Source organism: Ostrinia nubilalis, chromosome 14 (genome assembly GCF_963855985.1).
Source record: "Ostrinia nubilalis chromosome 14, ilOstNubi1.1, whole genome shotgun sequence".
Lineage (NCBI taxonomy): Eukaryota > Metazoa > Arthropoda > Insecta > Lepidoptera > Crambidae > Ostrinia > Ostrinia nubilalis.
The window spans coordinates 10,244,861-10,389,039 of NC_087101.1; the positions used below are offsets into that span (position 1 = coordinate 10,244,861).

General features: G+C 35.8%; 9 protein-coding genes and 1 long non-coding RNA gene across 19 annotated transcripts in view; 3 read left to right on the forward strand and 7 right to left on the reverse strand.

Moving 5' to 3' along the window:
- Window positions 1-758: 758 nt before the first annotated feature.
- Window positions 759-52,346, reverse strand: LOC135078128 (uncharacterized). Of its 4 annotated transcripts, XM_063972713.1 has the most exons (6): window positions 40,458-40,539; window positions 26,141-26,387; window positions 22,490-22,599; window positions 10,602-10,733; window positions 5,342-5,414; window positions 1,749-1,927 (listed from the first exon to the last, which is right to left on the reverse strand). In XM_063972713.1, the coding sequence occupies exons 1-6, from the start codon at window positions 40,504-40,506 to the stop codon at window positions 1,831-1,833; spliced, it is 708 nt and encodes a 235-aa protein (XP_063828783.1). In that variant the 5' UTR covers window positions 40,507-40,539; the 3' UTR covers window positions 1,749-1,830. The 4 variants fall into 4 exon arrangements, with proteins under 4 accessions (XP_063828784.1, XP_063828782.1, XP_063828781.1 ...); XM_063972714.1 differs by lacking the exons at window positions 5,342-5,414; window positions 40,458-40,539 and adding an exon at window positions 52,213-52,346 and having other exon boundaries at window positions 759-1,912; XM_063972712.1 differs by lacking the exon at window positions 5,342-5,414 and having other exon boundaries at window positions 759-1,912; window positions 22,520-22,599.
- A 299-nt stretch (window positions 52,347-52,645) lies between these two features.
- Window positions 52,646-55,240, reverse strand: LOC135077860 (probable methyltransferase-like protein 25). The gene is made up of 3 exons (XM_063972396.1): window positions 55,004-55,240; window positions 54,531-54,640; window positions 52,646-53,064 (listed from the first exon to the last, which is right to left on the reverse strand). The coding sequence occupies exons 1-3, from the start codon at window positions 55,020-55,022 to the stop codon at window positions 52,705-52,707; spliced, it is 489 nt and encodes a 162-aa protein (XP_063828466.1). The 5' UTR covers window positions 55,023-55,240; the 3' UTR covers window positions 52,646-52,704.
- A 414-nt stretch (window positions 55,241-55,654) lies between these two features.
- On the reverse strand, window positions 55,655-61,991 carry LOC135077862 (probable methyltransferase-like protein 25). 4 transcript variants are annotated; one of them, XM_063972400.1, is made up of 6 exons: window positions 61,871-61,991; window positions 61,361-61,582; window positions 60,989-61,161; window positions 60,362-60,550; window positions 58,384-58,567; window positions 55,655-55,910 (listed from the first exon to the last, which is right to left on the reverse strand). In XM_063972400.1, the coding sequence occupies exons 1-6, from the start codon at window positions 61,890-61,892 to the stop codon at window positions 55,816-55,818; spliced, it is 885 nt and encodes a 294-aa protein (XP_063828470.1). In that variant the 5' UTR covers window positions 61,893-61,991; the 3' UTR covers window positions 55,655-55,815. The 4 variants fall into 4 exon arrangements, with proteins under 4 accessions (XP_063828470.1, XP_063828467.1, XP_063828468.1 ...); XM_063972397.1 differs by lacking the exon at window positions 55,655-55,910 and adding an exon at window positions 55,934-56,172; XM_063972398.1 differs by lacking the exon at window positions 55,655-55,910 and adding an exon at window positions 56,230-56,432.
- Window positions 61,992-62,977: 986 nt separating this feature from the next.
- LOC135078130 (cytochrome b5) lies at window positions 62,978-67,506 on the forward strand. The gene is made up of 4 exons (XM_063972715.1): window positions 62,978-63,188; window positions 63,365-63,453; window positions 63,606-63,677; window positions 66,631-67,506. The coding sequence occupies exons 1-4, from the start codon at window positions 63,081-63,083 to the stop codon at window positions 66,707-66,709; spliced, it is 348 nt and encodes a 115-aa protein (XP_063828785.1). The 5' UTR covers window positions 62,978-63,080; the 3' UTR covers window positions 66,710-67,506.
- Window positions 67,360-93,347, reverse strand: LOC135078127 (alkaline phosphatase). 2 transcript variants are annotated; one of them, XM_063972710.1, is made up of 9 exons: window positions 93,242-93,347; window positions 83,991-84,193; window positions 83,370-83,562; window positions 82,329-82,492; window positions 81,858-82,059; window positions 81,634-81,767; window positions 81,357-81,555; window positions 68,727-68,954; window positions 67,360-67,979 (listed from the first exon to the last, which is right to left on the reverse strand). In XM_063972710.1, the coding sequence occupies exons 1-9, from the start codon at window positions 93,306-93,308 to the stop codon at window positions 67,819-67,821; spliced, it is 1,551 nt and encodes a 516-aa protein (XP_063828780.1). In that variant the 5' UTR covers window positions 93,309-93,347; the 3' UTR covers window positions 67,360-67,818. The 2 variants fall into 2 exon arrangements, with proteins under 2 accessions (XP_063828780.1, XP_063828779.1); XM_063972709.1 differs by lacking the exon at window positions 93,242-93,347 and adding an exon at window positions 85,551-85,660.
- A 4,131-nt stretch (window positions 93,348-97,478) lies between these two features.
- LOC135078269 (uncharacterized) lies at window positions 97,479-98,874 on the forward strand. Its single transcript, XM_063972867.1, has 3 exons — window positions 97,479-97,713; window positions 97,810-97,896; window positions 98,647-98,874. Exons 2-3 carry the CDS (start codon window positions 97,816-97,818, stop codon window positions 98,872-98,874), a joined length of 309 nt encoding a protein of 102 aa, XP_063828937.1. The 5' UTR covers window positions 97,479-97,713; window positions 97,810-97,815.
- A 4,311-nt stretch (window positions 98,875-103,185) lies between these two features.
- On the reverse strand, window positions 103,186-112,966 carry LOC135078136 (uncharacterized). 3 transcript variants are annotated; one of them, XM_063972723.1, is made up of 6 exons: window positions 112,668-112,966; window positions 112,327-112,363; window positions 110,148-110,235; window positions 108,650-108,802; window positions 105,977-106,148; window positions 103,186-105,013 (listed from the first exon to the last, which is right to left on the reverse strand). In XM_063972723.1, the coding sequence occupies exons 2-6, from the start codon at window positions 112,338-112,340 to the stop codon at window positions 104,931-104,933; spliced, it is 510 nt and encodes a 169-aa protein (XP_063828793.1). In that variant the 5' UTR covers window positions 112,341-112,363; window positions 112,668-112,966; the 3' UTR covers window positions 103,186-104,930. The 3 variants fall into 3 exon arrangements, with proteins under 3 accessions (XP_063828793.1, XP_063828792.1, XP_063828794.1); XM_063972722.1 differs by having other exon boundaries at window positions 112,552-112,966; XM_063972724.1 differs by lacking the exons at window positions 112,327-112,363; window positions 112,668-112,966 and adding an exon at window positions 110,781-110,897.
- A 6,289-nt stretch (window positions 112,967-119,255) lies between these two features.
- On the reverse strand, window positions 119,256-128,719 carry LOC135078132 (uncharacterized). The gene is made up of 16 exons (XM_063972717.1): window positions 128,675-128,719; window positions 127,454-127,620; window positions 126,614-126,774; window positions 125,761-126,125; window positions 125,404-125,627; window positions 125,061-125,163; window positions 124,757-124,881; window positions 124,279-124,572; window positions 123,842-124,132; window positions 123,270-123,760; window positions 122,865-123,048; window positions 122,414-122,609; window positions 121,583-122,346; window positions 121,301-121,493; window positions 119,795-119,908; window positions 119,256-119,369 (listed from the first exon to the last, which is right to left on the reverse strand). Exons 1-16 carry the CDS (start codon window positions 128,715-128,717, stop codon window positions 119,299-119,301), a joined length of 3,786 nt encoding a protein of 1,261 aa, XP_063828787.1. The 5' UTR covers window positions 128,718-128,719; the 3' UTR covers window positions 119,256-119,298.
- Window positions 128,720-131,537: 2,818 nt separating this feature from the next.
- On the forward strand, window positions 131,538-132,974 carry LOC135078143 (uncharacterized). The gene is made up of 2 exons (XR_010258573.1): window positions 131,538-131,736; window positions 131,909-132,974. It is a non-coding gene; the product is annotated as an uncharacterized LOC135078143 (long non-coding RNA).
- Window positions 132,437-144,179, reverse strand: part of LOC135078135 (uncharacterized) — a 29,843-nt gene continuing 18,100 nt past the window's right edge. Inside the window, exons 2-5 of the mRNA XM_063972721.1 lie at window positions 136,996-137,084; window positions 136,246-136,458; window positions 135,078-135,213; window positions 132,437-133,565 (exon numbers count right to left, since the gene is read on the reverse strand). Coding sequence (XP_063828791.1) covers window positions 133,474-133,565; window positions 135,078-135,213; window positions 136,246-136,458; window positions 136,996-137,076 — 522 coding nt within the window. The 5' untranslated portion in view covers window positions 137,077-137,084 and the 3' untranslated portion in view covers window positions 132,437-133,473. The remainder of the gene's footprint in view (window positions 133,566-135,077; window positions 135,214-136,245; window positions 136,459-136,995; window positions 137,085-144,179) is intronic.

The following is a 144,179-nucleotide window of genomic DNA, read 5'->3' on the forward strand; positions in this document are numbered from 1 at the left end:
GGTTTCAAATGAATTGACGGTCACCTTCTTAAGAATTATTTTGCCTATCCGTCAAGGATCTAAGCTAATTTCAGAAACATTTCAATTAGATATTCAGGTTTGCATTTAATAGTAGGCTCTACTTTTTGTGTAAAGAGACAAAATAGATCTGAGAGGCTTTGAATCTTCCATTCGGCTACCTAACTTAATTGCATTCGTTAAAAAATGCATTGAAAGTGTGTTCCAAAAATCTTTGTCCCCATTTGTTTCATTTAGTCAGTGATTAGGTGTGTGTGAACAGAATAGAGAATTTACTTGTGAGATTATTTTCCTTGTAACTAATACCTAGTCATTTCCTCATCATCGGCTATAGCAACGATACAACTAACATTAATGTGTTTTATGCAAACTTTTCGCATAAAGAGCCTATTGAAACAACTTAGTTTGGTTCGGGTATACGGGGTGGAAACGATAAGTGATCTCACTCGATTATTTCTAAACTATACAATATATCCAAAAATTGGTTACTGATCCTGAAGGTGCTTCACGAGCTTTATCATAGGTTACAAAATAAACTGGATCTATCCGAAAATTTAATGTTTCCAGCTTCGCCCAGCTCAGCTCGTGAAGCACTTTCAGGATCAGTAACCAGTTTTTCGATATCTTGTATAGTTTAGAAATCATCAAGTGAGATCACTTACCGTTTCCACCCTGTATAGTTATAGAGTTGCCTTAAATGAAATAAAATAATAAAATAAATGAAATAAAACTCGTCAGCATTGTAATATGTATCATTACTTCCACAAATATTTGCGATTATTAATTAAAGACACTTAGGCTAGATACATTCAAACGACAATATTACAGAATCATTAATGAATACACTCGCATAACAATTGAAATGACTTACCGATTAAACAGTTTGCGTGTATGTACATGATTATTATAAAGTTAATTCATTATCTATCTATAAAAATCAGACAGGAATGCAAAGTTAATAAGTACGAATTGGTAATATTAATACTTAGGTTTTCATTATACGAAAAAGTACTGATTATTTGTATTATAGAGTAAACCATAGAAGTGTGGTGTAAAAATAATGTTAGTCATTGATCTGAAGTCTGCTTAATATAATTAGTTTTATGTCTTTATTTCCTCCAATATAATTTTAATTAAAGTAATTATTTTTTATTTTATTTTACGATTTCAATCTTATCGAATTTATTTGTTAATTTTTTTTGTATTTAATAATAGCCTTTCTTGCCGTTGATATTAATTTGACTACAACCATAATCATATAGCTTTTATCTATGTAAGTATTTTAAAAACATATACGTTTATTATCTACTAGGTACTTCTCAGGTAAGTACTGACCATGAGTCAATTAAATTGTGATGTTATATAAAGAGCCTTTGTTTTTTACGTAGAGTTTTATTACCTGAAAGGTGGAGATGAAAGGTTATCTTTCACGCATAATTAAACATTCAAACTCAAAGGCTCTACATTGCTTATGATGTTCTACACCGAATTGGTAGCAGGGCAAGTTTCTTTGTTATAATAATGGAAGAAAATAAAATGTTGAGTCAAAAGTTTTATTTAATCAATCTCATCGCCAGTACCGGGAGTTTAAACAATCGGTTGTACCACTAACAAAATTCTTGTAACGCTAACATGAGATGCGGTAGGGATTCGACGTCGTAAATGCTAATATACTTTTTCAGGTCTGCGTTGCGAATGTTGACTTGTGGTGGTCTGACGCCGGCCTCGGGCTCGAAGTGCTGCGTGGGGCGTTTGGCGTAGTGGTGCGACTGGTCGCTTGCGATTAGTCGCGAGGGGGTGCGCCCGGCTCGTCTACCGCCCCAGGCCGGTCCACAGCAGGCCCGGATCGTGGTGGTTCGCCCCGGGATAAGTCCCGTCCGCCTCCACGAACGATCTGCGGTTGTAAGATCTACGTACAACAATATTTTAGACTGAATTTTTTGTACACAATCTCTGGAAGTGTGAGCCCAGCAGATCAATCTGCCAAGAGTTTCCTAAAATATGAATTTGAGCCTTAGGTCTTAACTTACAGTTACAAAAGTCAGAAAAGGTGTCATTTAGTAGCAGGTTGATGTGCTGGTGCTATAATTGGTATGTTATTAAGTTCATAAAAGAGCAAGAAATTGAGAAAATAAAACAGAAAAGTCAGGCACAGAACCAATGAATTTATAATGCCATTGCTGAATTTATAGTGTGAAAAGATTAGTCCAGTGGTGTTCCGTGTTGTGATAGATCAATCGAGCCTAACTTATTTGCAGCCGAGGCTTTTTATACATTGAATGTGATAAATAATATAATAACTTAAGTTAGACATGACAAGACAATGTAATAAAATTATTAGGTACGAGTTATATGCGTCAGTTTTCTTTTGTCTGTAAGTAAATCACGTTTTGATGGTGACACATTTAAAACTGTTTAATAGTTGTTTAGACAGGTCTACACAAAGTCCAGCTTTTTGTTAAAATTACGTCATTGTATGACTAAAACGTAGGTTAATGAGTAGTTTTTGGTGTGCATTAAAAATAATAAAGGAATGAAGGAGAGCGGTATCAGCTTATTATCTTTTTATGACATCAAGTTCTTATGAAACATTTATAAGCTATAAGTATTTAACATATTTTTGGATAAATAATACCGGGTTACACACATACATTCAGCTATGATTCTATATTTTGTTACTAATATTGATATTATTGTTCGGTTTAGTAATCCGTTGGCATTTTCTATCATCGAAAGACTATGAAAAGAGTGTCTAAGTCGTGACTTAGATAAACTAAATACAAAATAAGTACCTACTCTTATTTAAGATCTAAATTTTTGGTTATTGGAAAAAATATTCAAATAAAACTTAGATAAATCACACGATTAGTTTGTCAAAAATCTTGGTAGATAAGTTTGAAAAAAATATAATAGATATTTTTGGAGTTTCGTGTACCTACTTATCGCAAAATTGCCTAGTTTCCACAGTTTCGTAAACAAACTTTGCAGATAAATGTGTGTTGTTGTAGTCAAAGTTTTTAACAATACGTTTACACGTGCGTCAGAGACAATTTTAGATAAGAGACATTTTTTAGAAGTACAAAGACTAAGTACGTTAACTAAGCTTTCATGTAGGTCCTTTATTTGTTTGACTCTTCAAGCGAGTAATTCCGTCCAATACAATTATTATTAAAATATACCTACATCTTTTGTAAGTTTTTATTTCTTTAACAATTAAAAACAATAATGTCTGAAACTACAAAAGAAGACTAAAAATATAGTCACTGAAATTCTAGATTACAAATCTAAGTAGGTACGAATCTTAGTACCTACGAGGGGTTAACACCTTTGCTGCGGCAATAACTTTCTAATACTTTCCATTCCTTCGGTACAAGGTCAGTAAACCTGGTATTAAAACTTACATTGTGGCGGCACAAGGCTTAAAGACCTTGTAATATTTAAGATATATTAATTTCAATTTTGGCTTCATGTTAATAGATATTGTGTTTTTTTTCTTTGAATATTAATAATAATGCATTTATTGACATACACCTGAAGGCGTTCGTGAATAACTTGTTTAGTATAAAAATTATAGCTATATTCAAAATACAAGGCTTATGCACCCTGTGCCGCACTGAAGTAGGGAAGTCTGGTGGGTATTCTAGGGATGTAAAATACAAATATCGATAGTTTAAATTAAGTTTTAATAAAAATTTAAAAAAGTAACAAACAAAGATGTTTTAATAATTTAGTCTAAATATTTTACAAATAAGACATACGTGCATAAATACTTAAATAAGCTATATTTAAAGAAAACATATTATTTAATAATATTTAGTTACAACTTCAAATGTTTGTCACGAAAAACATTAATTAAATTAGCAATAAATCGTGTAGCAAATTAAATTATAATCAATTTGCAGTTTTGATTTTGTTTGTTTCTCTTGACGCCATTTCGACATGTGCGTTTCTTACGAATGCGAGGCAACACTGGCTGCACGAAGCTAGCGTGGGGTGCGGTACCAGGTGCGCAGGGTACAAGGTGCTTCGACCTGGTTTCGCATTGTAAAGACATTTTATTACTTCCGTGCGGTACCAGGTCTAAAAACCTGGTATTAAGGTAGGTACATCATTGGATTCTATTTTAAGAATACATCATAGATATATATTCATCACTTTCCTACACCGGACCCAATTGAAGTTATGCCTTTCGCACGACAAGGAAGACTATAATTTTCTTAGCCGCACGGTAAGCGAGACGTACACAAGGTCTATAGACCTGGTTTCGCACTCAACGTGTTAACGGGACTAAGTAGGTAGGTACTAGTAATTTTTGCAATACAAATTACTAACATTCTTTATAAGAAAAATACAAACAGGGACAAGAAAAACAGTGCACAATGAAAATCGTGATCCTCTTTAAAATTCTACACTATAGCGAATTTTGTCTAGAGACACAGGTCACAGGAAGACAAGTGGACCATGACCTTCAAATATTCCTGAAGACAATACCCTCGCATGATTGGAAAACTCCGTGACAGGGGACGAAGTGAGGACCGAGGTAGAAGAGGAAGCTCCCTTTTTAACACCTACTTAAACGGGTACTGGCATTTAATTTGACAACGATAAGTAAATTGTTTTTGAAATGGATCTGTTGGGAAAATAACGCCAATTTTGTACTTTAGCAGCCACTTACGGAAACAGTTAATTTTAAAAGCAAACAACACAGAAGCAATCTATTAAAATGAGTGCGTATGGATCTAAATTGCTAAATGGTATTGTTAAAAACGATGGAGTGGACTGTATTATAGTGATAGGCCTGCCGGTGGTGATTATAGGTATGCTACTAGAAGCAAGGAAACTCCAAAAAAGGGCCAAAACAGTAGGTATATTGCAGCTCAAAAACATTAACACGAGAGAGTACCAAAAGCAACTTCAAAAATCATAAAACAATATTAAAAAAAGTCAAAACCATAAACAATTATCAAAAAGGATTGCTGGCCAAATTGCCAGCAACAGGTATTGGAGCTGAGATTTTAGGATAAACCAATAATAACTTATAAATATTCGTTTGAAAACAAATGTGTTTTCGTGATTCGAAGGAAAATGTTAAGTTTTCAGACACCAGAGTTTTGACAGTTATTACAAACATACATACATAGTGTGTAAATAGAGAAGTAGATGGGGCAAGATAGCTCAAGAAGCATGAACAAAAGAAAAAAGATTGAAGGAGTTTAGGGGACCTGCTCCGTAAAATAGTTTGGAATTATCAACCTTATAGCAAGTATGAGATTGCATTTTTTTGCAGAGCAGGTCCCCAAATAAAGAGTTAGTATATGCCCACCTAATGTTGCCAGTGGGCCTCAGTGGTCGCAGTGCGTGCAGGCGCCTCATCCCGGTGCCGCCACCGCCGCCACCTGAACAAAACCACCATTGTAAATGAGAGAAACTACCTAACCAAAGAGTGACCAGAGAAAAGTAGGGAAAAATATGGCAGTATTTTTAATTTACAGAAAAAAGCTACGTCGCAAATAAAAAAAAGATAGGGATTAAACCTGGCAGCCTATTTTTAAAGAAAAAGAAAGCTACCTATGCTACAAATAAAAAAAAAAAAAGAAATGAAATATAATTTGATTATGGAGTTTGGACTATTAGTTACCTCTGTTGACTCAGTCTAGTACCTAGTCTAAATATTTGTCTAGTTACCAAGTAGTCACTCTGATAAATCTTTTAGGATTTCGCTTATATAGCATACCAGTATAGTATTTATTTCCTTTACTGCTTAAGTAAAATGTCACAAAGGAAGATACAAATAAATTGATTATGATTACCTAAAGCATATTCGAAAGATTGGTTAGCGAATAAAAATGCAAATGGCATTATGACAATTCTATTAAAAACCGCTTGTGTTCTGCCAGCTGCATGCGTTCGTCATAAGAATACGTTAATGTAACGGACCAGTAGTATTGATTTCCTTAGCTAAGAATAATTTGCAATCGAACATAATTCATTATTTATTCTTAGACAATATCGACCTCTACCTAAGAAAGAATTACATAATTCTTATTTATTTCTAACTTGTTAACTTCTTTCAATAAAAGGTTCGCTGTTTAATAAGTAACTCTACTATTTCATTATGTAGGAAATTGTCTATTTATTGGTAAAATTAAATGGTGTTGTTTTCAATTTATTTTTTTCGTGTTTTGTATTTTTCAAGGCATGAGAAAAAGGGTCGGTTACATATCTTTAAAAGTATCTGACCTACCTTTATGAAACAAAAACACTGGAAAAACTACGCATTTTATTTATTTTACCTTTTTAAAAAAAAAAATTTTTATCCCCAGCGAGGAAGCTCTTGGTTGAATTAATTTAGTCCATTTCAGAGAGCTAGGTCAGTTACTTTTTCGAACCGCCTCCTTTTCTTTGCAGTCCTGTGTAGATGAGTTAGCTAAAATATTTTTTGACTCTCATAATAAAATACTGCAAGCAAAAATGAGGCGGACTACTGCAAAATTTACCGTTTTTAAAACAAAACATTATCATAAACTGATTTTCAAAAAGTTCAATTTATTCAACCTTTGCATATCGTATGACGTGGGGATCATTTCAATATTTGTAAGTGCTGAAAGTTATAGGTCGTGTTGACACAAATGTGTGTTTTACGGTTACGATCCGAGGCGTGTACCTGCATTAATCGGTATTGCCAGGACATAAACGTAAAATTGGTGGAATTTGAACATGAATACTCTATTGTATATCAATCTGTATATCAGACACTAGATAGAGTTAGTAACAAACATCGTAAGTACCTAATAAATGATAAAAAAGAAGATGCTTTAAAAATGGGCTCGGTGTAGCAATATAGGTAATAGTTGCTATTGTCCGCCCGTAGAACTAATTCTAATATTCGCCCATAGCAGGATTCAAACCCGCTATCTTAGCTGGCATGTACTATGTATTTTCAGCTGAAATTGGAAGGCACGCACGTACGCACGGAACCTAACGAGGGTGGATTACATTATTTGCAGTTGTTTTGTGTTTATTTAAGTATATGGCATAGCACGTTTTTACCCACTCAACTAAATATAAGAATGCAACGCGTAACTTTGAAAGACATTTTTAAATATCATTATAAGGGTCACAAGGTGTTAACACCCACGCGCGTTTAAAAAGGATGACTCATGTACGTGGGCGGGATAGAAATTAAAATTGAGATAACGCAAAGCACAGACACAGCGTTTTCTTTAAATTCTGGAAGGACAAAGGCAATTTCTTTAAATATCCTTTATTCATAAAATTGTATAAAGCATATAAAGGCTTAAATAAATCTGGAACATGTCCAATGACAACGAGGACTGCTGAATGCTAATAGGTGCGTGTTACTCCTAAGGCCCAAAATTCGTTCCTTTCAGTGCACATCCTGATGATTAAGGATTTAGAGAAGCCAGCTTTCTGACTCGGAACCTTACGGATTTAATCAGAAGTTCAAAGAAACCACAATCGAATTATTTGCTTTTGCAAAGTGGGAGACAGACACTTCCGTAGATGTTATCAGTCAGTACTCCGACACCAGACCAATTCGCTAAAGGTCAGACTCTAGAGGAAAACTCGACATGGACTGCGTCATCCATATTCACCGTTCTACATGTCATACAAGTATCCTGGAAGTGATTGATGCTGTTAGTATGGACGTGAGTTACCGTCGGATGACCTTAATCGGCCGTAATTGACATTCTCACTTCGTAGAGTTCAATGATAACCGTAAGGTCACTAACACCTCCCGTCACAACTGCGTCTAACACTTGACAGCTCCAACAAAATTGCTCGATAAAATATAATATTAAAGTAAACAACCTCTTAACTCTTTGATATCCTTCCTAAGGCTGATTCTGACATTGTTTTAATTACAAAAAATAATTAAGTTAGCATTTGCCCACGTTACTGCGTTAATTGCGTTTAAATAGCGTTTAACGTTATTTTGTGCGAACCCTTCGTCAATGACCCTTGGCTTCTTGAAAAGAAATCAGCGTAACGTAAAACACGTAAAATTTTTGTCGCCTTCCATTCATCGTCCATGGCAAAAATAAATTAAATCGTGAATAAGGAAGCTTAATTCCTGTAGTATTTTTTTAGGTTCTCAATTTTAAATTAAATGTAATTTGGTCAAAGTAAAGACAAAATGGCTGGTTTTTTCGCGAAACTGATTTGCACTCTGTGAACTACTGGCTCAAGGAAAATTCTTTAACTTCCTTGATACAAAGTCAACAGTCATTTCTGGGTTGTTTAAATACGCAAGTTTTCCGGTGGCGATTTGAGATAAAAATTAACCTTTCCTAGATGTACAAATACGAAATGTTTATGCCGCAAACAGATTGTGTTGAATTTTAATGTAGAGATAGCTCATTATTTAATCTTTGTGTCTCTTTGCCAGGGACAAATGCAGGATTTGGCTTGCACTCCCTATTCAAAAAGGTTATATTTATTTCAGTACTTAGTTATTTGTAACTGCTTAATTTGTAGGTATTGTTCCCTTAGAACTTTAGGTAGGTATTGTTTTGTAAAACTTGCAGCTAAAGTCTTAATAAGTTGTACTAACTATAATTAAAGGAAGCTAGTGTTTTTTAAGTCAACTTTTTAAAATTATTTTTACCATTTATACATTGTTGTTACATATGTTCTAAAATTCAGTTGCAAAAAGTGAGTGAACAAAATTAGGTTAGGTATTTTATTTTATTATACTCTTGACTAACAAACAAAAGATTTACAAACGTATTATGGTTTTCACGACATGGGGCAGCAGAGGTTTGTAAGCAAGTTAAATTAGTATCGTCCACAGGCCAGGGAGTCCCATAGGACATGTGGAGCTGTCCTACATACAAGTTACGGTTGCCTTGGCGTAGTTGTAACATCTCAGTGTGAATTTATTTTACTACTGTAGAGGCTTTTCAATCCGTAACTATTGTATGAAAAGTATAATCATCATAAAATTCATAAATTACGTTTACTTTTCACACATTAGGGAGTAAGTTATTCTTCGTTATCAATAGTTTTCTCATTCAAAAAAATGTTAGATGAAATCTACTGTGAACTAATTATAGGTTCCTATCGCAAACAAATGCTAGGGTAATCACATTTTGACAGCTCAGGTCTTAAGCAAAGGACTAGATTTTAATTACTTATTTTCTTTGATCAAAATCAAATTAGAACGAATTGATGAAAATGTCAATTTAAAAAAAAGGTTATATAAAAAGCATTTAGTCCATTGTAAAATATTCTTAAAGATGCTTAGAGTGAAATGAATAGCATTTAAACAATAAACCATCCTGTGTTTTGCCAAAGTAATTGTATAAAGTTTCAAACTTTTTGTGACCTTTGAAGTGCTTTATGAGAATCCTTATTCTTTTGGATTTTTATTTTTTGAATTGTTAAGTCCCTACATATGAATGAAAGTGATTTTCCTTCTAGTCTCGGTTCTTTTGTTTCAGTTATAGGCTTTCCCTAATGTTCCCACTTCGGGAAATTGTTCTTTACCAAAATATAAATCAATTTTGCTCTTATGACACGTGTTGTCGCTTTTTTTTAAATCTATTTAATTCAACAGGGGAGACCGAGGTGAATAGGGATGTTTCCTGGGTAAAAAAGCAAGAGTTTTAATTAGTCCGTCAGTTAGCTTATCAAAAACTACTCGACACCTATTTTTCACTTTTTAAAACTAATGAGAATGTAAAGAGATAAAGCGTACCAAAGTTCTAAAGGAAAGGCCCGTGACGTCAGTGAGTGCGTAAAAGTGCTGCACTTTCAGTCACAGCTCGCGGAACTTCAACGCACTATAACTTTGTAATTATTTGTTTGATTGACAATTAAAAATATACGCGTGCAATAGTTTTTTAAACTAAAATTGACGTACTAAAAAAAATTTTTTATGAAATTACCCTGTGGTAACAGAGGAGAGTTGTGACAATGTCGATTTTTTTAAACCTCTTAACTACCAAATCTACCAATGAACTTGCAACAGCGTGCATTTGTTAGCTCGAAACTCAAAACTAAAAAAACCGCACTGTTACGAGCTTCATAGTAGCACATAGTAGTCAATTAGTTCCAAAAAATCGACAATGTCACAACTCTCCTCTGTTACAACTCACTTCGTTATTTTGCGGTAAATACTCTCGAAAAAAAAAAGAGTCATTAATCAGCTATTGACATCGGGTGTGCTATATATACTTTTTGGTAAATTCATTTACAGTTACGTGAGTACTTATTACGAGTGTGCAATGTGTAAACGTATGTCTATTCAAAGTCACACGAGTTCTTCACATCTACACAATTTATGTATCGTACGACTCTAATGCCCGTTTTCACCATCAATCCCTAATTTTTAAGTGACCTCTATGGTAACTCTTAATAGGAATTTTGTAGGGGTTACTAAAAAAATAGTGAAAATGTGCATAGGGGTTACTTAAAAATTAGTGAAAATGTGCATAATTGTTTTGGGAGAAAATGCCACACATGGCATTAGGTTCGGCTTTTGTAGAAATATATTTTGAATACTTAAATAATGCCAGAGCGCATACATATTAAAATCATATTATGTACTGTTAACTTACTGGAGGAAGGAGCATGTACAACATTAGGCGGGTCTTGAAACAGGTTGGACCTCTGCTGGGGAGACAGTGAAGCCAGCGCCTCTAAGTTGTCGCGCAGGGAGTCGAAGAAAGAGCCCACGTCGTTGAGAACACCTACACAACACAAGTGTTACTGTTAATAGGTATCTAGAAGAAACGTACCTAGAATAAGATTAGGCTGGGTTGCACCATCTTACTTTAACAAACATCAGGCTCTTAAACTCTATACAAAAAACACCGGTTATGGTTAAAGACACGGTTAAAATAAGGTGGTACAACTCAGACTACTAGTTTTTAAGCACACTGGATGCGTCCTGCGGTCTGCCTGCGGTCACGTGAAATGAACGTAGCCCGCCACTTATCAGTTTGTGCTCGCACTGTCAGGTACCTACGAGTAGCATCAATACAAAATGTAGAGACCGACAAAGTTGTTCTTTGATAATTATGGGCTGCGTTCACTTTAACCTGACCGTAGACCGCAACCAGTTTGGCAAATCCTTTACTGGCAGATGAAATGTAGGACTAGCTATGAAATTGCCAAGAGTGATTTTAACGTTTTTCAAATTTACCTACCTCTGTGTCTCATCTCATCATGGTGTCAAAGATACAGAGCTGAAAATACGATGTGTCACAGAATACCTACTCGTATGTCATTTGATGACTGATAAATATGTGGGAATTTGATGTGAAAAATAAATATTATTCTATGCACGACTAAATATTGATTACAAATTAAATACCTACCTAGTACAAAAGCAATATTATAATACACATGCAAAGCAAATTGATCTAGTTACAAAAGCTATAGATAAACGTGGTATCTAACTCATGAACACCATGTAGAGAATTGAAATCAAAGTTGTCCGACAAAGTACACCACTCTAGCCTAGATTCCGAGACAATGCATTCACAACTACAAGTTAGTTGTGCCTTGAAATAGGCTTCAATGTCCAAGTTTTTAATTTAAACTTCCTTGTACTGGTAAACTTTGGAATATTGTATAACGTGCATGTCACTATTTCGCTGAAATAAGGGTTGTTCCTGAAATACTTTAACTAAAAATATTTCTTTGTTTTAAGAGCCATTTCACAAAAATATTCCGCGCGAATTTAGGTAAAAGCTGTCAACGCAACGTCAAAAGAGTAAAAAGAACGCTGAAATGGACAAAAAAATCTTGAGCCGTGACCGTATTAAGACTTGATTTAAGTTATAAATTTTAAGGTAGAATGAGGTATTCAAACTTGATAAATTAATTTAAATTTTTAATAGAGTTTATTAAGTCTTTTATATTTCGATTCATAATGAAACACGAATAGGTATAATATGTAAAATATATATTAAGTACAAAATAAAGACAGTCACATAGTGAAAAAAAAATCTGCCCCCTTACAGCTCCATCATCGGACCCTGGATACGAATAATGAAACACGAATAGGTATAATATGTAAAATATATATTAAGTACAAAATAAAGACAGTCACATAGTGAAAAAAAAAAATCTGCCCCCTTACAGCTCCATCATCGGACCCTGGATACGAAATATTCGTCAAGGCGAATCACACAAGCCCAAACTCCATAGGGTTCTATTGTTTTGTTACGGAGGTGGCCATTGCATCTCCTCCAGATCCATTATCAGACAGAGCTAAGAAATAAATAAATAAATATTATTATAAGTAAACAAATAACTAAAATAATTTATCTTACTATCTTACTTCTTACTAGTCTTACTAATATTATAAATACGGAAGTTTGTGTGGATGTCTGACTTTACAGTACAGTACAGTACAGCAGTACTAGGCAGTCTGTGTTCAACTATCACTCGGGTCGGACGTTCCTATCGCAAGATCTTTGGTTCACTCAGTTCCGATACGTCTCTAGTGCTGTGTGTAATTATTATTATTAGTGCTGTGTGTAGTGGATTTCATTTTGCCTGAGACCTACGCCATGAACCCTGAACCAGAAGACCCTGTCGCCAGCGACAGCGACGCTCATCCATCCCTGGCGTCGACCAGAATAACAATGTATAGGCTATAATTTAACTAGTTTAACTATTGCTAATATGTTTAACTCTTTTTTCCAGTCTGTCTTCGAGACGGACGTTGACCTAGATCCTGTCAACCAATCGTGTCGTGAGTCGAATAATTGTATTATTGAATCTATCGAAATAACTGCGGCGATAGTTGAAAAATATTTATCTCGTATCGATGTGAGCAAGGGGGCAGGTCCTGATGGGATACATCCTTATTTTCTTAAAATATGTTCTAAGGAGTTATCGAGCCCTATCTCCTTTCTATTCCACCTCTCACTGACTCGCGGTGTCATGCCAAGCGTGTGGAAACAGTCGCTGGTTGTTCCCATCTTTAAAAGTGGTGACAAGCATAATATACGTAATTATAGGGGCATATCCAAGTTGTCTGTGATTCCCAAACTCTTTGAGAAAATAATATTTGATTCTCTGTTTCCAGCTGTCAGACCCTTCTTAATTACCCAACAGCACGGCTTTATCGACAAGCGGTCCACTGAGACTAATCTGTGTGAATTCCTGGACCAAGTACTCCACAGTATGGATAGAGGTTTTCAGGTGGACGCCGTGTATACCGATTATTCAAAATGTTTTGATAAAATCTCGCATACAATTTTGATAAGTAAACTAGAATATTTTGGTATACATGGCGATCTCCTGAGATGGCTGAAATCCTATCTCATGAACAGAACCCAAGCTGTCACACTGAAGGGTTACATGTCTAGTTTTATACCAGCTCCTTCTGGGGTGCCTCAGGGCTCTCACCTCGGACCGTTATTGTTTAACATTTTTATAAATGACGTGGTAGATTGCTTTCGACATTCCAATTGTCTCCTATTCGCAGATGATACAAAAATTTATACAGTAGTAAAATCTTTGGAGGACTGTTTCGCCTTGCAAGAAGATATAAAGCGATTGTGTGACTATTGTGTTAAAAATAGGTTATTTCTCAATATTGATAAATGCTGTGTAATCACTTATAGTAGAAAAAAACGTCCATTACAATTTCATTATACAATTTTTGGCCAAAATCTTAAGCGATCGACCGAGGTGAGAGACCTAGGCATAATACTGGACAGTGAATTGTTGTTTTCTTCGCACATAAACAAAATCACTTCTAAGGCATATCAGTTGTTGGGGTTTATTTTTAGACAAGGTCGGGAATTTACTAATGTCTATACTCTAATACTGCTGTATAATGTCCTGGTCAGATCACAGCTCGAATATGCGTCGACTGTCTGGAATCCCCAGTATCTTATATACAGTGTGAGTCACGTTAAAGTGTACATATGAAAATAGATGAAACTAGACTTATTTTTATCGACAAAAAAGAGGTCAAAAATTTTTTTAGATTTTTTTTTAATTTTTTATAGAATTTTTTTTCATCCAATTACTTATTGTAAAGAAAACGTAATAACTTTTAAACTAAGCGGTATATCCTGATAAAATAAAAACAGTAATAATGCTAAATAACAGGCAATACTAAAAAAAATACATAAAATACACAAAACATGCTAACAAATAATAAAAAATGATACTTTTTGAAAAAAATCTGCTTTTAAATTCGTGTTTTTTTGGTTATTTGATAAATTTCTCCAAAAAATGCCCCTATAACCGGTGATTTTTATTACTTTGTATTATTCTCTATCGTATTACCTTCGTAAAACCAAAAATCGCATGTCTCTATCCCTATCACAACATTTGCTATGATCGTTTGAACAAAGGCCTGCCACAACATTATTCTCCGCTACAGGTAGAGACAATTTTAATTTTAACTAAAATGCTTATTTTACTTCGAAATCTTTTGTTTTTATTTGAAATCTAACTTGTCTTTATCAAAATTACAAATCTAGAGCCATTTTCAGTTTCGTTGTTAACGAAGCGTTGAATGGCGCGCCCGGAGAGGCTTAGTTCAAACGATCATTGCAAACGTTGTGATAGGGATAGAGACATGCGATTTTTGGTTTTGCGAAGGTAATACGATAGAAAATAATACAAAGTAATAAAAACCACCGGTTATAGGGGCATTTTTTGGAGAAATTTATCAAATAACCAAAAAAACACAAATTTAAAAGAAGATTTTTTTCAAAAAGTATCATTTTTTATTATTTGTTGGCATGTTTTGTGTAATTTATGTATTTTTTTAGTATTGCCTGTTATTTAGCATTATTACTGTTTTTATTTTATCAGGATATACCGCTTAGTTTAAAAGTTATTACGTTTTCTTTACAATAAGTAATTGGAAGAAAAACAATTCTATAAAAAATTAAAAAAAAATCTAAAAAAAAATTTGACCTCTTTTTTGTCGATAAAAATAGGTCTAGTTTCATCTATTTTTATATGTACACTTTAACGTGACTCACACTGTATACAGGGTGTTTCTTGTAAGGTGTCAAGCCGAAGGCAGATGATAGGTGAGGACTAGACCTATCGATTTGACCCCCATGTATGTTCTACGATTTTTCGTAGTTTAGAAGTTATCGTTAATTTTGTGATTTTTTTCAAATTTTATGACCTAGTGTCTTAATTTTTTTTTTACCTTTTTTTTGGGTTGACTTTTCTCAGATTTCTTTTTTTTGACAGATTCCCTATTAGTTGCAGATATTTGAAAAAAATAATCACCTTCCTATCTTTGATGCAAGATACAAAATTTTTGCTAGAAACATAAAAATATGCTTTTAGCAGAACATTCTAAAATTTTCAACTGAAATGTATGAGAAAAAAACAGAATTTCCATAGGTCCAAAATAATTTTAAAAACTGCGCAGTTTTCTGAACTTTCATAATAACACAAAAAAACATGTACTTAATAGGCCATTATTTTCTGTAATCGCTCTACTAAAGTAGTAAGTCGGAGATTCCGTTACATGTTTTTGACTTTCTTAGGACTAACTAATGTTTGCAATCCACTAAGTGTACGTTACGTAGAACACGTTTAGAGACAATAACTGAACAGAACATTTTTTATCCACAACGAGGAAGCTCTTGCCCTTCATCTGACCTGATGGAAAGTTGGAAACTGCTGGATGATCAGCGAGCTTCACCCGGAATCCTAAACCACAGAGGAATTGGCTGTCCTAAATAGGTAGTTTTACCACTAGACCACAGTGGTGATTAAATTTGATATACCTACCTATTAGAGTGTGAAAGGAAAGAGAAAGAGTTTTTGTGTGTGTGTGTGTGTGTGTGTGTGTGTGTGTGTGTGTGTGTGTGTGTGTGTGTGTGTGTGTGTGTGTGTGTGTGTGTGTGTGTGTGTGTGTGTGTGTGTGTGTGTGTGTGTGTGTGTGTGCGTGTGTGTGTGCGTCTGTGAGAGAGAGAAAGAGCAAAAAAGGGTGTTATGATTTAATTTAAAGTAAATGTTCAAAATGTCCGTCGCTGACCTGAATGCACATTCGACAACGACGCAAAACAATTATTCGTAAATTTACAAAAGCGTCTTGCATTCTAATATGGTTTATCATCAAAATTTTCATATTCCCTTTTGTATACCACATGAAGAGCAAGAGCTTCCACGTTGTGGATAAAAATAATCTTTTCAGTTATTGTCTCTAAATGTGTTCTACATAACGTAAGCTTAGGGGATTGCAAATATTACTTAGTTCTAAGAAAGTCAAAAACATGTAACGGAACTCCGACTTACTACTTTAGTAGAGCGATTACAGAAAATAATGGCCTATTAAGTACATGTTTTTTTGTGTTATTATTAAAGTTCAGAAAACTGCGCAGTTTTTAAAATTATTTTGGACCTATGGAAATTCTTTTTTTTTCTCATACATTTCAGTTGAAAATTTTAGAATGTTCTGCTAAAAGCATATTTTTATGTTTCTAGCAAAAATTTTGTATCTTGCATCAAAGATAGGAAGGTGATTATTTTTTTCAAATATCTGCAACTAATAGGTAATCTGTCAAAAAAAAGAAATCTGAGAAAAGTCAACCCAAAAAAAAGATTAAAAAAAAATTAAGCCACTAGGTCATGAAATTTGAAAAAATCACAAAATTAACGATAACTTCTAAACTACGAAAAATCGTAGAACATACATGGGGGTGAAATCGATAGGTCTAGTCCTCACCTATCACCTGCCTTCGGCTTGACACCTTACAAGAAACACCCTGTATAAACTCAATTGAAAAGATTCAAAACAAATTTATACGGAGAATGAGATATAAATTTCGAGGAGACTTTGACACTGACAGCGTTGTGTCTCTTGCTTTGCGAAGAGAACACTGCGATCAACTTTTATTGTACAAAGTTGTTAATGGCTATGTTGACTCGCCCTACCTTTTGAGTAAGGTTTTGTTGCGATGTCCGAGAGCGAACATGAGGTCATGTGATTCATTTGCCATTTCTTCTTGCCGTACTAATTATGCGATGAACCGATTTATTCTAAGATCAATGAAATTGTATAACTCCAAATACTGTCACTTAGATATTTTCAGCCTAAAACCAAACAAATTTAGGTCGTTGTTAAAACAGTAATTACCTAACTATTTATTGTTTTAACAACGATGCGATATTTCGAGTTTAAATTAATTGCCAAGTCATAGTATATTTAACATAGAATCAAAAAAATTTATTTTCTTTTTCTGTTTCTGTTTACTCAATTTTTAAAAACGATACCTATGTATAAACTATTTGTGAAAACTATTTTGGCAAATGTGAAGTTTAATTGGTAACTCTATATGTGTTATAGAATGCTGTTTGTTTTCCTAACAATAAAATAAAAATAAAAAAATAAATAATTTATGACGATCTGTGACAAACTACATTTCAAGCGGGTGAAGCCGCGGGCAATACTACATATTTCATACTAGCTTTTTGCCCGCGACTTCTTCTGCGATGAAGTGGAAAATGGTTCTAATAGAATTAAAATATTCTAAGAAAATTCATTTTGTTAAATGATTATATTTTTTGATATAAAATCTACATATTATTATGTTTAAATATTTGAATACTTACAAAATTATGAGATCTTTCTAAAAGAAAATTAAAACACTACACCTGCCGCAGATTTCTTTGTAAACAATGTTTTTTTGTTTTTCCTTCAGGTGCTAAAATCACCAGGCTATTGTGTGCGCATACTCTGGAGTATTCCACATACAACTGGTCGTCGGAGAAGCATATATTTCCTTTAAGTCTACTCCCGCTACCATATGGAACTCCTCTAAAACTCGTGAGGGCGCCAACACTTGCTTTTGTATCGAAAATTTGTATGAGCAGCTGCGCACGCGGTTGCCCGTTGCAAGCTCTATGCAACCACACTGTTTTAAACCGTGGTCCCTAAGCATGAGATGGGAAACTGCACTCTCTTGAATTCTCTTGAATTTGATGGTGTTAGGGTAATCCTAGGAATGAATACAGACTTTCCAATAGAATCTCCCTCATCAATATTGCGAAATTGCGAGTTGCAATGCAATGTTACGTTTTCACTTGTTATTTTATTGTAATCTGACCTTGATTTTTCAAGCACGTGTCAAAATAAAAAAAATAATTTAAATCAAAAGTACTAAGGAATATTTCATTGATTTCAACTCAGAAACAAGCACAGATCACAGAAACTAAAGGGAAATGTGACAAGGGACAAATTGGAACATATTGCTTGTGAAAGCAATGATGACAGTAGCGACGTCATTATGTAAACAGTTTATATTGCTTGCATAGTACTAAAGATTATTCGAACGTTGAATACTGATACCACAGTGGATAATGAGCACATAATTTGATTTCTTTGTGTGTGTGAATTTCTAATACGACACTGAGTTTCGAACTCAGCGCATTACTTAGCATCTCTCTATATTTCTATGGAACCAAGTTATCTCCAAAATAACATTCCACACCTTTTTAACCTAGTCAGGTAATAATTTTAATAAAATACGAAGCACGTCATCTATCATTAGGATATGTATATTTTAGAAGTTAATAAATGATGCATAAAATATAAACACTTTAGAAGTTTAGTTAAATCGTAGAATTTCTGAAAAACAAGTACTAAAATCGTACTGAAAAAAAAAGTATTAATAATATGTTATCTAATTTATTTATTAAACGTCGAATTTTATCAAAGATTTTGGACTAAAGTTTTTGAAAATATTTTATAGCCTACATAGAAAAAAATTAGGATTCTAAATCGTGAAAGAATTTTTTTTCGGAGCCTATTGCCTCCAAACAAACAAACAAACAATTAAATCTATCCTCTTTTATTAGTATAGATTTAACAACAAAGCTTTCTCGAAACAAAACGCTTCTTTTTCTTCTTCACGAAACAAAACTCAAAGCGGATAAATAAATAAACAAATCTTTGGACAATTTCACAGCGCCATCTAGTCCAAAAGTAGGCAACCAATATGCTTGTGTTAAGGGTGCTAGCATAATGGATATACTTTTTTATAATTTATTTATTAAATTAAATACATGGTACCTACATATTATACATAGTTACACCCAGAAACGTCAAAGAAATTAAAATTCATCATTTCAATTTCTGCTCGGCCGGCCGACTCGAAACAGCCTCTCGGCATAGTATCAAATGTATTTGGTCGCCGTACAAATCACCGCTTCACGACACGAACGCACGTAAACGTCACGGCGGGAAAAATGACACAGGTCCTGCCTTGACGGGCGCTCGCGCCATACTAATCGATGTCGGCTTGCGCATTGCAATTTATACTGATATTCACATCAATATTTTGACAAAGTGGTTACTAATATTTAAACAATAACTGTAGAAATCAATTCTACAATGAATATTCTTTATTTTGGGATACTTTTATTGCAGTTATTGCTGTGTTTTTAAACCAAAAACCACGATCAAAATGTGACGTTAATCTTCAAATTTGCCAAATTATTTTTAGATTTTACTCAATAATGGTAATGAAATTCAAGAATCTATTTCATTAATGGACTACAAGAATATATGTCCGATGATTACTATATATTTTTAAGCTTATTATATGAGCATAAATAATAGATACAGGACTTTGAAAATGAGTCTGCGGCAATTTTTCCGTAAAATGGTTGTGGGAGATGGGGCACTGTGAATTAAGCAAAAGAGTTTTAGTAAATCCGTTTCATTAATGGTCAACACCAAGGATTGACCTATCTTTCGCAGTTATTAAATAATATCTGGGTGTTGCTTAAGATAGTAATTCATGCTTCCAAAATCTTAGAAATTCGCACGAAAATGTAAAATGGCTCTTAACTAGCTAAAGACGTCACGGGAACTTCGTAACTTAGTTGGGTGCACTTTACCCAACGGTTAACTATAATCCTTTTAAAACTGAACGTCATTAGCCTGCTACTTACGAGTAGTTATATTTAGGACTAGCGGCCGCCCGCGACTTCGCACGCGTGGATCCCGTTTTACCCCCTTAGGGGTGGAGTTTCGTAAAATCCTTTTGTTAGCGGATGCCTACGTCATAACATCTACCCGCATGCCAAACAGCCCGATCCGTCCAGTGGTTTGGGCTGTGCGTTGATAGATCACTATGTCAGTCATTCAGTCACCTTTGAGTTATACATATTATGTATATTTAGATTTTCTGTCACATAAACGAATGAATTTATAGAGGACGACACACATTAATCTCGAAAAGTGATTGTTTCATATTTTTCTTAAATTCCGTTTATCACAGAACATTAAATATTTGTCGGGTTCGGAATATTGATTGATATGTCGAGCATCGTCAATAGCGTGGACATAAAAATGGCATTCGATAAATTCGTATTAGCCGCTTTGGTAGCCACTTCATCCTTTTATCCGCAATTTGATCATTTTGTGCAAATTTCATGGGCCATTTTAACTCGATGAAGGACCGTTGTAACAATATTATGAATTAACTAACAAAATTATAGTTGTTTAATATAAATGGATTAAAAATATGTCACTTTACATTTATCTAAAATGATGACACTTTGGAAAAGTTTTTGTTGCCATTAATGCAATTTACTAAGTAGAGCAACGTGAGGGACGAACGGTTGCTTGATATGTTATATGCTTTTAAAGATACACAGACCTAAGTAAAAGATAAATAAAAATGGTATCATTTTAAAGATGATATTATAAACTTTAAATTAATACTATAGATACTAAGTCATTCAGTTCTTAAGATCGCTCGGAACAAAAAACAAGGGGATTCCATACTTTGGCTCGTAAGTATAGTAGGTACATCATTATACCACATTGTTTCATAATGTGTCGTCCGTATGTAATACGAGTAAATTACCTAGCCTACTGAAAGTCAAACTTTTTCTGACGAAAATTTTTCAGTGCAAATGTAGGTATGAAGTAAATTTAATTTTAATCTGACACGTTTTTGTACTTACAACATAACAGTAAAATGAATGTTGTGCATGAAGAATTATACATTTTTGTGAATATTTTGTGCTAAAGTGTTAAGTATTATAATGAGACAGCATGCTTTTTGAAATAAAATATATTATTATAATTAACACAAGTATGTACTAAAAATAGCACGTACTTTACAAGTTGATTTTCGTATGACAAATTAAGGCTTTTAATAAATTAAAATTGTTGTTACTTAACTGTCTGAAGATCATTAAGATCTTCACATAAATGTAATGAAAACAAAATTGGCGGCTTGATAAAGGATCAGGGAAAATTATACACACAATGCCTCTACGTACATTACAATTAAAATGTAATGGAACGTATGTAATGGCAGCAAAGTTAATTGATTGAAATTAATTTTACTAGTGCTATAATGACAGTAAAACGTTTTATAATTATAACCTATTTTACCTTAATACCAACATCGATATACTGCATGAAAGAGGTGCGTACAGTCGTGCTTTGAAGGCCTGCTCGACTGGGAAGCTAACTTGAGATTTTTATTAGATTATTCCTAGAGCCCTTTACTTTAAAATAGAAGCAGTTATGTAAACAGTCATGTAAGCGAATATTGCAAACTTTGTTAACAATTGAGCTCGTGTAATCATGTTGTTATTGCGAAATAATGTCGGATAATCTTCAATGTTGAAATGTTGTAATTAATGGAAATCCGCCGACTCTATTATTTGTCATGATAAATACGAAGATTCGAAGGATCACGGCTGTCACAAATTCGCAAGGGAGAGAATTCCCTTAACGAATTTAAGGAAGGAAACCGAGAAAGAGTTCTTGAGTTAAGAGCAAACTTATAAGTGCCTTCATTGGGTGTAGATACCTACTTGGATGCTTTGTCCGGCTTTCTAACTAAGATGAAAGATTTGATCGAAGGAATTCATAAGACGCTAACTTTAGGTAAATAAAATTGGGTTGTTGACATCAATGATCATTAATCCCATTAATGCTATAAAACATTCATTTTGCCCTGAAAATTGATTTAGTTTTTAACTGACTGTAAAATTAGACTTTACACCAGTGGTTCCCAAACTTATTTAGTCTACTGCCCACTTTGATAATACATTATTTTTAGCGCCCCCCATTTTTGTAGTCAAGAGTCGAGCTCAGTCGGTGTCTAAGAGTCCTTCTAGTAGATGACGCCTCCCAAGCCTCAACACAAAGTCCCAATTTTTTCTTCTGGGTCTCTTACCGCCCCCCTTTAAGCCTGCAGCGCCCACAAGGGGGCGTTATCGCCCACTTTGGGAAAGACTGCTTTACACAGTCAGATCAGTGCACGGCCTAATGAAGTGATAAGCCCTTTTGCAGTGCAAAATTTTAGATTTTAGAGAGCGTGTCTTGATAGCTCACTAAAAGTATATTAAGATCGGCGCCACTTGCTGCGCCTGAAGCGCTGCTAAAATACTCAAGTTAGCTTCACCAGCCGGCGGTATCATCACGGGTGCATGTGAACGACAGAGACGAGTGGAATGTGTGTCCGGCGTTGCTTACCGACGCCGACATACGGCGTGACGGCCTTACCGAGCGCCGGCGTCGGCTGCCGTCTCCGCCGGCCCGAGTTCAGAGCTGTCGCCACCGCCGACCGCTTCTCCGAGTTCAACCTGCAACAAACTGGTGCTAAAGACAGCGCTGTAACTAGCTCTTTGTACCTGGTGCAAGTTTCTGTAAATACACCCTTGTATTCAGTCAGTCAAGTCTTTTCTGCGCCATCCTGCGATCTGCCCTGTGCCTACGCCGCTATTCGTACCGCCCTAGTTTTAAGGCACTGGTAAAAGATTCATTATAATTTCGATGGTGGAAGTATCAATTAATGTAAGGGACATTTTGGCCAAAATGAGTTATATATACCAACGCATTCAGAATTTTCGGCTCTATCGATTGGTATTTGGTATACTTGAAATGTTGATATCTTTAAAAAAAATTCCCTTACCTTAAACATTTTTAGTCGTCTGAATATGACTTTTGGGGAAATAAATGATTTAAAGGACGTAAATTCCTTTTAATAATACAATTCAGCCCTTACCTTAAACTGTTGGTTTTAACTTTTGAACTCATTGAACTTTACTTCATTTTAAACTTTTTGATTTATCATAATTAGGCCCTTACGTTAATATGCATATAGGATATCAATTACTTTTTTTGGTGGTGATATGTATTTAATGCCTCCCACTCCTACTACACTTATGAACACTAACGCCCGATTCCCATATTCAATCCTTGTCCAAATCCGGATTACAACTGTCAAATTGAATTCAGTTTTAGATTATATTTATAAAATGTTCGATGCATTTACACTTTAATATTGTTTAAATAGTCTTATAAACAATATAAAAATGTAAAAACATCAAAAACCGCAGTTATTTTGGCCAAAAACATATTAAAATTTGACAGTTGACAATCCAAATCCGTATAATTTGGATTAGGATTGAATATAGAAATCCAGCATAAGTTGTCTTGTCTCTATCTTTTTTCTGTTCATTTTTACGCAGTTGGGTTTTTGACCGAGGGGCTGAAGGCTCTTCAGAAGCTGTTCAATTCCGTCATCCTCGAAGGAAAAACGCCTGCGGTATGGCACAGCAGTGTGGTGATACTCTTCTTCAAAAAAGGCGACAAAACCTTGTTGAAGAATTATAGACCCATCTCACTTCTGAGCCATGTCTACAAGCTGTTTTCGAGAGTCATTACGAATCGTCTTGCTCGTAAGCTCTATAACTTCCAGCCTCTCAAACAAGCCGGTTTCCGAAAAGGCTTTAGTACACCACATACATACGCCACGGCAGATTATACAGAAGACCGAGGAGTATAGTCAATCACTTTGCATGGCGTTTGTGGACTATAAGAAAGCTTCGATCGAGACCTGGGCAGTACCTACTACAGTTTCTCCAACGGTGTCAAATTGACTATATCGATACATCGAAGTGTTGAAAGGCTTGTACGAAAACGCCACAATGTCGTTCCGTCTTCAGGATCAAGACTCGAAACCAGTTGCAGTGGCAGACAGGGGGAACTGAAAACTCCGAAACTGTTCACCACCTGGAGAACTGCTTCTGGACTGGAACGGATTCGGCATAAATATCAACGGTGAGTAAATAAACCACCTTCGATTCGCACTCTAAAGGTTGGATTCTCTACACTCGGCAGTTGTTGACAATTATATATACCTAGTACAAACAGTCCAGTTAGGCTGGTTATAGTGTCACCGCACTGACGGTCCGCGTGACACTAAAACCAGCCTTAGGTAGGTCCAACTTCAAGGAAGAGGTCAATCGTCGAATCCAACTCGGCTGGCAACGTTCAGGAAGCTTCGCGATATTCTCACGTCTGAAATATCGCACTGTCTCAAGACAAAAGTCTTTGATAACTTATGGATCTGTGACGTGGTCGCTTACTGTGGGCCTCATAAGAAGACTCAAGGTCAAAGGCGATGGAGCGTGCTATGCTCGTAGTGATTGAACCAGAAATGACGTGATCCGCAGGAGAACCAAAGTGACTGACATAGTCCGCAGAATCGCTAAAATCAAGTGGCAGTGAATGGAGCTCGTAGCTTGCAAAGCTGATGGCCGCTGGGGCAGAAAAATTCTTGAGTGGCGACCACGAGCTGGAAGACGTAATGTGCTGCAGACCTCCACTAGGTCGACCGACGATCTGGTGAAGGTTGTAGGAGGTGCCTGGATACGGGTGGCGCAGGACCGGTTGTTGTGGAAATCCTCGGCGGAAGACCTTTGTCCAGCAATGGACGTCATTCGGCTAAAACGAACGAACAATGATTGAAAAAAAAACCTAACTGCGTAAAAATGAACAGAAAAAGATAGAAACAAGACAACTTGTTCACAAATGCAGACGTAGGCATCATCAGTGACAAAATGTTTTGTTGGTGATGTGTATTTGATGCCTCCAACTGCATTTGTGAACACTAAGTTGTCTTGTTTCTATCTCTTCTCTTCGTTTTGTTAATGAAAACTCGAATGCAACCTCTACTTACATAAGGTTTCAATGTTAAAATTGTCAAGTTACAATAATATTACTGTATTATTTATTCTTAAATGTACCTTACAACATACATGACATTCCATACTGTGAAATTTCAACATTATAAGGTACAGTCAAGCTCGTTTTTTTAACGTAAGGGACATGCTATCTTTTAAACTACCCATTTTTCGAAAATTTGGCGTTTATATTATGAAAGAACAGAAAATTCTAAGAAACTTTGCCATAGAAACTATTTAAATCGTAACATCACATAAAAAGATATTGAGGTATAAAGAAAAAAAAAATCGTTTTTTGGCTCTCCTGAAAAGTCGTGTTTTGTCCCTTACAGTAATTGATATTTCCACCATCGATTTATTAGTTATTACGTTAAAACAAAGACAGACTAGTTCAATGGGGTGTCGGCATCAAGATTCGCGGAACGCTAGTTCGATCTTAGTCGACCGCTGTAGTATAGTAAATGCTTACTTGGAGGGGTTAATTTATTTACAACTAGCTTTCCGCCCGCGGCTTCGCCCGCGTGGAATTTTGTCTGTCACAGAAAAACTTTATCGCGCGCGTCCCTGTTTCAAAAACCGGGATAAAAACTATCCTATGTTCTTTCCCGGGACTCAAACTATCTCTATGCCAAATTTCATCAAAATCGGTTGCGAGGTTTAAGCGGGAAAGCGTAACAGACAGACAGACAGACAGACAGACAGACAGACAGACAGACAGACAGAGTTACTTTCGCATTTATAATATTAGTTGGGATAAAAAAAAAATTAAAGGAGTGAAAATGAAGAAGATTCATCAATATTGTAACAAACACAGATGTTGTTCCGGTCCATGCTTTTAATAGATACCTACTAGGTTAGTTACGCGGGATTTTTCAGAGTTGAATGTTATAATGGGGTATCTTTGTGTACTTACCTCCATTAGGAAATTATTTTTGCGTTATTGTGGCCACCATACCTTTGCCTTTGCTACACTAAGTAGTAGTACTTTTTAAGGATTCTCTCTAAGAATAACTCATAGAGTAATAATTTATACCGTTGCCAAAATGGAGCAATAAAGATTTTTTGTGCCTATTTTGCAAATAATTTATATCACAGGTCTTTAACGACAGGAATCACCAAACATAAATATTTCTTTGCTGATTTTTCTAGCACTAACCTTAAATCATCGTCCACATAGTTGGAGTTGTCTTCATCGCTATCCATGGCATGCGGCTGGCTATCCAGATTGATGTGCGGGTGTATGCGAGGGTCGTAGCCATTAGCCAGCTCAGACTCGATGTGGGGCGGTCTATCCCAGCGGTTGTGTGGCCCCAGTCCCATCCATGGCTTGTCTGCTAAGAGCCTGAGGAGGTCCAGGCTCTGCCCTTTATAGTCCCGGCTTTGGGCCTCGGCAGTTGAGGAACCTGTGGGAAAAGGAACTCAATAGAGAGGACGAAACTTTTTAGTGGTTTTTACGTCAGAGCTCTCGTAGCTAGGAAGGTAATAAATTAATATCCTGTACTTAAAAGCCCACTCTATAGAAAGAGATCATTAGGTCCAATTAGGTAGGTAATTTGCATAGTGTATCTAGGAGAGATATTTAAAGTTCTTCCTATAGACTTCAACGAGCTAGAATCAAACTACGATCAATTTATTGAAAGAGATTAGTTGAAAAGACGCCAGAAACATTTTAAAATCACTGTAGTTACTGCTGGTGTCAGTTACATACGAGTCCATTTTCATTCCGTAACAGCGCTATAGATTAGGCGAAACATAAAGTATTTTACCAACACTGTAAATAAACCAAAGCCTAATGCAGATTTAATTGTTTTAAAACGTTGTAGTGCTCCCTCGATGAACTTTGGTATGTCACCGCGTAATTTCGTGGAAATCATGTGGCAATTGCTGCCATTGTCATGCTGTTAGTTAATTTGGACAACGGACATGTGCTCTTCAGTTGATTAGACCCGTCCTTGATGAGTTACAATAAAACTCGTCGTGACAAAATATACTCTATCTTATTAATGATGTTAAGGTGGAACTATATTTAATTTAGTTTTGCACATGGCAACGTGTCGTGCCGTGAAAACGAGTTAAATGAAATTAAATATAGAAATCACTAGATTTGACTCTCCATTTCATCCGCGTAGAATTCTACGAAAAGTAAATTAAGCATTAAAATTAAGATTTTAGTAGGTGTTGCGTGGAGGAGCACCTTTCGTGGACGTCACTTTAAACAACGATTCATCTTACTATGAATACAGTCACCCTAATCACGAATAATTTCCGTGAAGTATATTTTGGCTACAAGCATTGATTAAGCACTTATTATGATAGTATGTAGTAGACTTTATCTAGCAAACATTTTATTACTGTATTCTTTATGTTGGGCAGTCGTAAAGTAGATATCGTAGGCTAAGCATAAAGGCAACAGGTACGCAGACAGGGACGCAAGTTATGACTCGCCGTTAAGGTGCATTATTGTTACGAGGCCTGGGATCGTTACGAGTGCCCAGAGAACTCCAGGCCCTTCCAAGGGTGTAATCCCATAATATGCCTCAATATCTAATTTTCATCTAGTCATGATATGGAAGGTAATCGCATCATAAGCTCTACACCGCACTAGGGTACCGAAGACCATACGATGTTTTATGCCAGTCGGGTTTTTTGTTTCTATTTCATATTATGTATTTATATATAATATGATTGGCCGTGGCCTAGTCTCTACATTTTTACGAGTAACATATCAGAGCTTGTACCTACTATTATCTTGCTTGTATTAATATACTTGCTTTTATTAAACTGGACTTTTACCTTGTTCAGTGGAACATAAAACATTAATTTAGGTATTAGTTCATCTTTACTTCGGGAAGTGTCCCGGAGTTTATTGAAATATGGATAAAGTCAGTTATGAGTAAATGCAATGTAGAGCTACTGTGTTATCTTGGAAAGAAGCTTTTTACCAAATACTAGCGGCCGCCCGCGACTTCGTACGCGTGGATCCCGTTTTATCCCCTTCATATATCTTACGCGGTTTAAATTTTTTCATACAAATGTTTTTTCCCGCTAACTCCCGTTCCCGTAGGAATTTTGCAATATCCTGTTGTAACTAAGCTTTAAGTTTACTAAGGTACCTGCATGCCAAATTTCAAGCGTCTAACTTAAGCGGTTTAGATTTTTCATACAAAAGGATTTTCCCACTTATTCCCGTTCCCGTGGGAATTCCTAAGTATATGTACTATAACCTGCCCAGGAGTATGAAGAATAATTGTACTAAGTTTTGTTAAAATCCGTCGAGTAGTTTTTGTTTCTATAAGGAACATACCTACAGACAGACAGACAGACAAAAATTTTACTGATTGCATTTTTGGCATCAGTATCGATCACTAATCACCCCCTGATAGTTATTTTAAAAATATATTTCATGTACAGAATTGACCTCTCTACAAATTTATTATAAGTACAGGGTGTTAGGTAAATGGGTATATGAGCCGACACTAGCCCATGTTAACATGGTCATATAAATGGTATGGTGAAGTCAGAAATTTGATATCATCATTTGAATTTTTTTAATTTTCATACAAAATAAATTTTATAAAATCGGATTTGTATGAAAATTAAAATAATTAAAATGCAGATATCAATTTTCTGACTTCACCATACCATTTATATGACCATGTTAACATGGGCTAGTGTCGGCTCATATACCCATTTACCTAACACCCTGTATAGATTTGGCACTCGCTGTGACATTGTTGCTTGTTTCTAGTGAATTGAAGCGGAAAACGTTTTCATACCACGAAAATAAAATAAATTGAAGTTTTAAACTCCCAACTACTAACAATGGATTCGCTTGAACGTGTAGAACGGTTTTGCCCAACAAATTGATTACGTTTAATACCTACTCTATGTCGCACAAGTCTATAACAGACGAGTATTTTTTATTTTGCTTTCTGTCTTAGGTCGTCATTTGAATAACGTGTAAAACAGTCGTGTATTCTGCAAGCAACTTAATTGATTTCCAAATCCGACTTATCAAGTGACGTAGGGTATCTTACTGTCCTCTCTCGTACTATGACTTTGATTGTAATTATTGTTAAAAGTTATCAATCAAATTTCGACACGCGCTACAGTTCATCCCCAATATAGTGTCGGTGCGACTGTACTATATACAATGCGACAAACGATCCATCGGTCTTCAAAATCGTTTTATTGCCGATGGTACCTACACGTGTCTGTCTACAAGATTAACGAGCGTGCATTGTATGATGCAACAGGCCACTATTTGTCTAGCAGCACAGCGGGCGCCTCCGCTGGTGGTAAGCATGTTTACGATGATGCTACACTATTTAGGTTGGCACGTAAAAGCCACGCAATATTTTGATTAAACGCACTATATTGCTATTATAGTTTAATTAGAGAACGCACTAACCACCAATTTGAATGTTGTCGGTTATGTTATAATATCGCGTGGTTTATGAGCGCGTCTTATAAGGCGCTATCAAGTCCGTGTTTACAAAATCTTGCTAGGTTCCTATTTTTTCTTTTGTAATCAAAAAAAATAATGACACGCCTTTACTTGTAATCATAAAGTTAATAATGCCATCATCCTGTCATATCTCACATCCCATCTCTCTTTGTTTATAATCTGGATTGGTTTGGAGTTTATTTCGAGTATAATATCTTAAACATGTCAGATATCCAATTTCTCAATTTGCAGAATATCCTTTCATCTACGTAGAACCTGTCGTGTTTACAAAAGCGATGTCTTAATAAAGGTAATCCAATTTATTCGATACATAATGTAATGTTCTTTATATGTCTATCATTGCTACGCTATTAAGGTAAAAAAAGCAAAAAATAAAGTTTAATTTCAACATGCCTTTGAATGTAGATTAGTGTTCCACTTTGTGGAGAATTTTTATACATTTTTGTAAAAAGAGAAGTATACATTTTCCTGGAATATCTTTGTTCGTTGTTTTTTGTGGGAGTTTTGACACGTAGTTAGGAAAGCCGGATTTTTTTCTTAATTCGTATGACCTCTTGGGTTGACGATCTCCATTTACTCGGATAAACATTCTAAATATAATTTTCTAGAAAATACAGTAAGGTAATATAAAACTAATTTATTTCTCTCGAGTTAGGTCTCAGTGAATAACTCAATGAAAGAAACCAGCGTTGGTCAATAATAAAATTCTTTGAAATCAAGAAAAGTTTTTGCTATGGCACACTTCTTAGTTAAATTTCTTTTTATATTAACATTAGGTAGCTAGTTACTGTTTAAGTCCCTAGAGAACTTCTTACCATACTAAGTTATAAAAAATGAGGTTAGTATCAGGTTGGCTATCACGTCTCCAGTTCGACATATCAATTTGATTTCATAAGGAAGTTGAGGATCAAGACAAATGGAATTGTCATGTGTTTCTCAGGGGACTCAATTTCTCTTCATCAGATTACTAACAAACGACAATATGAGGGATTGAGCAGACCCTCGTCAATGCAAACGATCAGTGTCCAATGACTGGTTTGATATGAAACAATTTCTTACGAATGATGTCACTGGACTAATTTGATACTAGCCGATTTTCTTTGTAGCTTCATAAGTAGGTAGTAAGGTCAATTTAATATTTTATTGAGCGAAATGTCATTTATTTACAGCGATATTTTTGCTTGATATTTGTTAGAGCAATTCGAGGGTTGCAGACGTCATTTCATTCATACCACGAAGGCACTATTAATTGAGTGGTATAGGTAATTCAGGTGTTCGGCTTCGGGAAATCTGTTAGAAAGAAATTTCACTCTTGCGTTTGTGTTAATTTTAAGTAGTTACTTACTTGTGCATTTTAACAATTTCAGCCAAGCGCTTTGGGATTTTTTTTAACATGTCTCTTTATTTATTTAAACTTTTGCACATACAAGTTACTCGTATGTAAGTACAGTGGCGGACTCAATGCCGGGTGGCATTTTCTATAGTAAGTCTACCATGAAAGAGCAAACGCTCATAAAACTCTAACGAGAGCACACTTTCGGAATAATTAAATAAAAATGTTTGATACTATAATACTGAGGAGAAGGGTCTATATTTAGGCTCTGCACTATTTTTTATGTACTGTTTTCTTTTGTAAGTAAGACTTCTTTTACAAGAGTTCAAGGCTTTCTACTTTGTACGCGGGAAAGATAATTAAAACTCAAAGGCTCATCTAAGTGCATGGGAAATGCTCAAGGCTGTAGGCTAAGCCTGATTAATTTTGCATTTACTGTAAGTTCAAGACTCTATTAAAGATCAGTATAGAGTATTGGCATAGCTTTACCAATATGAATATTTATTTAACAAACATTATCTACCAAAACTTTACTAATAGGGGCTTTTACCTAGATGTAAAATATTTTTGTTTTTTAGCTGCATGAAGCAAGAGCTTCAGATTAAAAGTTGGCAATTGTTAAAATTGAGACTGGTGCCTAATGGTGAGTTAAACCTTCTAACTTCAAATTATGTATTAAATACACTTAAAACATTAACTGTCATAATTATAAACGAAAATTATAAAGGTCTACAAGGAAGCGTTCTACTCCCTTTTACCCTAAAAGTATCGCTTCGATAGCATTTAAAAGTTGTTATCTCAAACTTAATCGCTATCCTTTGAAAGCGATTGCGCTTGACTGAAGAAAGTCAACTTTCTTGGTATCAGTCTAGTCAGTACATTTCCGGTGATTTTGATACTTGATGGCTGACTACAGCTCGATACATTTTGTATTCTTTGAATTATAAATGTTTATGGAGGTTCTGCATTACATTTATTTTCTGTTTTTCTCCATCCAAAGATGCTTCAAAGAGCTAACGCAACGAAGCAAATCACTCGTAAATTTCGCGCGAATTAATCTGAATGAAGTTGATATCACATATTGCGTTCCTCGAACTGTACTACCTACATCTTTTTCCTGTCATACTTGAAAGGACGTCCAGATGTTGTCAACATGCGGTTTTCGCAGAATAATGTAGAGACGTTTTAACCATCATTTGGGTACATACACAATCAAATTGCATCTGTTAGAGCAATATAAGGTGAAACTGTATTTTGCTAGTTAAATTAAACTGGGTTTTACATAGGTAGAGTCATAATTTTACAGCAATTATTTCAAACAACTTTTTGATAACTTAATCGGAAGAACACAAATGATGCTTAGATTTATAGATAGAGGCAGATACCGACATATTATTATCCAGATAAGCACTGTGTCAACTGTTCAAATAGGTACTGATAAGATGTCAAACTAATTTTTTACAGAAACACGAATTATGAAAGGGTAACTTCATTAAATAATTATGTGCGTCCATGTTACAGAGTGTGAGTCATGTGACATTATAAAAGTTTGCCCGAAATAAGCTATTATAACATTTATGAAGAAGTCCGAGGGTTTTGGGAAGCCCAATGAAAATGTTTGGTCACGCATATGAGTGGGTATTTATCTGATATCAACGCCTCAGCGGGATGCGACATATTGTCCATAACGTGACTTTTATGTCCGCGTTTAATGAAATGATAAGTGTGGCGAAAGAGATCACGCACAGTATGATAGAAATCATTAATATATGTTATGTAGGAAGGTAGTTATTGAAAATAGTTTTACTATGTCGTCTATCACAGTTTTGTTTGAATAGTCCTATGATTATATTACTAAAATCTCACATATCATTTACAAAACATTACTTTGCATGACACTATACATACATTTCAATTCGTATGTTCTCCCCTCTAACATGAAAATTTTTCCTCCATTCATTCTGACGTCAACAACAAAATCATACAGAATTAAACAAATTGTCAAACTGAAACTTCCTGTCATTATAAATAGACGACATCATGGTGGTGGTTTTATTATAACGAGTAGTGATTTTAATTCACTTAGTTGTAAAACCGCCCAAATACGTACGAGCCGATTACCCTACCGCTATTTTTACCTGTGTTATTTGCTTTACAATAAGGTTTTGTAGTAACAAAAATAATATGCGGAAGCTATACTCAATGTCCTTACTTCGTATTGGCTTAGTTTTCCTGACATCTCGGTAAAATGTTAGTTAACTTTTTTTACTTTGGCTGGCTTAATGATACTGGTCAAGAAAAAACAAATCTAAATACTGATAACATAGAATACAGATTGATAAAATTCTGAATTTAGGTATAGGTACATGGTGATTGGCATTATTTTAAAATAAGACTCTACATACAAAGTAGGTTAATTTACATTCACCAAATAATATGAGACAAATCCAATATAATCCTATAGGTAACTAAGTAAGTACGAGTACTAAGTCTGAATTCGATATTGTTTGGTGGTGATATTATTAGAGGTTCATAATAGTTATTTTCAGTACATTTAGTTGTACAAATAGATTCAGCTTTAATATCATGAGTTTACGACGAGATTTAATTGAAATATTCGTAATAATTACTAGATATCTATATTATCTATCTATGTTCAGATCAAGTTACAGTCTCATTAACGAAGTAGACATTGAAAGACAATACATGAATTTTCTTTATGTGGTCATCAATTACATAGCGAAATTCTCACGTCCGAAATACCGCAGTGTCTCAAGTCAAAAGTATTTGACCAGTGTGTGTTGCCAGTGATGGTGTATGGCTCTGAGACGTGGTCGCTTACTATGGGCCTCATAAGAAGGCTCAAGGTCACCCAAAGAGCGATGGAGCGTGCTATGCTCGGAGTTTCCCTGCGTGATCGAATCAGAAATGAGGAGATCCGTAGGAGAACCAGAGTGACTGACATAGCCCGCAGAATCGCTAAAATCAAGTGGCAGTGGGCGGGGCACATAGCTCGAAGAGCTGATGGCCGCTGGGGCAGGAAAGTTCTTGAGTGGCGACCACGAGCTGGAAGACGTAGCGTGGAAAGGCCTCCCACTAAGTGGACCGACGATCTGGTGAAGGTCGCGGGAAGTACCTGGATGCAAGCGGCGCAGGACCGGTCTTTGTGGAAATCCTTGGGGGAGGCCTTTGTCCAGCAGTGGACGTCTTTCGGCTGAAACGAACGAACGAACAATTACATAGACATAGTTATTATCAAAATTACAATTAAGGATCAAATAATTAAACTGGTTTCTTTACTTTCGTAGGTAGGCACTCTATGTATTCAGCGTCTCTTTAAGCAGTCCACACACCAAACCCAACGACATAAGTCGTCGACTTTTGACATGTTGCCAAAACTCATAGAAAGTACAAGTCGTCGACAGGATTCTCTAGAAATAAAGCCGTCGGGTTTGGTGTGTAGAGTCCTTTATATGGATTACCTATAAGAACTTTTGATTAATTTGAAAGCGAAATTGGAAGCATCGTAAATAGCCCGTGGCGTACGAAGTTTGATTAATGTGCACAATCACAGGAAAGGTTTAATTCACTCAATTGGGATTTCAAATAGAAGTAGGGTTAAAAATATACTGAATAATGATACTTAAGGTAAGTGCCCCCTACTTCGGTATATTAAGGCTCTTACGACTTTAACATTTTATTTAAAAATAACCAAGCATGATATCAGTATGAAAGCTTTTGTATGCTAAACTTTGGTCTTTTGACAGTAAGTTAATACATAATTTATAGTTATATAGTTTGAACTTTTTTTTATATTAATTGTTCTGCGGACCTCTTGTTTGGATCCTGTTTCGTGACAAAATTTTGCTCTGTTTCTAAGTTCGTGAACTCATGTCCCCTATTTCGGGATAAGGTTTTATGCATACAGTTAGGATATTTTAATAGTGATTAAAGGTTTAATAAATTTAAAAACGATAATAAAAATTTAGAATAAAATAATTATGTGAAATTGACGATATTACTTACCTGAAATATTCATAAGAAATAATGTGAGTCTAGTACAATATTTTGATTTGTTCATTCTAACAATATGTGAAAATATTCATATAACCATTAGAAATGTAGGGGGGGGGGAACTTAACCCCCCCCCCCCCCTCGTACCCATAAAATTTAGATTTGTTATTTCTAGCGATATGTGAAAATATTAATATTAACCATTAGAAATGTGGCGGGGACTTACCCCCCCCCCCCCTTCGTACCCATAAAATTTTGATTTGTAACCCCCCCCCCCCCCTTCGTACCCATAAAATTTTGATTTGTAACCCCCCCCCCCCCTTCGTACCCATAAAATTTTGATTTGTAACCCCCCCCCCCCCTTAATCCCACCTCTGAAGCTGTTTCAAGTGAGGGTAGCCCCCCCCCCCCCTCCCCCCTGAAAATAATCCCAGATACGCCAGTGACTCATAATAAAAAGTAAGTAATTAATTAATTTCTTAGGTAGGTAAGTATTAAAAACTAAAAAATATGTCGATTTCTTTGATGGTGTGTGTCATAAAAGTACCTAACACCATACATTTATATATCACGAACTTGGAAAAAAGTAACAATAATACGGTTCCTTGTTTCGTGATACTGATTATGCCAAATTCCCCAAGTAAAATTCATGGATTATTGTCAAAATGTGTCAATTAACTATTATCTATCCCATATACAATACAAATAAACAAAGATAAATAAAACAAATCGAAATAAAACCAAAATTATGCTGGTTCTACTTATGCTAATTTATCTTAAAATTGGTCATATATGTGAACTTCAAACTCGTGTCATATAAATTCTAGTGAACGAAACATATACCGAATTTAGGTCATGAGAAACTTAAATAAATGCATTATTTGTTTCATAACTTACATTTTAACTATCATAAATAATTATTTAAAAACCAAGCATCAAAATGTTATCCATAATATCCTTGAATCGGTAGTGTCACGAAATAGGGGACACCCGAAAAATAATATGTACGCTATTTCGTGAGTCAATTAATCGCAATTTTAAAGGAATTCTACGTTTTCATATAACTTTTTTCTAAGCCAAATCAATTGTCAAGGAACACATGAAACCACTATTACAAGTTTTATTTAAATGGACGTTCCTTCGCCTTTTTATAAGCTTAAGAAGTTGGAGCGCTAACCTTACGGTGAGAGCAACCTTTGCAAGCCGCACGGCTGTTTTTGGCTCTCTGAGAGTTTGAAGCTTCGTATTGCTCTCATTTTTGGCGCCACAATGTTGGTACTTGGTTTTTTAGATAGCTTAAATAATAGAGTTTTCGTAGTAATGAAGAATTTTTATAAATAATATTCCATTTGCTTATTATTTGAGCTAGAAAAAAAACTTACGAACTTACGTACTATCACGAACTAGTAGCCGTTTACCTTATGTATGTAAAAACTTTATGCCTATTTGCGGAAAATAAATTATTGTTAAGTTGTGTTGCCTGTATAAAAATGACAGAAAAACACAAAATGGCAACAATATCTTAAGGTTACGAATTTAAAGGTTAAAGTTCTGGTCGAGAAGAGCGTCTCCCAGCACACCTAGATGCGAATAACTCTAGAAAATATCATCGTTACTTATGTAGTTGTGTTCAAAGTGTTTCACCACAGCCAGCAACGTTAAACCTAGGCTTAGAATTTATGGATTGTGCTAATAAATCATTGTTGAAAGAATATGCACATCCATAGGTGTTCAGGGGATAATTGTAAATCGATCAACGAAATTGTGGTGAATTACCAGGAATTATATAAATACAGCGCATTGCAACAGTTCGTTGCTTTGCCTCAAACACCAAAATATTTACACAATCTTCCATTTCTGAATGAGATGTTTAAAATTTCACACGGAACTGCCGCCTGTAAGCCCATTTATTAAGGAATTTTGGGGAAAAATTCCGAAGCTTGTTTGCACAATTATCCTTAGAAGGAATGCGTGAATATGTATTATTTTTGGTTTGATGTTATTATTTTTGGATATGTTAACAAAGATATTTTAATTGTTCCCATAAGTTTTGATGGTACCTACCTATATAGGCACAAATTACAAAAGTTTTATGTGCAAAACTCGGCCAGGACCTACTTATTAAAGAAGTCACATTAAAGAAAATAAATAAAAAAGATTCTTCTATTAAATTTTGATTGTGAAAAGCTGCTAAGCTAACCTTAGAACGTAGTTTAGCAAGTTGCGCGGTCTAGTTACTTTAAATTAATGAAGCTACGAAAATTAGTCTTTATATTACGCATGTTGTCAACAGTTGTAACTCGCGTTAGTAGCTAAAATTCAACTTAATTAGTGTAAGACACAAGATAAATGTCGTTGACAGTCGGGACTATAAGTCAAGTAGAAGAAACATTAAGGCTGAGTTGCACCATCTTATTTAAGCTTTAACATACACCAAAATCTGTCAAACTCCATAGAGAAAACACCGATTATTGTCATAGTTTCGGTTAAAGTATGTTGGTGTAACTCAGCCTAAAACAAAATTGATTTTTTAGAAGAGTTTTCTCGTTTTCTTTTCTCGCACACAAAGAAAGCCATCTCCGTTTGCCTAACATTATAATTCGAGCCTATACAGGACTTATCATGCAAGAATTTACTATTCAAATGAATTCCGATTCGGTTTCTCCCAGATTTGCTAATCTGGTTTAATCTCACTAAAATCTGACTAATGTTTTTAATCTTCGGACGTATCGGAATTAATAAGCATATCTTAGGGATAGCTTTAAGTCGTGATTGGGGATCTTGTGCGTCATTGGCGTAGGAGATAATCGCCCGTTGATGTCTGAGATTAGCCGGATCACTAACAAGTATTTATTACCACGCCTATACGGTCCAGGGTGACTTAGAAAATGTGAGGGTCCGGAAGAAAAGGTTTATTAATACAAATGATAAGAGCACATTGCCAAAATAAACGCGTCATTACTCCTACTGACAAAGGTAAGTTTTATGGAGTGTGAAGCTTTAGTAAAACTATCTTTTAAAAACTACACATTTTCAAATGAAAAAAACCTCTAAGGTAAATAATTATGGCTAGAGCTTCATCCAATCGATTTAGAGGTAGTAATTACGTATTTTCTAGTTGGAAAAATGTCTTTGAGGTACAGAAAATTCTGAGAATTGACCTAAGTAAGTACTTCCATTACCTAGCTGTGAAAGATAAGATATTTATACCATCTACTACGAGTAGGTATACAGTAGCTATTATAATTTCAAGCAAAAAGAAGGTGGTGAGCTACCATAGTACAATGGCGCGATTTTAATTATGCTCCCGGGATAACTCATTGTTTGTTTTTAAACCTGTCCCAAAACCTACTTTCTACAAAAATAGAACCAACTTTTTGTTACAATATATTCTTTTGACGGCAAATTTAATTTAACCTGTCACGGTTTAAAAGAACTTGGAGGATTTAAAAGAAACTTTTTTTTAAATTTAACTTCGATCCGTGCAGTTCAGTTTTAGGGGCTTATTCCACTATTCCCAATGGGGATTGTCAATGGACAATCCCCGTCAACGGGGATTAGTGAACTTTTTGTTAACTATTCCCCGTTTTATTAGGATTTTATTTTAACATTATAAGCTCCCATTGCCGTTAACTTTTTGTGCACTATTCCCCGTTGACGGGGATTGTCAATGGGGAATAATGGAATAAGCCGTTTTAGGCGATCGTACAGAGGATATTTGAGAAGGTAGCTAAGCCACCTCTGAATTTACATGCATGAATTTGGCAATTGGTAGTTAAGACAATAAAGCATTGTGCAAATACTACCCCTATTGGGTTGTACCCGTAAAATCACAAGGGTCCCGGACAGGTTGAATCGTCAATTGATTTAATAATGAATCAGTATTGGACGTAACTATTACATTAATCATTTCGGCAGTGGGTGTGTTATTATTAGACTTATAAATGAATAGTAATAGGTATAGGACGAAACCTGCTTTTAGTAATCCTACTATCAATTACTTTTTTTAAGTCTTTATAACGAGTTTACTTCAATAAATTCTCTTTTTTCAATCATTTTAACTATAAATACCACTAACATTTAAATAATAATGATCATAATAATGACCAGCTCGCACTAAGCGTTTCGATGACTCTTTTATAATGCGAACAGCTAGGGACTGGAATTCGTTGCCTGCTGCTGTCTTTCCCGAAAACTATAATCCGGGCCTCTTCAAGGCGAGAGTGAATAAGCACTTACAGGGCAGATATGTACCATCCTAGACTGCATCCCACTTAACATCAGGTGCGATTGTGGTCAAATACCTGCCTTGTTATGCATAAAAAAAAATCATTGTTTTTCAAACGACTTCTCTTGTCATTTCTACCAGTATTAAGTAGGTAGATGAAAATTATATGTTGGTGGCAACTACCATAAGTAAGTACATAGTTACAGAAAAATAATGAACAAATATTTTGTTTTTCATGCTACTTGTGTGTCAATGTGTTTTGCAAATAAATCATTTATCTATCTATCTATCTACTTACTTGGAATAAAATATGTGTGTTTTTATTACTCACATTTAAGCATAACATTTTATTTTGAAGATAAAAGGATAGAAAATTTTCCATCACAGTGGAAAAGTTCATTAGGTCACCATTGTTTAGAATTTATGGAAAGGTACAGAATTTAGGATACATTTTCAAGTCATGCACATTAATAGGGTTGTATTATTTTTGTTCATAACAGTAGTTAACGAAACATTAGTGTTTAGTTACTGCGTCATTATTTATTTAACAATTTTATTTTAGAAAAGTAGTAATAGTTTAGTAGTAGTTCTACTTATTAACACTTAGTTAATAAGTAGAACTTCGATATTGTTTGTTTAATTTTTTTCAATCTAGTTTTTACAATTTTATTAATAAAGTTTAGTAACATAATGGAAATTGTGTAGAAAGTTAGAAAAAAATAATTTGCGAAAGATGTGTACAAAAAAGTGTGTTAATTTTTACGGCGTTTGGTTAATTTTTGGTACTGTTTTTCTAATTTATTTGATTAATACCGCAAACAAAAACAATTGCTGTTTGCATGAATCAGTCGTAAAAGAACAAATATTTAAGTAAGCTTATTAATTTTTTAGAGGATACCTTTTGCCCGCAGTTGTTACTCCGGTTTAGTTTATTACACAAACAAATGCAAGGGAAGTAGGAACAAATTCTGGCTAAATGTTTAACTAAGGGGCAAATATTTTAGTTAGGTACAGTTTAGGTAACTATTGTGGGTTCCTAACGGTTGGTAGCCAACAGGTGGGCCCTTAGCTTCGAGTTCCAAAAACTTATCAGCGATTATAATTTGAACAATTTGTGTGATTATCATAATCGATCCAACTGTAGAGATTTACGATGAAATAAAAAGTAGATCAGATTTGTAGATTGCTGTTACAATAGTAAGTATGCTTTAAAAAGTTTTAAAAGTTCTGTAAAAGTTTAAAAATACCTACCTAATATTTATAATAATGTAATTTTCACTTACTTCAAAGCTGCCATAATCACTACATTATTAATTACGAAAAAAACAAATGAGACCTAAAAATTAGCCCGCCAAATTTTGAATTTCGAATATGCCAAAGAGGAAAAATTTGAATGCCACAGAAAAAAATTAAGAAAAAGTTTCACTAACCGGCCAGTAGCACGGCGAGCACCGCGGTCGTGCAGGCTGCTGGCGTCATCGTGTTGCGAATGCCGTGTCTGGGGCGGCCGCCCGCCTTTTAGCTACGGGGCGAACCGCCCCGGCTGTAGAGCGTAACCGCTTGCGCGTTACGCACATACGCTAGAATCATAATAAATACTTAATATGATTTATTCACGTTTTGTTTCATAAATGTACATAAAGGATTAGTATGTCAAATATTTATTAGATAACAAATTACTCGTTACTTGAAGATAAAATATTATTATTAAATATCTACACTAATATTATAAAGAGGAAAACTTTGTTTGTTTGTTTGTTTGTTTGTTTGTTTGTTTGTTTGTTTAGTTGTAATGGATAGGCTCAAAAACTACTGAACCGATTTTAAAAATTCTTTTACCATTCGAAAGCTACATAACTCATGAGTAACATAGGCTAGATTTTATTTTGGAAAACAATAGGGTCCCGTAAAATATTTGGGATTTTCATAAGACGTGGAAAAGCGCCATCTATCGTCATTGCTTAAAATCTTCTTGCGCCTGACAAAAATTTTTGAGGTACGTAAATATTCATGAAGGCAAAGCTGTCAAACGCCATCTATCGACATCATTAGTAACTAAATATTACATGGTACTATGAATAGCGCTGTTCGTAAATAATATTGAAAATTTAATAAATAAAGATATTTTATGTAATTGAACCATTCACTGTATGTATAGCCTGACCAGGAACTTAAAAACCCTGGCGGAGAGGCGCGTCAATTGCATTTGATAGTGCAACACTGAGTACAGTCGTACCTGTGTTAAATTAATAGGCTAACTTTATGTACCAGGATTCAGGATTACGGGTTAATTTGATATTTTCATAAATTAACGAAAACATATTATTATAGGTAACCTGGTTTAAATAAATTAAATAAAACCACCAATCGAGCAAGTAGGATTTATTTTATTGTTCATCAATAATCAAATTCAGAACTTGAATATTCAACTGCAATGTCTGCTCATGAACGCTTCAAACTCGGTACTTCTTTCCCAATTCCATAAAATTCAACACTCAGAAAGTGACAAAAATTTTTAGAATAGGTAGTTGAAACAAACCACAGCAAATTTTCATAGTGGACTGTACTATACGATAAACATATCAGTCAATTTGACAACCTTTGTCGGAAACATTATTCAATGAAAATATTGTCCGAACCCTTAGTATTTCTCTTCGACAAATATTTTAACACATTGTGAACCACTTTTCTTTCACGACTATAAAAAGATTTTAGCAATTTAATTCACAAAATCAGTTGCGTACATTTTAAATAAAGTTTGTTTACACTTTGACAGCAATAGACTGACATGCAAGGTGACATGTCAATGAAGTTTTCAGTTACTGTTGCCATTAAAAGAAATTAGTACCATTAGTTTTCCGCAACATGGCGAGGGTTTTTATGTTCCTGGTCGGGCTATACCTATTTGAATCATTCACTGTGTTTAAACGAGCAAGTCAGTGTTAATTAGTGACTTTTTACAAACTTCCTTGCAAATTCTTACTATGTGTCGCCATCTACCGAGATGAATATTAGGGTACGGTTCAGCGGCGGACAAATGGGATGGGCGCGTGGGCGATTGTAGTTAAATAGGATAAGAATTACTTCGTTTTTATTTTCTGTAATGTAATTTGTTAGTTTTTTGGTAGGGTCTTTATTTTAATTACTTAGGTTGGTAGGTACTTACTTATTTGATTTTAATGATAATTACTATAGGTACGTATAATTTTAGTAGAAAGAAAGGTTTTTGAATGACTAAGTGACTCACTCACTCATCACGAAGTCTCAGAAACTACAAGTCTCACTGGCTAATCAAAGCCGTTAGAACGTAGGTAGTCACTAAGACGAAATTTTGCAAAATTCAACCCTTATGGGAGTTAAAAAGGGGGTTGGAAGTCTGTATTGCAGTCCTCGGTTTTTAAAGTAAGAGACTTGAAAGTTAAAATGTACGCTCACTATGATCTCTAGATATTGTGGAGGTGTACATAATATACTGCTCGGTACACTGTGGTACTGTGTACACATCGGTTTGCTGACGATATTGTGGACATGGCAGAATCGTTGGAAGATCTTGGAACAATGCTCGAAGACCTTAATCGATTTTCCTAACAGGTAGGCCTGAGGGCGAACATGGACAAAACGAAGCTTATGTCGAATGTCCATGTTGCGCCCTACCCAGTTTCAGTTGGGAGCTCAATTCTCGAGATTGTCGACAAGTTGGTATGTCTACCTCGGACAAACGATCCAGCTAGGTAGGTCCAATTTCGAGAAGGAGGTCAATCGTCGAATCCAACTCGGCTGGGCAGCGTTCGGGAAACTACGCAACATCTTTTCGTCCAAAATACCTCAATGCCTGAAGACTAGAGTGTATAACCAATATGTGTTACCAGTGATAACTTATGGCATGGAAACGTGGCCTCTCACTATAGGCCGTATACAGAAGCTCAGTTGCACAGCGTGCTATGGAGAGGGCTATACCTACTTGGTGTTTCTTTGCGAGATCGAATCAGAAATAAGGAGATCCGTAAACGAACCAAAGTCGCTGACATAGCCCAACAGATTAGCAAGCTGAAATGGCAATGGGCAGGGCACATAGTACGCAGAACTGATGGCCGATGGGACAGAATGGTTCTGGAACGGAGGCCGCGTACCGGAAAACGTAGCGTGGGACTTCCACCTACAAGGTGGACCGACGACATCGTAAAGGTAGCAGGGAAGCGCTGGACGCAGGCCGCTTCCAATCGATCAACATGGAAAGCATTGGGGGAGGCCTATGTTCAGCAGTGGACGTCCTATGGCAGAAATGGTGGTGGTGGTGGTGGTACATATACTGAAAATGTATCATTAGAAATCAACCACGCACGGGGGCTAAGGAGATAAAAGGAGGGTTGGAAGTTTATATTATGAAAGTCCTATGTGTTTAAAGTAAGAGAGTTGAAATTTAAAATGTATGCGCTATAGATGCTAAGAGCGGATTTTACGAAACTCCACCCCTAGTGGAGTAAAACGAGGTCCACGCGTACGAAGTCGCGGGCGGCCGCTAGTACTGAAATAAAAAGATGTTTTTTTACAGAAAAATGTTTCCAAGATCCTATTTTGTAGCCACTGCTTTTACGTCCATATCCAATAAGAATTATAGGTTTATTTTTTCAATATTTTGATCAGGATTAGTGGATATAGTAATGTGTAATTATGGAATTAATTTATAACATTGAAAACATTATTAAAAACATATTCGCAACTATCCACCAAGCCATCCACAAGCTAATTAATTTAAGAATTTGAAAATTATACAGTTTGGGTTGTACGCATAAATTACGTTCTAGGTCCACAACATGCGTCGCCCACCATAACACCCGAAGACAACAAAAAGATCGCGACCTTTATTTATGAGTAATTATGGCCATTTTTTACATTCCCATACATCATGAATATCCGATTTGATAGCAAATTGCATTTTTTGCGTGTCCAATGATCGGGCACAAGGATCGCGACGATGTTTAGAATAGATGTTTCGGTATTGAATGGATTAAGAATTTCCGATCGTATTTAATCACGAATTAGGTCGTCCAAATCTTGATCAAAATTGACACAGCATTTGATTTCGATGAAAAGTAGGAAAAAAACTTTCAACACTCGTTAATGATTTTGTCAAGTATAATTATGATAATTAAGGTATGTGAGTGTAAATCCTTTCACAGTACCTATAAGCCTTGGTGGCATCACTTGCTATTTTTTGTTCTTCGTGTTGTTAGGTTATTCCACAATATCGACGTAAATTGACTGAGCTAGTATTTTTGCGGGAATACAAGAGTAGGGAATTAGGTACGTACACTGAATTCGAAGAAATAATTTGATAGGCAGAAACTTATAGGAAACTGCTTTAAGTAGGCATATTCAGTAATTTTTTTCCTAATTTAATCTTTGTTAAATAGTAAAATGAAATAAACAAGCAAATATTCTGTATCACATAAAATAAAAGACGTGAATTTAACGTGCATCAGGACTGATTTTAGTCAATTTTTATTAGCATTTTATAAATTACTATTTTTTATTATTTCTTGTTTTTTATCGTTAAAATATTTTGTATAATTAAATAAAAAAATCATACGACTTCTGTCTGATACGAGCCGCGTTACGTCTTCCCTCGTAGACTACGGCGACTACGGCGACTACGGCGTAGCATTCTGCGTGGTTAGGGTTGCCAGGCGTCCGGCTTTAGCCGGACATGTTTGGCTTTTTAGGGACTTGTCCGTCCAAATATTGCCTTGTCCGGCCTGTCCGGCTTTTGTTAGGCTTTTTATTTGGTTGCCGCGCCAGGCGAAAGTCGAGCCGCAGAATCATATGAAGCGCACGCATCAGGATGTTGGTTAGCAACCGATGATGATATTACTCAGTCATGACCTGACACTAATTACACCCCCCCCCCCCCGTCACATGTCCGGCTTTTAGGGTAAAATGTCCGGCCAAATGAAGCACAAAGTCCGGCTTTTGTGATTTTGGACCTGGCAACCCTATGCGTGGTAGCTACGAAGGCATTTGATATTGCACCTATCTTAATCACTTGTTGCAATGAAATAAATGCGTCCACTTCAGTAAAAGTACTTAACTTCACAAACTCAAATCCTGACTTAGAATCAAAAGATGACTGAGAAAGCTTAAATCCCTACAAATATTATAAATGCGAAAGTAACTCTGTCTGTCACGGTTTCACGCCTAAACCACTGAACTCATTTTGATGAAATTTGGCATAGCGATAGTTTGAGTCCCGGGAACGGATAAAGGATAGTTTTTATCCCGGTTTTTGAAACAGGAACGCGCGCGATAAACCTTTTCTGTGACAGCCAAAATTTCACGCGGGTGAAGCCGCGGGCATAAGCTAGTTAATTATAATTCACAAAGACATTGAGAATACTACGAGTGTGCATAATGTGCGCTTAAAGTCTACCCACACACAGATATTTATCAACGAAATGTGCCTAATAATATCCTGACAAAAAGTCCGTGTCCTATACGACATATAGGATCTTGGAGTATAAATCATGTGTGGTGTGAGTAGTACAAAAGCTCAGTGGGCTTACAGCCAGCGTGGGAGAGCCTGCACTCGCGACACGCCCACTGGTAAACCTACTAAAATGTGTGCTACAACTAAAGACTTCTGAGTATAGTCACAGGTATAGTTCTTGAACTTACGAAGGCGACTGAGCTTTACTTTTGTGTGTACATGCACAGAACGATGTGTAATGTCTATCAAAACTTGAAAAACGAACAGTAGCGAGCCACCACACCATGTAAAGCTCACTAAAAATAGTGTAAAGGCGGGGGCGCAATTTGAAGTTGAAGAACTAAGAAGTCATCTCAAAGTGACTTAACGTCAAATTTTTATTCAACTTTGCAACTACTTACACTATAGTAAACAAACGCTACACAACCAAAGATTTCAGAACTATTCAGAATATTTATTAATTTGACAAAAAATCTCTCCTTTGTAGACTAGATCATTTGTAAAATGCAGAATACTTCCTTGTTTATACTACCTATTCACTTAACGCAGAATTGGAACGATATTTACCAATAAATTACCTATTTCTTGTACTTTTTTTCAGTGAGATCCATTCAGGCGTTCAAAGGCTCTTTAAAGTTATCGCTTTTGCCGAATAGGCTACCTAAGTATGTTGTGAAAAAGCAATCCTTAGAAGTGCCATCATTTTATACTGGTGCGAAAGCTTTTGATTAGTATGTCGATAAAAATATTTCTCGTTAAGTCGCAGGCGAGTCGCATCGAATTAAAATAAAAACATAATATGTACGGTAGAGCTATGGCTACACAATTTAAGATGTAATACGTTCCTAAAAATTACTTATTATTCTATTTGTATACTTGTGTCAGGAGTTCAGGACATACCGAAATACTATCTAGTTGGTTTGTATCGAACAAATCGTTTCATTTGTACAATAAAATCGAATATTCCAGTTTAGAGTATGTGAGTGTATACTTAGAGACTATGTTGTTTACATGTAAATAGTAAAATTTTATTTTAACGTTTTTCCAGGACTCTGTCCCATGCTTAGAACTTAAGTTCGTTAAAGAATTATATTGAAAACTAAAATTAATATGATTGCAGCCAACTTCAAAGAAACAGCGCAGGAAGCTTAGGACCTTATAACATAAAATGTCTTTCATAAATTTCAAGTAAATTCATTTAAAAATTGTGATCGCTCTATTAATACCGGCTTCAGTATCCCAAGAAACTGTCAAAGAACTAGTAAATCCTAGCAAAAACGCAACTTTGAAACGGGCACTCATTAGTAAGGGTTTAAGGACGTCAGGGAAAATTAAAAGTGCAACATTTTATTTTTACCCATACTGTATGGGTAAAAATAAAATGTTGCACTAAATAATGTTGTACTTTCAGAGGAAGAAAAATGTATGGGCCATACATTTTTCTTCCTCTGAAAGTACCAAAGTAACTTCTGAGATATATTTAAGCTCGATATTGCAAATCGAACATGAAACGTGATAAAAATAGCGGTTTCAGAAACCAAAAGGTGTGATTTATGTACTAAGATAGCTTTTAACCAAAACTTATTGTGCTTAGAAAAGCATCATTGTCTAAAAAGGTCATTATTTGTGTGAATTACGCCTACATATCGTTTAGAATACCTATATCAACACTTGTCTGTTCTTGACAATATTGTAAGGGTAATATTGTAGGTAGGTATTGGGCACTGACTCATTTAGAACAATAGAACAACCTACGAGTTCAATTCAAGGAAAATTATGAGATTCTCAAACCTACCTACATATTCAATCATAAGGCATTAATTATTATTTTATCCCAACTGCGGATATCCCGATGTTTACTGACAATAAAATAAAACATAGTTAAACTTACTGTTTTCATTATTAAAATATTCGTGCACTTGTATTTGATGTGCTTATAAGTCAACTAGGTTTATACGGAAAGTTTTCTGCAAAAAGAAAAAGTCTACACGAGTTTTATTTTATGGTCACGAACCATAATTGTCGGCCGTTTGGTGTAGTGGTTCGTAACGGATTACTATTCCGGAGGTTGCGGGTTCGATTCCCGCACAGTATACAAACATTTGTGTGCATGAACATATTTGTTTGTATTGGACTGGGTGTTTTCTATGTATAATATGTATTTACAAAAAAAAAGTATTTAAGTATGTTTATATCCGTTGTCTAGTACCCATAGTACAAGCTTTGCTTAGTTTGGGACTAGAAGCGCAGTGTAAAATGTCCAAGGATATTTATTTATATTTATTTAAGTATTTATTATTTATAATGGTTCACAGAGAAGTTGTATTATCGACAATATTTACGCTTCAGAGAGGAACGAATAGCGTTAAATTAGTAATATTTTCGTAAAAACAAGACATTTAAGTTGGACAAAGTTAGATCTTCTCTTACTGTAAATAAAACTGAATTCAAATATTTGTAGCTCACGTCGCACATCCAATCACCGAAAACCCAAACTGAAAATTGACTAATTAATCTTCAACCACACGTTGGTGTGGCGGAATTGTCTTTAAGCAGCCACAGGAGCGTTTTGCTTCTTTAAGATGTTTTCCAACTACTTACCTGATGCTTGAAATGTAGGTGTACAGTATTTCAGTCGGTATTCTATCTATTCTAGCTTTAAGAAATGGTTTGGTTTATTTTTAGGGTTCCGTACCTCAAAAGGAAGAACGGAACCCTTATAGTAGAATTATGTTAAAGGTACGGTTTAAGTTAGTACTGCATACAACTAACAAGTATTTAATTATAGATAAGAACTTAAACTGCTAAACAAAAAACTTTTACTTGGTCCAATATTTCAGTTTAAGTATAAATGAAAATGAATTATTTGGAAAAATAATTTACAAAAACGAAAGTAAAATTATTCCGCGGACTTAATTTGTTTTTTTTTTAGAGAAGCGCGTGTAATTTTGGTGTCACTTTTCCCGCTAAAAATGTAAGGTCGCCTGACGCATTGTTCAGGGAAAACGTTAACCTTTTAATTAGGTACATTGGAAACATTTAATAATTTACGCCTAAGCATTTTTATTCTTCACAGTAGGCTACTAAACACTTAATTAAGTAATTGGCACTTTCCTATTTGTTAAAACAAACAAGATCGCTATTCAATTACACCTTACAGTTTGAATAAAGGTTAGTTTTTAAACTTTAAAGCCTAAGGTCAGGTCAATCATTAATTGCAGTTTTATAAATTAATTACCCTTCTAGTTCGGTTTATTGATATGGTTACCTAAGACGATTGGTCACATTTCTCTATTTTCATAAAATTTTGTTTTCAAGCAGTTTTATACAAAAAAAAGTTTAAAGTTCCGACGACGTCTGTGTGGCTCTGAAAGGGTCGAGAAGTTAAAACAAAGGTGCCTTAATGGCTTTGTTTTTTATTGTAGGTAAGACTTTACTTTAAAATACGCCAGAATTTTGCAACTTACAACACAAAACTACGTCCTTAATGGGGACACAAAACAATTTTCTATTTTAATACACTCGACATCAAATAAATCGCACCTCCCGCGACAAGCATTTTCAAACGTATGCTTCCCCACTTCCCACCAATATTGGCACCATTTGAAAGCCTAGTTCTAACCTTCATTTCATTAAAGGAAAAGTTTTTACCCCAAAAATGTGTCATTAGAAGGATCCAGAGTCACTTCTTCAAAAAATAGGTAGTTACGCTAGAGCCAACTTTTATGGCTATAAAACTGTTAAGTTGGGATTAATCGCTATCCATCTGTTAAAGAGGACACGTGAGATCATTATTTGGTTTTATAACCATAAAAATTGGTCTAATTGATCCCATAGGTGGGCCCAAAGTGAGGTATTTTTTTCAAGTCACATTTATGGTATATGTTAATAATTTATTAAGAAATTAAATGTGTTTTTCTTTAAGGGTATTTATTGGGCTTTCAAATAACACCAATATTGTTGGGGCACCATGATTGTGTCAGAAGAAAATCGTTAAAGTTCGCGTCGCGGAAGGTGCGGTTTATTTGATGTTGAGTATATTTACAACTTGTATGGTTTTACGCCTACACTATTGTTCTGTATAGGTACTTTTGTGTCGTAAGGCTTGATGTTTAAGAAATCCCTTTTATGAGGAATAAGTATCGAGCTGATATGTACCTACAACTACGATATGATTTCAAATTAGACATACCTAAATGGTGTCCCAAGTTTTGATATGATACGGTACAAGAATTCTTTAAAACTTTTTTTATTGTTATTTTATCAATACTCGTTTTTCCCGGATACGAAAGCCAAACTTTTTTTATGGAAAATTTTAACAGAAATACCGAGAACGCACTTAAGTTTTCTTTATAAGCTGTTAAAAACTATTATAAAGATAATTGTACATTTAGTACGAACATTTTTTTTGCTTGATTGCATAAAATATTATATTTCATTTTCAAAGCATTTTGTAAGATCTACCAGCAGAAAGCTTAACCGAATGTGGGAGGGCTCCCCTATTCACCACTAACTAATCCCTTCCGTGATTCTTTGTTGTAACCTTTATAACACAATATTTTCTTAAAAATAAAGATGACCTTTCGAAATGATGAACTCTTTAAATATTTCACAATCCAAGTTTTGAATGAAGTCAAAGTCGAGGTTCATAAAACTCTAAGGCTGAATGGAGTTTTCTAAAAGAGGGTTCAAAGACCTGTTTATTGATACGAAGCTCAAAAGTTAGTTCAACTCAAACATAAAGCCCTTATTTACTTAGTTAGTTAAACTTAACTTAATAGGTAATTCGACCAATCATAGAATTAAAACTATACTTAAATGTTTAAAACTTTAGAAAACTTCTTCATAAAACAAAATCTGTAAAAACTACGCAATTTTATTTTACATTTATTTATTAAAAATAAAAAGCTTGAATTCATTTAGTCTTTATTTTACAAAGCTAGGTCAGGTTCTTTTGAAGATATTGAAGATTTTCTAACTGATCCTTTTTCATTGCGGTCCAGTTTAAAGTATTCTAAGGCTGAGTTGCACCACCTAACTTTGACTGTAACTGTGATGATAACCGGTGTTTTTTTGACAGATTTTGACGTTTGTTAAAGTTAAAGTAAGATGGTGCAACCCAGCCATAGTAGGTAATTTTCTGACAGTGTTCTAGTGACGAGCTACCATAGCACGTACTAAAATTCTGCATCAAAAGTCAACAGCTATGAACAGAATGACCGATGTAAGTATCATCCCTTCTCTATCGCTAAGCTGCTTTCTGCTAACGTGCACCGTAAACTACGAGGCATTTAAATTTTAAGTGCCTGCCTCCATTAGTCTGGGCTTTACTGTTGACTTTTCTAGTCCTGTATCTATGTTATGTATCGTTCTGTAAACCAAGGTTTCTGAATGTTCCTTTAAAAATCTGAATAAGTAGAAACGTATTTTTCATTCTAAAATAATTGAATCAAAATACAAAAACCTTTGTTAAAAAATCTGATTATTATTATCATCATCATCATCTCAGCCATAGGACGTCCACTGCTGAGCATAGGCCTTCCCCAATGCTTTCCATGTTACCCGGTTGGTACGGGCCTGCGTCCAGCGCTTTCCTGCTACCTTTATGATGTCGTCACCCTTGTGGGTGGATTATTATTATGCCTCTAACTAACCTCTATTAACCGCTTGAGTCCCAGACGGCATTCATTAATGTCATAACAATTGATTATCTATTGTGTAGATTCGCGGGCCTTGAAGGATTAATCGAATCCATGGTTAGAATAACCTGCTATCTATGTTAAAAGTAGGTAAGTTTGATTTTGATAGATACGTAAATAGTTTTGTAACTAGGTACTTACATCATGAGAAGTTGATGAAGTTTGGGTATTCACAGTAGATTACTTTTCCGTAAATCATCACACTATCTATGAAGGTACTTATAATATTAGTAAATTATTTTTCACAAGTCAATATAGATACCATTTCAGAATCGATCATATGAAGCACTGTATTGGCAATCAAAACTTTTTTAATTTAATATTTGTTTGCGTATTTTCTTCGATATTCATGTAGGTAGGGATAACGTAACGGTTCATTTGTATGTCGTACGTGACCGAAGTCAGCTTCAAAGATAAGTACGAGTAATGATGATATTAAAGCAATTTATTACCTGAATACTCTGTATTTATTCCTTTTAAATGTATTAATGCCACGGATCTATCTTATTAGACTTCTGATTGATAGACGATTGCCGTCCACAATCTTCTATCAAGGCCAATAAAATATTAATTAATTTTGTTTTCGGGATAACCGTTGGAAAGTTTACGATATTTATGTGTCTTGGAACTTACTTTGATGACGGTTCACATAATCTTTTCTAAGCTCATCAAAAGTAAAGAAAACGCCTTTTATTGAGAGTAATAAATAGAGCTTATATCGGCGTTTGAATTACTCTTGTTTCGGTTATTTTGACCATTTCTTGATAACATTTAAATTGTTTTTTGGTGAGACGTCCATGGTTGAGGATTCCGGGTGAAGCTCGCTTCCACCTTCGGAATGATCGTCACTTACCATCAGGTGAGATACAGGTCAAGAGCTTCCTCGTTGTTGATAAAACAAATACCTATGCAATTATTTTCACTCTAAGTATTACGAATATTAATCAGATCACTGTGAATCTTCAGTCAGTTACACCCGGAATAAATTATTATTTAACTTACCTTATTCTGTAGAGTTGAGGAAAATGCTCGTATTTTGTATCTCGCATCACTATTCCTTTTGTACAGGTTGTGCTGTCAATATATCACTTTTGTTCCGATTGGGTTGGCCCAACAGCAGGTACGAAGTTCGCTCGATTCATGCATATTCATAGTTTCAGTGCCTTGACATGCTGACCTAACGGTATTGCGAATATCGCTATTCAACTTGGATGTTTTCGTTCGATTACAGAGAAATATGGCTTGCGAACGAGATATTCTTGCGATACTATACATTGGACAGTTAATTAATTTGTCACCATCACTACGATCCACTGACATAATAATATTACTTTTATGTGATATAAAAAAGGTATTTTACAGTTAACAGAAATTTAAAAAAAACCTTTTATTTTGAAAATGAGCAAGAGTCGACAGGTTAAATAAAAACAAGCAATGATAATACAAATACTTCATTATTATTATTAATAATACTTTAATAAAACTATATTATTACTATCTAACAGCCACAATACTGTGACATCTAGGAGACAATACCGGATCGAACAATTTAACCAAATACACATCTTGAAAACCATTCTCACACAAAAATAAAAGTCTATCTAACAATATAACACTTTCAATAACTTGAGCCAAGCACAGTCTTAGCAAATAAAACATCACAATTTTCTTCTGTCGACAGTCTATATCTTTGCAAATATCTGTCAGATAAGTGTCCGGTAATTTATCGGCGAGGTTCAAATTCAAAGTTGCGTCAGCTTGTCTGAAATATTCCTGGAAGTCTTCACACCTCGAAAGGCGCTTTAATTTGCCCTCGGATAGTGGGAAATCTGGTAATAGCTTTTTAACAACCACCTGAAAAGAAAACTACTATTACAACGAAGTTTGTGTTATTCCATTGGTCGGAATCGTTTAGGTAATGACAATATAGAGGGATAGTAGTAACCACATTTATATTATGTAAGAAATATGCTACGTAGGTACATATTTATATGAAGACTTACGCCCGTATTCACAAACGATGCTTCTTAATGCTTAAGTAAAGCAGCAAATCGAACTCACAGCGTTGAATAGAGCTCTGCGATCGGTTCGTGTGTCACCCTGAGCGTCCACCCACGCGCACTGTGAGACCTCATAGTAATGTTTGTGAATACGGGCGTTAGACACACTACTTTTAGATAAGTATTGTTACATTAGCAATTTTATTTCGATTTCGAATCTACTTGTTCTTATGACGTTAGCGTATCGATTACGAAATCTCTAGGATTTACTAGATTAGAAATTAGGAAGAAAGAAAAAACCTTTTTTATTACACAGGGAGTGTTAATAAAAAAAGGAGAAAAATCTAAATGAGCAGTGCGTTATTTATTTTAAGTGAGCCTGCTTACCACTTCTTACATTGTATTTTAGATAGGTGATTAACTCGATACTCCAAAAATCGCCTAATTCACAAATGTTACCAGTTTCTTAGAACAATTTGATTACTCATTTAATGTTAGTCACCTAATAATTCAGATTTCTAAGAAAGATGGTAGGGTGGGAAATGGTCTATGCAGTTTTGTGTATGAGCAATAAAGATATATCTTTTCAAACTATTTTTTTTTATGTACCTACTGAGACAAAATAAAACCGCATATATTACGTACAAATCTTTAAAAGTCACCGACTAGTGACGACAAAAGCTGACTAAAGGATTACGAGCCTTATTACATTTAAGGTCCGAGGGCACCACCTACTTAGATTAGGTGCCGTGATGTCAATTCTCAAATGAAATAAAGATATTTATTTCGAATAAGTACCATTATTAAACTCTTATGCGTCAGATATTTAATACATTTTGAAATTTTCTTTAACTTTTATAAGCCGCATTACTAATTATACATTAACCAACAACAATCTGCTGTACCGCTTATCAAGCAAATAAATGGATTTTGATTTTGATTTTTGATTTTGAACACTTTTAGATTTTTCATACACACTATACTTAATCCCATACTTATTTCAAACCTTTATTTTAAAAAAGCTAGCTTATATCCTTTATTTAAATCTAATTTATGAACCTATATCATTATGAAAATTTAGAAACATAATACGGATAGGCAGTTTCACATTTATAACAATACTAGCGGCCGCCTGCGACTTCGTACGCGTGGATCCCGTGTTACCCAGGAAAATCCCGTCTTAGTGAATGGAACCCCCGTGCAAAACTCGAGACTGACAGAGTGCTAGGCACTTGTATTTTCTAAGATTTCATGATGAGTGAGTGAGTCAGTCAGTGACCTTTCGCTTTTATAGATATAGATTGACAAAAAAGTACAAACCTGCAGCAAGGCTCTGTGCAGTAGACTTTTGGAAGGCAGCTGCTGTTGATGCACAACTCGGTCGATGGACTGTGCGGCCAGCATGCGGGCATTCCGACCCAGGTTGTAGCCTGTGCGGACAACTAACATTAATGAGAGCTTACATGGCATTGATGGGATGATATTGGGGCTTTCATGGTGTGACAACAATAGTTATTCAAGACGCACATCAGTTCAGTGCGTATCAGTGCAGTAGTTTGATGAAACTTGTGTATGTAGAGCGAATTATTTATTAGTATGAATGTAGGTAGGCTTTTTAAGGGTACTTAAATACGTTACAACTACGTATAGCTTAAGTTACTACAACTTCGGAATATATCAGCTGTTCACTTGTTTTCACAAACTTTGTTACTACGAGCTCGTCGGTTAGTGTACTCGAATAGAAGGGGTAATCACTGATTTGTTATTAAATTCGACTTCAATAGTTTCCTCACCTCTCAAATGCTCCGACATAGGAAACCCTTGCGCCCTTCCCTGGTCGACTCCATAGTCCTTTTGGAAGACGTCAAACAGTTCGCTGTCAATGTCTTCAGTGAGGAGATGGTAGCAACACGGCACGTTGAACACAGCAGCCGTCGAGGGCTGGCTGGTGAAGATTCGGAGCGAGTCCGGACCTAGGTTGCCGCAAGTGTGGAGCCCTTTGGAACGTTCGGAACGTTAATTTGATACCTTGGTTCAAAGATGCTGGGTTCAAATCTTAAATAGGACACAGAAATTGAGACAGCTATCTTTTAACACAGCCCTTTTGGAAGACATTGGACCTAGGTTGCCGCAAGTGTGGAGTCCTTTGAAATGTTTGGAACGTTAATTTGAAATCTTGATTCAAAGATGCTGGGTTCAAATCTTAAATAGGAAACAGAATTTGAGACAGCTATCTTTTAACACAGCCCTTTTGGAAGACATTGGACCTAGGTTCCCGCAAGTGTGGAGTCCTTTGGAACGTTCGGAACGTTATTTTGATATCTTGATTCAAAGATGCTGGGTTCAAATCTTAAATGGGACACATAAATTGAGACATAGCTATGTGCAACTATCGTTTAACACAGCCCTTTTAGAAGACGTCAAACAGTTCGCTGTCAACGTCTTCAGTGAGGAGATGGTAGCAGCACGGCACATTGAACACAGCTGCCGTCGAGGGCTGGCTGGTGAAGATTCGGAGCGAGTCCGGACCTAGGTTGCCGCAAGTGTGGAGCCCTTTGGAACGTTTGAAACGTTAATTTGATATCTTGATTCAAAGATGCTGGGTTCAAATCTTAAATAGGACACAGAAATTGAGACAGCTATCTTTTAACACAGCCCTTTTGGAAGACATTGGACCTAGGTTCCCGCAAGTGTGGAGTCCTTTGGAACGTTCGGAACGTTAATTTGATATCTTGATTCAAAAATGCTGGGTTCAAATCTTAAATGGGACACAGAAATTGAGAAATAGCTTCGAGCAACCATCTTTTAACACAGCCCTTTTGGAAGACGTAACACAGTCCGCTGTCAATGTCTTTAGCGAGGAGATGGTAGCAGCACGGCACGTTGAACACAGCAGCCGTCGAGGGCTGGCTGGTGAAGATTCGGAGCGAGGCCGGACCTAGGTTGCCGCAAGTGTGGAGCCCTTTGAAACGTTCGTAACGTTAATTTGATACCTTCATTCAAAGATGCTGGGTTCAAATCTTAAATGGGACACAGAAATTGAAATAGCTATGTGCAACTATCTTTTAACACAGCCCTTTTGGAAGACGTCAAACAGTTCGCTGTCAACGTCTTCAGTGAGGAGATGGTAGCAGCACGGCACATTGAACACAGCAGCCGTCGAGGGCTGGCTGGTGAAGATTCGGAGCGAGTCCGGACCTAGGTTGCCGCAAGTGTGGAGCCCTTTGGAACGTTCGTAACGTTAATTGATATCTTGGGTTTAACTCTCAAATGGGACACAGACATTGAGAAATGTTTTTGTACAACTATTTCATATTATAACATAGTCCTTTTGGAAGACATCAATCAGCTGGCTTCGTCAACGACGTCGAACAACGTACTCTTCTGCGAGGAGATGGTACTTTGAAGACCGCAGCCTTCAATGGTTGGCATATGAAGATATTTGGAGTTGGGTTCCCGCGAGTGTGGAGCCCTTTGAAAGTTCGTAACGTTAATTGCATTGTGTATGTCAGCAATGAAGAATACACCTCAATGAATTTAGCCTCTGTTTTGATTTATAAAAAAATGCAAAAAGAAATTGAAAATATACATGTGATGCAATGTGTTGAGTTTAATATCTAAGTTTTTGGTGTGCGTCCACGATTTTACTATTCTGTGAATATCTCCATATACCTATGTATGTCCGTATACCGTAGGCATGACGTTCATTGTTTCGAACCTCACAACTTTAAAAACTTTTTAAGGGGTTATAAACTGATTGCAATAATTTCCCTAAGGTGGAGTTAATTTTTTTCTCAGTATTTTACGTTCATTTCTAGCACATGGATTACATGGAATATTAATCATTAGACGTTATTCATACCTAGCGGCAAACTCATTAAACTTTTAATTTAAAACAGGCAGTTTCTGTGGAAGCTCATGAATACCGGCCAATGGGGAGTTGACCAGACGCCGCACAAACATGTTGTGCATGGAAATTGTTCTTATTAGGCCGAACTTCGTATGGGATCAGCTAAAAATAATGTCGAAATTATGTTGCAAATTATGTACGTTTGAGTAGGACTTATCTTGAAACTGTGTAAGTGAATACTCAAAGTTAGCCAGCCTAAAAGGGTTCTTAGGATTAGAATGTTTTCGTTTTTTCAACGCGTTTTGGCATGATATATGAGCTACTCACATTATGCGCTACAGTAAACCGAATAATGCGCGTGCATTCGTTATTCGTTTCGTAGGCGGCTTAAATAAGTAACAAGCTTAATAGTGCGTGTACACGAACCAAAAATGAGGTTTTCGCGCTAAATAAGAGAGCCTAAGTTAAAAACAGCCTAACCAAGTCAAACCATTTTACCATTTTTTGTAATATGACGGTACAGAAATCTTAATTAACGATTCCGATCGAAAACATTTCATTAATCCTACTAATATTATAAATGCGAAAGTTTGTGTGGATGTCTGGATGTTTGTTACTCTTTCACGCAAAAACTACTGAACGGATTTTGATCAAACTTTACAGTATTATTGTTTATAGAGCAGAATAACATATAGGCTATATTATAATGATCTGTGACAAATTAAATTTCACGCGGGTGCTATTACATAAATATTTTTTTTTATTATAGTACTTTTTTACTTATCCTTTATAGCTTTACTAGCTTTCCGCCCGCGGCTTCGCCCGCGTGGAATTTTGTCTGTCACAGAAAAACTTTATCGCGCGCGTCCCTGTTTCAAAAACCGGGATAAAAACTATCCTATGTTCTTTCCCGGGACTCAAACTATCTCTATGCCAAATTTCATCAAAATCGGTTGCGAGGTTTAAGCGGGAAAGCGTAACAGACAGACAGACAGACAGACAGACAGACAGACAGAGTTACTTTCGCATTTATAATATTAGTTGGGATTTTTTGCTATAAAAATAGCTTTAATCCATAAAGGGTAAAAAGTTTGGACGTGAAAACAGTAGATAGAGTAATTGACTGATAGAAGCCACAGTTAACAAGCGTAACAGACATAATATCAGTATGAATGTTAGATAGGCGCTGGATGAAAGCCGCTGCCAACCGGCCAATCTGGAAATCATTGCAGGAGGCCTATATTCAGCAATTGACGTCCTATGACTGAAATGATGATTATGATGAATATTAGAGAATTTTACCATTGTTTTTTTTTTACTTACCCGTCAGTAGTAACTTCACGTCTTCCTGCTCCATTTCTGGAAATTTCTCCTTGACTATTGCGCGCAGGTCAGTGTGCCTGGTGACGTAGGCGGTTGCGAACCGATGGAGGTTCCGATTTGATTCTTTAGACATTTTCTCTTCTTGGCCATCTTTTATCTTCTTTGCGATGGCGTGCCATTGTTTCTAGAATTGAGTATTTAATTTTAAAACCCTATTCTAAGAGATCGCAAACCTTATTTGCGATCTCATACATACTCTTTACGTACTTTTATTACGAGTACGAGTAAGTATGTATGTAAGTATAATTATAACTTTAAAAAAAAATAAAACCGACTTCAAATGCGTGAACACAAATAATACCTATTCAACAAAAAAATAATCGTTCAAATTGGTTCATAATCAGCGGAGATATTGCGTATAAAAAAGTTCATCCCCAATTTTCCACCCTTGGGGGTGAAATATTTTCTTCAAATTTGCATGAAACCACCCTTTTAATAATACCTATTGAACAAAAAATAATCGTTCAAATTGGTTTATAATCGGCGGAGATATTGCGTATAAAAAAGTTCATCCCCAATTTTCCACCCTTGGGGGTTGTTTTTTTATTATTAAATTTAAATGGGACCACCCTTGAGGTATTACCTATACGCCGAAAAAAGATTTGTTCAAATCGGTTCATAATTGGCGGAGTTATCGCGTAACAAACATAGAAAAAAAAAACATACGGGTCGAATTGAGAAACTCCTCCTTTTTTTGAAGTCGGTTGAAAAAAAAAACATACGGGTCGAATTGAGAACCTCCTCCTTTTTTTTGAAGTCGGTTGAAAATAGGTATGCATTTACAAAAAAAACATACGGGTCGAATTGAGAACCTCCTCCTTTTTTTGAAGTCGGTTGAAAAAGAGTACGACGCATGACTGCTTAGTGTAGGCACAGCATAAAGTAATTTATGTTTGGCTTATCAAATTTATTGATAACTTATCTGGGATTTCTCGTAATAAAGAAGTGATTTTAGATTATGTGTCTCAATTGGGAATTGAATCCTGAACCTCTAAAACTAAAGAGTTGTTGTAAACACATAACTTTCAGACAGTTTGAAACGATAAGAAATAGAAAATTACGAGACAGCCATCGGCACGGCCATCGGGGCTTGTCGCAGTCATTCTGAGTTTAATTACTTAATTAATGAATTATTAAAATCTTTATAACATTTTTTTTATTTACGTAGTATTTAGCTACTGTTGCAAATAAGCTGCTTATTATTAGACTATAAGAGGCACAAAAACACCAAATTAAACTTGTTGTGTGGGTTCGATACGAGTGGGCGTCTTTATTTACGAGTCGGGATTATGTCGATCAGTCATTTCTGAGCAACTTGATACGCCTACGTGGTTATATGCAATAACAGCAAATTAACGTTTCACGTGGATTCCACAATTTTAATTTGATTACGTAAAATTGTTTTTTTTATTTTAGCTCATTTTTCTTTCATCTGCCAATATAGGTAGTTAGTCGCGTATCCACTATTCAACGTAATGAGTAGTCCCGAAGCAGTGGCGGGATTCAGACCTGCGTTAATCGAATATCGATTCGGTCAGTCCGACACTGACACCACAGGGCTATTGTCGCTAAAGACTTGTGACGTCACACAGTCACACTTCTATTGAGAGATGGTTGTGTTCACCACATCCCAGATTTTTTTTGAGGATTGGATCTGCTGTATACTGATTACTGAATACTGAACTAGCGGCCACCCGCGATTTCGTACGCGTGAATCCCGTTTTACCCCCTTAGGGGTGGAGTTTCGTAAAATCTGTTCTTAGTGAGCACCTACGTTCTAAAAGGAACCCCCATGCAAAATTTGAGACTCCTAGCACTTGTAGTTTCTGAGACGTGATGAGTGAGTAAGTCAGTCAGTCAATCGGTCAGTGACCTTTCGCTTTTATAAATATAGATTAAATTGACTGGTTTAACTTACCTGAATGATCTTGATCCTTTCTGCGGCCGAGGTCAGCGTCTTCTCATCGCAGTCGATGGTGAGGCTGGGAATGCCGTAGCCCAGGGTCAGAGCCACGGGCAAGTGGCCGCGACCTCCACCGGCTTCTACGCAGCACGAGGCCGAACAAGCCTCGTAGAGGGACGCTACCAGGCGGGACATTGTTTGGACCTGGTAAAAGGAGAGATACTGAACATCGTACTATTCTATTCGCTGGGGATGTCGTAGCCCACGATCAGGACTACGGGTAGGTAACCGCGGCCGTTACCCGCCTCCACGCAGAACGAGGCCGTACATGACCGAAAGCGATGCTACCAGGCGGGACATAAAAAGAGAGATACTGAACATCCTACTATTTCGCTTAGGATGCCGTAGCCCAGGGTCAGAGCCACGGGAAAGAGGCCGCGGCCAGCTTCCACGCAGCACGAGGCCGAACATGCCTCGTACAGGGATGCTACCAGGTTGGGACATGGGTTACTTTTCTGACGTCATTTTCGTATTAATTGCCATGAAAATTGACATGTGAATGTAACAAGTAGTCTCAAAAGACTAACATTGTGGCATTACAGAGATGCTTATAATAATATGTATTATACTGACGTTTTGTACCTCATAACTCTTTTTATTATTCATGAACTCCTTCACTTTGATTTCTGGTTTGATGTCACCACCCAAGCTCTGGATGTGGGTGTGCAACTGCTCAGCAGATATGCAGTACTCATTGTTGACTGTTACACAATTTGACTTTGCTTCCTCAATCCATTTTCCAAGTTCGGAATGGTCTGGAATGATTGTATATTTTAAAATGATGCAATAAGTCACAATTCAAATATCAATTAATTGGAACTAAATTTATGTACACCTACTAAAGTATCATTTATCATACTTATAAACTTTACAATAAAAACTTACTATAATAAAATTGTAAACCAGAGTTTACATAAACTAAGTACAGAATCCAAATGATAACTACGATCTTACCGTTAATATATTGTCCCTTTGCTAGAGACCAGAAGTAATTCACAGCGTCATTTAAACTTAGAGCATCCAGTGAGGACTTCAGATTACCAGGGATAAGTGTCTCCCAGTGGTTTTGGGTAAAGAACTCCACCATATGACAGTTTGCTAGTGGTAGCAGGGGGTTTAGGAATGTAACGATTGAGTCAAGATGACGGCGGACCTTAGACATTGTTTCTTTAGATTCTGTAACAAATATTCTGTGTGTAAATATTTATGAATGAATACTGTGGTATCAAGATAAATAGAAGAGTATTTTGTTCCAATTGCCTTGTATACCTAATGTCTATAATAGGTATTTTAGCTGAAGTCGCTCGCGGGTTATTATATTGCTGTCGCGACTGTGCGACGAGCGCTCGCAGTGAGTATGCGAGCACGACAGCAACATAATTACGCGCGAGCGATAAGGATGGATAGCTTGGGGTCATTGGACAAAATTATACGTGCTTGCAGACCAGACTATAGATATATTACCTTCAGAATGAGACCCCTTCATCGTAAGGGTTTGCTGAAGGTATCTTCAATAATGCACAGGCTTTCTTATAATTAACTCTTATTGTGTCAGCGAGCTGGAGAATGTCTTGGTCTTCCACATTCGTTCTGGGAAACTCATCTATAAGTTTCTTTACTTTCAAAAGTTGGCTTGAAATCTTTTCTGAATACTTCACTTCTGCTTTCTCATTCAGTTCCAAGTGATGAGTTACAACCCCCAAGTAGTGACCTGAAATATTGTACAACAAGATTATAGAGCATTATGTTACTTACTATAGATAATGATAGCATTTCACTGCCAGAACTCTAATGCATCATTTGGATGAAATTAAAGTCTCGGTGAATTTCATGGTCTTACCTAATTCACGGCCAAGCTCTGCACCTCTGTGGTACCCCAAGTGGTAGCCTTCAGGATTACCAGCTGCCTTACCAGCTTTGAAACCCTCTTCATAACTCTTTTTGTTTGCAGCTTCTTCGCTAAGGAATATCTCTTCTAAAGCGTCATTAAAATCTTTCTCTACTACGGCTTCTGCCATTTATTACATCAAAATATTAATGTTCTGCATGAGGAAATAAACAATTTATAGGTAGGTTAGAACATGTGTTTTTGACATATGATTGGTTTGACTTGACATTTGTTGACATTATAGTGATGCGTATTCACTTATCAAAATGAGTATTAAGAAGTATTTCAGAAATGTGATTTTTTCATTTATGATTTTACTCAAAATTCAAAATGGTCGAATCTTACGTTAGGTAATTGTATGAAATTTTACTCTTTCTCTACCCATTTGTAGAACGTTACAGCACCCTGAAGAAAACATAATCTATATTTACAGACCAGCCAAGTCAAATAAATTAAATTGTAAATAGTAATGATAGCTATCAAGTCAAACAACGTGGATAAAGACTGCTCATTAATTTATTCGGGGCTTAACGTGACCTATGAAATACACGAATGCAAAACTAAGTACTCGAAATCTAAATATCAAGTGCTGCAAATGCTGCATTCGCCTCACTAGTGTGAATCATGTGACTTGTGAGTGACAATGACATTGACAGCCAACTGATTTTGACATTGTCATGATGACATTTCATTTCATTCAAGCTTTTCAGAAATTATTGGTGAAAGGTTGCACAAACTAGTGTAATTTCAATTCAAATTCAAAATAGTTATTCACAAGTTTATAAAATGACTACTGAAATTAGTATCAGTGAAGTAAAAAAGCACAAAAGTAAGAAAAGTTTGTGGATGATAATTCACAACGATGTTTACGATGTCACAAAATTTTTGGAGGAGGTAAGAAATTTAAACTTATATATAGGTCAGTTCTAGTAAATTAACAGCAATATGTTTTGTTTTAAAAGTCCAAAGTAAATAATAAATATCTATACATTCATTTACTTAGTGGCTGTACAGTGTAGTTTAAAAAATGACAATAGTATTATTAATGTAAGGTGTTATATTAATTTCAGCACCCAGGAGGCGAACATACATTATTAGAAAATGCTGGAAAAGACGGCACCCAGCCTTTTGAAGACGTTGGTCACAGCGAAGATGCTAGGTAAGTGCTAAATACAAAACTACATAGTTATGTTTAGGCACAATAGTGTGTGCTTGCTTAAGATGTTAGATAGGTAATAAAGGTTGAATTATAGTCTAACAACATGTGTAATGTGTTGAAAAAATATTGTGGTCATGTATCTTTGATTTCAGAGAACTGTTGAAGAAATTTAAAATTGGGACCTTACCAGCAGCTGAAAAAAGAAAAGATGTTCCACAAAACTGGTAAGTTCTCACTTATTTTTTTAGTTATTACAAGCTCAAATACTATTGCCACTAAGATTTGCTTTCAATGTTTATTTTGCAGTTGTAAAAAATGTTCACCTGCAAAGAGTTACAGGTTTTTCTGTAATTTATTATCTTTAGTTCTTAATTTACCGAATTATTCTTACTAACATACATACAAATATTATTTGTAGAGGTTTTCTTAATTTGAAGTAGGTAAAACCTGAGTAGCAGTAAGTCAGTGTAAATTATTTTAGATTTTTTCCAGCACTGATAGTAAACTGCTGCAATGTTGGTACAATCAACAGCACATCAAACAATACATAATAATATTTGTATAAGTGCAAGATTTTCTTAGTTTGGGACTAGAGGTGCAGTGTAAAATGTCCATGCATATTTATTTATATATCATTTGGTTAAAAAATAGCATGTGTTATTATGATGCCACAGTTTTCAGCTTGATGTGCTGTTATCTGTACTGGCTTATGATTATAATTCGTTTTTATTTTAACTAAGCTTAGTATGCTAGATAATATTATGTGTAAATGTACCTAGTTTTGATAAATGTTAGGTTTCTTACTTAGCAAGGGTAAATAGATAGTTGGTTTGTGGAGATTTTTGTTTTCTTCTAGTTTCTAGCTAGTAATTGATAATATTTTAGGTAATACTTCTTACTTGATATTACATGATAATTATTATATCACTTTAATAATGTAATAAAAAACATTTTTCAGTACTCCATGTCCCAGCTGCAATCTTGCAAGGTTACTATGACTAATTGTTAATTAAATTCATTCATACTTTATTTCAAAGAACATTCTTTAAATCTTTCTAATTGAATTGCAGCATTCCCAAAACTGAGTCAAAAACATGGAGAACATTTGATGGATCTTCCTGCAGGTTCTTTTTTTCTTATTGTACTCACATAAAAGATTATTTGTTTTTGTTTTGTTTGTTTACATTATTTAATTTAACGATAGTCGAACAAGACACCCAAGATCTTCTTACAAAACACCGAAGACGCCAAAGGCAGAGAGGAGATGCGACGCTATTGTGGTCCCTACTGAAAGGTTCTTCATTTGCATTTATTTATGAAACCGATTAGTGTACCTACCTCTACAGATTAAACGGAGTCTTAGCAGTTAGTATTTGAATTGCTTTCCCTTCTTAAAGCTCAATCAAACTACAATGTGTATATTATAACATTTAAACTCTTTTTTAAATCCCATACTGATAAATGTACCAATAGAAAAATATTGAAGGTAGTTTTCCTTTTCAAGGCGGCCGCGTGGGTTGCCATGCGGTAATGAAAGGTTCACACTTTGCCTGCCACTTGTGAGTAGTTATAGCGAGGTAGCTAGAGTAAATTAACATGTAAAATTTGTTTTAAGGAGAAGGAGGCCGCCGTCTCCTCCGCCAAGGTTTTAGTTTTCATTTGTTTTGTAGCCAGTTTGGTGTAGCTTGTTGCGGGTAGATCGATCTTTGACAGTCGCTTTTAGTGAAACCTTTATATGTTTTATAGCTTTTAAATTGGGTCCGACGCAAAATGTGCACTACTAATTTACAACTAATTTTATAGAATCAAATTCTTCAGCCTGTACATTTGTTTAGTAAAGTGCGCATTTAAGTACACATTCTGCGTCAAGACACTGTAAATTGTTTTTATAGTGACTGTTAATATAGCAATTAATGCCAAGGTTAAATTAATTGGAACAAAAGGAAGATGCATTTACTCGATATTTATAGACGTAATATGAATAGTTTCCTGTTCGATGACGTAATTTAATACATACTTATGTACGTAACTAGATAAGTAAAAATATTGACATTATTACGATGTAAATAAATGTGATAGTTTTAGCGACTTTATTTTAGGCAAATCGAATTGTATTCTTTTAACTTAAAATTATTAAGCAGCTAATTAAGTAATAACTTTTATTTTTGGGTGACTGAAATGCCGTTATTAGCACGTTTTTGTGCTATTCGTTGCAAAACTTTCAATTTGTTTGGAATATAGTCCAAGCGATAAGACCGCCCAAATTGTGATGTCTCTTTTTCTTTTATTATATCTTGTATTTCTTTCTTTTTATTTCGTGTGTTTTATAAAAAAAACTTAACTTCAAAAAGGTGTCACAGTGCAGGATTTTGTATTTGTATCTTATAATAATTTTCGTAGAGTATACAAATTATCATGTCATTAATTAATATTGTCGCATAGTGAAGTGTATTAGATACACTTACCGGTACCAAATATGTATATATAGCAATTACGTTACCTAATGTATAAAACTGTAAATAGTTATTATGTAAGTAAATACTTGTTTATTTTGTTTTGTGTAATAAATAAGTAGAAAATGAAATAATTTGCAAATAGGAAATCAATACCAGATTGCGATGTTAATCAAGTAGGTACTTACGACGTACCTACAACCCGGTCAAGTTAACTGCGCACCTAACTGGAATGCGACATGCTACTCTCCCTCGCACTCACTCGCACATATCCGCGCGTTCACCCCGTTCGTACCAGAGCGTTGTAGCAGAGTTAATACAAATGAGTAGGTTATCTTCATAGAAACGCACCGAGCGCGGTTTGTATGTGAGCGCGCCAATATACGCATGCGGCGCGCACGCACACACTGACAAAATTCGGCGCAACCACGACTGGCTCCCCGCTAATCCACGCTAAATTTTGTCAGTGTGTGCGCGCGCGCCGCATACGTATTAGCGCGCTCACATACAAACCGCGCCCGGTGCGTTTCTATGAAGATAACTTACTCATTTGTATTTACTCTGGTTGTAGTGACGTCACAGCTGCCAGGTGCGCAGATAACTTGACCGGGTTGTATATAATTTCTAATAATGTATTTGGCCGTACTGATTATGGGAATTCGCCTATTTGCAAATTAATAGTATTTTGAATGCCTTTGTTTGACTATTTTGTTTTTGTTTTCAGCAACACACTCAAATGGGCACTTCTCGCGTTGGCTGGGGCAATCATCATTGGTGTCGTACTAAAGAAAACCATGGGATAGAAACTGAAGAGTTGTGTAGGGGTCCAATCCAAAATGTTAGGGCTAAGTGTAAGCCACTGTGTAGAACTGTGTAATCCTGTAACTGGACCTGCGCGGACACGGCTTACTACTTATATTTATACATGTTTATATTATTATACTGTTATTGTAATTATTACACGGAGTGGATTATTTCAATTGTAACTGAAAAGTTTTAAATTCACGGATGAAATGAATTTGGTAGAATACAGGGTGTACTTTTTCTGTAGAAAACTTTAATAGATAGTGTGCAATCACTACTATATTATTTGTTTTAATAAATCGATTCAGTTTTAATATTATGAAAGGATCTAAAATTTCTAATACTTTCATCGTTTTTCTTTGAGTCAGGATTAAAATCGATTGCATTTTTTTCCTTTAACGACTATCGTGACTGAGAAAGTCGTGTGCGCGCGCAGGTTTGGTTGTGTATAATTATAACTTGAGGCATGTGTTGCTATTTATTCTAAAGCTGAGTGATTGGAGACTTGGAGTGTTTACTTATCGTAATTTTGTTGTTAATATGTATTTAATACATTATTCCAATGTGGTATTTACTCTTTATGTCCTTAACGAATTATGAGATTTGTGACGATTTAGTTTACTTAAACATTACAAAACAAACTCAATAGTGAGTACAAATTTTATTTAATGTAAGATTTTTTACAATTTATACACCTCTTTTAATGCTATTTAAATGGTATAGAGTAAATAGAAGATACTCAAATTATACAATAATTGATGTCCGTATTTAAGACAATAAAGCAAAGCTTTTAAAATATGGTCTTTTATTGCATGAAATTAAGTAAGCACCTACTTAGCCTCTTGATTTATGTTTTCACTAAAAAAATATACCGTACTATAAAATACATTATAATAATTAATTTAGTACCTATATACTAAATAAATATGTAAATAAAAATGCAAAACCAAAATGTATGTTAACAACAACTGACTCATCATTAATTGCGCTACATTTGGAAATTATTATTGTTTTAGAAGGAATCTCACTATAATACCACGTTGCATTATTACGTAACTACAATACTGGTTATAAATGTCCTATTTTGTGACGCTAATAAAAAGGAACATTAAAATGTTTGAACAACTACAGTAATGAGCATAGACACGAGCGTTACGATGCTCGCTGCGCATGAGATGGCACCGGAATGTCCCCACTTGGTGGCGTGCATGACGGCGTGGTACACGTAGTGTTGCTCGTGCACGTTGTGGAACAGGTGCGCGTGCGGCCCTGGAAGTGTTCAATAGGCTAGTTTCCTAAAAATTTTTTTTTAGTCCGTCATGTTTAATATCAAAAAATATTGGACACAAAGATATATTTTTATTTGTCAATCTAACAAATAATTACATAGTTATGGTGCGTTGAAGTTCCGCACGACGTCACAACGTGCGGCACTTTTATGCAAGCATTGACGTCACGGGCCTCTTCTTATGAACTTTGGCGCGCTTTATCTCTTTAAATTTTCATTAGTTTGAAAAAGTGAAAAAAAACGTGTAGAGTATTTTTTGATAAGTTAACTGACGGACTAATTAAAACTCTTGCTTTTTGACCCAGGAAACATCCCTATTATGATATAGTCACCAGCACTTCTACCTACCTATTTTTTTTTACAAAACAGCTATTTATTACATTGCAACTACCTAAATAAGATTAAGCAACGTGTTTGTTTACATTAACTTGCAGCGGTCGTCTGAACAAAAACATGCAAAGATTTCTGTTTAGCGAAGAAATAGTGGTAGGTTACAACCCACTTCTTTTTCAGCACCTACTACGCTTTTCTACTGGTTCGAGCACGAGGACATAGGAATTTATTATTTCTTGTTCTCCTCCTAACATTCAGTAGCCTTATATCTTATCTGCAGAACTAGTGAACGAATGCTACATTCCTAAGCAAGAATTATTAAACAAAATTGTTTCATTTCTTCTAAGCTATTTTGTTGTTATTCACTTAGAAAAGTAAGAACAACATGGGCTTACCTCTAGCATAAATAGCCACATCTCCACCTCCGTGGGCGCTCTCCACGTCGCGTATGGCAGCGATCTGGTGGTAGTCCATACTCTCGGTGTCCTCAAGCGACGGTTCTCGTCGCATCACCGTCGTCTCATTGTCTACGGTCTTCACATAGAACTGGAAAGCCTCTGGACCTCCAACGCCGTAGGACAACGTTGTGTAGTTCACGCCGTCATAGGATGGTTGAGCAATCCCTGAAAGAAATGTTGAAATTACTGTAGATTGATAGGTTGTAAACTTGTAAGCATTTTTATGTTCCTTTGTGTCTACCCTAGGAAGATAAAAATGTTGGTGATCTTAGCCTTACCTATGCTTGGAAAACTTATAAACTTATCCAATTTGATCACTGGAGAAAGCGTCGCTAAACATCTTTTATTCCGTGTGTTGCAACTTTGAATATCCTTGAATACCCACCATAGCTGGGCACCGTTAATCAAATAGTTAACTTCGTTAATCGTTAATCCGTATTTAAAAAATTAACTTCGTAAAACGTTAAAACGTTACATTTCGGAAGATTTAACGCAAGTTAACGTTAATCGTTAATGCGTTAACACGTGATAAAAAATTGCATTTTTTATATCGTTGCATACAAAAACTGTTGTTTTGGGTTCTGGAAGTTCTGGAAGCCCGAACCTACGTACCTATCTACTTGTCAGAACGCGTTTTTCGCGACACGGCGCGGTGCCTGCGGTATCTTTTAGGTAAATAGTAGGTACTGGATTAACGATTAACGGACTTAGGCTAATTTAACGGAAGTTAACTACTCCGTTAACATTTCTTAAAGTTAACTGTTAGCGCCATCTATGGGCGCAAGAAAACAACTCATGACGTCAAAGGCGCGGAACCAGAGTGAAGATCGCAGCTAACTTCGCGCCGCGCCGCCCTCCTGTCAACTTAAAATCGAACGCAGTGGGTAGACACTTCTCATACAAAAACTAGTCTCTATATGTAGCAATTGATATACAACCTTATCCCTTAAGTAATAAAGTGCATTTTGGATTGATTTCACTATAGCAGGGGAACCCGCGGATCAATACCACCATACTAAAAATAATTGTTAGTGTCCTTATGTTGGTAGTATTGTTAGTTTGACAAATGAAAAAAAATGTCTGTCAATTGAGTTTGAGTTTTAAACCGGCGAATTGATTCGTGTGAAGTTATTTTCTCAGATTTGGTGCAATATTACTGTAAATAAACTTTTCTGTCGTTTACGTTGAGTTGATTAAGTTCCTCCGTATCGGGCGTGATAAAGTTTGCTGTTCAGTGTTATGTTTTTTGTGAGATAGAGACTCTTTTAAATAAGCTGTGTTTCAACTTCTACAGAAGTTTAAACTCTTATTTACTTTTCTGTTTAATGGGTATGTTATCTACTTACTTGAAATATTAGATCTATTACAAATCTATTTTTCATTAAAAACAACCCTATGTGATGAAAATGTAAATGTACTTTCAAAACTGGTAAATGCATGAACCAGGGCATTGACACTGGTTGGAGAGAAATTATAGGCTTTGTTTAATTAATACCTATTTCATTTTAGGCTTCTACTGATAATGGAGAGTAGAAACAACAAGAAGTGCGTTATTTGTAATAAGAGGCGAAGTCGTGGTGGATCACCCTTACTTTTGAGTAGGTTTCCTCTGGATTCTGACCGGTAAGTTTCTAATAACACTCATTTATTACAAGATAATTTTACTGATTGTGTAAACTTAAAGGCTGGGATTAATATTTTTAATCATACAGTAAATAACCATAACCAATTTTTAATTTCAGTATTTTGTTTCGTACTCTGTAAATGAATTGCATAACAATACTAAAAGAAATTAGTTGATGAATAAATTTCAGTTTGTTATTCTTTTTCTTTTCTAATAGGTATTTCTTATTTCAGTTGTCGAATGTGGGTTAAAAATGCTGGCATAGAAGACTTAGCATATGTACCTATTGAAAAGTTACACCAACTGAAGTTTGTTTGTGGTGGGCACTTCACTCCTGAATCCTTCAATGCCAAAGGAACTCGGCTGAAGAACTCAGCTATTCCAACACTGGAATTGAGCAATCCCATCTTGCCAGATGAAGTTTTGACAGAGTTTCCTCTTCATGTAAAAGACTCCAATAAAGAAAACCTCAAGACAGGTATGATGATGACTTCAATTATATTTTTTAAATTTAATTTACTATCAATTTTTCTGAATTATTTAGATGTCTTAATTAATTTTCTTTGGTTTCCAAAACAAACCAACCGAATGCAATTTAACAAGGTTCTTTCTTTGTAACCACAAACATGTGTTGTATGCTTATCAATAAATAATATATAATTTCAATTATTAATTATATCTATACTTTGTTACAGTTCTTTATGATCATTCATATTGCATTCCAAAGAAGTCAAATCCAGTTGAACGAGGTATGTTTATCTAAAATTATACTAATAATATAAAAAGGAAATATTTAATTGTTTGTTTGTATTTGATCGGCTCCGTAACTCGAAGCCAAGATAGCCTAAAGTGCGGGTTAGAACCCCACAGCTTGAATATTGTAGTAAACCCACTCGTAACACAATTTAGCTTAGAATGTGTGTTGAGTTAGAGGGACTTTAGTAATTTGTGTAATACAAATTCTTCAAAAAAAGTACCAGACCAATTTGAAAAATTTTAGGCAATCTACATTAATTAGCCAGGTCAGCTAGTTTAATAATATTTATAAGCTAGTAATTTTTAATGTGAGCAAGACATGTACTAGACTGATTGTACCCTAAAGTTGGGTAAGAACATGACATTTTATTACCCAATTCACATTTCATTATCTGCTTTCAGTTCCCCTTACAACTACAACCAAACAACTAAATTCAACATGTTTGGGAGCTGTGAATATACCAGATTCTGGTATTTCTGCGAAAACAACTTTTGAACCTCTTCCTTCTACTTCCAATGCACCAGAACATATGACCTATAAACCCATTACTCATGGTAAGTGTACAAACTAATTATTTACCTTCTAAAATATGCCTTCCCTCAAACTAAAGAATGCCACCCTGGATGCGTTCTGCAGTCTGCAGTCAGGTCAAAATGAACTTATATGTACAACATTCTAGGTTTCTGTACATTTTATATTAATGCGATTTGACCGTGCGGATACGAACAAAGAACGCAAAGCACACGTGACTGATTGCCTTATCACGACCACTTACAGATTGTCTTGACATACCCGCAGACCGCATCCAGAATGCAGAACATTAAAACCTCTAAATGCCTTTAATTTAATATTATGTCATTGTTATTGAAGGTGGGCCCACGCTTCATATTTTATGAGAAGAGCTATCATTATCCTGTCTTTGCATTTTTTAAAAACTTGATAATGATTGATTGATTTGGAAATAATATGTTTCATAAAACAACAAAATAAATTTTAAACTTATTTGCATATTTATAATATTTCAGATGATAAAAACATTTGCCATCAAGATGCACAGGCAGAAATATTAGTCCACAGTTATAAAAGACCTAAGAAAAACATTGAAATGAAAGGTAAGATAAAACATACCTAATTTAAAAAACTAAGTAAAATTGCTGATTAATTAACCAATATTCAATTCAATTTGCTTTAATGTTGTTTTTTTTACTAATGGAAATGTTTTTATTACAGACACTTCATCAACATTTACAATTAAAGAGAAGAGGCTTTGGCGACAGTTACAAAATGCAAAAAAAACAATAAGGAATATTGCGAAGTCAAGAGTGAATTTAGACAAGTTAGATTCGGAAGTGCTGACATCGTTAGTAAAGGATGTAGTGCAGAATAACAAAAAAAAGTCACAAGGAAAAAGGTGGACTTTAGCCAACAAAATATATGCTTTGGCTATATTTAAACGGTCCCCTAAAGCATACCGCTATATGCAAAAGCTGTTTACGCTACCAAGCACTAAAACGCTCCAAAGGATTTTAAAAAATATACCAATGGAGCCTGGTATAAATAAAAATATAATTGATATGTTAGAGGCAAAAGCATCAAGTATGCCAAAGGAAAATAAATATTGCTCGTTAATATTTGACGAGATGGCGTTAAAGAAACGGATAATTTATAACGAAATTGCTGATAAAGTGGATGGCTACGTGGATTATGGAGAGGGCGAGAACATGGGACGAGAAAAGAAAATTGCAGACCATGCGTTAGTGTTTATGATACAGGGTGCTAAACATAAATACAAACAATATATTGCGCACTATTTTGTGGAAGGCACAATATCAACAGCAAAACTGGCAAAAATTATATCGGACATCATCAAAAAATTAAAAGAAATCGGATTTATGGTTCTAACAACAGTTTGTGATCAGGGATCTACAAATATAGGAGCTCTTAACATGTTAAAAAGAAACTGTGGACAAGGCATAGATAGCAACTTTTTCTCTGTAAATAATGACAAAATTTTTATAATCTATGACATCCCTCACTTGTTCAAATCATTACGAAACAATTTCTTTAAAAGTGGAAATATGTCTTTCGATGGAAAAATTGCACAATGGAGGCATTTGGTAGTTGCAGAAGAACACAACAGAATTTTTTTAAATTTTAAAAAACTGAATAGTACCATTGTAAATCCAACATTCAAAACTAAGATGAGGGTGAAGTATGCTGCGCATGCTCTGAGTAATACCGTGGCAGCTATTTTAAAAATGATGGCATGGAAAGAAGTTTCTGATTGCAATGATACAGCATTTGTGATTGAACAGTTAGATAAACTATTTGATTGTACAAATGGGCCATCATCTTTAAATGACGTAAAGAAAGGGATCCGGGAAAATGTTTCCACATCAAGTAATCACATTGAGTCTTGGACCTTTTATACTGATAAGTTAAAAACCATAAAATTTATAACAGCAGAAAACACGATACTAAAAAATGTTAAATGCGTAAAGGGATATCAAATATCTATCAAATCCTTAAACGATATTTGGGAAAAGTTAAAGAATGAAGGGTTTAAATATATGAACCTTAGACAGTTTAACCAAGACTCTCTGGAAAACTTATTTGGAATCATTAGGCAACACAGTGTAACCAATAGAAATCCCACTATCACGCACTTTACTGCAGCGCTTAAAACAAGCATGGTTACTGGGCTGAAAGTGCCTCATAGCAGAAGTGCTAATTGTGAAGCAGACAACAATAAACATATGCTGGAATATAAAGACATTTTAAAAACTAATTTAAAAACAACAGAAATAAAAATTAATGTTCAAGATTCCACAGACACTGAATTTTATCCTGTGTTGTCTATCCCGGACCCTGAAAACTTAGAACAGCCCATTGAAAATTTGTGTAGCCTTGAAAACCAACCAGTAGTATATGTAAGCGGGTATTTAGCTGCCAAACTATTACAGAACAGTTCTTGTTTAATTTGTGAAGAGTGTTTGAGCGTGAAAACTCCTGTTGACAATGATTTGTATGCATATATATCTCTTCGCGAATGGTGGCATGATAAAAAAAGTCTCGTTTATCCAACAATTCAATTATGTACCACCGTAAATGAAGCTAAACAATTTTATCATGACCATATTGCCGACCAGATATATATGGAAAATGTTGGAAAATTCATTTTCTTAATGTTGAGTACAAATTGTAATTTTAGTTGGTTTAAATGTCAACAACATAATAAAGAAATTTATGATAAGATGTTTAAAATATTAAGTTACCTTTTTCTAAGAAAAAGTTGTAAAATCATTAATGACAGCTTCATAAAAAGTGAAAACAATTTTGCTGACAAAAGTAAAAAAGCACAGCAACAAAGCATTGAAAAGTAATCTTGAGGCTGAGGTTCGATCAGCTGATAAGAAATAAATAAAAATCCTATTTTTTCTTAGAAAAAGTTGTGAAAATAAAAGTTTACAAAATTATCATTTCTGTACTTTGTTATAATTTTCAATAATTCCTCATGCCTACAACTGCTATGTCATGTTCAATACTTATTGTAATATACCTATTTTATTTCGAAATAAATAATTTACGTTACAAAACTTCGTTTTACTTACACATAGTATAAAATAAAAATAGTAATCATTAAAATATTGAAGGTTCCTATACTAGATATCGATATGCAATTACAACCCTAGCAAAGTATCGATAATCGATAAGTTATTACGAACGTCACTAATACTGTCAGAAAATAAGGCATTATGTTGGTAGCTCCGCCTGTAGTTTGTGCGGTTGGTAAAGATTTGCGGGTCGTTCTCTAAAATGCATATGTGTGCGTGAGCTCAAAAAATATCTATGGAGTGCCGTCTCTTACTCTTTTATGCTCTTTGATCGAACGTTTCAAACACTCGACAATTTGATCTCGTTGCATACAGTCTGTAAACCTGTCACTTTAAATAAACGTTAAAACCGTAATTTCAATAATAATTAGTCATTGAAGAGACCCTTATTCCTTCATAATATTCGAAAGTCTGAGCTCGATACATGTTCCTTCACGCCGGATGACATGTTCCATCGCACCAGCTGACGGGATTCAAGATAGATACCACAGAAGTCGATACCTGTTGCGTGTCAAGAGAGAAACCCTGTGAAAGAAGCAGCTCTGGAATAACGGTCAGGTTAAACCACTCCTTTCCCTTCCTATTTTAATCGATTTGTGCTAATATTGTGTCGCGTTTGCGGATTTCAGTCGATATTTCAACCGTTACAACTACCTACCTACGTTGTCGTGTTGGTGGGTGCCGGGTCTGCCTATTGCAACGAGCGTCGGGGTGATCTATACGATTGTAAGTACCTTTTGTTTCCTAAATTCTTCTCAAAATGAGCGAGGATAGCGATAGATCAAAGCTGAATGTACCGAAGTCAAGAGAGGGTAGTCATTCGCCTTCTAGAGAACTTAAATTAACCGTTTCAGACCTCAAAAAACAAAGAGGAATTCTGAAAGGTCGTGTAACTTCTTTTGAAAACTATATTTTAAAATTTCAGAATTTGGTTATTACAAAATGTCAAGCAGTTGAACTAAATTTAAGAATTTTGAAGTTGGAATCAGTTATTGATGAGTTTTACAAAATTCAAGATAAAATCGAACAGTTTTGTGATGACAATGATCTTTCAATAAATATTGAGTACCGCGAAAGCTTCGAAGAACAATATTTTCGAAGTGTTTCTGTCGCTAAAGTAATTATAGAAGACCAAAGTAATAACCAAAATTCGGTAAATACGCAGGTTTCAAGTGACAAAAATGCATCGTTACAAATTAAGTTACCTGACATCAAATTACCCTCTTTTAGTGGTTCGTATGATGACTGGCTCGAATTCAAAAATTCGTATTTAACGATGATACACGAACGGGCAGATTTAAATGCGATTCATAAATTTCACTACTTGCGGTCATCACTTAGCGGTAGTGCTTTACAGGTTATAAGTGCATTAGAGTTCACAGCAGAAAATTATACCCACGCATGGGAATTGTTACACAATAGATTTCAAAATGATCGACTTTTGGTGCACAACCATGTCAAAGCCTTATTTTCGATACCTAATATAAATAAGGAATCTCCGTTGCTCATTAGAAAACTCATAGATTCTATTTTGCGAAATTTACGTTCATTGAAATCGTTGGGCGAGCCCACAGAATCATGGGATACACTAATTATATACTTAATTGTCTGCAAACTTGATTCTTCGACCGAACGCGAATGGGAAACTTATAAGGGAACACTTATTTCTGGTTTTCAAGGCCAAGAAATTAAACGAAAATTAATATTAAACGACTTGTTAACATTCCTGAGAAATAGAGCTGATTTGTTGGAAATGGTGAACGTTAATAGTAACGCAAATAGTGCTCATAGTTTTCACAAGCCCCCTAATTCTCATTACAATAAATATCAAAGTAAACAATTTCATGATTCGAAACCGCAGGTAGCACAAACACACACTCAGAGTTATGTAGCTACAAATAACGGGAAAACGACCAAACGTAACCGTTGTTGTGAGATGTGTCGCGGAAATCATGCTTTATATATGTGTAGTATGTTTTTGAATTTATCAATCGAGGATAGGTACAAATTAGTAAATGAAAAGAAACTTTGCCATAATTGTCTGCGCGGTGGCCATTCTATAACAAACTGTTATTTCGGGCCGTGCCAACAGTGTAAATGTAAACACAATAGCTTGTTACATAAAGAATTAAAAGAAAATACAATTGGCAATGTTAACTCTCAGTCAAGCACATCTCAAATAGAGTCGACCGTAATGCATTCAACGTTAGGTTCGCATTGTCACGATAATTTAAACACAGCTCAGCTGACTACTCAAACAGAACAAGTTTTGTTACCTACCGCGCTAGTAGAAGTGATCGACGAAAACAATAAGCGACACACAGCCCGCGCGCTTTTAGATAGCGGTAGTCAGCATTGTTTTGTATCAGAAGCGTTTTGTAAACGAATAAATTACACGAATTATATACAGTCCATTGTTCAAATTTCTGGAGTGGGACAGTCGGTCACACAATCCAATAAATTATGCGATTTAAATATACGATCAAAATTAAACGATTTTTATACGCTTATTCGGTGTTATGTTCTGCCATGTAATATAACATCATTCTTGCCAACAATGAATATTAACGTAGAATCAATACGAATACCTGAAAATATTCAACTTGCAGATCCTACTTACAATATACCCTCTGAAGTTGATTTATTGATTGGAGTGGATGTTTTTTGGGATCTTTTAAACGAAAATAAAATACGATTAGCATCGGGATTATATTTACAAGATTCAAAATTAGGTTGGGTCATTTCAGGACCTATTTATACGAATAAATTGCAATCGAAAAATAATACCGTCCGATGTAACTTTATTCAAAATGTCGGTATAGATTTACAATTAAAAAAGTTTTGGGAATTAGAAGAGTTATCAAAACAACACACTCTTACTAATTCCGAACGTGAATGCGAAGAGATATTTATAAATACAACTAAACGTGAATTAGACGGCAGATTTTCAGTACGTATTCCACTGAAAGATTCAGCCGATTCTTTAGGTGACTCCTATACGACAGCTTATAAACGATTTATTGCATTAGAACGAAAATTAGATCGTACACCTGATTATAAACGCATGTATTCAGATTTCATGAAAGAATATCGCAATTTAGGTCATATGACTAAAGTAGATACGTACACTTGGCCACATTATTTCCTCCCACATCATGGGGTATTTCGTGAGAGCAGCACGACCACCAAACTAAGGGTTGTTTTCGATGCTAGCTGTGCTACAACTTCGAAAAAGTCACTAAACGACATTCAGCATATTGGCCCTAAGCTTCAAAATGAGGTGTTTTCAATTTTGTTGCGCTTTAGACAACACCAATGGGTTGCATGTGCTGATATTGAAAAGGCTTATCGACAAACACTCATACAACCCGATCAACGAAATCTACTACTAGTACTGTGGCGAGAAAAATCGTCAGATCCAATTGGCATTTATCAATTAAATACCGTAACGTATGGTACTGCGTCGGCGCCGTACTTATGTATACGATGTTTGCATCAAGTTGCGCATGAATGCGACGATGCAGTGATCTCGCGTGTCATACGGGAGGACTTCTTTGTAGATGACCTTCTCACATCACACGACGATTCTAAAACATTGATTGAGATCTGCGAAAAAACGTCATACATTTTGGGCCAATACGGTTATTTATTACGCAAGTGGACGTTAAATTGTGATGACACAACCGCTGCGAAAATAAAGAATTTAGCTATAGGCGAACACACTCAAACCAAAACATTGGGTTTAGGCTGGCACAATAGGGATGATGAATTTCATTTCACAACACAACTTACTTCGTTTGATACGTCATCATTGACTAAACGCAATATGTTATCAGTAGTCTCGCAAATTTATGACCCTTTAGGCTTTCTTGCGCCGATTGTGATCGTAGCAAAAATACTTTTACAAAAGTTGTGGCTGTGTAAACTCGATTGGGACGATCCCGTTCCAAACGATGTCTCAATTAAGTTCACAAATTTTGTTGATTCAATTAAAAAATACTTATACGAAATAAAAATTCCACGATTCATAAGGAGTATTCATACTAAACGTTTAGAATTACATATTTTCTCAGACGCGTCACAGGAAGCTTATGGCGCTTGTGCTTATGTACGATTAATACTGAATGATAACACTACACGAATGAATTTACTATGTGCAAAAAGTAAAGTAGCACCGCTTAAAACTATCAGCATTCCTAAATTGGAGTTGTGTGGTTCGTTGATAGGTGCACGCTTATATAAAAATATTATCGAGTCTCTAAGCTTAACATTCGATTCTGTTTATTTCTGGACAGATTCGACCATCGTCATTGGTTGGTTAAGTATGTCACAGCATTTACTTAAAACATTTGTCCAAAATCGAGTCACAGAAATTAATGAACTAACAAATGATACATTGTGGTTTCATGTTGAAAGCCAAAATAACCCAGCTGACTTAGTGTCAAGGGGTTTAAACGCTGTCGAACTCAAAAATAATAATTTATGGTGGCATGGTCCCAGTTACTTGCATTGTTCTGAGTGGTCACCTAGCAAACAACCAATGACATATTGTAAAGACTTACCTGAAACAAAAACTACAAGCGTAAGTACTTTATGCATCAATTCAGAAAACATATTCGATTTTGATAGATTCTCATCTTTCAACAGATTAAAACGTACGGGGGCCTACTTACTTAGATTTATTTATAACGCGCGTAATAAACAGCTGAGGCGAACCGGTTCCTTATCTGCCGCTGAGTTGAGCGAGTCGCAGCAAATGTTGTGTCGATTCGCACAGATGCAATCGTTTCCCTCGCTTTATAACAGCTTACTCAAGGGATTGCCTTTAGAAAAATGCAAGGAATCTAATAAAGTTATCGGTTTAAATGTATTTTTAGACAGTTCTAAAGTAATTCGTGTTGGCGGGCGACTTTGTAATGCGACCAACTTTGAGTTTGATAAACAACATCCGATGTTGTTGTGTAGCAAAAGTCGATTTACAATACTTTTGTTTGAATATCAACATAAAACGTTACTTCATGCGGGACCTCAACTCATGTTGAGCACTATCCGTGAAAGTTGGTGGCCGCTAGCAGGTAGAAATCTTGCCAGGAAGGTAGTACACCAGTGTGTAACGTGCGTTCGTATGAAAGGCAATGTTTTCAAACCTATAATGGGAAATTTACCCGTGGAACGATTAGAGTCAGGTTTTCCTTTTTTACGTACTGGCGTAGATTATGCCGGGCCAGTCTTTATACTCAATCGCAAAGGGCGAGGTGCAAAATTAATTAAAGGTTACATCTGCCTATTTATTTGTTTTGTAACACGATGCATTCACTTGGAACTCGTAAGTAGCTTATCAACAGCTGATTATATTTTAGCTTTAAAACGTTTTATGTCTAGACGAGGGAAACCTCAAGAAATATTTTCCGATAATGGAAAAAACTTTGTCGGTGCAGAAAAAGAATTTCCGCTTTATTCTAATATTAATTGTAATAAAATAATCGATTTAGCTGCAAATGATGGTATTACATTTAAATTTATTCCTCCCTATTCTGCTCATTTTGGGGGACTTTGGGAAGCAGGGGTCAAATCGTGTAAGTATCACCTGAGACGCATACTAGGCAATGCTAATTTAACATACGAGGAGTTTAGCACGGTATTAGCACAAATCGAAGCCGTCCTGAATTCCCGTCCTTTATCATGTTTATCCACAGATCCCTCCGACTACCTTCCCTTAACTCCATCCCACTTCCTCATTGGCCGCCCCCTGACCGCTCCAGCCGCTGTTGACATCACCGAGGCACAGACTAGACGCCTGACACGCTACGACAGGATCGAACAGCTTCGCCAACACTTCTGGAAGCGCTGGGCCACTGAATACGTCACTGAGCTTCAAATTCGAACCAAGTGGAAGACAAACACAAATGAAATAAAACTGGATAGTCTAGTTTTAATCAAGGACGATCAACAACCACCACTCAAGTGGAGATTGGGAAGAATTGCTGAAATTTTTCCCGGCAAAGATGGAGTTGCACGCGTCGCAAACATTCGAACATCGACTGGAATAGTGAAGCGGGCGTTTTCAAAACTTTGTCCTCTTCCGCTTCCTACAACAAATGAAAATGAAGATTGCATCGCTTCAATCAACAATCAATAAAACTAAACGAAGATCGAAGAACCTACAACCGGACTACATTTTGAAAGTCAATCATGAGCTTTCAAGGCTGGCGGTATGTTAGCGCCATCTATGGGCGCAAGAAAACAACTCATGACGTCAAAGGCGCGGAACCAGAGTGAAGATCGCAGCTAACTTCGCGCCGCGCCGCCCTCCTGTCAACTTAAAATCGAACGTTTCAAACACTCGACAATTTGATCTCGTTGCATACAGTCTGTAAACCTGTCACTTTAAATAAACGTTAAAACCGTAATTTCAATAATAATTAGTCATTGAAGAGACCCTTATTCCTTCATAATATTCGAAAGTCTGAGCTCGAAACATTAACTTAAAAGTTAATCCGTTAATAGAAATGTTAACTTCGTTAATTAACGATTAACGGATTAACGAGTTATTGCCCAGCTATGATACCCACCAAAAACGCTAGTGCCTCTATCAGGATAGCCATTTATTGACAGCGTGTGCGTGTGGTCACTGGTGACTATCAGCAGAGTGTCCTCTTCATCGATCATGGTCATGGCCAAAGCGACAGCATCCTCCATCGCTGCCGACTCGTTCACGGCGACTTTGGCGCGCCCGCGGTGGTGAGCCATGTCTATGTTACCACCTTCCACCTTGAGGAGAAGCGATTTTATTTAGTGAGAACACTGAAATAGTGGCAATCATTAGAAACAAATGGCGAAAATACAGACCATAAGAAAATATCCATTGCTGTTTCTTCTCAAAACTTTTATCGCCGCTTCCACCATGTCAGAAATGGTAGGCATACCCTCAGGGCCTTTGTCTTTTTGGTACTCGTATTCCATGTGGCTGTTCGCAAATATTCCTGGAAAAAGTATCGAATAGTTAGGTATATTTTAGTCATCACAAAGAAATCTCTTACAACTGCTTGCTTAGGTTTAATAGGTCTACTTACCCATAAGGTAATCGGTCTCGTTTTCGTTAAAATTCTGAAGTTCCCCGTTATTCATGACAACGCTGTACTTGAGTCCCCGGGACTCCTTGTCCTTCTTGTACTCTTCTATCAAATTGCGTCCGTCTCTTCTTGCACAGTCCCAAGCATTAGTTGAGCCATTCGGCGATGCGGCCAGGGTGTTTCTGCCACCGCCTAATATTACCTGAAAATAAAGAGTTATTTCAAAACCTTAGAGTGGAAATTCTAAGTGGTTTTGTTTGTAGGTAACCAAGTACCTAGCTAGTCCACTTTCTGTAAACTTTTTCGTGACCGAATTAAAGTTGAAATTGACTTCTTCTATCTTGTCATTTCACTGGCTCGAAGTAAGAATACCTAACACCTCTGAAAGACCTACATAGAGTTTGAAGTTCAACTGTTCTAAGTAGTTCTTCAAAAGAACAACGTTTTAGTGCTCGGTGATCATCAACTTACGTTCAAATTCTTTCCTGGTTCATCCTCGACAAGCTGCCTGGCGATATCCTTGCACTCTTTGGCAGTTTCGGGCATGAACGCGTCGCACTCCCAAACTCGGTCTGCGCTATGAGCGTACAGGGGACTGGGAGTCGCATGGGTCACCCTCATTGTTGTCACGAAACCTGGAAATGGTGAAGCAGGCACCCAGGTACTTTTAGGGTCATTGCACATAAGCCCAAATGGCACAAAGATTATGTATTGAAGTGCCTTAATATAATAACTGAATAGTGTTGTGAATGCTTATACTAAAACGTTTATTTTTATTTGTATAGAGAACAATAGTGTCTAGACAAATCTCAAGAGGATTGAAGACACTATTTAAATCAAAGATGTAGTTAATGGCTAAATAATGTAAAAATAAATAAATAAATAATCATAAAGATTTTATCTTCTACTAGAACAATGGTAAATATGTTTTCATTAAGTAGTTCATTATTGTTATGTAAATCGACTCAACGTTTGAGTAGTGGTTTCCTATCCAAATTTGTTCGTTTCAGGTTTCAGCCAAAATAAATGACGCACATCCTATCGACAGGCAAATAGTAGTTTATAATTTGTCGCATATTATATTAGTAAGGATTTATTTCGACAACCAACAAGAAAATCATGAACAAGGAAATAAATAATTAAACCACCTATAAATGGGCTAATTTTAAGTATTGTAATCTTGAGGATTAAGTCATAATTAAATATAGTTCAAATAAGCTTATGCCTGAAATAGTGTTTATGTTTTCAAAACGTAATCATCTATACATATCTAAGTAGGTAGGAAAGTAGGTAGGTACTTTACCACCACAAGTTATTATCCGAACTACCTTTAAGACATTTAAATTGGCTCAACTCGTATCCCTTATTTTCAGGGTAGGTAAGGTAAGGAGACTCATTTTGGGACATGTAAAAGTGCTTTTTTAAAGCCTACTTACAGAAATAAATGAGTTTTATGAGTTTTAGAAGCATTATAATAATTTTATCTGTAAAAATGGATCTAATAAACCTCACCAGCAGCCTTTCCGTCCGCCAGTGCTGCGGCCGCCAATGACGTCAGCCTGGCCTCTGGCAGGAGGGACCTGGCGCAGTCCTGCTTCATCACCGAGGCGTCCACTCCGACGGTATCCTTGTTGATCTTCACTCCTGAGAAGAGTGCAGTTGCAGTACATGCAGAGTCCGGCACCATTTTGTCTGCTGAGTATGTCTGTAAGAAGAGTTTTCATGAGAATAATGAGACCATATTCATCATCTTCAGGTTTTAGTTTTCACTGCATACCTAAACACTATCCTCTCTAATTTACTAAAGGCAAATAAAGGGATTTGCCCTACATTCCCCACACTGGGTTTATCTAATGATGTTTGCATAGGTATTTTCTCACTTAGCCGCCTCTTACGTCATACGGTATCTGTGACTCATACCTCAAGGGAAACAGGGGTTGGTCTTACTCGTAGTTTACTCTGCCGAAACCACACGGCTATTTAACTTACAATCACAAATACATGCCAACCACTAAATGTAGAGCATCTTTTACGTTACTTTAAAATCTATCAAGTCTTTTAACTTGCAGATGCGCAATCTCAAAACGTTCAAATGTCTGGACGGACTAAATGTTTAAAAACTCGTAGTCAAACCTTTAAAAGTCCTATATGTGGAAACTTCTCATACACGAGCCTGTGTGATTCTCCGCCCTTGTACATCCTGGTGGCCGTGACGGTGTTGGGCCCCATGCCGTCTCCCACGAAGACGATCACATTCTTGGCAGTCCGGGTGTTCCATTTCAACTGAAGAGCCTCCTCCAGTTCCTGCTTTGCCAAGTCATTCCAATACTGCTGATCTAGCATTAGGATACGAGTAAAATTAATTTGTAATGCGTTCGATATCTCTAGATATTTTTAACCGACTTCTACAAAAGGAGGAGGTTTTGAATTCTGTTGGTATGTTTTTTATTTATTTTATAGGCCGTAGCTTCTTAGCAACAGCTCGTTAGGCCAATTCCTACTAAAACGGGGAGAAGAGGAGACGACTGATGTGTTTTGAATTACTATCTCTCTCGACGCTTTGGTGGAAACTGGGCTTTATATCAATACTTATGTAGGTAATTGTATTTTTTGGATTTTAAAGCAATATTTTTGCTAAGCCGTAAGTAAGTAGGTAATATCTACAGTTGAGACAGTTTGCGGGCGCCCTTGAGACGACCTGTCTCCATTTGCAGACCGTAAAATGTACAAATAATATGCAAACAATAAGATAATTATAATGCAATTTGGTAGGTAGGTACTTTTGCTGTCAACAGATTTCGTTATCTTGTTCAATCGCGGATTAGTTCCAAATAAGTTAAGATTATCGTTAGTTTAATCTCAGATTGTAACGGAAACGCTTACTTATTTCAGAGATAAATAACACATAAATAATTTTTATCTGTCTGATGATTTTAAACAATGAATTAACGTTAGCTGAAAATAGGCAAGTTTCTATGCAAATAAACTAAGTTTGCAGAAAGTTTTTGCGTCGTCAGTTATGTTGCGGGACTATCAATCAACCTATGTACTGAAATAAAACACTGTGTTGACTGACTGACTAACAGATGTTAGTTCACTAAAATTAATAGAGGTTAGAGAATAGATTTAAGTGTCCTTCATAAAAAATACATTTATCATCTAGGATTTTTTAAAATAACAGCTTCTTGTAAAGAAAATTTGAAGTTCAATCTGTGCCATTAAGTATTTCCATTAACAGCTTTAAAGTATGTAATATAAAACTTATATATGTACAGATGTAGTCTTGGCATTCTCCACCACTCAACTGTTCGACTTAACGGAACAAAATTACACGATAAAAGTATTCTACCTTCGTGATAAGTAGTTAAACCGGTTTTCCTCATCATCATCGTCTTATCAATAAAATAAATACTGCAGCGACTGATTACCAACAAAAAATACATTTTCAGCAAGTGTCTCAATGTCAACAACTCTCAATAACATCTACGAGTTTGTATGTTTAGACACTTTATATTGTTCAATAAACAAGGACTGATCGATTATACCACGTGCCGGTTACAACCACGCGTAAAAAAACTTTCGTAAATCATTTTATCGTTATTTCTATATCAAAAATAACCTTGACTATCAGTGAATGCGTAGTATAACTTTCATTATAAGTAGTGTCAATGTTTTATTTCAAAAACCACTCACCGGTCCGAAGAGAATCAGCCGCTCGGAAAATAAAGAGCGCAAAGGTTACCACTGAATAGGAGCGCATAGTGAATACTGCGGAACACGCGACCGCCGGCGTGCGTGCACGCCAGTCGCGGCTTTGATTGGGTGGACGTAGGGCTGTCTACTAAGTCGATATTACCAGAGTTATTACCAGAGTAAATACAAATTTGTATTTACTCTGATATTACTGTAAGAGTATTTTTTATGCAATTTGAAAAATTAAAATACTAGCGGCCGCCCGCGACTTCGTACGCGTGGATCCCGTTTTACCCCCTTCATCTATCTTACGCAGTTTAGATTTTTTCATACAAATGTTTTTTCCCGCTAACTCCTGTTCCCGTTGGAATTTTGCAATATCCTGTTGTAACTAAGCTTTAAGTTTATTAAGGTACCTGCATGCCAAATTTCAAGCGTCTAACTTAAGCGGTTTAGATTTTTCATACAAAAGGATTTTCCCGCTAATTCCCGTTCTCGTGAAAATTTCGGGAATTCCTTGTTGTAAATAAGTTTTAAGTTAACTAAGGTACCTACATACCAAATTTCAAGCGTGTAACTTAAGCGGTTTAGATTTTTCATACAAAAGAATTTTCCCGCTTATTCCTGTTCCCGTGGGAATTCTTAAGTATACTATAACCTGCCCAGGAGTATGAAGAATAATTGTACCAAGTTTCGTTAAAATCCGTCGAGTAGTTTTTGTTTCTATAAGGAACATACAGACGGACGGACAGACAGACAAATCCGTTGATATCAGCTGCATCTGCCATTTTTTTGGCTAGAAGATTCTTCTATCTTTGTATTTTTGTGAAAATTCTTACGTATGGTGGAGGAAAGGATGCTCTAGAGACTCAAGTCTACAAGAAGTCACATGAACTCCAGTTTTAAATCCGTTGACATCAGCTGCATCTGCCATCTTTTTGGCTAGAACAGGGTTTCCCAATTTTTTTTTGCCGCGGAACCCTAATTGATTATACTTTTCCTAGCGGAACCCCCGTACTACTCCGCCCGCACGCCCGGGCGTGCCTGCCCCTCCCTTGTGCGTAAACAAGTCGGTGCGAACGAACAACGTCGGTCACGAAACGTGGGATAATATTTTTTACGGAACCCTTGCGGCCTTTCCACGGAACCCCAGGGTTCCGCGGACCACCATTCGGGAACCGCTCGGCTAGAAGATTCTTCCATCTTGCAGCGTAGACCTTTAGCTACAGACCTTAGACAGTATTTTTGGAAAATTCTTACACTTGGTGGAGGAAGGGATGCTCTAGCTAGAGACTCAAGTCTACAAGGAGTCACATGAACTCCAGTTTTAACCCTACAGTGCACGATTTTTCCAAATTGAACAAAAAAAAAATTATTACTTTTAAATGTTATCCATGTTTCGGGAAAAATAATAAAAAAAATCTATTTTCAATATTTTTTGAAATATTTTGAGTTTTACAGTATGTACCAGATGTGTCCCAAAATGCATTAAGGGTGCCTAAAGTTTTATGTATGGTCTGACATACTGTCAGTGACAATGAAATACAACAGCAAGATTTATTATGATATATTTCAATTAAAAATTAAATTAATATTATAACAAAATGTTTTATGTATAATATAGTAAGTAACGACACCACAATATAATAGAAAATAGGAATTTAATGAGATCAGTAACCATGACGCAGTCTTTTTCCACTTGAATGAAATTTTACGGTTTAATCACTATTTAATTATATACGTTATGAAATGACATAAGACAATTTTTACTATTATTTAGGCACAGTGTCACCTTACATTTTTCACGAACTATGAAACATTTCAGCCAAATGACGTCCCGTACTAGACAAAAGCCTTCTCCAAGAATTTCCTTAACGACTGATCCCGCGCTGCCCGTTTCCAGGTACTTCCCGTGACCTTCACCAGATCATCGGTCCACCTAGTGAGGGTCCTGCCCACACTACGTCTTCCAGACCATGGACTGAAACGATGAAAGACTTCCCCTTACATCCTGGAAACGTACAACGTGTGCTCGTAGTTAACCATAACGGGGAGTTGTCGATGCCATCAGTCCTGCTGGCGTTTTTGGGTGGCACGATAGCTTTTGGCTTTTTTTCACACTTTACTCCAGCATATCAGAAACGAATGACAATCATCAGCATCATCATCATTTCAGCTACAGGACGTCCACTATTGAACATAAGCCTCCCCCAATGATATCCACAACGCCCGGTTGGTAGCGGCCTGCATCCAGCGCTCTCTTCCTGCTACCTTTATGAGGTCGTCGGTCCACCTTGTGGGTAGACGTTCCACGTTACGTTTAGATGGCCTCCACTCCAGAACCTTGCTGACCCATCGGCTGTCAGTTCTGCATACTATGTGCCCTGATCATTGCCACTTCAGCTTGCTAATCCGTCGGGCTATGTCAGCAGCTTTAGTTCATTTATTTATCTTTTCATTTCTGATTCGAAATATGCTCAATTTCAGTTTCTGTAACTCTTTTAGCGGGTCATCATCTAAAATTATTCAAGTAATATAATTACCCTTATTGCACAGTGACCCACATCAGGCACATATAAATAACATCTAAAATATGCGTTGATAGTAACTGATATCAAAAAATACTTATTTACCAATAAACTAGAAACAATAACTTACTAATAAACTTTTTCACAAACTGACCGACTTTTTCGACTGCAAAACAGTTTACTGAGTGCAGCGCTTCCGTGGCAACAAATGTGAACTATTTTGTTATGTGCTATAGTGTGTAGTTACGGTACTTTCTAATAGATGGCATTAAATAGCATCGTGCTACGAAATATAGGCAATAATTTGGTATGTACCATATGTGTCCCACTATGCGCTGTAGGGTTAAATCCGTTGACATCTGCTGCATCTGCCATCTTTTTGGCTAGAAGATTCTTCCATCTTGCAGCGTAGACCTTTTGCTACAGACCTTAGACAGTATTTTTGTGAAAATTCTTACTCATGGTGGAGGAAGGGACGCTCTAGAGACTCAAGCCTACAAGGAGTCACATGAACTCCAGTTTTAAAACCGTTGACATCTGCTGCATCTGCCATCTTCTTGGCTAGAAGATTCTTTTATCTTGCAGCTTAGGCCTTTAGCTACAGACTTTAGACATTATTTTTGAAAATAAAACGCATGTTGGAAGGACGCTGGAGACTGATAGAAATTTAATATTTAAAAATCGTTTGCACGAATCACAATATTCCACATGGTAGCGCATTTTCTTACATAACTTTTCAATTCCTATCATTGGAGGTCCGAAAATATTTCTCATACAATTTGATATCATAATGATCATTCTTCATAAAAAATTTAAAACCTGCATATTTAAAATCATAATCATTGATATTCATAATATCACTAATCATACACTTAGTTTTTACTAATATTTGTTTTCATATATTTTTCTATACTAATGATCGAAACTCATAATCATTCGAATAAATAACTATAATATTCATAAATGTGATGTATCCTAATATTTGTTTTCATAAATTTATTACTCATAAGTGTATTTATCCATATTATTGAAAATCATGATGTCAATATTCGTATTAAATCGTATTTTAACATTAAATTAATTTGAAATGGTCCAAAACAGGCAATATTTTGTGCCACAAAACTAACGTGACAGAAACGAATCGCTGCAAAACCGACTCCACGTAGTCTTGTCTGCCCTACCCCTAGAGTGTAATTTAAAAGCCGGAGGCGCGGAGGGAGGGCAGCCCTCGCCCGCTGTAACGAGGCTCAGGCGCCCGGGCGAGCTGGAGCGGCTGAGGCTGGTCGCCGAGGCGCCGAAGGCGCCGATGGCGATCCAAAAAGCCGAAGCTGCAGAAGCAAGCGTGGGTGCCTGAGCCTCGTTACGCAAGGGCGGAAGGGCTGCACATCCCGCAGCGCCGGAGACGAGGAGATACCAATGCATGCTGCATGCTCTGCATGCTTATCTACTCTATTAAATTATATATGATTTTTTTAAAGATTACGAGTATGTCTGTTATAAAGTAAATTATTCTGAACAACAACATTATGAGTTGAAGTATGTTCTTAGTAACAACATTATTAATTAAAACAATATGATCAATGAATGTTATGAAGAAAAAAGATCTGAAAATAAAAATTATGTATTTTAAATGGTTCTTGGTAGTAACAGTATTGATAAAAAAATTATGATTACTAACTGTTATGAGCTCCGATGGTAGTAATAAAAATGTATGAATAAAAAAAGTATGAAAAATAAAATTATGAAGAGAGATTATTATGAACACAAATCGGTAGTAAGACAAAGAATAGGATTTAGAATTTTATGTGAGCCAATATAGAACCATTCCACATAACTGTACAAAACATTGACAACTAAGCTACTAATTTGCGAAGTATACCTGTATGTATGGAGTGATCGCTTTTCTGTAACCTTTATAATTTGGTTGGCTTATAGAATTATTCCTGATATTTTTGGAAGTTCAATAACTTTCTTTTAAGTCTTAATTTAAAACTGAAATTAACAGGATACCTTATTTAAGGAACATTTTAATAATGTCCATTGTATGCCATGTTCCCTTGTTATTAGGGAATTTCGTATTCGGCCACAAAAGTAAGACTGTTAAATTAAACGAAATCTCTTTATTGCGCAAAGTCATATCATTTATATTTAATGTGGTTATAAAGGTGTACCAAGGGTGTATGCTACACCTTTTTATTCGATTGTAAGAGTACTGGTTTTCCTTACAAATTCGTTTATAACTGATTTTCGAAATCATTTAATTACACTGGTGTTTATCATTCAAATCAATAACTAATGTTTGAACTAATTTGGACAAATCAAGGTCTATCATTGGTATTTTTTTCAAACTTCTGCGTTGAGCCATTCACGAGATATGGAACATCACAAAACATTACCCCAGCAAAATTCTGAATAACTTTAGAACCGAAACACGAACAAATTTTGCTATTCGTGGATAAATTACTACGCAACAAAAGCTATCCATCCATGTATTTGGTTTCGGGATAGAACGACTTTCAAAAAAACATTTTGCCAGGGTAGGTAATGTTTGAAACGTTACTGCAGCAAAATCTGTTTTTTTCCTAATAACTTTAAAACTATAATTTGAACGAATTTTGCTATTAGTGGACAAATTTCTGCTCACGATGGACTAATTATCTGCTATACTCTCGACTCTCTAAAGCACAATATTTAATTTTATAAAAATTTTGCTGCGGTAATACACTCGATGTGTTTTGAATTACCATCTCTCTCGACGCTTTGGTGGAAACTGGGCTTTATATCAACAATACTTATGTAGGTAATTGTATTTTTTGGATTTTAAAGCAATATTTTTGCTAAGCCGTAAGTAAGTAGGTAATATCTACAGTTGAGACAGTTTGCGGGCGCCCTTGAGACGACCTGTCTCCATTTGCAGACCGTAAAATGTACAAATAATATGCAAACAATATGATAATTATAATGCAATTTGGTAGGTACTTTTGCTGTCAACAGATTTCGTTATCTTGTTCAATCGCGGATTAGTTCCAAATAAGTTAAGATTATCGTTAGTTTAATCTCAGATTGTAACGGAAACGCTTACTTATTTCAGAGATAAATAACACATAAATATTTTTTATCTGTCTGATGATTTTAAACAATGAATTAACTTTAGCTGAAAATAGGCAAGTTTCTATGCAAATAAACTAAGTTTGCAGAAAGTTTTTGCGTCGTCAGTTATGTTGCGGGACTATCAATCAACCTATGTACTGAAATAAAACACTGTGTTGACTGACTGACTAACAGATGTTAGTTCACTAAAATTAATAGAGGTTAGAGAATAGATTTAAGTGTCCTTCATAAAAAATACATTTATCATCTAGGATTTTTTAAAATAACAGCTTCTTGTAATGAAAATTTGAAGTTCAATCTGTGCCATTAAGTATTTCCATTAACAGCTTTAAAGTATGTAATATAAAACTTATATACAGACGAAATCGCGGGCAGCCGTTAGTCTTGGCATTCTCCACCACTCAACTGTTCGACTTAACGGAACAAAATTACACGATAAAACTGTACCTGTCTAATGGTTCGAAGGCAATAAATACATTTTTTTTTTTTTTTTATTTTTTTATTTTAAAAGTATTCTACCTTCGTTATAAGTAGTTATACCGGTTTTCCTCATCATCATCGTCTTATCAATAAAATAAATACTGCAGCGACTGATTACACTAGTTTACAAAAAAAAAAGTTTTTCTTTTACCCAAAAATAATTCATATTGGGTGTGTTTTCTACCAGCCCCCTTATTACAAAAATATAAATATGTCTCAAAATTTTATCACGTCAAGTTTTTGAGATATCCACATTAACCTAAGTAAGCTGTCTTGTTAGCCGTGTCGGTGTTTCTACTTTATTTTAATTGCGTTTATGTATTATTTTAACATTTTCACTTGTTTTAAAATGTCACCAAGGCAGTGTAAATTAAGCCAAAATAACTTTTGCTAAGTTTGTGGTCAAATTATATTGTCAAAAAATAAGAGACCAATCACTGAGGCCGTAAAACGGGCCTATTTCTATTACTTTCAAATCTCTGTAACAAACCTGATAAAAAATGGGTTCCTGGTGTAGTGTGCGAAAATTTGAGAAGTATATTATTGCACTAGGCTGCAGGAAAAAGAAAACAGATACGATTCGGCACCCCAATATTATGGAGAGAACCAACCTGAGGAACCAACAAATCACTCTAATGACTATTACTTCTGCCTCACTGAAACTGCAGGTTTTAACAACAAAAACCAAGAACATACAATATCCTGATGTTGCATCAGTCACAAAACCTGTGCTACAATCTAAAGGAGTTCTTTATCCGTCATTACCCAGCAATTCCAGTAAGGGAAATATGCTTGGTATTAATTTAAAGCAGCAGTGAAAAGTTTCCTGGGAAACTATAAATTTATCTGAGAATAATGCAGAAATTGTTTCCAAAATATTGAGGAATTACCAAAGAATGGGTGTGAATAAGTTGTTAAAAATTCATTTTTTACATTCTCACCTGAATTTTTTTCCTGAGAACCTGGGAAGCGTGAGTGTTGAGCATGGCGAAAGTTTTCACCAGGATTTGAAGGTTTTTGAGGAAAGATAACAAGGAATTTGGGATAAAAATATGTTAGTGGATTGCTGCTGGTCTATAAATAAGGGAAACTGATACTAATCAGTATATAAGAAGGAGTAACACGACTTATTTTTGATTGTTTTAAGAGATAAATGTATAAAAATGATAAAAATTAAAATAATCAATATTTACAAAATTTGACGTCCTAAATTTTTTCTAAGTTCAGTTTTTAAGTAAAGGTTAATAACTCTACCGATACATATCAGTTTCATCTCTGGGTAAAAAAACCTTGTAAACTAGTGTTACCAACAAAAAATACATTTTCAGCAAGTGTCTCAATGTCAACAACTCTCAATGACATCTACGAGTTTGTATGTTTAGACACTTTATGTTGTTCAATAAACAAGGACTGATCGATTTAACCACGTGCCGGTTACAACCACGCGTAAAAAAACTTTCGTAAATCATTTAATCGTTATTTCTATATCAAAAATAACCTTGACTATCAGTGAATGCGTAGTATAACTTTCATTATAAGTAGTGTCAATGTTTTATTTAAAAAACCACTCACCGGTCCGAAGAGAATCAGCTGCTCGGAAAATAAAGAGCGCAAAAGTTACCACTGAATAGGAGCGCATAGTGAATACTGCGGAACACGCGACCGCCGACGTGCGTGCGCGCCGGTCGCGGCTTTGATTGGGTGGACGTAGGGCTGTCTACTAAGTCGATATTACCAGAGTAGATACAAATTTGTATTTACTCTGATATTACTGTAGAGTATTTTTTATGCAATTTGAAAAATTAAAAGAAGAATTTATTTCATATAATTTGAGGGCGAAAATATTTTAGGAATGTCCATGATATTTGCGGTATTTATACACAAAATTTATTTTTATAAAGGTTTCAATTTGCAATAAAATACCTTTGGTATTTTTTGGAACAAACTAATTATTTTTGTAATTAATCATTATTACAAAACTGTAAAGAAGCGCCAAATTGTTAGCCTAGAACGCTTTCAATGTTCATTGTAATAAGTAAACACTTGTTTAAAAAATGGAAAATTCAGAATTTAAGTAAGTAAATAACTTTATTTAAAAAATATTTATCTATTGCTTTACCTTTAAAAATAATTATTAATGTGGGATGAAAAGAAAATACTACGAGCGTAAGTGTCAACCCTACTCGTGGTTTACACCCGTTCATTCATTCTATGATGAAACAAACGTTTGTCTTGTTTCGTTGAACGTATGAAAAAACTGAATGACGAATGTCTACTAGGAGGTGTTTTTGTGTTCGTTGAGAACTATTTAAAGCATATTTTATTGTTTATGTTTGTTTTAATGTTTGAAATGCCAACATTTACTGTCCGGGTCAGGCAAAGTTTTAAACTTTTAGTGAGCTGTAATGTTCTAGTCACCAATGATGTAAAATTGAATTGTACATAGTGCACGATTGACATAAAATTCATTTAAGATCGGTAAGCAGATAGTAGGTACATAATATTAAGTTTTGTTATATTGCGACTAGCGGCCGCCCGCGACTTCGTACGCGTGGATCCCGTTTTACTCCTTCATCTATCTTACGCGGTTTAGATTTTTTCATACAAATGTTTTTTCCCGCTAACTCCCGTTCCCGTGGGAATTTCGCAATATCCTGTTGTAGTAACTAAGCTTTAAGTCAACTAAGGGACCTGTATGCCAAATTTCAAGCGTCTAACTTAAGCGCTTTAGATTTTTCATACAAAAGGATTTTCCCGGTAATTCCCGTGCCCGTGGGAATTTTGCAATATCCTGTTGTAACTAAGCTTTAAGTTTACTAAGGTACCTGCATGCCAAATTTCAAGCGTCTATCTTACGCGGTTTAGATTTTTTAATACAAATGTTTTTTCCCGCTAACTCCCGTTCCCGTAGGAATTTTGCAATATCCTGTTGTAACTAAGCTTTTAGTTTACTAAGGTACCTGCATGCTAAATTTCAAGCGTATAACTTAAGCGGTTTAGATTTTACATACAAAAGGATTTTCCCGTTAATTCCCGTTCCCGTGGGAATTCCTAAGTATACTATAACCTGCCCAGGAGTATGAAGAATAATTGTACCAAGTTTTGTTAAAATCCGTCGAGTAGTTTTTGTTTCTATAAGGAACATACAGACAGACAGACAGACAGACAGACAAAAATTTTACTGATTGCATTTTTGGCATCAGTATCGATCACTAATCACCCCCTGATAGTATTTTGAAAATATATTTCATGTACAGAGTTGACCTCTCTACAGATTTATTATAAGTATAGATAATGGCAAAACTAGAGATTGCAACCCGGCCCGGGTCGGGCCGGGCCCGACCGGGCCCGGCCGGGCCCGGTACCCTAGGCACCCACCGGGCCCGGTCACCAGACCCGGTAGGTGAAACAATTTGTCTTGTTTATACCAAATCTTCCAAAGTTTATCTATCTATCAAATTTGTTATGACACGTTTAGTACTTTAAGCTGCGTTATTTGTAGAAACTTATAAAAATGAATAATTACTAATACTAATGTTACTTTTCCGTCCATGTAAAGTAATCAATTCTGTATTAAGTGTGATTTTATGACTTGAGTATTGAGTCATTGTCTTTTTCCATTCATGTACAACGTGCTCCTGACAATATCCTGTAACCCTAGGGTATTAAGACCCTTCAAAGAATCGAATGGCATTAAAATTGTTGTTCAATTCAACAATTTTTTTCAACTTATTTTTTCATATTAAAATAATTCCCTCTCTACTGCCTCATCATATTCCGTTACGCGGGCGGGGTCGACTTTCCCAATCATGCGCCGTCATTTGATTCTACCTTGAATGTAGAACCATGTATTGTATTTTTACTTATATAAATAAATGATTTACATAACTTTAATAAAGATAAATAAGTTATCAATGAATTATGTACTTAAAGACTGCATGAAAGAACTGGGTGTCAATTTTATAACAAATTAATAATAAGATTGATGATATCTTATGATATGCGATTAGGAACACATATTCTTAAGACATTTTAACTACACTCGGCATCAAATAAATCGCACCTCCCGCGACAAGCACTTATCAAACGTATGCATCCCCACTTCCCACCAATATTGGTACCATTTGAAAGCCTAGTTCTAAACTTCATTTCATTAAAGGAAAGGTTTTTACCCCAAAAATGTGTCTTTACAAGGATCCAGAGTCACTTCTTCAAGAAATAGGTAGTTACGCTATAGCCATTTTTTATGACTATAAAACTGTTAAGTTGGGATTAATCGCTATCCATCTGTTCAAGAGGACACGTGAGATCTTTATTTGGTTTTATAACCATAAAAATTGGTCTAATTGATCCCAGAGGTGAGCCCAAAGTGAGGTCTATTTTCAAGTCACATTTATGGTATATGTTAATCATTTATTTAGAAATGAAATGTATTTTTCTTTAAGGATATTTATTGGGCTTTCAAATAACACCAATATTGTTGGGGTACCATAATTGTGTCAGAAGAAAATCTTTAAAGTTCGCGTCGCGGAAGGTGCGGTTTATTTGATGTTGAGTGTAGTTTTTATTCATAGGATAGCCTTCAAGTTGCGGGAAATTAAATGGAACACGTATAGAAAATTTTCATAAAATACTTTAAAGTTTTCATCGGTAACACACAACCCGGCCGGGTCCGCCGGGCCCGGCCGGGTTGGCGACAAATGCAATCGGGCCCAGCCGGGTTGAGCAACATACCGGGTTGCAATTTCTAAAAACGTTTATCACCATGAAAACATTATGTTTTAAGAAGCATAAAATATATTAATATACTTTTAGTATAAGTCACAAAATATCGTGTTATTTATCACTGCTAACATTACTAAAATCTACACGAATAGCAGATACGGTTAAACTATCAGAAGATCATACCCCTAACTTCTTAACTAAATTACATTATCCCAGAAACTAAAGAAAAAAGCGAAAAACACCTCCAAAACTAGCAGATAAACTATGAAAGTAGGTAACAAGAATAGTATCAATTTAGGTCATAGCCCTGAGCCTACAGGGCGCACCCACACGCCCCGAGGGGCGAGAAGCGCGCCCGAGTGATATTGATCGCCCCAGCATCCACTGCGCAAGGTCGCTGCAATCCTGGTTAAGATGAAGATCTTCCGAATCGACTATATTAGCAATGTCGTGTCTTGTTTTCAGAATTATTTAATAGAGATACATTGGTAGGCCTACTTACTTAGGTACTTAAACATGGGTACATAACTGGCTTATAAAACAAAAGAAAGAAAAGATCCCAAAAATACCTCATTTTATAAATTACGAGTATTTTTAAAAGGTCGAATGGCAGTTCATAATAGCCAAAACGACAGAAAATTCTAATTTTTTCTATATTTGCTTCCACAACAATGGTAGTATCATACATTAACTAGTGCTGAAACTGAAATAAATCCACTGTAGCTTGTATTCAGGTATAACGACTGACTTAGAACTGAAACTGAAATGGATTCACTTCAGTTTCTTATGTTTTAGGTTTCACGAATTTTCAAACACGTTCGCCTCTCGCCCTAAATATTGCTTTCAAAACCATTTACTAAAATAACATGTCATAGGAGTTTCAATCGATTAGAATAGAATAGAATAGAATAATCTTTATTGCCAAAACTGTGTACATTGGACTTGGACTTCAAGTTAAAGAAGTTCTTTTTAACTATTCAACATCGAGGGAGGCTTCTCCTTAAATATTCGTAGACTTCAATCAAAGTTATCCTTACAGGCTGAAGTTGCCCCTTTTACAATGGTTTCGCGGAATTACTATGTATTAAAATGATATTATACAACTGTACCAATTTAAGTGTGTGCTGAAATCGAGCCAGTTGGCAATTTGTGTTGTGAATCGATCAAATATAATTAAGTATGCTACGTATTGTTAGGAATGCCTCTCATTCAGTAATTTCGTGATTCACTTAAGGTTCTCGTTCAAGTGTTCAGTGTTGGTTATAAGTTCTAAGTGTGTGTTGCTTAGGTTTTCCTGAAAAAATTTCCTCTTTTAAAAGGTATGTATTCACGAATTTCAGAGAAAAACTTATACATTTAGTGAAGTTTTTGACAAGTAGAATATTATTCTCTAACATTGTGTTCCTGTATTTCAGGCAAGAATGGAGCTCCCCGTGTTGGATAAGTTTTGCTTCGTATTCGGCTTAAAAACAGGATGCATTACTATGGGCATATTAAATTCAGTGAGTATTTTTAATTATTTGAAAGGTTAAACATTTTAAAGGTCTCGTTTTCTTGCGATCACAAATTTTATAGGTGCTTTACTTATTTATTGGTTGATGGACCGTACGATTAATGATAGAATGAAAGTTAGTTACATGTTGGAATATTTGTAAGAACACTCTACATTTTTTAACTACAGTTACTTTATAAATAGAACACGTGGTGTAGTTAATAGTTGTTGGTGGTTGGGTGGCTTAATGTTAGTTCAAAATACTTGGGATTGCCATCATCACTGAAATTCACTAAAAATCTAAAGCAGTAGAGTTTCTAATCTTCAGTGAGAGTCATTACGTTATAATTGGGACGTGGTCTGGGATTTTTAATAATCTGCTAATGACATAATATTTCCAATGTCATTAAACAAATTGTAGGACCAGCAGTAAAAGTCGATAAATTTTATCTTACTCCCATGCCACATATTATTTTGACTTAGGTGCAGTAGAGTTATCTTACGCCTATGTCACATATTTTGACTTAGGTGTAGTAGAGTTTGTATAGTTTGAGCTTGTAGAGTAAGAAGTTTAGCTCTACGTGAGATCTGATTACTTTTTTACAACGCGAGCCATTAATTATAGCATAATTTTCATGAAAAATGTTGCCAAGACAAGATTCTCGTCTATTTGGTGGGATGACTACATATTTGGAAACCCGAGACCTAAGATCTTCCACATTTCAAAATGCTACATTCAGATCTGAATGTTCCCTTCCAGATCTTTACGTTCACGTTAGCCATAATCCTGATAACCTTCGCGGTGGACATCAAGGAGGCGTCGGAGGCGGCCAGCAAGCGGGACGACAGCGACGCGACAATGTCGTCCGTGGTCTACACCATCGTCGTGCTACTTGTCGTGCTGCTGTTCGTGAAGTTCGTGCTAGATATGGTCTTCGTGTTTGCGGTTTATAAGGCAAGTTCCCACGCATTGTATATTTTGGATTAGCAATGGAGGAAGCACGCGTATTGGGTCTCGACACTGGATTACCTAACTTAAAATCTAGTTTTTATACAAGCAACTTTATAGACCTCTGATAATAATATGACTGTCAATTTCGAATTTACGTACTTTCTAAATTATGAGATCACTAGGCTTATCAGAATACCCTACCCTAAGTATGCTTTATAAACTTGGTACCAGCACACGCCTAAAAGTGTCCCCTGAAAGTTAAATTCAGGACCGACCTAATTTCCTCTGTACTATACACAAGTACTACATACTTAAGCACTCTTCAGAAGGGGAATCTCTTAACTGTTGAAACATTGTTAAACAAATAAATAAATAAATACTGAGGACTTACCTTATCCCATCGCTTTTCAGGAGAAATGCGGCATCATGAAGAAGTACTGCATCTTCTGGATCGTGTTTCTGGTGCTATTCATCATTGGCTTCCTCAAGAGCCTGTTCCACATGGACGCGGGGAATGTGATTGCCCAGATCCTGTTCTTGGGTAAGTTCATAGTATACTTTAGCTTACAAAAGCTTTAAGTTCCACCAGTTTCACACGCATAATGGTCTGATCAAGAGGCTTAATGCGATCGCCCTGCTAAAGTAACATAATATCCCAAGTGAATGAAAAAAAGAATTGTATACTTATTTCAGAAAACTTAAGGCTATTACAATATTTAAATAATTGCTGAAAGTTGTACATATTTATAGTCGATCGATTAAAACAAGCACAAACTTGAGGCTTGTGGATTTTGTGCATGTTACAGTCAGATTTTTTCCAATTTCACCACAAGAAAATTACGATTAGTTCTATACTTGAACATGCTGTAAAGCGAATAGTTTTGGTCTTACGCTAATGCACGTTACTTAGTCAGAGGAATTTCTTCAATGTTTCTTTGAAGATGTTTTAGATAGTATTTTTATTTTTTGTGTTGCATTGGTGCATTGCATAAATTGCATTCCACTTTTATGTATTAATTTCATACTTCTTTCAGCTGAAAACATTTACTACATCGTCGTGATACGAAGCTACCTGATATCAATCAACGAAGAAGGTGTTCTTTAAAGAGTTTTTATAATATTCGATTTATTGATCACGTTACGTTAATCGAATTTTGCATTTTATTAACTCTTTTATAATTTTACGGAGTATTTAATCAAGTTCCTTTATATTCGTAATTTTTACGTATTTTGTGAAGTTGTTATTGCGATTATTGCCAGTTAAAATATACAATCGATTAATTTTAATTCTTAAGACAAAATAGATACCAAGTTACCGCGAATGAATTGAATGATTATGAAACTACACATTTTTATAGGTCGAACAAAACTTAAGCCACCATTTGCAATAGGTATTTTTACGGCATAAAGACAAATCTGACGACATTTTCCATGTTAAATGCGTCGTTGCTATTAAGTCACAACGAAACAGACCAACGCGGCAACGTAGGCTTAAACATAACAAATGATTACCTTGGAAAACCCTCCTTTATGCACTTGGGTAATAAGCTAGAACTAGAAACCTTCCATCGCAAAGGTGTTCGATCCATTTTATGTAATGATCTTGTAAAAGATTTTGTAACTAGAATTATCGTGCATTTAAGTATATCGGTGTTTACTTAAATTAGTTTGTTGAGTCATGTTTAGATAGAAGTATTTATCAAATTAGTTTCGTGAATAGAAAATTTATACCTACTGTTATAATATTAATAGATTTTGAATCCAATATCTATTTCATATTTGTAATATTATAATCAAATCAAATATTGGATAATAGTTGTAGTAAGTGCCATATCAATGATGTCCTATTTAGTTTTGTGATTGTATTGTATTAAATGCCAAAGAAGAGAATCAGCCTATCTTTTTAACAGCTCGATAGGTTTGCAATGTTGGTTAAATTGTTAAATTATCAAATGATTTAAGGACCAAAAGAAATAGGTAAAACGTCAACGAGCTTGATTGGCAAAGGAATGTTTATTATACGAGAATGGAAGGAGCTAGGACCACTAATACGAGAAGTTGGACACACGATGTGTTTGCTTCAAAATGAACTTTTGAATAGGTGCTCGTATTTTGGAATGCTGACACTGTAAAGTCCGATTTATGAATGGAAGAATACGTCCGTGGATCATTGTATTGTTATTTTGCTTAGTATTATGAAACGCCGACTAAAGCCAACTCCCGCGCCAGTTGAATCCGGGAATCAAGGAAGCAATGTAGAGCTATACTTAGTGATCCAGGTTATCTTTGTGACATTTCATGATAAGTTTATTGTCATGTCACCTGCTGGCAAATACCTATTATTATAACAGATAACTATGGTTCTACTTTAAACTCAAAATATTGTCGATCTTCGTATACTAACTTATCTTTTTATGCCTCAATCGACGTGAATAGACCTACCTTTGGGGGAAAAGTGTCATTAGTGTCGATCGAGATTACGGGGACAGTTAAACCATTTTATGGATCATAAACACGACGTCAGCCTGAGGCGATCCAATAAGCTAACCCGACATAGGCATAATAAAAATAGAGACAACATGTAGGTAATGAATGATTTACCTAAATAGAAAAATCCAAAGAAATACAACCAATTGTAATGGATTGTCTCTATGTAGGTACATTAGTGTTGTTTTAGTTAACTAATAATGTTAGTGTACATGTTTCCAATCCAATCCTATTGACGTAATCGTGGATTGGCTTATTGGGTTGTGTCAGGGATTGGTGTCATGAAAATGGTCCAAGAGACTAGTTTTTATTACCTCCAAGATTACCGGATTCCATTAGCACCGATTGTAAGTTTAGATAATCATATTTTCTTACGTAAATATAAATTCAGGTTGTGAAATAATTTTGGCTATGTATTGATTCAGTCAGATGCATTGTATAAATGTAAAAATAATGTGGTAGATCATTTGACATTAAATTAGAGACTTGTCTTCCATTACGTAGTTATAAGTAAACATCATTGTTTCTCTCATTTTGAATGACCTAGGCATGAACTGCTATTTTATAGGCAATGCATTTGTCTTGCAATGTTTTGCATGAGCTTTCTATGAATGAAGGATATCAGAAAACTGGCCATTATCAAAATATGAATGTTGCATTATTACCAGCTATTTTACATATCTTAAAAATATTTGTGATATGATCGCATCTCTTATCTTTTCATAGTTTAATAGTGTTCACTACATTTAAAGAAGATTTATATGGATTTTTAAAGTTACTAAAATAATATCAAAGTCTCTGTCCTATCTTAAATCGACTCTGAAACTAAATTATATCAGGACGTACCTAATATTTTTAGCGAAAAGTCAAATAATTTATAATAATATTATTATACATATTTGAAATAGCAACGATTGTACCTACTATTATCATATTATTATAGTATTACTTCGCAGTTTTAGAACTAGTTAAAATACTGTGGTTACGTCGATGGTTGGTTCTTAATGCATTGTGTCTTGGTAATATTGAATTAGGCTATTGGCTACCAATTATTTTATAATGATAAAATAAATCATCATATTATGCAGTTGAACAAAAGATTCAGTTTTATTAAGGACAAAAACAATTTTTGAAAACATAGGGACAACTTTAAAGATTTTTCCTTGTCAAAATAAATAATAATGATATTTCAATTTTGAAATGGACGGAAAAAAATACATTTTTTATGAGCCCTTTTGGTAAATTACAACATAAGTAACTTACGCCCGTATTCACAAACATTACTATGAGATCTCACAGTGCGCGTGGACGCACAGGGTGACACACGAACCAATCACAGAGCTTTATTCAACGCTGTGTGTTCGATTTGCTGCTTCACTTAAGAAAGCATCGTTTGTGAATACGGGCGTTAGTTACCCTTGTCTAAAAAATATTTATTTATTGTAAATTAGGATCTTTGCATGACATTAAGCAATAGTTTCTTAGCGAGTACCTACAATATTAACTGCCAGTAGGAGACTGAGTATACATACAGTCGTGGATGCCATTTAGCCTAATTCTAGCTATAAATGTGTAAACTTCCTTAGATATCAAATTAAAGAAAGACAATAATACGTCCTTCGCTTTAATTAGATCATAGTTAATCGTGTCCAATAGTTCCCTTGATCTTTACGGCAGAAGCAAATAATCCAGACTATTTATAATATTGGTATTATAATGTAAATTACCTCCTATGACTAACAACAACATACATTTATCTACATACTTATTGTATTTCTGTTAATGAACTTGTAATATAACTAAGCATTCGATTCTTACAGGGTCCCCAATTACTAACATTCAGAAAATGAAACAATAATATCAAATATAAAATGTATATTACGATAAATAATATATTTGCTATAAAATATTTGTCGTAATTGTATGTTCCAATACATATTAAAAAAAACTTTTTATAGCTGGCAGGACTTATATTATTTAACTAATTAATACATAATGCAAGGTATGTATACATATTATTAATACATACATAGTACCTATCAAAAAGATCTACATTTTATTAACAACAGAATTATAGGTACCCCAAATACCCCAGCTATAAATAAGTTATTATACATACTTAATATAATATTGTTACATGAATATTAACTTCTTATAGTCTTAATATTTGCTTCTCAAATCGATTTAAAAATATAAGAGAATCCTGCAAACGGTATATTTACATTTTATTTAAAATTATCAGTATTTATGGATTTATAAATGGGATTTTCTTGCATTTTTACCCTAAAGTGTTGACTATTTATGTAACTATTTACCTGTCCTTTACGATGAATGTACTCCTTCAAGTATACATATTAGAAATTTCGTTAGAAATATTTTATATGCATGTATTTAAATTTTATCAAGGCCTATTCATATTGATCTTACCTTCTTTTTTAAAACTATTTTTACAACTTTAAATAAAAAGACAATAAAATGTTGGTAGACTTGTACTTTTACGTACAGAGTCTATTGCGGTGCTATTATTTTGTATTCAATTTCGAATATAATTATTATTGTAGTAGATATAATGAGTATATCGGTAAGTTACAGAATCAATTTTTGCGATTTCTTTGCCTTTCTCAATGTGAATAGGCCTTAAGTTGATGTCTGCACAACTATCGATCAATTAAAACGCTTTAAATGTTGTAACAATTATTTACAATGTGAATTGAATTTAATTTTATAGAAATTTTGATGTTTGTGACTGTTGTACAACGCTTTGTTAAATGCATTGTGTATTTAAATAAAAACGTTATAGCAAGAATTGTTTTTATTTTTTGTATCTAATGGTTACAGATACCTTTTCCCATAAATTTCCTAATTAGATATGGACGGATATCGCAAGCATAATATTTCAAAATAATCAACAATTTTACAGCTTCGTGAAAGGCATGTTTTTCTATAGTTTTCCATCTCAATAATTTTCTAAATCGAAATAAATAAACACAACAATGATTTCAAATACTTGTCTTATAAATATGTCTATTTAAGTATGATTAAATTAAGCTTAAGCGATTATGATTGTAGGTAGAATGACTAGAAATAAATGTTTTTTGTCCATTTTAAAAATATGTTACGTAGCTACATTATTATTTGTTAATATTTAAACACGCAAAATGGACATTCGCTAAATTGAAATATGCAATTATATATTTATTATAGATTTACCTTCATAACAACAGAGTATAAGTAGTGACTTCCAAACAACTTTACACCTAGGTAATACCTTTTTTAAAAATACGTAATATTCTTATTCTAAACCTTAAGTATAAATAACAATGGCTTAACTAACTTACATGGCTTACACATAAAATACCAACAATCACCTTGAATACACTTACAAGTTAACCATCCAGTCAATATAAATCCAGACTGGTCACCGCAAAACACTTCACCACACATGTCATGTTAATAACATCCGACCAAAAGGCCAAAGATAATTATGTCATAATCACGTCACAAAAAACTTGTCACAGAGAATCACGTCACTAAAACCACAAGTTGTCACACTATAACAGGCTGGTCATGTCGTTCGTGATCGACGTGGTCCATTGGAACTGCCCTCAAATGGGTATCGCACTGTCACCGTCGTCCTTCATGGTACGATACAGGGAGTTCACTACTGCCAAGTAGTACACGGAGTATGCTGGAACAATAAAGGTGATTGTTATTGTTATAGTTACGCGATAAACACTACAAAAAACTAGGACACTATTGTATCTTCTTCTTATTAGTTGGGCACTCTTGTCAGAGTGGTCGTGGTTGCGCTGACGAGGTAGGTACATGGTGGGGTGATGTCATCTCCGAGGGTAGCTCTCCTGGCGATGTGCTTCCGTTTCTGACGGTTAGAGGCGTCGCGAGTAGACCGCGTGCTCTCCTGTCTTCAACCTGGCCCTGAACTACCAGTCTCTCCATCGAGTTCGTATTCGTATTTGTATCTTAAAGTATTGTATTTAACTTATAGGAGACATTCCTTTAACCCAGGGTTACAATTACAAAATGCCTGTAAATGTTCGCGTAAAATCCAACTAAGGCAGTGAAGAGTTAGCAAATAAGATACATAAATTAAAGTCTGTAGAGTGAACCCACAACTAAATTAATTTGGGTTACGAGACTGTGGTACAGCGTAAGTGTAGTTCACAACTAAGGATCTGCCCTTCAGCGCAAAGTGGACCACGTATGACAAACAAAGGTAAGTAAACCCGTTAAAGTAAGGTAAGTTTGGTCAAAGTATTTTGTTTTATCCACAACTATGGTAAGTGATGATCAGGCCGAAGGTGGAAGCGAGCTTCACCCGGAATCCTCAACCACGGAGGAATTGGCTATCTTACCTCTAACTGCCGGAACACAACAATGCTGTTAACATTGTTGTTATGGCGACACAGACTTATGTAAAATGGTGGTAGCTAGCCAGGCGGACTTATAACAATACCACCAACCAAACCGAACAGAAAAATCTGCCCCCACTGGAAATTGAATCCGGAAAGTAGGTTCTTTCAAAAACATTATTGTCCATGATTGACACTTGAAGATTGGAGATGTAGAGCACATTTTTGTTGCAAAATATCTATTAAAACGGCCCAAGATGTTATACTATACTGTCTCCCACCTGCTCCCGCAAAGAACATGATGACCACCAGAGCGATGTTTCCCGCGGAATCCAGGAAATGGCTCTTCTTGAGCTCGGGACTGAACAGGCACGTCACCACCGCGATCAGGAATATGCACAGGATGAACACCGAGTTGAACACGATAGCCAGCTGCAGATAGCCGGGACGCCTCTGGAACACAAAAAAATATGATCACATTTCATCATCAGATCATTAACGCCCGTATTCACAAACGATGCTTGCTTAAGTCAAGTTTGTTGCGGCGCTTCTTCTCAGCACTTGCCAAATGTTGGTCTCGAAGCGCTGGTAGGGTAAAAAGATTATGAGACATGTAGAGGCTCCTTAAGAGCAAAATGACGATTTGTAAGAACTATTTATTAGTCTAAACAAATAAAGAAATTTTGACTTTTTTTTTTTCAAGCAGCAAATCGGATGCACAGTTGAATAGAGCTCTGTGATTGGTTCATGTGTCATCCTGTGCGTCCACACGCACTGTGAGACCTTATAGTAATGTTTGTGAACACGGGCGTTAGTCTCTACTACAAGAGTATATTGACTCTCTTTATTGGGGCAAATGGAGGATTGGGTCTACACTCTCCGCGATGGCCAGACGAATTAGGGAGAGTTCGTTCGTTCGTTCGTTTCAGCCAAATGACGTCTACTGCTGGACAAAGAACACTGTGCGGCGCAGGACCGTTCATTGTGGAAAACCTTGGGGGAGGGTGAGTTCATATAGCAAGTAAGGAAAAAACTTAACTCTTATAAAAACATCTGTTCCAATTCTGACCGAAGGACACGACCAGAAATCGTATGTGTTTTTAATTTAGAAGGGATAAATCTTTATTCTGAATAGTATTATGCAGTATTGATAAAAATACAGAACGATCTACAGTCAACTTGTATTGAAAATTAGAAACGGTTGCGTCTATTCAGCTTAGCATCATCATTACTTTTTGCCAAATGATGGTTGAAGCACATTATGAAATTACTATCTTCCGGCTGTGGCCTTGGAAGGAACATTAGTCTAGTAATTGGTACTGTATAAGGCTATTTTGTTCGTAGAACACTTAGGCTGAGTTGCACCATCTTACTTTAACTGTAATAAACGTCAAAAATATGTCAAACTTCATACAAAATACACCGGTTATCGATAAAGTTACCGTCAAATTGGGTAGTGCAACTCAGATAGTTAGCAAATAAGTACTAACTTCTGCCTGTATTGCATTTATTAAGATTTTCAGTACTTAAGTATCTGGCTCTGACCTCGTAGTCCACGCCCCTATACAACTAACTCGTACAATAGACGGTCATAATACCTGTATAATAATAAGTAGTATCTCTATATAGAGAGATATAGAACGATGAAGAGAGATGTAAGTAAAGTTAAATTTCGAAAAATTTCCGTGAAAAATAGTGCATTGAATTGAGCAAATAAAAGAAGAATAGTCAGTTAAAAATGATATTTACGTGGTTTCAAGACCATTGTTCGAAGTCCTAGGAAGACTCATTTGTTTTAATTAAAGTAATGGCTGGGACATGGCATATATTTTCTCATAAGTATGTGAATGGCTACAATAGATTATGATTTGTTTGTTCTATTCACTGGTTTAAATGCTTGTTTACCGTTACTTTTGTTGGCGAGGATTTACCTACGTAGCTTTACAAAATACATGACTGATGGTCACAAAAAGTCTTAGAAAAAGAAAATGATCAATCAAATTCATATTTGACTAACCAGCCATACTCATGGATAATATGAGGTTGCCCTCGGGCTCCCGCTCCCTGCCACCAGATTGCCTTTGATTATTAACTTGTGAAGATGAGCTTACTTCGCCAGCAATTTTAGCTTTAAATAATTTTTCACGTTTTTCACCATATTTCTTACCAAATAAGCGCAGGATGCCAATAGTGCTGAGGGCAGGGAACATAACCATGCTCATGGATATGATGTTGTCCTTTGGCTTTCTTTCCCTGCCACTAGTTTGCTTTTGATGTTAAACTTGCGAAGACGAGCCAGCTTCGCCAGCGATCTAAACTGCAGATTGGTTTTCACCATATTTCTTACCAAATACGCGCCAGCCCCCGCCACCAGATCACCTTTAATGTTAAGCTCTTGATGATTGTGACTGCATTCATAGAGGATCTAAGCTGCAGTAGAATCTTTTTCAGGATATACACTATCTTACCAGAGCAGTGAACATGACCATGCTACGGATATGAGGTTGTCCTCGGGCTCCCGCTCCCTGCTACCGGTTTGCCTTTGATGCTAAACTTGTGAAGATAAGCCTTCTTCGCCAGCAATCTAAGCTGTAGATAATTTTTCAGGTTTTGCACCATATTTCTTACCAAATACGCGCCAGCCCCCGCCACCAGGTTGCCAATGGTGCTGAGGGCGGAGAACATGACCATGCTCATGGATATGAGGTTGTCCTCGGGCTCCCGCTCCCTGTCACCAGACCTTTGATGCTAAGCTCTTGATAATATTGTGCATGCATTCACCGATTATCTAAGCTGCAGTAGTGCAAGGCGAGAGTGAATAGGCACTTACAGGGCCTAAAATGTACCATCCTAGACTGCATCCCACTTAACATCAGGTGCGATTGTGGTCAAATACCTGCCTTGTTATGCAAAAAAAAATGAATCTTTTTCAGGGTATAAGTACACTATCTTACCAGATACGCTCCAGCTCCCGCCACCAGGTTGCCAATGGTGCTGAGGGCGGAGAACATGACCATGCTCATGGATATGAGGTTGTCCTCGGGCTCTCTCTCCCGGTGCCGGGGCAGGTTCCAGGCACCCGCCGTGATGTTGGCGACGCAGCCCAGCTGGAAAACGAATAGAATCCATGTTATTGGGACCTGGATTATTTTTGGTTTGAGACAAAATGAAATGGGCTTGGTGGAGAGTTGTGGTACAAGGAGTTCTCCGTAGTCTGACTAATAAGGGATGAAAGAGGGGACTCTATAATGATTAGTTATACGATTGGGATCAATTTTATTGGGTGCTGCATTCATTCTATATTTAATTTTGATACAGAAGCATAGGGTTTTTAATCTGCGCTGATCGCGAGCATAGATAAGGATTTTTAACGCGTTTTTTAATAACGGAAGAAAGAGGGAACTAGCAATGGTTTTAGGAGGTGGGTAGTCTTATACCTTGGCAATTAACGACAAGTAGCATCAAGTAATAACCTACGTAATCTACCGCTGTTCTCGTGAGAATAGTTAGGCATAGAGCATTTCCTAGACGCTAGAAAGCCTTCACATGCAGTGTGTACCTAGGTAATCATACAACAAGCTTGTAGATTCCTTGTTTAAATTGATAAACAATTTATAAAATTGTAATTATTATTATGTAATTTTATTTCGTTTTTGTGCAAAAGGACTACCGTTACGATAGTGTGCGTGTTTTTTTTTTGCGTGCCGCTTGTCATAAATTCGCCAAGTGTCTGCTATTAAAAGTTTGATTTGTGAAAAGGATTTTTCATTTAATATACCTTTATTATATTCAGATCAACGTCGACAGTAATACAAATAATTTAAAAAAATAATATCCTCGTTTGGTAACAGTCTTAAACACATACCTAGTACATAGTATGCTTATGTAGATAAATGAATAAGCATAAAATCTACTCGTTCGGCAACTCATTCAATGACACAAATGCCCCATGGAGCGAATAGTGGAAGTAACATAATGGCGAACCTTTGTGTTTTTCACGAGATCCTATCTAGGTGACCTAAATGTCCTAAATATCCTTATTTTCCCCATAAATTCTCTCAGAATTGGAGCGGAAATTGAGTACGGAAAATAAGTCAATATCTCAAGTAAACGAAGTATCTGTCGTATAAAATAAGATAATATTATTTATAGAAAATTGATTCAATCGTTTGTAGTTAAGGAACGTATAAAATTGATTCTTTTATTCTAATAATGGTATCATAGATTTAGATTAATGACCCAGTTATGGAATTTCGTTGGGTCAAACGACAGAATTGGATAATAGCCTTCTCACAATAGTGGTATACATATGTTTATTACTATTGATATGACTTTATTGATTGATACCATTAATAAAAGTCATCTGTTGACTCATCGTGCATAGTAAATAGAGCAAAATTATTTAAGTGATCATTCTTTTTTATTTTTTTTCTTTGTTTTCAAAGTACTTACAATGGACAAGAGACATACTGCGTAGAACCCGACCTCCAAAGGAAGAAATCCACAGCATCTTTTCACCATCGGCAGAGGCATTTTCTCTCTGAAAAATGCATATTTCATAGATAACACCATGATCATAATTCTAGCCACTAAGTACTTGTTCTAATTTCTAAAACTAAGCTGTACTTAAGTGACTAAGCGAAACGTTAAATTAATTGGAGATTAAACGCTAGGTGACAAATTAATGTTTGATAAAAATTCTAATAGGTAACTATAAGTACTACTTCCTATAAGTAATTTAAATTACAGAAATACCTAATCAAATACTACATTTGCACATACACGATTAAATAACTAGACTTTAATGGAAATCCTGATCCCAATGACCTAACCGAATGTTTGTTTAGTTTGCAAAGTCGATAAGCTTTGATAGAGCTTATATCGCTAAAATAATGTTTTTATGGTTTGTTTTAAAATAAACACAACACGTAGGTAAACAATGCTATCACGTCACGAATGACGACACTACTCGCGTGTAGATTTAAATAATATCATCACTGATTTATTTATTTAAAACTGTGATATCACTTCACACGGCACTAATTTCGTTACTTCCTATATTTTTAAAATTTCGCAACCACTTACTTTTACAATTCAAAACCCGAACGATTCACGATTTAAAAAATGCGGATAAAACGTGAAGCGCGTCTATTTCAGTGTGTTCAGTCGCCGATGTCTCTGGCGGGACAACTCTTTTAATATGGTCGTGGGAATTCGACATAAAAAATTCATATAGCGCGGCCGCCGACGGCGGAATGGCGAGGCGTATAATGGGCATGCCAAAGAGGACGTGTGCCTTGCGATATGGGATATAAAAAATCCCTTGCGTAATTAAGGGAGAAAGGAGAGCTTTTATTTCGTAGAAGATTCGTAGAGTGTAGAGTCCACGAAAAAGGAAAAAAGAATGGTCGAAAAAAGTAGAAGTTACGTTTCAAAATTATACGGTTTTTTAAATCAAATAAACTAGTTAGAATGTTGACTTATTTAATACCAATAGGCATTGGTACAGTAAATAATATTTCTGTTAATATTTAAGTGGTGTTATTATTATAGAGTTTGAGCGTGTGTCATTAAAATTTATATTTTTCGGTCAAGGACGTCAATTTTAGATAACCTTGCCTATCCAGACTACGAGAATAATAAAATACTTTAGGATTCTAAGAAAGTTGATTGAATTCCAAGGATTGGCTTACTGACCTAAGCTTACATACCGAACTGGGATATGATTAATAGTAAAGTCAGGAAATGAAGATGTGCTTACGAATTTAAGATAATTTAAAAGAAAATGTATTTTGTAACTAATAATATTTTTTTAATCCTGTAAATATTGATTTGTATCACCAATAGTGTTAACGTTTACCATTAGGTTTGCTATTTATTATTCGTTTACTTAGTGCCACTTATTGCTTTGCGTCTGCATTGTTTTTATGTAGAGTTTAAGGAGTATTTACGCAAAACAATGGTAGAGTACGTAAGTACATAAAAAATGTTGCGATGAGTTGAGACGTTGAGGCAAATGGTCGTTAACCAAGATTTATGTTTGTTTATCCATTGTACAGAAGATTGCTCATCAAGCTTAACGTGGTTTTTAATTTTTAATCTTAGGTAGTTGTAATAGGGGTCAATTTACAATAATGTATTCTGATGTAGTGACTGTACACTTCATAGAGTATAATACACTTTATAGCCTAACTGCTACTATATGAAGTGTACATAGTGACTGTACACTTCATAGGCTCTTTATTCCGGGGTAGAGTAGAAGGTAGAAGGTTTTACTCTTAATTTATGTCTTTAATTTTCATTAAAACATAATTAACTCTGAATGTTTCGATCAATATTTTTTGCCAGGTAGTACATTATACTACACTGATTAGTGTGACTGAGTGACTCTACTATGATTGCCATTCAATCAGAATTATTATCTCAAAATTGCACTTGACCATAGTCGCGACTTCTTTTTTCGATTCATTATTACACATTAATTCATAATGATAATTAAGAATGCAACATTTGTAGCGATTATTCACCGCTTTACTATGTAATGTACCTACTTAGCGTTACGATAATAATTCAAATTGACTGTAGAACTGTACATTTTATTCTCTTTTTAATAAGATTAAAACACACTAACCTGTTTATCAACATTAAAATTCACTCCACAGTTGCTGCTGAAAAAGTTAAGGCACAAAATGTCTAACACACTGTATTTACTTAAAAGAATAATGGAATTTTATCCAATACTTCATTATACACTTTACGTATCACCTAACATAAACAAGTTTTTATTATTATAAACATTTAAAGTCTCGATAACAAAGTATAAAATGAGAAAAAGACAGCGACATATTTACTCAACTGCTAAATATAAGTAGGTATTTACGCTTTACGATCCGTTCGGTCGCATCGTTCGTTCGGTCAGTCTATATTTATGTGCGGTTAATTATATAAATTCGGTGCATGTTCTATAAATACCAGTCGCCGTCGATCTCTAGAACGTGTCCAGTTGTCTGCTCATTGTTGCAGTGACCAACGCTCGTTGGTGTTAATTGCTAATTTATTAACTCTTCAAACTGATAACTGTTGCAATATTTAATCACAGATAAAGATAATATTTTAATAATGTTACTACAGAACTTTATATGCAACTAAATTAACACAAAACAAATGAAGGTGACACGAACGCGGGAATTTTTTAAAGTTAGAAAAAAGAAAAACGTTTTTCTTTTAATGTTAGTGGCCAGCGCGTGTGCGGCCGCCAGTGATCAACTAGCGATGTGGCGCTTCCTACATCCGCTGACTGATGGACGGCCATGGCCTTGCGGATGACTGCGCAACCGCTGCAGCGCTGCTTTATCAATTAATAAGCTGAGCCCTTTGGACTGTTTTTGTATAATTCGCCTATTTAAAATCAAGTACTTACAAACATTACTCAACTTGTTTTGTAATTTAATGTATCCGATTAATGGTTAATTATCGATTGGTGTTAGTAGTTTTTTTTACATTAATTGGGCAATAAGTGATAATTACCACTGAACTTTGAAAAGGAAACAGTGCATTTGGTATAAATAATTCAGCAGGCAGGTTTCCAGTGAGGTTTTGGCCTAGTTTATAGTTTTAATAAGTAGTTTCTTGATATAGGAAATCATTAAATAATTATAAACTAAGTGATTGGATTAGTAAAGGTGCTGTAAATTAAGACATCACATTAATAAATGGAGATTAATTTATTGGTGGATAATATAATTTTATAAATGCGATACCTAGTACCTACTTACTTATTTACACACGAAAAATCAAAACTAATCTTATGCATAAATATTTAATAAACAATAAGGCACTTTTAAATTTCTCCGTCAAAGAATTTATTTGCAAAGAATAGTAAACTGGCAGATATGTCTTTAAAGCATTCAGTTTGCCGTACATGGCATTAAATCTTAAATAAATAATAGTTACATTAACATTTTACAGTTTAGGTGGTAAGATACAGTGCCAATATTCTGCTTAAACCTTTACCTGGTAGTGGCAGAATTGTTGCCACCATATTTTGAACCTTATTGTGAAAACATAAGGTACAAAACTAATGAAAAATATTTTTCTCTGTACCAGTTAAAGGGTTAACATAATAATATCATTAACTAAGTACATAACACAGCTTAGGTTATAGTAAAAATGGTAAAACATTGCCAAACCTAAATAACAAAGTTCTAGTTTCACCGAACGCGGTCAATCAAGAAATAACACTGGCCACTGATATCCTATAGATAATGACATTGAGACGGCATCGATCGCAGTTATAATAAACCGCGGTGGCGTCAACATGCCAGTTCTACTTCTTATACTGTGCTTATACTTATATTTACTTATTTATACTATAGCTTTTACCCCCAGCTTCGCCCACGTAAAATTCAGATTGTTTGTGACAACATACCTACTTAAATTAAAGCACTAAAGTTTCATCGAAAACTATAATATTATGTTTAGTATTTGCGTAAAAGATTAAGTAGCAAACATCCTCACAAGCTTTTGCATTTATTTACGATATTAGTAGGATAGGGTACAAATCACTTTGTGCTTTCGTCCTTTTCATAAATACATATTTCAGTAAATCTCTACACTAAAATCCATCATGTCACCAATTCCATCAACCTTACTGTAACAGTCTTTGTGATGGTCTGCCTCATTTTGGCTTTCATTATGATTATAAATATAACTGTCAAGGGCACCACATGCACCGAGTTAATCACGCAAAAAGATTTTACCAACACAAAATTGGTTTCAGTCCCTTTGATAATCGCAATTATATCTGTAACTATAATTTGAATACACGTAGTTACAATCAAAAGAAATGCTACACAGGCAACTTTTACCACACTCTCCGAATCACTGGAATTACTATTCCGTCTCCTGAAAGCAACGTAGAATATTCTAATGTAAATTAATGAATTAACAATTTGTATTACAAGCTTTAAGATAACGTAGAAGAATGTGCAAAATTTTATGAAGTAATCGGTGTTGTAGCGTAATAGGTAAACAGCAACAGCACCAAAAATTGCGGAGGTTAACCACACAGCAACGGTCACAATGATTAGTTTTATTTTTGTAGTGTTGAAGACGATAACAATCTTGTCGTACAGGTGCTTTGTAAACACAAGCATCCAGCAGACGATCGCGAAATCGCTGGTGAAGTAAATACCAAAGGTTAGTTCCCGCCAGGGAAAGAAAAACCGCTGAACATACATGACGCAGAATTCAAAAACTGTGGCAACGATTCTGGTGAAAGTTATGTGACAGAGGATCTTCTCATCAATCTTCCTGCTGCTCCTGATTAAAATGAAGAACGTGATTTGGATCAAGAAGCAAAGAATGGAGATGACGATCCCACACAGCCAAAGCACTTTGAATGTTTGATATCCATCGTGATTAAGTAAGTCTTCTGATGATGGAGCGCTAGCACTGCTGTTCATTTTGATCCTGCTTCGATCGCAATTCGGATCTTATGCCAATGTTCCTGGTTAGGTCACCTAGAAGAGAAAATCAAAATATTCATTAAATAAGTAAAAGACAATACTGCTAACCCTAAGAGCTGAATACAAGCTACAAAGTTTTATGCAATTTACCATCTTGATTTTATTTTGTGAGTGCTAATGTATATGAAGTGAAAATAAATAAACTTCTCACAATTTACATGAACACGTCATACACATATCAATAACAGCAGACGTAATTGCAATGTATCAAAACCGATTATAGTGCCTGTCGGAACAATTTTATTTTTTGAATTTGTTTTTAACTCTGTATCGCATTATAGACAGACAATGGCATTGAGAGAATAATATGAGAAAACGATAGCGTTCTAAATTATTTATTGCGCAGAATTTCATACATTTTAAGCAAATGTTTCTACAGGGTGACCTATTGCCGGGGTGATCGAACAAAATTTTCATTGATTTTCAAACAAAATTTTGATTGATTTTACTGGTAAAATGCAACAATTCCTCAAGAGAAGTTCAAATCTCCCAAAAAAATGTACCCTTCCAAACAAATTTTACATCACAATTGGATCCTGTAGGACAGTTGTTGTATCAGTAGAATCAATCATTTTTGTTTGAAATTAATCAGAAGAACTTAGGAGGAGTTCGAAGTTAAGGTTCGACTTCTCTCCAGTGCAATGCGGTATTGCGGATGACAGATGACAGGACAAAGGTTTAAATAAGTACCTATCTCAGTTTATTGATTACTATTTTGTCGTTTTTTTGTGTGTTTTATGACTCTACCTCATCCAGCGTTGACTCATTGCCAAAGTATTTTCCATGATTTCAGCAGGTGGTGGATATAGACATACACTTTGTATGTTATTTTTTATTTATTTCTAGACTAACGTTTATTTTACAGCCGTAACATTGAACTGTGGATGAAACGAAGAAGATTGTATACAGCTGTTTTAATTCTTTAAAGTATGTTTACAACTTTACTAGTGACTGATGCACCTCAATATGGTAAGGAATCCTAGTTTCGTTAGATTCCCGGCTGGATCAATCAAGAATATGGATTTATGCACCTATTTGTACTACGGATAATACTTACCTACAACATTTAAGTATGTATAATGATGAAAATCAGTCAGAAAATCTTAAAAATGTTGTAATTTAATAAATGCAACATAAAAAGTACCTATGTATTATATTATCAACTGTACTACCTAAAAGGAATTTCAATATTGGTTGGAATTTTAATAAATAATGAAATCTGGATAACGTCCTCAATAATGGAAACAGATGGCTAAATTCCAACTTTCGGTTCAATAAACTAACCAGATAAACTTTTTACAACAATGACTCATTGTTATTGAGTGTTAAGTACGAGTATCATTCCAAAAATGTTATTTAAGTTTTTATGGTTAATCTATTTAAGACTATTTTATTCTCCACTTTTGTAAGTTTGAAAATGTCTTAGGCCGGGTTGCGCCATCTTACTTTAACTATAACAAACGTCAAAAATCTGCCAAACTCTATAAAAAAAGCACCAGCTATCGTTATAGTTAGTACGGTTAACGTTAGGTGGTGCAACTCAGCCTTAGTATCTAAGTATGTAAATATTAAATTGTATTTTTAAGCATACACGATTTAGTGCAAAATTAAAAGCAAAAGTTAGGAATAATATCAATATTGACATACCTTTGTTTATTTATTTGGGTAGAGATACGCACGTCCGTCCAGCTCTGCCATCGGATCGTAGCAAACGGGTATCTTTTTAATTTTAGATCTGTTATTATTCGTTCGTCCGTTATTTGTCTGGGAAGTGGGTCCTACTTTAGGAAGAAGAGAGAAGAGTTTTTTCAGTTTACTTCTAAGCAAAGGCAGGATTTATCAATAGATAATTCCATATTTTTGCCTCTGTGATAGTCTGTAATCATTCAATCACGGATTTCGTGAGAAACGAACGTTAGATTTATTTTCAGCACTCACTCGTCACTTTAACTTTATTCACTGGTTTTCACCCAATGCTGTTTCGATTATGAGGGTGTTTTCTATCACTGTATTGTCCGTCACTTAAATTTTCCTCGTGCGTCTAACTCTTACAAAATGCACGTCACACTTTATTTTATTGTTTTACCGCAAACGTTTATTTTGCGTAAATCGAATTGTTATCTACTTAGTAAGTAAATAATAATTTTATAGGTACATAATATAAAACAATACTGTGACGTGACAGTATTCGCGAGCGACTCGACTTCGGTCATCCGCTCTCACCATAATGGTCGTATATTATGACCGTTTATCGCCATGGAGCCAATTACAATCGTTCATTATATTAACCTTAATGTTACGACACACCCAATTTATTTGATGATGATGATATTAAGTTACAAAGATACGGGAGAGGCTATCTATGTGTATCATGTACTTACCTAGATTTGCTTAGACTGCAGTGAGGTCCCCGTTTTGTGCAGTTGGGAAAGCTTCTTCACTTGATGCTATGTCACGAAATAGTCCAGTCAATGAATGCCTTAACGATGTTGTAGAGAGAAATCCGTGGAACACAATTTCTGACCTCGGGACTTTATTTAGACTAGTTAGGAGGTGAACATAGCAAAAGTCCCCGCCCTTAGCCCTTGAGCCGGCGGGGTGAGGGGGGTTTAAAGGTACCACTTTTTGGTTTTTTTCTTAATCCTCGGAAACTATGCATCCTAGTGACATGACTACTATGAACCGAAAAAAGCTTATTCAATTTACTACAGGTGAGATAGTCAAGTTTTTCTATATCTAATAATAATAATATTTAATAAATCTTTGGACAATTTCACACAGCGCCAGCTAGCCCCAAAGTAAGCAACTTAATGCTTGTGTTATGGGTGCTAGCTTAACGGGTATACTACTTATATACTTGTATACTACTTATATCTTGTATAGTTTTCGCGGCATCTGCTCTAGAAGGTCTGTAATATTGGAAATTTTATTTTTGTCTTACATGTTCCCATCAGGAGAGAATCGACTAAATCAACATTGAGCTAATACTCTAGACATGCGGGAGCATGTTAAGCCTAGTACCAGGGAGGGGACTGCACCGTGCCTATATTTAGACGAACCACTTGCAGCCACTTTTGACTCCTCATCACTCAAAAACTACTGTGCATTAACACTTCAAATTTGGCTCATGTGTTGAGACTTACGATATAAACATCAACTTCAAATTTCATAAATATACCTCAAACGGTTATTTAGGTATTGACGTTCAAAAATCGACATTTAGGACACTAAAATCTATCTATTACCTGTGAAATGTTAAAATTTACTGGTTTTTTATAGTTTTTGAGTGATGAGGAGTCAAAAGTGGCTGCAAGTGGTTCGTCTAAATATAGGCACGGTGCAGTCCCCTCCCTGGTACTAGGCTTAACATGCTCCCGCATGTCTAGAATGTTTGATCAATGTTGATTTAGTCGATTTTCTCCTGATGGGAACATGTAAGACAAAAATAAAATTTCCAATATTACAGACCTTCTAAAGCAGATGCCGTGAAAACTATATAAGGTATAGAAAAACTTGAATATCTCACCTGTAGCAAATTGAATAAGCTTTTTTTGGTTCATAGTAGTGATGTCACTAGGACGCATAGTTTTCGAGGATTAAGCGAAAAACCGAAAAGTGGTACCTTTAAACCCCCCTCTCCCCGCCGGCTCAAGGGCTAAGGGCGGGGACTTTTGATATGTTCACCTCCTAACTAGTCTAAATAAAGTCCCGAAGTCGGAAATTGTGTTCCACGGATTTCCATCTATAATGCTTTATTGACTGGACTAAAATGTAGTTTACGTCGTTGTAGTTGTGGAACAACTAATAAATAAATGAAATAGCAGCCTGCCATAGTTAAACGTTTACCAAGTTCATGCGAAAAAACTGCTATCTGCACTATACAATACTAGGACTTGTATGCGTTGCAACAGCACATTATTCTGATAATCATGATTATTTTCAATAGATACTCTTGAAGAAAAGATTTAGGTAGATATTATAACAGTTTTATGAATTTCGATTGCGAAGCGAAATAAATACCTAAATATCCCGAAAATAGTGTTTTAATAACAAAGCATAATAATAACTTAAAAATGTTAATAATACAGAAATTCGTCGAGACGCACATCTGATTTTAGCACGTTCACTGCGAGTGTGTAGGGGCCATCTGAAATCATTAAAACAACATCTGTTTTGTTATCCCGAATCGTCACAATAAACGAAATCATATGAGATAAAACATAGTTCGTCCAATAAGTATAAATTGGATTTTGTAAATATTATACATTTGATTGAGAGATAACAAAAAAAAACTGTAGTGTTCGCGTCCTGTTATACATATTTTTGTACGAGTTTATTTAGTTTTTTAATAATAGGGTAATAGTCTCCACTAGGTGGACCAAACCTGTGGAAATCCTTGAGGGAGGCGGCCTTTGTCCAGCAGTGGACGTCATTATAAATTGAAACCAAGAAGCTATCACATTTGATGACGACAAAAAACATAAAATATGTGAACCGAACTTCTAATGCAGACCCAAGACATCAAGCGGTATCTTGTTGCGTAGTCCTTAATGTTTATGAGTTCCTACTGACCTACGTCAAACCATTCCTTCCTTGGATAGCCAGTCTCTTCTCGCGAAGCGGCGATGGCGTCTCTAAGAGCGAAGGCCACGCTGACCGCAAGGCATGTCGGCGGCTCAGCCACCGCTGTAGGAACAAAAATCTTTAAATCTTTCTTCGTAAATCTAAGGCTGCGTCTAAGGTATGTCCATAGGGGTGCGTGACAGTTTATATAACTTTATATGATATAAATTCATTTCAATAACGTTCATATTGTATAATAAACGTATGTTATAATAACACTTGATATAATTTTTTAACATATAATGTTTACTTCATATAATAAATCATTTCTAATAATGTCATTTCAGATACCAATCACAACGCATAAAGACATTTGATATAAACCTTACTTAATCTAAGACTCATTTGATGTAATTTTGTTTAACATAAATAATATTTCACATAACCATTACTTGTAATAAATATTATTTGTCATAACGACTATTTGGTATACTCTTTAATTGATATAATTTCTGATAGATATAACTTTTAGTATGTTCTTCTTTAGCTTGACTTATAAATGACTTTAGTGACAAAAACGAATCGCCGTAAAACCGACTCCACGTAGTCTTGTCTGCCCTACCCCTAGAGTGTAATTTAGAAGCGCGTAGGCACGGAGGGGCGAGGCGGCCCGCGGGCTGAGGAGCAGGTGGCTGGAAGCGAGGCGCCGCGGCTGAGGCTGGCCGGCGAAGCCGGCCAGCAAGCCGAAGACGCGGTGTCGAGCGAAAGCCATCTGCGACGATTAGCACGCGAGGGTCCGCCAGAGCCCCGCAGTGCCGGAGCCGTGACAGAAGTCTCAAGTTTTTAGTCAAATTTGCATGCTGCATGCCTGCATGCCTGCTTGCTTGCTTGCCTGCTTGCTTGCTAGCTTGCTAGCTTGCTAGCTTGCTAGCTTGCTAGCTTGCTTATATTTAATCAAATAAGAACTACTCTGTAACCACCTATTTAAGGCGAATAAATGATTATTATTATTGCCTGCTTGCTTGCCTGCATGCTAGCTTGCTTGCTAGCTTGCTTGCTTGCTCGCTTGCTTGCTTGCTCGTTTGCTAGCTTGCTTGTTTGCTTGCTGCATGCAATGCTTATTATAACAAATGAACTTTATATACAATTATTATTGTTATATGATTTAAGTTTTATAGGAAAAGAATTTTATCTCATTTGATTGTTCGACATTTTATTTTTATATGATTTGAATGTTATTTGTTTTAAATAGTATACATTGTAAGTTTTATAGAAAATATTCATTATATCAAACCATTTTATATCAGTTAATAGTTATTTGTCTTAAAATTATTCGTTTTAAAATTATATTATTTGTTTATTATAGTAAATAATGATTATATTAAATGATTTTATATAATTTGATGTTATATCCTCTAAGTATTATATGATATGTAGTTATATCATACATTACACACCCTGTCCATAGGCAGACCATAAACTTTTGACTTTTAACATGACTTATATTCATTTTACCTTTAGCTCCTAGAGTCCCTACGGGATTGAATGAATTTCTCCGCAGTTTTACCCTAAAGTCGATGGGTATATCTTTGGCAAGGGGCACGTGGTAGTACCAAGTACGGTCGGTGAGCAGTTCTCCTGTTTTCTTATCGTATATCAGGTGTTCGTGTGTCCAGTATCCCAGGCCCATCGTAAAAGCACCTTCCACCTGGAAATATGAACATTAAAAGTTTTACAAATTATTAAGTAGCTATATTTATTAAAACTTATTAAATAGCAAGCCGAATCTTTGATTACCTGTCCTACATCTAATTCTGGGTTAACACTCGTACCAACGTCCTCAACTATGTCTACTCGTCTAATGTCATGCTCCCCAGTTAGAATATCCAATTCAACCTCAGTGCAAGCTGCCCCTGCTGATCTGTAAGTATTCTGATCGTTGGATGTTACACGATAACTTGTTTGCAAGTTTATTCCCTGATCGTAGGCAGCTTTTATCAACACCTCCCACGTTGGATTATTCAAACTCTCTCTAACAACCGACAAACGGTCCAAAAGTAGCTGGCAACATTTAATAGCACCATAACATGACGCTTGGGTAGTTCGACTCGAACCCACAGTAAAACCATTAGGATTTTTTTCGACTGTAGTTGGCTTGGTCTTTACTTTATCTATTGAAATATTTAGCGTGTATGCCACCACCTGGATTACTTTAGTGTTGATTCCTTGACCTATTTCAACTCCACCGTGTGAAACAACTACAGTGCCATCTCCGTGGTAGACCGTTAAGAGAATGTGATAATCTAACAAAAGAGGTGCAGGCCAGCTCAAGAATGCTACTCTCAATCCTCGTTTCTTCCACCGGTTAAGCTTGTTAAACTCATTGACTTCTTCTTTGCGCTTGTAGTACTCGCTGTCTGCAAGGAGTGTCTGAACTACTTCTTTGACGTCAGCATTTTCAGCGCTCATGTTATTTAGTCTAACTTCTACTGGGTCTCTTTCGAGTTCATAAGATATTCTCTCCATGATGTGTTCTGTCATCGCTATAGCTTCCAGTTCACCTAGAAAGCATAATATTAAAAAAGCTGAATAAAAATTCTACTAATTATGTATGTTGACGAAACTTACCAGGAGCTCTTGCAAATGTATTAGAAGCAGTGTCCGTTGTAACACTGAAAATCTTGTATTGCCATCTTCTGTTATCGTAACAGTTCTTCAGAGCTGATATGGCTAGAGGAATAACCAAGTCACTGAAAATATATCCATTGTCCTCGAAAAAATGATATTCCAAGTACTGTATCCGTCCTGAATCATCAATTCCTACCTGAAAAGTTGAAACATAAGAAGATCATTAATATGTACAAACAACATCACTCAAGTAACACGTGGCATTTACACTACACTAGTACTAATAACTAGAACACTACAGTAGTAGTGGTCTAGTTAAAATATGTATATGCCACAGTGTTTCTTGGAGTACCTATCAATTACCAAATAGGAGCTAATAAAATGGTAGTCTCTCTGATGTGCTGTTTGGTGTTGACTGTACATTAGAGTTGGATGGACTAAAACTTCGCACCTCGTAATCTGACGTACAGGGAAATCTTTTGCCAACTATTCTCATGTTGGCTTGGATGCTCATCACAAAGCGACAAGGTCTGTGTAAAAGGTAAGTAGCCAGTGCACACGCAGTCCCCGGATGCGCCGCCCGGGTGATTTTGGCACCATAAGCACCACCACAACGAGGTATTTCCAAGTTTATTCTGCAGACATGGCTCCATTTAAAATACACCTCAAAACTCAAACAGCATATTAATAAAAATGGGAAAAAAGAGCGTATCGTACGTATGGAATTAACTACTATATTAATACATTTTTTTTATACTTATTTGAAATCGTTTCATAAAAGGTGTTTATTATTTTTATTCGGAATTTCGTTGATTTAATAATTTGAAAGATATTATTGGAATAATCGACAACTAACCTGCATTGTTCTAATTTGAGCGCCTCAGATATACCCACCAGCGCTTGGTCTGCCCATTGCGAAGAAATAAAAACATCAATACCGTCTTCGCTGGGTCTGGTCACAGTGGATAAAGTTTCCATCGTAAAATGATATTGAGCAAAAATGTCGTCACCTCCTTTTATGACTCTTTGCACGTTTGTTCCTCTATCTCTAGCAGGCAATACCAGAAGCAGGGTAATCCGACTGGGATCATTTTCTCTTACATCTTTTATTGTTAGTAATATTTTTCTCTTATCAACCTTATATTTGATTCTTACAAGCAATGCAGCTCTGTTTGCTAGTTTTTCTGATTCAGCAACAATCAACCCTACAGCTTGGTCGTAGTATTTGACGGTTTTATCAGCAAATATTTCTTCAGGAAAAAATAGACTGGGTACATTTTGGGATAAGAATGAGTTGTTGCCCGGAATGTCTTTCGCTGAAAAGAAGGCTATTACTCCGGGTAGATTCTGCAAATAAACCAGGAATAAATTAAAAGAGTTATTATGTTTCATTGGTCCCTTTTATCTGTAGCATGTTATTTAGCTCACCAACGCTGGTGTAGGATCGATGCTTTCGATTTCTCCAATACAAATATCTGATGTAACAAAGGCACAGTACAATTCCCTGGGTTGCGTTGAAAGATCGTTGACATAGTGCGCTTCACCGGCGCATTGTATGAGTGCGTCTATCTTGGGCATCGGCTCATTGATTGGCCATATAAAAGGATTCGTGTCATATACTTCCGTTCCTTTTGATACAGGTCTAGTCTTTCTCAGATCCCTAGCTCCGGAACGATAGTTTGGCTTAAGTCTGTCTTGTGGAATGATGTTCAGTAAACCCTAAACATTTCAGAATTTTAGCATTGTATCAGTTGCAACCACCCACTTGTTACTAGCGTTCTTTTAAAAGAACGCCAGTAACAAGTGGGTTAATAAATTACAACATCAAATCACTAAAGTTTTGTATCCTAATTACTCGTACTTACTTTATAAAATAATCCAAGAGCACACTTTTTCCTGTACTCAGGTTCCAAGTCACCTGGTATTTCTTCAGCTTTGATTTCTTTTTCTAATATCTTGAGTGCTTCTTGTAACACTTCATTGGTAAATATTTTCTTTTTCACGAGATATTGTTCTGTTTTCCTGGCATGGGTGAAGTGTGCTGAGATGCCTCCCATGACAATACTTGCCGAGAGTACAGTTTCTTTGTCATGGTGATCAAATTTGTACAAAAATGCGGCGTTAACTTGAGCATGAGCATTTTGAGCACGTGGCATAATCTACAGAAAACATTTTGTCTAAAATCAAAACCCATTGTTACATTAAATTTAGTGATTGCTTCGGTATTTTCATAAAGTAGATACCAATAATAGATTTGGATGAAATAAATCGAATAGGTATTATGATGTCCATAGGCTCTGCTTATTATTTGTGCTTGATTGATACTCATGTTTTATAGATTACCTTGAAAGATGTAAAATGATAATTTTCTGAGAATGGTGGTATTTTGACGTGTGTTATAACGCGTCCAGTCATATCGAGGCCTAGGAAGTATTCTGGAGTCACCTCAATCGCACCATTTTGGTGAACTATAAAAAATCGCAATCAATAATTCAGCATTTATCTTTATCTCTACACATGATCACCATTATTACACTGTCCATCGGGATCATAGAAAATTACTTTCGCTCTGCGTGTTTAGTATGTTTGGTTATCTAAGCCTAGATACAGCCTTCTTAAATTTTATTTTAGAACTGAAATACTTTACCTATGGTTAACAAAGCTCCAATTGTTTCAAACAGAAGGAAGATGTCTGACGAAAACCTTGGGTCTCTATGTTTGGTCATCAAATTGCCTGCAATGGTTCCGATCTGTAATAATATTGGTATCATTATCGTAAACTACATTGATTAGAGAACTAGTCAGTTAAGATTGGAGTCTTTAGACCTCAGTCTGGTTTAGATTTCCAGATAGAAAACAAAAGTGGAAAGGAATTCAAAATTCTGACAACAGGGTTGTAATATATTTTTGATTACTGATTTATTTTCCTACCAAAGAAAATTCGAGAAGTTAACTACACAGTTGTTTTTGGTCTAGTCTAATTAACTTACATTTCTGACTGGAATATGAGCCACTAAATCTAAATGTTCGTAGAGTTTTTGCAAATACGCAAAATCCATATTTGTTTTAGATATGTGGTCGAAAATTTCCATCAGATCTGACAAGGTTGTGCCTGCTCCAACGACGAGGTTTTGGTCAATGTAGTATCCCTTAATTTCCTGTATGGGACTGATGTCTATCAACACCCTAGGAAAGGCAAATATTGGCACTGCTCCTGTAATTTATATTGAGTGTTAACGGGTGTCAACCGAAACGGAAAATACTAATAAAATAATTAATTCTTAGTCATTAAGCTTAATTGAAAGTATACTAAAACTTTACATTAAAATATTATATAAAAAACACACCTCTTGATGTATTTCCAGCTACAAGCATGTACGACTCATGTCCTTCGTCGTTCAGTATTGTAAAAATATCTTTAACTTCTGTAACTCTGTACCACACTCGGCCATCCTTCAGAAAGATCTTCTTATATCCAGCTGGATCGGGTTTATTGACGAAACACCAGTTTTTGTCACATTCATCTTTACAACATTTATTTTTACAGGGAGTTAAGTCTTCAATGTCATTTAGATTAGGCTTTGGCGCATCTTTGGCAAAGCTTTTGAACGCATCTAGGATAGGCCTATAGCCTGTGCATCTGCACGTGTTACTTCCAAAGGAATTTTCTATTTGATCCTGTGTTAACCCTTCGGGGTTCGATTCTAGTAAGCTGAAATGTTAAGAGATCTTGAATAAACACATTACCACTCCTTTGCGTCTCGCAGTCCAGTTAAAAGTGGGCCAAAGTTAACTTTTAGTAATTTCTATTCGTACAACTTAGTTCTTAATATTTTTGGGGTCTAATAACTACTCCAAACTGAGATTAATAAAGAAGGAGTGGTAAATTTAGATTTAGAGTCTTTTGGTGTGGGTGGGTGTACGAGTATAAAAATGTTCCAAATTAAAGATGTGCCAATTTTGAGAATCTAATCAGTAAAACGTAGGTAGTACTTATTATTATACTGTGGTAAAACTAAAAAATGAGGTAAGTACCGAGCTGATGTGGAAAGGAAAATTTTTATGTTTTTTCGGTATTATCTGCACTAATGTAAAGAAATAGGATTTTTGTTCCTTGCTAAATTTAATAAAAAGAAGCAAACAAAAATCCCATAACTGTAAAATTTAGAAACGTAATAAATATAATAATTATTTGCTTACCTGTACATGCTCATGACCCACCCTGGGCTACAGTACCCGCACTGGGTCCCGTTGTATTCCGCCAGCGTCTTCTGTACCGGGTGGTAGCCGCGCCCCCTGTTGCCAATACCCTCGACCGTGGTCACTTCCCAGTCTTGGCATGATGTTATCGAGACTAAGCACTGAAAAATGTTAAGTATTGCAAGTGTATTGTCGATGATACTGAATAAACATTTTTTCTTTCTTTCTTTCTTTCTTTCTTTCAAAAAATACATGGATCCGTTCAATTAATCTCGTTACAGAATTTAATAGATTGGGGTGCCATTAAAAACTTTTTAATGTTACACCCATATTGTATAAGGTCTAACTGTGATTAAGTATGTATTCGCATACCGTAGTTAGCGGAAGGTCTACCTACTCATATAGTGGTACTTAAAGTAGATAGGATACGGAACCATATTATGATTTTCCGTGGATGTCGTTAAGAGGCAGCTAAGTGAGATTAATAAAATAGGAATTTCAGGTCAAACGATTTGTTTACCGTTTGACCAGCGTGGGAAGTGAAGGTCGTGTTTCTGTAATGGAGTCTAATGATCTGCTGATGATGATGAGAGAAGAGTAATTGACCAGCCGGCCAATCTGGAAGTCATTGGAAGAGACTATGCTCAGCATCCTGTGGCTGAAATTCTTCTTCTTCCTCCGTCCCTCACTGATGAGGATTGCGACCACAGATAGTGTTTCTCCACAGACTGCGGTCATGAGCTGTGTGGACCGCACGATGCAAATTTCCGCCCACCGTCTTCCTCACCTAGGGTTGCCACGCCAGGTGTCCGGCTTTTTACGGTCGTGTCGTATACTTACGGAATTAACAGAGAATGTCCTGTTATGGCCATCGTGGTCCGGCGCAGTCACGGCGACGACGCATGCGCCGCAGCCGCCCTCCTTGCACATGTACTTGGTCCCGCGCAGGTTGAGGTATTCGCGCACATAGTCGTTCAGGGAGACATCCGAGTCTAACTCTGAACCCACTGTAAATTAGAAATACGCAATTCTAATTGAGGTTCCAGAAACGAAGGGTAGATGTGATACAGCTAAATATAGCTCTACACACCTATTTACAACAACAAAACCTTATTTTAAAGACTTACGCTTCAATGCGTTAGTATCCTTTTACGAGCATCTATTAATTATTGCTTGGCATTGATTTGTATTCCACTACTATTCAATTATTGAAAATTAGTGTAATTTTCTCCAACAATGCCTAAGTACTTATTACCGATTTCTCTGAATGGTGATTTTCAAAGTGCAACCCAAATTATACAACATGGCATATTATTTTATAATGATTTGAAGTGCCTACACTTTAAAAGGTAAACCAGTGATGGTCTCGGGTTAAAGTTTTTTGTAAGACAAGTTTATAACTTAAGTGATACTAGTAATCAGGTTGCCTCTCTTTGCCTCCTATTCGGGACCATTTACCATGACTTGACAATAAAAATATTAAAATGGCTACCACTCCGAGAGGGTTGAGATTTTACCCCAACTAAATGTAGAGAAAGCGCCCAAAGTTTTTCGGGTAGGTTCCCGATTGAAACAGATTGAAGATATATTGGTCAAATTAAGAGTGTGTACTGTGTAGTACCTAGTCACTATGATCATGGCTATCAGAGTTTAAGGGGAGTTTTTTGTTCAGTAATTTCAAACTTAGTTCATGTAGCATGCACTAAGAGGGAGTGTTAGGTACAAGCTAATATAAACGCATTACTTTGTATAATATTAAGTATTATTGTATAATATTAAATAGTATTGACCAACGTTTAGTCTAGTGGTTTGCGTACCGGTCTGCTATGCCAGAGGTCACGGGTTCGATCCGTAGATTTTATTTCATTCAAAGTGTAGGAATTTATTAGTGTATTTACGAAAATCATGTATTTTAGGTATGCTATCGTTATCGTTGTCTGATATTTTATTTTTAGAATATTCGATACCTCTGCAGCGCAGAGTCTGCACCACTGCAGAAGTGGCAAAAAGTGGGCAAGCCGACCGATTGTCAATTGCTGTTGGTGTTCAACACCGACTTACCGGAACACTTGACGCCGTTCACCGCGAACGTGACGCGATCCATGCTGGAGGGTCACTGCGCAGAAATCGGCGCCAACACGATTTAAGTAAACTACTGATTAGGGTCAGCTGTTTATAAGCGGTAGCGATATTTTACGTTAAATTTTGCAAGTGAGCTTACAGATTGATCCAATTAATATTTAGATCGGCAAACACTCAATGCTTGATCGAATCGATGCTGGAATCGAGAGAGTCCAATTTTCTAACGAAATTTTCTTTTTCAGCAAGGCATAGCTCCACCCACGGAATTAGCAAGTGTGGCAAGAGCTTTGAGCTTTAAGCTGCATGAACTCAATTAGGAAGGTAAAGAAAAATCAACTAAGAAAGGCCGAAAAAATGGAGACAGACCTAGTGCTTCACGGTATCACAATAATAAGATACATCTGCCTTAGGCCCTTTTCACATGTCCCGGTTGCCGGCTAACCGGCGCCGGGTACCCGGTGGTGAAGTGTATGGGCATGCCGGATTAATTACGCCGGTACATGTGAAAGCTACGTACCATGCCCATACACTTCACCACCGGGTACACGGCGCCGGTTAGCCGGCTACCGGGACATGTGAAAAGGGCCTTATTGTTACACAAGTTATTTTGCAACAAGAATGGATATACGTGCTAACAACTGTAGCATAAAAATAAATGTAGAAAAATAAACTTTACCTTCCGTTTGCTTGTTACGCTTACCCGCCCCAATCCGCTATCGCTTGTAACTGACCAACCATTTTAGTAAACTACAAATACAATAATTGCTAGATTTGTGCCGATAATGGCTTAGCATCAATCGGGTGAATTTCCTAACATGTTTTTTCACGGCATCGCGGCATCGCTGTAAACACATTATTGACACTACAGAGAGGACTAAGTGTGAGTTTACATCAAATGCGTAAAAAATTACATGTATGACGGATTGTTCAGCGCCCCTAGCGGAAACTTTCAGGAACTAAAATTTTCATACTTTTTTTATGAGCGCGTTTGATGTAAGCTCACACTAAGACTGGGTTGCACCATCTTACTTTAACTTTGACAAACGTCAAAAATCTGTCAAACTCCATACAAAAAGCATCGGTTATCGTCATAATTACCGTTAAATTTAGGTGGTGAACTCAGCCTAAGCCCTCTGGCCGCCAATAGCTAGTTAACCATCGTCAGTAATTCAGTATATTGTAGTAGGTATTGTACTTACTTGTTAGACTCCTACTCATTCACACTGAGCAAAAACCCAGACTAAGGCATTACTATGAGGTCTCACAGTGCGCGTGTACATCCCAACTAATCCCAACTAATATTATAAATGCGAAAGTAACTCTGTCTGTCTGTCTGTCTGTTACGCTTTCCCGCTTAAACCTCGCAACCGATTTTGATGAAATTTGGCATAGAGATAGTTTGAGTCCCGGGAAAGAACATAGGATAGTTTTTATCCCGGTTTTTGAAACAGGGACGCGCGCGATAAAGTTTTTCTGTGACAGACAAAATTCCACGCGGGCGAAGCCGCGGGCGGAAAGCTAGTAATCATATAAAAGGAGAAACTGACTGACTGACATATCAACGCACAGCCTAAACAGCTAAACGTAGGCACTTGAAATTTAGAGGTGCACTAAGAAAGGAATTACCGAAATTCCCACGGGAACGAGAATTAGCGGGAAAATCTTTTTGTGAAAAATCTAAACCGCTTAATTTAGACGCTTGAAATTTGGCATGCAGGTACCTTAGTAAACTTAAAGCTTAGTTACAACAGGATATTGCAAAATTCCCAAGGGAACGGGAGTTAGCGGGAAAAAACATTTGTATGAAAAAATCTAAACCGCGTAAGATAACCGCATGCAACCGCTACCGCATAAGAAGGGGGTAAAACGGGATCCGCGCGTACGAAGTCGCGGGCGGCCGCTAGTTGTAGGTATAATATTATGCTCTCAGCAGACTGATGGCGCCTCGCTAGTGCTGGCAGTGGTGCCAACTGATGAACGGTAATTCAGTAAGGTCCTGTCAATCGCCAGTGGTGCCAAGGTATAAGTGCCTGTAACCGTCTGCTCGGTTGCCTCCTGTCACATAAAAAAAAACAAATACGATACATTTTGCATTAAATTGACATGCTTGCTAAACCAGCGAGATATTTTTTAACGATAAAAGTATTACAGTATTAGTAATTACATAGAACAATTAATTATTGACTTACAATAATTAATTGTTCTATGTAATTACTAATACTGCGTGCTCAAAAATATTGGAAAATTCCAGTACACATATCCCATCCTACGGCACTAACTAATGCAAAAATTGCGTGTTTTGGATTTTGAAACTTCCTTTCCTAATTAATAAATAATTATTTTAAAGTTGAGTTCTTGTTCCCTGCTTATTAATTTTTTAATAGTGATAAATTAACTTATGAAGTTAATTAATTCCGTCTCGTACTCGTTTCCGACGGAAACTGATAAGGACTACGGGATTATTCTGTGCTACGGGTAAGAAAGGGTGCGAATTGATTATTCTGTAGAGTACAACAATTTTTATTTCCTCAATAATTAGTTATTCGTGGAACCGGCGTCAAATTCTAATACAAAACGAATCTGTAAATTCGGTTCTATTTCAAGTAAGATAGAGCATACAACCAATCAAAAGCTTCGTTAGTATGAATTAGCTACTCATGAACCGATTCAAGCTTTTCGATTGATCTACTTTTCGTATACAATGTAAGAAGTACCTACTTAAGTCCTTTTTCTAGACCCACTCCCCCCCCCCCCCCATTAAAGTCTCGCGTAATTAATGGACGCCCCCTATGTGTATTTGAATTTGTTTTTTTTTCATAATACTAAAAGTGTCTGTATTTTTTGGCTCTGTGCACGATTACAGCGCCAACTAGCGTCCACAACTTTGTGGGCTCTGTCACATTGACATTTAGGTCGTTTAATTGTGAAAAAATATCGAAATGAAAAAATAACAAATATTTTCGACTAATAAATTGTTGTGATACCACGATTTGGGTGGAAAAAAGGTTTTGAAATCATTTTGGTCATTCAAATCAAATGAGGTAAGTCCAAAAAGTGTGTTTAATTTTGATTGTGTCAGGGTTTGTTTACTTCATTTATAGTTGTAGTTTTACAGTAAAACAAAAAGAAAAAGTTACTTTAACGGTTTCACTATATATATAACAGTAAATATATTTAAATGTTCCTGTAGTAATAAACTAAATTCGTTTTCAGATCGAAATGAGTATTGTTTTGAAGACCGTGTTTGTGAGTGTTACAATATCAAATTCCAACCACACACCGTATTTAAAGGAAAGTTGTTGGTATTGGCTGGACAAGTCCGAGATGTAGAAGAATTGAGAACAAAACAAGGGCAGAGTTCAATAATTCACGCTCTCATCATAATGCAAACATCTGTGCACAACAACTACTGTGACTCATTTTTGTACTACCACGTTGTATAGTCTAGTTATTTCCAAATTATAAACGGCTATTAAACCAGTCCTATCGAAATACAGTCCACTCTTTTATTTAAGTTCCCAGTAGGACCCTTTTCATGCGATTAATTAATGATATTAAAATGTATTATGTAGAATCGCTTTGCCATTGACAGATACATCTGATGACAGAGCTTACATTATTTCTACTTTTGACCACCATGAGCGCTGCGATAGATTATGTTACCCCCACCTAGTACTTCGCACCCAGCGATACGTTGTTTATCAAGAACTTTTCTAAAATGAGTTAGCATTAAAAAACAGATTTTATTATTATGTTTATTAACAGACATAAGCTATTTAACCTAATTACAAAATGCATTGTTTAAAGATACAGTAAATATTAATTAAAATTAAAGATATCCAAAAATTTTGCGTAGCAAAACTGTGCTCATTAACATTATTTGGGTATGAAATATTTCAAATAAAATCAAAAAGTTTCAAATTACTTTTAGTCGTTGGTACTTAAACGTTAGAGCCGGCATAAATGGCACATTTAACACTTTATAAAGACTATAAAAATAGTGACGTTTATCTTCGTCATGTAAAAAACTTATAATTATTTAAGCAAATGTAAACTCATTGTAAACTCTCAAAATTTATATATGTACGAAAATTACATTAAATATATTTTTAGACATTGAAAGGCCTTTAGACACACGAGTATAATCAAATATTTAAAGACTAATTGAAATACAAACTCAATTGTAGTCGGATTCAATTTTGTAATCAAACGAATTAAATTACGTTTATTTTTATATCTTGTGCTTTAAACAAAATAAATGTCTTCTAACAACCTTTAAACATAGAATAGAGAGCACGATCCAAAGGTAATAATAATACCATAACTACAACTAAAACTACTTTTAATAGAAATAACAACAAAAATGTAATGTTTGAGAAAGTAAAGGATCTCTATATGACTGATTTAACAAGTCGTTATAATTTTAACAAATTATAACACAATGATGGTAAATATCTATGCAACAATAGATAAATCGTTATTTATATTACATTAAACACTTTATATGAAAAACAAGGCTATTTTCAATGTTCATTTTCATTAATAGTAATATATTTTGTACTTCAGGTCCAAAAAACCGTGCTACAGGCTTTTAACATTTAGTTTCCAATTCTACGACAGCAAACGAGGTAGTTCGGCATCTAAAGTGAGTTGATTTTTTTACGAAAATATTTTTTTGGTATTGTACTTTAATCTTTTTCAGGTAATGTAAAATCGAATACATTAGGGACGTCATTGAGGTTTTCAGATACAAAATGACGTTTGTTCAGTAGATCTGCTTAGGCAGTGTTGTAGATGGCGGGCTGGCGGCTGGTGTCACCCATCTTGTAATAGTAGCTCCTTATCACCAGAAGGAAGTAAATTGACAGAACTGGAAAAGAAAAATATATTATTATTTTTCAAAGTGGTCACTTTGAGAGTGAAGGCACGGGACTATTCCCACCTCTCGTCCCAACCACTGCAACTCCTGCAATCTACACTTGACCGCCAATAAAAACCCAACCAGTGAAGGTCAAGTTTAAAGGAGACCATGGGACAAAAAAAAACCAGTCCTATCTCCAAACCATCTGCACTGTAGGTCACTGCCTACATGTAAAAGTACACTCTAGGCCCGTAGTCAAAACTACACTAGCCCCAATCCTCCATTTGCCACTGATAAAGAGTGTCGTGGATTACTAATGTTTGGCCAAAAAACGTTTCCCAAATTATCACATCGCAAACAACGTTTCGCAAATTTTCATTTGGCAAATTCTCATTTGGTAAAACAACTTATTGCAAACTTTTAGTTCGCAAATGTCGTTTTTGGCATATTATTGTTTAGCAAATTATTGTTTGGCAAAGTATGTTTTGCCAAATATTTCATTTTGCAAAAATATTTCACGATAAACTATTTACAAAATAATTTGATTGGTGCATAGAATGAAATACAAATTAGCTTGTGGCTATTATTTTGTTTAGTGGATAGTTAATATAAAATTTGTTCTAAATTAATTTTCTTATTTCATTCTTTTTATCGAAATTTCCAAATGATTCATTAACAATAGAGGTGATTCTAGCGCTCGGCGGCCGCTGCCGCGGCACGCTTCGCTCGCCTTCGCGCATTAAGGGTCACTGTTCTAACCTAACCTAACCTACTATTTTCTGCAATACCTACTTTTTGCAACCATACTATTTTCTGCAATCTCTTTGTTTTATATAAAATTCTTGTGAAAACCATGATACATGATCATCAGCTATAGCCTTATGCGCTTTGATTTGTGGGTTACGGTGGGTAAGTATGTGAAGTGTCAATTTGACCAAACAAATTATTTGGGATATAATATTTGGCAAAATAAAACATTTGCTATATAAACATTTGCCAAGTAAAATTTTACCAAATGATAATTTGGCCAAATGAATTAGTTGCAAAAAGTACAGTTGCTAAAAGTTCATTTGGGAAATGAAACTTTGGCGATAAGTTGTTTGCGAAGTGAAATTTGGCGAAAAGTAATTTGGCCAAACGGAAGGATACCGAGTGTCGTTCTCTTGAGTGGAGACTAAACGATCTGATGATGATGATACACCATTATAAATCGTCAATAAAAAATATAGCTTGTGATGATTCATGACGATTCATACCACTTAAACATGACATATGAACTTTACGACTAACAAGTTTCTTGCTCTGCTTCTTCTCAGTACTGGCCCATTTATTGTCCCGAAGCAGTGGTAGAATTAATACTGGGGCGTGTAAAAGTGCTTTTTAAAAGCCTACTTGCAAAAATAAAATGAGGTTTAATGAGTTTATTCTTTTTGGTTTTCAGTTTTATAATGAGTATAACATTTTGTCTCTTGCGGGCTCGAACCCGTAACTGCTGTACTAATAATGTCAAAGAAAACTCACGGATGGTAAGCAGCTTGGAAGCGACGTCGCCTCCGTTGATGGGGGGGCTGGCGAAGGAAGCCAGGAACGAGATCGTGTAGAGGATCAAGAAGATCACGTGGAAGATCAGGTACGCCTTCACGTGGCCGCGCTTGTTCTGAAAATTAAATCAAACTGTTTAATAAAGCTACTAACCATCTTACCTAAGGTATAACAGTAACTAGCGACCCGCTCAGGCTTTGCACGGTACGCTAAGTAAATATAACCTATAACCTTCTTCTTGAATCACTCTGTCTATTAAAAAAAACCGCATCAAAATCCGTTGCGTAGTTTTAAGTTAGATCTTAAAATTACGCATATAGGGGCAGATAGCGGAAAGCGACGTTGTTTTCTATGTAGTGATGTTAACAGCATTGTTGTGCTCAAGATAGCCAGTTCCTGATATATATCATAGATGGTTGAGGATTCCAGGTCAAACTCACGTCCATCTTCATGTGAATCAATCACTTTAAATCAGATGAGAAGATGCAAGCCAAAAGTTTCCTCGTTGTGGATACAAACAGTTGTTGGAAACTGGCCAACACAGCGGCCTCCTTAGATAGTTTAGAAGTATTTTTTTATGAACTTTTCTATTGTAATTCAGTTCTTCTGATCAACGCTGATGGTTTTTAGCGGCTCTGTACCTTCAGTTCCACACAGTTTACTCCGTAATTATAGGACAGATTACTAATAAGTAATACAAAAAGGTTGTTAACAATTCTAGCGCATTCTTCATCTGTAGTGTAGATGTAATAAAACGGACAGGGTTTTTTTTTAACCTTAGACATACGCCCATAGATAATTTATATTATAATGCACAAATTTAGTCTCTATTTTTAAGTTAGTAGGTAGTTAATTTTTCTCAGGGATCAGACTCACGACCTCTGCCGATAACGTAAACGGTTTGTTTTAACGATATACTCGTACCTACATTTATTATCGTTTGTTCACTAAAAATAAAATATTAAGTATTTAAAAACAATAGGCTACTTTCCTAAAAAAATACTTTTAGTCCGTCAAATACAGAATTAAAATATATTAGACACGTATCATTATCATTCGTTTTAAAAAGCGAAAAATACGTGTCGAGTATTTTTTGATAAGTTAACCAACGGAAAAATTCAAAGAAAGAAAACAGCATTATTATTACCTGGTGAACTCCGACCACGAACACAATGTTGAAGATCAGGAACAGCAGTATTAGCACGACGAAGATGATGGCGATCACGGAGACGGCGGCGGCGGCCTCTGTCGGTAAGTGACCCTGCTCACGCAGTGCCTGCTGGACGTCCTTGTCGTTCACCGCCACGCCCACCATCACACCGAGAATCAGCGTCATGATCACGGCGATGGCACTGAACACCTGGAAAACCGCAATCATTCATAGTTAAATAAATAATAGACTATAATTTCACACAATTTAAAAAAGTCCATATGCGGATTCGTAATAAACATAGTGAATCGTACCCTGTGCAGAGACGGACCATGGGGGTGAAGCCCCGGTGATCAGTCTCTGCGCAAGACATTTCCACAGCGCGGATGTGTATCTAACTGTCCGCTAGGGTCCTTAGAGATAGAGAACAAAGCAAAAGAGGCTTAATTATCATCACAGTTTTTCTATATGCACAGAAAAATTTTTCGATTGTTCAATTGAGTCATGGATTTTGAAACTATACCCTCAGTTTTATTAAAGCAGATATATTTTTACCAACTACCTAATATTTAAATTCATTATATTTTTAAATATTTTTAAGAAATCCTTATTTCCACAACAAGTTTCTTCCCAGTTGCCAGCCGATTTGTTGTTCCAAGATGGATATAGAGGCAGACAGCTAATATTTGCTATAAAAAGGGCCTAAATACTATGAAAAGGAATTGAAAATATACTCATGGAACTTACCAGATTAAGATATCCGATGATCAGACACCCCGTCCTCAGCTCGATGCACCCACAGCACGTATCGAAAAGTAGAGCCGCCATCTTTGTGTCTGTAAAAAATAAAAAAATGAGTTAATTTCCTATTTAAATCATTTAATTTATGTATTTAATAACGAGTAGGTAGTTCTGTTTAGAAATACTTTCACAATTTAATTATTTTTAAGCTTTCACGTTGTACTTTTATACTTTTAGCAAAATGTTGTTTTCAAACTTTTTGTTATTGGAAGCATAGTACAAGTAGAAAAATGAAAATTATAGAGTTGCGTGCGATTTCACAACCGCAAGGGGACAATAAAGTGTTATGAACACGATAATTTAATATGACATCTATTTAGTTAAGTAGGTAGTACATGTACCTATCTAACGTCTATCCGTACCTCTAGTAGGAAAAACTTTCGAGTTCGTTTCGTTGCGTATTCAAAGTGTCATCGAAAAATTTTGTATGAAAAATTAAACAGCGCCCCCTATATTATAGCCGCCCTAGGGGGCGCTGTTTAATTTTTCATACAAAATTTTTCGATGACACTTTGAATACGCAACGAAACGAACTCGAAAGTTTTTCCTACTAGAGGTACCGTACATCTAATCGCTATAATACAAGCTCTGCTTAATTGGGAGCAGGCCTTCAACGGACATAACAACCATTTTTCATGGTATTTGGACCTTAAGACAAAGGAATAAAGTTCAAAATATGGTGGTGACTATATTCCCTCTTCCGTTAAAAAATGCTACAAATTATGCCGACTTAGACATAGATTATTTTATTGTCCTAACGACATTGCCCCAGTAGGCACAGGAGCAATTAATGACATGTCCAATTAAGCCACTTAACAATTTGATGGTCTTTCAAGGTTTTAGGAACAATAAAAATAGCATGGTGTGTTGAGATCAGAATTTTTCGGACATTAGAAAACCCAATTTTCCTAGCTTTTTTGGATTTTTTTCTTTATTACACAGTGAAAAGTTACAGAAAACTTTTTTTTCTTTGTCATAGCATTCTATTTAAATTCAAATTTATCCTTGACGTAGGTAGGTATGTCACCTACTTGTTTTATTAACTTAAAAACAATTCTTCAATTTAATTTCTTTCCAATAAAAATTTCCGTGAGTCACAAGAAAAGTTCGACGGTCAAACATAACCGACTCGTGTGAATTATTTATTCAAAAGATGTTTCAGATTCAGAAATTTATTTGCTTACATGTTCATGGTATTATAACAGGTGTAAAACAATAATAGAGCAAACTTATACGAATCTAGATAGGTAGGTAAGTGTAGCAAATATTTCACAGAAAAATATTACACATTGTAAATTACCATACTTATTATAGTATTTGTTTTGATAAAATTTTCAGAAGTTATTTTAGCTAGGATCCCTAGCTTATACTTACATCCCTAGCTGACCCGGCGAACTTTGTAGGTATCCTATGCAGAAATAAGAATTTTTCAAATCGGCCCAATAGTTTCGGAGCGTATTCAATACAAGCAAACAACTAGATAATGTAGACAATATGCGCAATGTTTTATGCATTGAGGTATTCAAATATCTACAATTCAAAGTGACCGGCCAGTGCGTCGGTCGGTGATGCCACCGCCAAATATCGCGATGACCTTGGCACTACAACTCTGATACTATCACGTTTTTTAACAAAAAACGACTACAAAAAAGAATGCAACACGTGTTTCTTTATTTGTAACGAAGCTTCCCGCTCTATTTTTTAAATTTATTCCCAACCTCATTTTGCCAAACAAATTACACCAACCAACAATTTGTCATGTCAGTTACTTAATTACTTAGTTTAATAGTTTCAAGACATTTAAAAGGTTAACACTTTGTGGTCATATAAAAGAATTTAAAACATTGAGCAGTTTTTGTGAGATTGAAAGACAGCAATAAAAAAAATAAAGGAAGACCGGTAATAAAGGAAAAAATATAATTTAGGGCATTATGCAGTTGTGGCGACATCTACGATACGCCACTACAAAACGTGTACCAACAGATGGCGCTGTTACGACTGCACTATGGCACACTCCGCCGCTCATACAAACCTGCATCGCGGTGACGGAGTTTTCTACCCTGCCAAGTACATATAGACAAACCAAGATGGTGTAAATTGGACCTTGGTCCCCGAGCATAACACCCGCTCGGAAGGAAGCACTAACATCTAGCTTCCTTATTGTGGTTGAGCATCATATCCCACACAGTTTTACAGCTGAGATCCATTTATTGTTTTTTCCATGTCGTGGATCAACTTTTTTAGTTATATTTTTATTGTTTACATATCGTCAGTGGAAAGGAAAAAGGACTAAAGCGCCATTTTGGCCAAAATGAGTTATATACATTGTTGGATAGGATTTTTTTTTCTGCGTCGATCTATCTAGGTTTCAACTCAATCCGATGACTTTTTTGGCGCTTTAGCACTCTGAAAATTTTAAGTATTTCTAAAATCACCGCCCTCGTCGCTGCTAAAACGACGTGTTTTCAGTGTTTTTGCAACAAGTGTCGCGTAAGGGTTTTTTTGCTGGCAAAATATTTTTGCTTTCACAACATTAAGTATTTTTTTGTTATTTAAGAACTCGAATGACTTGTTACTTTAGCAATTCGAGCTTTTTGAGTTTTATAGTTCATTGGTATATTAGTAGTTATTCATGGTTGTAGTTCAAAATGATTTGGCGTGTAAGCAAAAGTAAGTGAACAAGATTCGATTAATTTTGGCGCTTTAGCAAAAAGTAGCCTTTTTTTAATAAGCTTTAAAGTATTTTAGCGAAAATGAGAGCATTAATCAAAGCAAAAACTATAGTAGTTAAGTATTATTAACAAAGACATCTCAAACACACTTGTGACTATAAGCACACACTACGCACTCGGGTCACTCACAAGTGCCTGCAAAGATGCAAGAATGTTGCAACTATCCAAATAAATAATTTGCTCCCTGGGCACACATTTATGCCGGTGGATTCAATGCACTCAGTCATTGAAAAAAAGTGTTCGTTCGTTTCAGCCCGAACGATATCCACTGCTGGATCCCCCAAGGCCAGGCCTCCCCCAAGGATTTTCACAAAGACCGGGCTCGCGCTCGCATCCAGGCACCTCCTGCAACCACCACCTCCAGATCGTCGGTCCACCTAGTGGGAGGCCTGCCCACACCACGTCTTCCGGCTCGTGGTTGCTACTCTTTTTCCAGAAATTTTCTACCCCTGCAGCCATCAGCTCTGCAAGCTATGTGCCCCGCCCACTGCCACTAGATTTTAGCGATTCTGCGGGCTATGTCAGTCACTTTGGTTCCCCTGCGGATCTCCTCATTTCTGATTCGATCACGCAGGGAAAATCCGAGCATAGCACGCTCCATCGCTCTTTGGGCGACTTTGAGCCTTCTTATGAGGCCTATATAAGCGACCACGTCTCAGATCCACAAGCCAAGAAAAAAGGGTAACAAACACTATTGTATGGGCGCCGCGCCGTCTAATTGGCCTGCCTGCATAGCTGCAGTATATGCTGCTCTATCAAGAAAAGTTCCCAAACTAATGGCAAGATAAGTCTTTCCCTGGCTTCTTGAGGATGAAGTGAGCCGTCTTCCATTGTTTGGGGAAATACGCTATAGATAGGCATTTGTTTGCAATTTCCATGAATATCTCCCTTTCGCTACGAATAGCTCTGGTACATAAATATCGGCGGGAAATCATCCGGTCCCGGGGCTTTCTTTAGATTTTGCACGTTAAGCACGGCCTCCACTCCTGCCTCGGTAAAAAGGGGATCGTTTGCTGTTTGCTCTTCTAAAGTTTCGCTCTCTATCAGTTGTCGGAGACGCGTGTGGTGTGGTTTATCTATTGTCACGGAATCATCTGGATCAGCCGATTATTCTGGGCACTCTGCCCAGTCTTGCCGTTAAAACCATTCAGGAGCATGTCCTCTTGTCTCTGGAGCTTTCCCGATGACTCCATAGATTCCATCCCACATGTTTTCTCTCTCGTGTGTCGAGCAGAACTCATTCCAACTCTTTGTTTGCGCCTCGCTGGTCTTCTGTGCGTATTCTTGTTGCCGCACTTTCACCCAGACAGAGAGAATAGGTTATGGCGTTGTGGTCTGAAGTGACTAGCGTTCTGTCCACTTTCTCTTTAATCCTACCCAGTAGTGGCTTACTGCACGCTGACACATCCACTTTGCTTGTGCGCAATCTGCCCTGTCGATATTTTTTGAAAGAAGAAACTGTAAGCTTCACCTAAGCTTTCGGAAACGCTGCCCCACCATTGGTTCTAGGCGTTCACGTCTCCCCCTATAATGATGTTTTGGGTGTTTAGCTTTTTCATACCGCTTTGTGCGTTATATCTAAAGCTCAATTGGATTGTCTCCCTCATAATACACGGACACAATTCCTAGTTTTAGCCTGCCTGCCCCCAGTGTTACCGCGGCCTCCGTCTCCGTGACCAGTTAGGGGTCGTGAATGACTCAATCGGTCACCGAAGACTGAGTGACTGGTTTCTGCCGATTGAGTGCTAAGGTTATGTCCTTCTCCTCGGCTGCTTGCAGCAGTTCGGCAGTGGCTTGCTTGGAGCGTCTCAGGTTAGCTCAGATGATGTTGAGCTTTCACAAATCAAATCAAATCTCCCAAAAGACCACGGACACGGTCTTTTAGGAGATTTGAACTCTGCATGTTTAGGGTGTTCTTGGCAGTATGCTGTTCTGGAAAGCGCTAAGTAAGTAGTCCTACTTTTGTTTTTCTGGGCATTCATCACTTTATCACTGAATGCCATGTAGTGGTGAATGTTGGATGTGTCAGTTCTCGCCCTCGCATTTTTTCCACGATTGTGGTGTGCCTTATTTTCAGGCTGGACAGTTTAGCCATGAGTAAGTTCCTCTGCAGTTCCTCTTCCTCTTTGCATAGGGCTTTTGTATGTCCAAAACAGAGGCATTTGGCGCATTTCACTAGTGGGGTCTTCTACCGGTCTTATCTCCAGACCTATGTGGACTGCCCCCGCCTCGAACAAGCGTTTGTAGAGAATGGGCGACACTTCCATCCATAGCATTGTAGAGTTTCTTATTTTGGGCCTTTAGATTGTCATCCTTTTCCACCTTTAGACCTTTGATTTTGAAGTCAAAAGTGGTTCTGACGGTCTTATGACATTGTCGCCGATTATGCTCGAGTCCGTCGATAAGACTATCAGTGTGTGGTTTGGATTTTTTGGTGGGATGGACATGGTGGTGGCCGCGTAAGTCACCACCCACCATGTCCATCCCACCAAAGGTTCCCACCAGTGGTTAGTGGTGGTCATTAAAATTGTTAAGTGTCCCTACGTTTGTTCACTATAATTCAAAATATAGTAATTACCTACCACTCCCGTACCCGGTTAGAAGTAATGACAATCAAATTATGCATGATGTTAGGATAAATTAAGCATTTTTTGTCATAAAACATAATACCTATTCAATCTATAAGCATTACTTTTGCTTAAAACGTTTAATGTAGTAAGAGTTTAGTAACATTTGCTTATATTCGTTCTATAGGGTCTGCGTAAGTAAGCAAATATTCATGTAAGCTCCATGGATAATATCGCTTTTACGCATTTTTTCGCTGGCGCATGCGACTATCTTATTATGTAGTTTAGTAATTTATCTTCGACTTACTTATTAAGCTGTATCTCACTAAGTATTTTTTCTCTTTTATTAAAAAGGTTGTTCAAACTATTTAGCACTTATTGGTTGCTGGATATTTGATTATAAATGGAGGTTAGCAGTTTTACCCTGACTAACATTTAATGAATTTTCATAATTCTTTTGCTAAAGCGACACCTATTTTACGATCTAAAAGAGCTACAAACCTGGTGTTTTCATTAAAATATAGGCAAAAAATCAAGAACACGATTGCATTTTAAAAGAACTGTTTAACATTAATATCAAAAGAGATACGAATTTTTTTCGTAAAAAAAAAACTTTGATCCTCATTTCCCACAAGTACGGTTTTGGCGCTTTAGTCTTTTTTCCTTTCCACTGACGATATTTTTAATGATTTTCAGTCACGTAATTAAATAAATCATTTTAATTTTATTATTATTATTTAATTTTCAGTGGCTTTCAGATTTGTTCAGTTTGTTTTTCAAAAGTCTGATTTTCTCTTCCTGGACGACATTTTTTGTCTTTGTTGAGTATTCCGATTCTTAGAGTCACATAACTACCACAACACATTGTGTTATTTTTTTTTTTAAACTTCCTACATATTTTTACTACCTTGATGCTAACATTTTAATGAAACGCATAAAAGATTTATACAACGAAACCACTACCTACAATAAAGGCTGATGTAATCCCCATGCCCATAAAGTAAACCATACATTAGCTATGGAGTGCCTGTGTAGTCCACGGCAGACCGCGCCCACAGCCGCGGGTTCTATTTCGGGCCGGCCATAATGGCGCCTCCGAATTTCAAGGTGATCCAGTGCTTCATGCTATAGCTACATTGTTTGGGAGTTGGACTGGACCGAATTTTGAATCGAGATTACGAGTAATCTGTCAAATCATGTTAGTAACAATAGACTCGATCAAGTAAAAAAAATAATTCACACGAAATCAGAATATGTGTATTTAATTACATTTAAAGCAGTTAAAGTAATAATCTTTGATACACAGTGGTCTCACAACAATAAAAAAACATGCTGAACGAATTGCGAATTGAAGTCAAAAAGAGCAATTCAATCATTTCTTAGATGAGCGATTTTCAGCCTGTAGGTTGGTTTTAAAGGTGTGTGGCAGTTACTTTCAGTTTCAATTTTAAAATGGACCGCACCTCTTATAGCTTTTAAACTAGGATAAAAAATATGTAAAACTACACTATAACTCCATTCAAGCTAAATAAGCTGAATGCGAGCGGCGCAGGACCGGTCTTTGTGGAAATCCTTGAGGGAGGCCTTTGTCCAGCAGTGGACGTCTTGCGGCTGAAACGAACGAAGTTTTTATACGAACGACAGCACACCAAGATAAACACTATGGCTCTTAACTAATTGTAATAAGAGGCATTTTCCCACAAAAATGTTTAATCTGATATCCTACTGTTGTACATTTTCAAAATGTTATATTTTCAGAATCAGAATCCTTGTTTGCGTATTTTTCAAGTTGAACATGATAAAAAAGATAAAACTAAGTGTTGTTTTCATG

Excerpts from the sequence above, each read along its gene's own strand:
- LOC135078136 (XM_063972723.1), bottom strand. Across the intron at positions 108,803-110,147 it reads CAGTATGTCTCTTGTCCATT|CTGGGCTGCGTCGCCAACAT; the intron begins GTAAGTACTTTG and ends TTCGTTTTCCAG. Across the intron at positions 106,149-108,649 it reads CGGGAGCTGGAGCGTATCTG|AGGCGTCCCGGCTATCTGCA; the intron begins GTAAGATAGTGT and ends TTTGTGTTCCAG.
- LOC135077862 (XM_063972397.1), bottom strand. The coding sequence starts at position 61,892 with ATGAAGGGGTCTCATTCTGAAG. Across the intron at positions 60,551-60,988 it reads ATAATAAAAAGAGTTATGAG|GTCCAAACAATGTCCCGCCT; the intron begins GTACAAAACGTC and ends TCCTTTTACCAG. Across the intron at positions 56,173-58,383 it reads CGTGAAGTTACTACTGACGG|GGCTCCACACTTGCGGCAAC; the intron begins GTAAGTAAAAAA and ends AACGTTTCAAAG.
- LOC135078269 (XM_063972867.1), top strand. The coding sequence starts at position 97,816 with ATGGAGCTCCCCGTGTTGGATAAGTTTTGCTTCGTATTCGGCTTAAAA. Across the intron at positions 97,897-98,646 it reads CTATGGGCATATTAAATTCA|ATCTTTACGTTCACGTTAGC; the intron begins GTGAGTATTTTT and ends GTTCCCTTCCAG.
- LOC135078132 (XM_063972717.1), bottom strand. The coding sequence starts at position 128,717 with ATGGATCGCGTCACGTTCGCGGTGAACGGCGTCAAGTGTTCCG. Across the intron at positions 126,126-126,613 it reads TGGGTCATGAGCATGTACAG|CTTACTAGAATCGAACCCCG; the intron begins GTAAGCAAATAA and ends TTAACATTTCAG. Across the intron at positions 123,761-123,841 it reads TCGATCCTACACCAGCGTTG|AATCTACCCGGAGTAATAGC; the intron begins GTGAGCTAAATA and ends GTTTATTTGCAG.
- LOC135078127 (XM_063972710.1), bottom strand. The coding sequence starts at position 93,308 with ATGCGCTCCTATTCAGTGGTAACTTTTGCGCTCTTTATTTTCCGAGCA. Across the intron at positions 81,768-81,857 it reads CGAGACCGATTACCTTATGG|GAATATTTGCGAACAGCCAC; the intron begins GTAAGTAGACCT and ends TACTTTTTCCAG. Across the intron at positions 68,955-81,356 it reads TAGAGGCACTAGCGTTTTTG|GGATTGCTCAACCATCCTAT; the intron begins GTGGGTATCATA and ends CATTTCTTTCAG.
- LOC135078130 (XM_063972715.1), top strand. The coding sequence starts at position 63,081 with ATGACTACTGAAATTAGTATCAGTGAAGTAAAAAAGCACAAAAGTAAG. Across the intron at positions 63,189-63,364 it reads TCACAAAATTTTTGGAGGAG|CACCCAGGAGGCGAACATAC; the intron begins GTAAGAAATTTA and ends TATTAATTTCAG. Across the intron at positions 63,678-66,630 it reads AAAGATGTTCCACAAAACTG|CAACACACTCAAATGGGCAC; the intron begins GTAAGTTCTCAC and ends TTTTGTTTTCAG.
- LOC135078128 (XM_063972711.1), bottom strand. The coding sequence starts at position 40,506 with ATGACGCCAGCAGCCTGCACGACCGCGGTGCTCGCCGTGCTACTGGCC. Across the intron at positions 10,734-22,489 it reads CACGCCGTATGTCGGCGTCG|GTGTTCTCAACGACGTGGGC; the intron begins GTAAGCAACGCC and ends TGTGTTGTGTAG. Across the intron at positions 1,913-10,601 it reads TGTACATGCTCCTTCCTCCA|ATCGTTCGTGGAGGCGGACG; the intron begins GTAAGTTAACAG and ends TTACAACCGCAG.
- LOC135077860 (XM_063972396.1), bottom strand. Across the intron at positions 53,065-54,530 it reads TGCACAGAGCCTTGCTGCAG|GTGGTTGTTAAAAAGCTATT; the intron begins GTTTGTACTTTT and ends TTTTCTTTTCAG.